General features: G+C 45.7%; 2 protein-coding genes across 6 annotated transcripts in view; one reads left to right on the top strand and one right to left on the bottom strand.

Moving 5' to 3' along the window:
- Positions 1 to 47,171: 47,171 nt before the first annotated feature.
- LOC140427794 (zinc finger protein 654-like) lies at positions 47,172 to 118,771 on the top strand. The gene is made up of 9 exons (XM_072513459.1): positions 47,172 to 47,321; positions 71,763 to 71,908; positions 88,675 to 88,753; positions 88,969 to 89,104; positions 95,926 to 96,128; positions 99,746 to 99,882; positions 101,404 to 101,545; positions 102,920 to 105,389; positions 114,474 to 118,771. The coding sequence occupies exons 1-8, from the start codon at positions 47,196 to 47,198 to the stop codon at positions 105,386 to 105,388; spliced, it is 3,438 nt and encodes a 1,145-aa protein (XP_072369560.1). The 5' UTR covers positions 47,172 to 47,195; the 3' UTR covers position 105,389; positions 114,474 to 118,771.
- A 21,151-nt stretch (positions 118,772 to 139,922) lies between these two features.
- The window catches only part of LOC140427793 (uncharacterized), a 181,087-nt gene continuing 176,830 nt past the window's right edge, over positions 139,923 to 144,179 (bottom strand). For all 5 annotated transcript variants that reach the window (XM_072513453.1, XM_072513457.1, XM_072513458.1 and 2 more), the window contains one exon: positions 139,923 to 140,575. In XM_072513453.1, the coding sequence (XP_072369554.1) occupies positions 140,447 to 140,575 (129 nt within the window). In that variant the 3' untranslated portion in view covers positions 139,923 to 140,446. The remainder of the gene's footprint in view (positions 140,576 to 144,179) is intronic.

Here is a 144,179-nt window from a genome sequence, read left to right as displayed (position 1 = left end):
CATGCAGCCCATCCCATTCACCCATAACGAGATAGCCGAGTGGGCCCTAAGACGGAATAATACAGGGCATGGGGAAGATACACAGGATATGTTAGGTTGGAGATCAGCTGGATATGATATGAGCAGGTTTAAAGGATGGTGGTGGCCTAGATTTAAAGTAACACGCCAACCGCCCTGTTTGCCCAATTACACTGGAGTCCCAAAGGGTAGCATATGCTTTAGGAAACATAAAACATATGGGACCTACCCAGTCGGCACGAGTCAGTGCGATCAGACTTTGAATTGGCAACCCCCTATGCTCCGCCTTACAGTTAAAGGGCTATTCATCTTTGACTGGTCAGCGGTTGAAAATCGTACTAGTGGAGGCCCCTGGGGAGGGGATCCGATCAGACTAATGATGACTGATAGTAAAGGAAACCTGACCGCATATAACGGCACATATTTTGTCTGTGGACGCAAGACGTACCCGTGGTTACCAGAGAATTGGGAGGGCTCCTGCTATTTGGGATATGTAGCCCTTATGTACGTCACATCCAGCAACTGCAGGACCATCCCCACCACAGGAGGACACAAAGTGTTATGACATGGGCACAAATGCTGGGAATCATGATACCACCATTAGGAATAGCCACTAATGCATACGAACTACGCAAATTACGCGACATCCTTGAGCAGGTATCTAATGACACTGCAGAAACTGTTAACCAGATAGAAACTAAGATAGTTGCTATAAGAGCGGTTGCCCTACAGAAGAGGATGGCCCTTGATTTCTTGTTAGCTGAGAAGGGAGGTACTTGTGCCCTGATTGGCAGTGACTGCTGCACATACATCCCTGATAACTCAGAGAAAATTGATAACCTGGTGAATCACATTCGTAGAGAGGTAGCACGATTGCATGAGGATGGGAGATGGGGTTTTGGCTTTGGATGGTTGGGAACATTAGGGCAGAGGATTGCGATTTGGATTATAATCATTGTTGTAATGCTGATTGTCGTATGGTTACTGTTTAAATGTTGCTCCGGATGTTGTCAGGGCATGGGGGCGAGTATGTCAGCTTTGCCTCCGTGGTCCCAGCCACTTAACAATCAGGTACCTATCATACATCCATTCCCCTTACATTATAACCCACCCTTTGCTGCTGAGGACACTGTAATGTACTAACAATGTGTGGATCATAAGATCAACAAGGAGGGAATTGTAGAAGGGACTTTAGTTGGAAGATTGGCTGCCTTAAATACCCTGTATTATTTTAATCAGCTGCTTGACTATATTTCATGGAAATAGGCACTTGGCGAAGCATGATGGATATATAGCCTTGTCTTCAGTCAAAAGGTTTGAAGTTCTGTATGAAACAGTCAGAAGGTCATACCATGTAAACAGGCGTACAGCTGCACATTGCTGACAGCAGACACTTATTATTTTTCTTAGGCGAAGAACTCAAGGCCTGTTATTAAACTTTGCTCGCGTTTCTGTCTTCTTGGCTAATCTCAAGAATGCCTCTCTGTCCTAGATATTGCTTACAATATTATATAAATTACTCGCCTTACCTTTGTAAAGGAGGGATATTTGGAAAGACTGTGGTCATTCTAATTCCCTCCACAAACTTTGTGTTAAATAAAGGACCTTTCGCGAAAACTCGAAGTGCTGACTATTTTTTCTTCAACACTTCACAAAGCTTGACATGAGCCATGCTTAGTTACAGATGGAACTAGACCCGGAATCCAGAGTGCTTTTTAAAATTAGTTTACGGGATGTGGGCTTCACTGGTTGGACCAGCATTTATTGCCCATCCCAAGTTGGACTTCAGAAGGTCATGGTGAGTTTCCTTCTTGAACTACTGCAGTCCCTGAGTAGCAGGTACACCCACATTGCTGCTAGAGAGGGAGTTCCCAGATGTTGACCCAGTGACGGTGAAGGAACGCAGATATATTTCCAATCCAAGTCAGGGTGGTGAGTGACTTGGAGAGGAACCTTCAAGTGGTGGAGTTCCCATGTATCTGCTGCCCTTGTCCTTCTAGATAGTATTGGTTGTGGGCTTGGAAGGTACTGCCTCAGAAACCTTGGTGAGTTCTTGCAGTGCATCTTGTAGGTGGTACACATGACTGCCACTGTTCGGCGGTGGTGAGGGGTTGAATATTTGTGGAAGTGTCAGCAATTAAGTGGGTTGCTTTGTCCTGGGTGGTGACAAACTTCTTGAGTGTTGTTGGAGCTGCACTCATCCAGGCAAGTGGAGAGTATTCCATACACTCCTGACTTCTGCCTTGTAGACAATGGACATGTTTTGGGGGTCAGAAGGTGAGTTACTCGCCTGTCGTAGGATTCCTAGCCTTTGACCTGCTCTGATAGACACAGTATTAATATGGCTAGTCCAGTTCAGTTTCTGATCAATGGTAACACCCAGGACGTTGATCGTGGGGGATTCAGCAATTGTAATGCCATTGAATGTCAAGGGGAGGTGGTTAGATCCTCTCCTGTAGCTGATGGCCATTGCCTGGCACTTGTGTGGCATGAACATAACTTGTCATTTGGCAGCCCAACCCTGGATATTGTCCAGGTCTTGCTGCATTTCGACATGGACTGCTTCATTATCTGAGGAGTCATGAATGGCGAACATTGTGCAGTCATGTACAAACATCCCCATTCTGACCATATGATGGAATGGAGGTCATTGATGAAGCAGCTGAAGTTGTTTGGGCTCAGGATATTATCCTGAGGAACTCTTGCAGTGATGACCTGGTGCTGAGGTGACTCCAACCACCACAACCACCTTCCTTTGTGCCAGGTATGACTCCAACCAGAGGAGAGTTTTCCTCTTGATTCCCATTGACTCCAGTTCAGCTAGGGCATCTTGATGACATACTCGGTCAAATGCTGTCTTGATGTCAAGGGCAGTCACTCTCATCTTACCTCTGGCATTCAGCTCTTTTGTCCATGTTTGAACCAAAGCTGTAATGAGGTCAGGGGCTGAGTGATCCTGACGGAAGCCAAACTGAGCCTCCATGAGCAGATTATTCATAAATAAGTGCCACTTGATAGTACTCTTGATGACGCCTTCCATCACTTTGTTAATGATGGAGGGTAGACGGATAGGGCGGTAATTGGCTGGGTTGGATTTGTCCTGTTGTCCTGTTTGTTGTGCACAGGACACACCTGCGACCATGAACACCCATCAGGGAATATTTGAATACACCTGCCTCTCGTTTGAGGTTTTACCGGCCCTGCGATTTTCCAGCAGGTAATGAGAATACCTTGCAGGGCCTGCCATGGCGCCCATCTATCTGGATGACCTGCTCATCACGGGCAACATGGCAAATGAGCATATGGACAACCTGCAGGAAGTGCTCTGGCAGTTTTCCCAAGTAGGCGCCCAACTGAAGAGGAGGAAGTGTGTGTCCGGCTGTAGAGCAGTGACCTGTTTAGGTTACAGGCTGATCAAGGCTGGTCTATACCCCGTGGAAGTTAAGGTTCGGGCTATAAAAGGGGCCCTAACCCTAAAGAACACCACTGAGCTCCTGTCATTCCTAGGCCTGGTGAACTACTATGGAAAGTTCATTGCATACCTGGCCACTTTATTAGCTCTACTGCACATATTGTTTAAGAAGGATAAGGGGTGGTTCTGGGGTGCTTCACAGGACAAAGTATTTGCCGGAGTGAAAAAGCCTCTGTTGTCCACACAGCTCCTCATGCGCTATGATCCAGCTCAGTCACTAATCGTGATATGCAATGCCTCCCCCTATGGCATTGGGTCCATGCTAGCCCACGGATGGGACGGAGGTACAAAACACTCCATTGTGTTTGCTTCAAGGACCCTGACAGACGCAGAGTGACGTTAAGTTTGCATCGAGAAGAAGATCTTGGCGTAATATTTGGTGTCAAGAAATTCCAACAGTCTGTTTATAGGCGGTATTTGTCCATTTTGACAGATGTCAAACCATTGTTCAGCATTTTTAGGGAGGATAAGGGAACCTATGCATCACATCGGCTCGAATTCAGCATTGGGAGCTTCTCTTTGCCGCGTACGAATATTCGTTTTGACACCGTCCGGACACCCAGATTACCCATGCCGATGCCCTTAGCCATCTACCGTTTTCCGTGAGTGCCCCATTTTCACCAGCGGCAGATAAAGTCATTGCAACTCTCAACTTTATGGCTAGCTTGCCAGTGACGGCTACTCAGGTGCTCGCATGGACACAGCGGGATCCGGGCTGGTGACCTTCACCTCAAACTGTTGAGTGGCAGAGAAAAGGAGGCCCTTCCTGTGGCCCTCGGTCTTATGCCCAGAAGTTTCGGAACTCAGTGTGGAAGACGGTGTCACATTGTAGGGAGCTCGCGTGGTCATCCCACTGCAGGGTCAGGAATGCCCGTGGGTGCATTCACATGCAGACTTTGCAGGATTCTTCATGGGTCCATGTTCCTGATTAAAGGGGCATCCAGCCGAACTGTGCATTCCACAATGAGGAGACATTTACAGTTGGGGCATGTGTTAGGAGCCTTTCAATGACAATGGTGGGAATCAGAGAAGTACCATTATTCAAGAAGGAAAGTAGGGAAGAACCAGGAAATTACAGGCCAGTGAGTGTACCATCAATGATAGGGAAACTACTGAAAAAAATACTGAGGGACATAATTAATCTCCACTTGGGAGGCAAGGATTAATCAAGGATAGTCAACATGGCTTTGTCAAAGGGAAATCATGTCTTAGAAAATTTGATTAAAATTTCCAAGGAAGTGACTAGGTGTGCAGATGAGAGTAGCGCAGTGGTGTAGTCTATGTGGACTTCAGTTAGGCTTTTGACAAGGTCTCGCATGGAAGAATGCGCAAGAAGGTAAGAACCCATGGGATCCAAGGCAATTTGGCAAATTGGATCCAAAATTGGCTCAGTGGCAGGAGGCAGAAGGTAATGGTCAAAGATTGCTTTTGTGTCTGGAAATCTGTGTCCAATGGTGTTCCGCAGGGATCGGTGCTGGGTCCCTTGCTGTTTGTCGTGTACATTAATGGTCTGGATGTGAATGTAGGAGGTATGTTCACTAAGTTTGCAGATGGCTCAATAGTGGTGTGCTTAATAGTGAGAAGGAAAACTTTAGATTGGAGGACAATATAGACAGGCAAATAAGTGGCAAATTGAATTTAACCCTGAGTTAATGCATTTTGGAAGGACTAGCAATTCAAGGGAACATACAATGAATGGTAGGACCCTAGGAAATACAAAGGATCAGAGGGATCTTGATGTGGATGTCCATAGATCTCTGAAGTCAGCAGGACAAGTAGATAAGGTGGTTAAGAAGCATAGGAAGCATATGGGATCCTTCTCTTTATTAATCAAGTCATAGAATATAAGAGCAGGAAGGTTGTGGTGGAGCTGTATAAAACGCTGGTTAGGCCACAGCTGGAATACTGTGTGCAGTTCTGGTTGCCACACTATATGAAGGAAGTGATTGTACAAAAGAGGGTGTTGAGGAGATTCATCAGGGTATTGCCTGGGCTGGAGCAAATCAGCTATCAAGAGACTGGATAGGCTGTGGTTGTTTTCGTTGGAGCAGAGAAGGCTGAGGGGGGACCTGATTGAGGTGTACAAAATTATGAGAGACATAGATAGGGTGGACAAGAAGGTACTTTTCCCCTTGGCAGAGGGGTCAATAACCAGGGGGCAGGCATAGATTTAAGGTAATGGGCAGGAGCATGGTGAGTATCTGGAACTCACTGTCTGAAAGGGTGGGAGAGGTGGGAACCCTCACAACATTTAATAAGTATTTAGATGAGCACTTGAAATGCCACAGCATACAAGGCTATGGGCCAAGTGTTGGAAAATGGGATTAAAGTAAATAGGTGCTCGGTGACCAGCTTGGACACAATGGGCTGAAGGGCCTCTTTCCATGCTGTAAAAATTGTAGGATTCGAAAGTAATGATGCTCATTCATGTGAGACTAATCCCAAAAAGTGGCACTAATCGATCTCCTTGTATTCTATTAACCCTGTGTTCACCGCGTGGCAATTCCCCAGAGCGATAACAAATTCCAGAACAATTGGGCGACTGGACAAGCTGCAGGTGAGTGTTAGGATCTTGGTGCTTGTAGCTTCATAGAAGAGAAGCCTCAGGCCTCCCTCAAATAATCAAATTTCCTGACTAAACATTTTTCCTCATGTTTATTAGCATATTAGAGTTCAGTGAATGAGGATCGCAATGCCTGGGCTAAAAGCAACAAATCCAAGCGCCTGCCCAAAGCAATCTCAAAGCAGTTGGTCAGGTAAAGGGGTAGTGGTGGGGGGAAGTTGCTGGGGGAAAGTTGGGGGACGGTGGGGTGAGCACATTGAAATGCACCCTCACGCTAACCAGACCAGAATTTCAGGAGCGAATAGTTGCCAACAATGGAACAAAGCCCTAGAACCCACATTCACTGATAAATCATTGACAGAAAGAGACATATTCTGACACTTGTCTGTTTCTCATTGATACTGCTGAGAGGAGACCATCAGGAAGATAGGGGACGCGATTCTCCACCCCCACGCCGAAGTGGCCGCGCCGTCGTGAATGCCGTCGAGGTTCACGACGGCGCGGAACGGCCCCGGTCGCGACCGATTCAGGCCCTGACAATGGGCCCGTATCGGGGCCGCGTCATCTACCCGCGCAAGGCCTTGTCGCCCGTGTAAAAGCGGCGCCAATTAGATGACGCGGCCGGCGCCGCATAACAGACGTCATCCTCGCATGCGTGGTTGCCGTCCTGTCCACATCCGCCCCGCAAGAAGATGGGGGACGGATCTTGCGGGGTGGCGGAAGGAAGGAGGTCCTCCTTCAGAGAGGACGGCCCGACGATCGGTGGGCACCGATCACGGGCCACCCCACATTGAAGGTACCCCCCGGTGCAGGATCCCCCCCCCCACAGGCCGCCCCCCCCAGCGTTCACGCACCGCCCACGACTGTAGCGACCAGGTGTGGACGGCGCTGGGGGGAACCCGCAGTTTTGGCCTGGCCGCTCGGCCCATCCGGGCCTCAGAATCGCGGGGGTGCCGGAGAATCGCCATTTTGGGTATCTCCGGCGATTCTCCGGCCTGCGGCCCGCGAAACTCGACTGGCCCGTTCCCGCCGCTCGGGAGAATCACGGGAGGGCGTCGGACCGGCGGCCCCGGAAATTTCGGCGGCCAAGGCGATTCTCCCAACCGGCGTGGGAGTGGAGAATCGCGCCCAGGGTCTGTATTTATTGCTGCCTGCATAATCATTTACAAGCAAGAGAGAAGGAGAAGATTGCGACCGAGGCAGCTGTCTCGCCACAGGGATGAGTGAAACCCTCAAGATCAAAGATCACTGGGCCCCCATGGACGCAAAGGATGGGTCTCACAAGAACATTGTGCATGGGCAACTCATAAGTCCAAGAGTGTACAGACTTCACATGTCTTATCTGCAGATGAGCGAGAGACAGTGTTACAGACGCCTCCGCATGTTCAGGAATCTGTTGACTCACATTTTCCACATTCTCCAGGAATTGGCACCAGAGACTGGGATTGAATCCATTGCCAGTGGCTCTGAAAGTAACATCCGCAATGAACTTCTATGCCAGTAGCTTCTTCCAGGGCTTGACTGCAGAGTCCTGCAGGATCTCTCAAGCCTCCATGAACAAGTGTATACATGAGGTGACAGAAGCCCTTTTTGCCAAGGCCCACAATTACATCCATGTTGACAGAGATCAAACAAGCCAGAATGCCAGAGCACCGGGCTTTGCAGAGATTTCCAGATTTTCACAGGTGCAGGGTGCCATTGACTGCACTCATGTGACTATCAAAGCTCTCTTGCAACATTTATGCATAACATAAAAGGCTACCACTTGCTCATGTGCAGCTGGTGAGCAGCCATAAGAACTTACTGCAAGAGGATCCGTAGAAAGACCATTTGAACTTGAAACGTTACCTCCCCATAGATGCTGCCAGACATGCTGAGTTTATCCAGCATTTTCTGCGTTGAGATAAGAGAAGATTGGGATTGGCTGGACACTCCTGGAGTCACCTGGGTGGATGGCTCTTGGATGTCCAGCTGCTGGTCCTCCTACCAAATGATTCCCGAGGACCTCTGGCTGACGCTTTGAGCATAAGGGGCTGCTGGAGGGAGATCTAAGTGCCCCACCTTCCTCTCACATAGCCATTGAAGGATGCCACCAAGGCTACAGTGATGGAGTGTTGCTCCTGCAGCAGTACAAGACCGAGGTCCAAGCTCTCTATGGCAGCCGCCATCCTACCATTGTTGACCTCAGTACATTGGCATGCCAATGCTATCACCTGAGACTGAATGCGGATAGACTCCTTCATCATCTGTTGCAATAGAGGAACGCAGTTGACATCCCTTCCGCATATTCCGGTGATTGTCGCTGCAGCTCCACTATCTGACTTAGGACCGAGTCCGGATGCTCATTTTCTGACTCGGACTCCGCAGATTCCTGGCTTCCGACAGTTCACCAAGTGCTGGTGACCTCAAGAGGTCCCTGCCTCCAGCTATCATGGACCACATTATGTGCTGTTCTCACCAGATCAGATGCCGGGATGTGTGTCTCTGCGATGCTGGAGGGTGTGGGTGAGTGCTGTGATGGAAATTATATGCTGATCTCCTCTCGTTCCTCATCCAAGGTGTTGTGGGGCTGGAAATAAGGGTTTGGTTTATGGATGTCCTTGGGTGCTTTTCAGAGATGCATATTAAAGAATGGAGAGATAATTGATGCATGGCAGGTGACTTTAAAACAGGACAATGCACTCACAGCATGGTAATCTGAGGGATGAGCTGGTCCAGGATTCTCAGTTGGGCTGTGCGCCACCTACATTCACCGTCGCCAAAGGCCTGGTCCATGTCCTCTCAGGCCAGCTCCATGGCTCAGTTCTCATAGGGGGTGAGGACCTTGAATTCGGCCATTTCACCTTCATCGGCCTGAGACCTCTCCCTTCGATTGAATGCAAGCTTGTCCTGCATAAAAGCCTCAGATAGTGTGAACACGACGCATGCCAGGGCAGATGACAAGGATGCCTGCCATGTGTGGGTGGTGAGTGTAGTCATGGAGGGATGAGGGCACGAACTGCAGAGGATATGAGCCCAGATGGAAATGTGAATGTGTATGTGAGAGAAAGACTGGTGATGTCCCATACGCTAGCAGCATGTAAGGTGCCAGTGAATGTGCGATGAGCTGGTGAGCTGGTTGAACTTTTTGAATGATTAAATGTTTGGCTCACCCTTGCGGCACAGATGAGATCTTCATCTTCTTCCTGCATTAGGTGGCTGACCTCTTCTGTTCTGGCTTGGCACTGACCACCACTGCTACCGCCTATCAAGCCAGAATGGTGAGTGTCGTGTTGGGTGTTCCGACATACAAACGAACCAACACGGTTGTAGATGGTACAACTCTGTTTTATTATTCTGTACAATAATTACTGTTAACTTCTGGCTGTGGTTCGTACTTCACCAGTTAACCTGTGGACCCAGCCCTAGCACTATCTTAGTGAGGCACTCAGCACATGGTGTATGTCTGAGTGGCACGCTGTGAGCTCTGTGCTCTGAGCTATCTCCTGGTGGAGTGAGCGGGAACTGTGGTGTTCCCTGTTTTATAGTGCGAATGCTCTCACTGGTGATTGGCTGCGATGTTGCGTGTGTGTTGATTGGTCCATCTACCTGTCCATCAGTGTGTGTGTGTGATTGCACCATGATATGTTAAGATGGATATCATGACATCCCCCCCTTTCACAAGAATATGTGCCGACATGGTAATAAATATTGGTGTGTACTGAGTGCGGCTGAGTATGTGTGTGTAATATTTACAACATATACATGAGGCTAAACAATATACATAGGAAGGTGCCAGGTGCAACATAGCAACGAGGTTGTACCACAAACAAAACAAGTGCAATCATCACATATCGAAAGAGAACTCCTGGAACGACAAAAGAAGAAACACATTAACATTGTTGCACAACAATTCAGTGAGTCCAATGTGCAAACAGGCACATAAGTCCAGTCTAGTAGGTGGGCGACGAATTTGGGTTGACCGCCTCAAGGGTGGGTCAGGATCCACCGGCTGAGGAATGGGCCTGGCCACGGGCGATAGAGGAATAAGCAGAGTGGCAGGAAGCTCCACGAAGTCGACATCAGGGACAACAGGAGGGCGTGGCACCGGTGCATGATCACGTAGCGAGCGCGGAAGCAGCCGAAGGGCCCACCGATTACACTGGCGAATGGAGCCATCAGGCATGCGAACCAGGAACGAGCGGGGAGCCACGCGGCAGAGAACCTCGGCAGTTGCCGACCAGCCACCCTCTGGTAGGTGTATGCGGACGTTATCTCCAGGCGCCAGGGCAGGAAGATTAGTTGCCCGAGTGCCATGTGCCACCTTCTGCTGAGCACGCTGCTGTCGCATCCTTCGCAGTACTGGAGCATGATCGGGTTTAGGAACATGAATGGACGGCACATTGGTCCTGAGGGTGCGACCCATCAACAGCTGGGCTGGTGAGAGGCCTGTGGACAGTGGGGCCGAGCGATAGGCCAGCAGGGCTAAACAGAAGTCAGATCCAGCATCAGCAGCCTTGCAGAGGAGCCGCTTCATGATATGGACGCCCTTTTCCGCCTTGCCATTCGACTGGGGATGCAAAGGGCTGGACGTCACGTGTGAAGCCATATGAAGCGGCAAAAGAAGACCATTCTTGGCTCGCAAAACAGGGCCCATTGTCCGACATGGCGGGAAGCGGAATGCCATGGCGAGCGAAGGTTTTTTTACATGCTCTGATTACAGCTGATGTCAAGTCGTGCAGGCGTATGACCTCCGGATAATTGGAAAAATAATCAATTATGATGACGTAGTCCCTGCCGAGCGCATGAAAATGGTCCACACCCACCTTTGCCCAGGGGGACGTTACCAACTCATGGGGCTGAAGTGTCTCAGGGGGTTGCGCCGGCTGAAACCTTTGGCAGGTGGGGCAGTTGAGCACCATGTTGGGGATGTCGTCGCTGATGCCCGGCCAGTACACAGCTTCTCGGGCCCTCCGCCTGCATTTCTCAACCCCGAGATGGCCTTCGTGCAATTGTTCGAGGACAAGCCGGTGCATGCTGTGTGGGATCACAATCCGGTCCAACTTTAGGAGGACACCATCAATGACGGCCAAGTCGTCCTGGACATTGTAGAATTGTGGGCACTGCCCCTTGAGCCACTCTTCCGTCATGTGGCGCATCACACGTTGTAGAAGGGGGTCAGCTGCAGTCTCACGGCGAATGTGTGCCAGACTTGCATCAGTAGCTGGCAGATTGGCCGATGTGAAGGCTACATGTGCATCGACCTGACAGACGAACCCCCCCGATTCGGGCGGTGTGCTCACTGCTCTGGACAGGGCATCCGCGATGATGAGGTCCTTTCCCGGGTGTAGACCAGTTGGAAGTCGTACCTCCGGAGCTTGAGCAGAATGCGCTGGAGGCGAGGGGTCATCTCATTGAGGTCCTTTTGTATGATGCCGACCAGGGGGCGATGGTCGGTCTCCATGGTGAACTGTGGAAGACCATACACATGGTCGTGGATTTTATCTATGCCGGTTAACAAACCCAGGCACTCCTTCTCAATCGGCGCATAGCGCTGTTCTGTGGGGGTCATGGCCCGTGAGGCATAGGCGACCGGGGCCCATGATGCAGTGTCGTCCCATTGCAGGAGTACGGCCCCAATGCCGGACTGGCTGGCATCAGTCGAGATCTTTGTGTCTCGAGTCGTGTCGAAGAACGCCAATACCGGGGCGGTGGTGAGCTTGATCTTGAACTCCTCCCATTCCTTCTGGTGTGCGGGCAGCCACTGGAACTCCGTAGTCTTCTTCACCAGGTGGCGAAGAGCCGTTGTGTGCGAGGCAAGCTTGGGAATAAACTTCCCCAGGAAGTTGACCAAACGGAGAAAGCGTAACACTGCCTTCTTGTCTGCCGGCTGCGGCATGGCTGCAATAGCTGCCACTTTGTCGGCATCCAGACACACCCCTGACCGGGATATGTTGTCCCCCAGAAACTTTAGCTCAGTTTGGCCAAAAGAACACTTGACTCGGTTGAGGCGCAGTTCGTGCTCTCGTATCCGAGCAAAGACGCGCTGGAGACAACTGATGTGCTCCTGTGGTGTGGTGGACCAGATGATGACGTCGTCAACATAGACGCGCACCCCTTCGATGCCCTCCATCATCTGTTCCATGATTCGATGAAACACATCGGATGCCAAGATGATGCCAAACGGCATCCTATTGTAGCAGTCACTGCCAAAGGGAGTGTTGAAAGTGCACAGCTTCCTGCTGGACTGATCCAGCTGAATCTGCCAAAAACCCTTTGAGGCATCAAGCTTGGTAAAAATTTTAGCCAGGGCCATTTTGCTCGTGTTCTCTTCCCGTTTGGGTATGGGGTAGTGTTCCCTCATGATGTTATTGTTCAGGTCTTTTGGGTCGATTCAGATCCGGAGCTCACCAGAGGGCTTTTTTACGCACACCATGGAGCTGACCCATGGCGTAGGCTCCGTAACCCGGGTAAGCACTCCTTGGTCCTGCAGATCCTGCAGCTGCTGCTTGAGGCGGTCCTTGAGTGGTGCTGGGACTCTACAAGGTGCGTGAATGACCGGGGTGGCGTCCGGTTTGAGCCGAATTCTGTAAGTGTAGGGCAGTGTGCCCATGCCCTCGAAAACCTCCTGGTTGTGGGCGAGGAGCGTGTGGAGCTGTGCCCTAAAGTCAGCCTCCGGGAAATCGGACGTGCCTTCTGGAGACAGAGTGTGTACCCGCTGAATGAGGTGGAGGATCTTGCACGCCTGTGCGCCTAGCAGAGAGTCCTTCGAGGATCCAACTATCTCAAAAGACAGTGTGGCTGTGTATGAATTGTGTGCAACCTCGAGCTGGCAAGACCCCATGGCCGGGATAACATTACCGTTGTAATCGATCAACTAACAGTGGGATGGCCGAATCGGTGGTTTGACCTTCAAGGTGTAGAAGGCTGACCATGCAATGAGATTGGCGGAGACACCAGTGGCTAATCGGAATGTGATTGGGGATCGGTTGACCGTTAGGGTGGCACACCATTCATCGCCCAGATTGACGCTGTGCACTGGCATCGGCTGGTGGGTCCTACTTGGGGACATCCGATTTCTGTCTATCATCGCAACGCGGAAGGGTTCCCGGTCGTCGGTATCACCGGTCTGTAAGTTGTCAGGGTATGACTCGGTGTATGGAGGCTGAATGGCCCGCATGTCCCTGCGAGGCTGGCGGAATTGCAGAGCGTTGGCAGGTTGAGCTGCTCGACAGCAGGCAGCGTAGTGGCCCATCTTGCCACAGCGGAGGCATTGTCGAGTTTTGGCTGGACATTGCCGCTTTAAGTGTGCGGATCCACAGTTGCCGCACGTCGTGACGTCATGGTGTTCGTTGCGCCACTGCGCATGCGCGGTTCGGTCCTACGTAGAGCGTGCCTGCGCGTCACGTCCCTCTGCGTCGACGTCCCCTCTTTTGGCGCGTACAAGCGCGGGGGCCTCGGAAAGCGCGCAAAATGGCCACCCTCGTCCGGACCGCGGCCAGGAGGAACTCAATCGACTGGACCCGCTTGGCCTCGTAGGACCCCTGCCATGCCGATTCGGCCGCCTGGAATTGGGAGTACCGGCTGGTCGCGTTTTCGTGGAGGACGCAGGTTTCATAAGAACATAAGAACATAAGAACTAGTAACAGGAGTAGGCCATCTGGCCCCTCGAGCCTGCTCCGCCATTCAATGAGATCATGGCTGATCTTTGTGGACTCAGCTCCACTCTCCGGCCCGTACACCATATCCCCAAATCCCTTTTTTCTTTAGAAAGGTATCTATCTTTTTCTTAAAAACGTTTGAAGAAGGAGCCTCAACTGCTTCACTGGGCAAGGAATTCCAGAGATTCACAACCCTTTGGGTGAAGAAGTTCCTCCTAAACTCGGTCCTAAAACTACTTCCCTTATTTTGAGGCTATGCCCCCGGGTTCTGCTTTCCCTGACCAGTGGAAACAACCTGCCCGCATCTATTCTATCTATTCCCTTCATAATTTTATATGTTTCAATAAGATCCCCCCCGCATCCTTCGAAACTCCAATGAGTACAGTCCCAGTCTACTCAACCTCTCGTCATAATCTAATCCCCTCAATTCTGGGATCAACCTATTGAATCTCCTCTGCACTCCCTCCAGTGCCAATATGTCCTTTCTCAGGTAAGGAGACCAAAACTGAACACAATACTCCAGATGTGGCCTCACCAACACCTTACAATTGCAGCATAACCTCCCGAGTCTTGAACTCCATCCCTCTAGCAATGAAAGACAAAACTCGATTAGCCTTCTTAATCACCTGTTGCACCTGCACACCAACTTTTTGCGACTCGTGCACCAGCACACACAGGTCCCTCTGCACAGCAGCATGTTTTAACATCTTACCGTTTAAATAATAATCCATTCTGCTGTTATTCCTCCCAAAATGGATAGCCTCACACTTGGCAACATTGAATTCCATCTGCCAGACCCTAGCCCATTCACCTAACCTATCCAAATCCTTCTGCAGACTTCCGGTATCCTCTGCACTTTTTGCTTTACCACTCATCTTAGTGTCGTCTGCAAACTTTGCCACATTGCACTTGGTCCCCAACTCCAAATCATCTTTGTAAATTGTGAACAACTGCGGGCCCAACACTGATCCTTGAGAGACCCCACTAGTTCCAGGTTGCCAACCAGAGAAACACCCATTTATCCTCACTCTCAGCTTTCTGTTAGGTAACCAATCCTCTACCCATGCTACTACTTTACCCTCAATGCCATGCATCTTTAGTTTATGCAGCAACCTTTTGTGTGGCACCTTGTCAAAAGCTTTCTGGAAATCCAGATATACCACATCCATTGGCTCCCCGTTATCTACTGCACTGGTAACGTCCTCAAATAATTCTACCAAATTAGTCAGACACGACCTACCCTTTATGAACCCATGCTGCGTCTGCCCAATGGGACAATTTTCCTCCAGGTGCCCTGCTATTTCCTCCTTAATGATAGATTCCAGCATTTTCCCTACAACCGAAGTTAAGCTTACCGGCCTATAATTACCCGCTTTCTGCCGACCTCCTTTTTTAAACAGTGGTGTCACGTTGCTACTTTCCAATCCTCTGGGACCACCCCAGGGTCTAGTGAATTTTGATAAATTATCACTAGTGCGTTTACAATCTCCCTAGCCATCTCTTTTAACACTCTGGGATGCATCCCATCAGGGCCAGGAGACTTGTCTACCTTTAGCCCCATTAGCTTGCCCAATACTGCCTCCTTAGTGATTACAATCATCTCAAGGTCCTCACCTATCATATCTTTATTTCCATCAGTCACTGGCATGTTATTTGTGTCTTCCACTGTGAAGACTGACCTGTTCAGCTCCTCAGCCATTTCCCCGTCTCCTATTATTAAATCTCCCTTCTCATCTTCCAAAGGACCAATATTTACCTTAGCCACTCTTTTTTGTCTTATATATTTGTAGAAGCTTTTACTATCTGCTTTTATGTTCTGAGCCAGATTACTTTCATAGTCTACCTTACTCTTCTTTATAGATTTTTTAGTAGCTTTCTGTTGTACCCTAAAGACTTCCCAGTCCTCTAGTCTCCCACTAATTTTTGCCACTTTGTATGTTTTTTCCTTCAATTTGATACTCTCCCTCACCTCCTTAGATATCCACGGTCGATTTTTCCCCTTTCTACCGTCTTTCTTTTTTGTCAGTATGAACCTTTCCTGAACACTGTGAAAGATCGCTCGGAAGGTTCTCCACTGTTCCTCAACTGCTTCACCATGAAGTCTTTGCTCCCAGTCTACCTTAGCTAGTTCTTCTCTCATCCCAGTGTAATCGCCTTTGTTTAAGCACAAAACACTAGTGTTTGATTTTACCTTGTCATCCTCCAACTGTATTTTAAATTCCACCATATTGTGGTCGCTCCTTCCAAGAGGATCCCGAACTATGAGATCATTAATCAATCCTGCCTCATTACACAGGACCAGATCTAGGACCACTTGTTCCCTTGTAGGTTCCATTACATACTGTTCCAGGCAATTATCCCGGACACATTCCAATAACTCCTCCTCAAGGCTGCCTTTACCAACCTGGTTAAACCAATCGACATGCAGATTAAAATTTCCCATGATAACCGCTGTACCATTTCTACATGCATCTGTTATTTCTTTGTTTATTGCCTGCCCTACCATCCGGTTACTATTTGGTGGCCTATAGACTTACTCATATCAGTGACCTTTTCGCCTTACTATTCCTGATTTCCACCCAAATTGATTCAACCTTGTCCTCCATAGCACCAATATCATCCCTTACTATTGCCCGGATGCCATCCTTAAACAACAAAGCTACAGCACCGCCCTTACTGTCCATTCTATCCTTTCGTATAGTCTGATACCCTTCGATATTTAACTCCCAGTCGTGACCATCTTTTAACCATGTTTCAGTAAAGGCCACTAAATCATAGTCATTCACGATGATTTGCGCCATCAACTCATTCACCTTATTCCGTATACTATGAGCATTCAGGTAAAGTACACTTATGCTGTTTTTTATGTCGTTGTTATGAATCCTAACACATTGATCAGTAACTTTTCGCAAATTATTTTTCCTCTTACCCTTTCTCCTAATATCCTAATTGAACCCATATCTCTACATAATAACCTGTCGCGTAACTTGCTGCCTTGCTCTCCATTAACCATTATACTGTCCATAGCTTTACCCTTCCCTTCCCCCTAACTTGCTAGTTTAAAGTCCTTGTGACCAACCTATTTATCCTATTCGCTAGAACACTGGTCCCAGAATGGTTCAGGTGAAGACCGTCCCAATGGTACAGGTCCCTCCTGCCCCAGTACTGATGCCAATGCCCCATGAAATGAAATCCCTCTTTCCCGCACCACTCCTTTAGCCACGTGTTAACTTCCCTAATTTTCTCAACCCTATGCCAATTGGCACGTGGCTCGGGTAGTAATCCAGAGATTATAACCCTGGAGGACCTGTTCTTTAATTTAGTCCCTAGTGTTTGATAATCCCCAAACAGGTCCTCTTTCCTAATCTTACCTATGTTGTTAGTCCCAACGTGGACCACAACAACTGGATCCTCCCCCTCCCTCTCCAAAATCCTTTCAAGCCGATCAGAGATGTCCCTCACCCTGGCATCGGGCAGGCAACATACCATGCGGGACTCTCAATCTGGCTTACAAAGGATGCCATCAATCCCCCTAATTATAGAATCCCCTACAACTACCACTTGTCTTTTTGCTCCCCCCTCTTGAATGGCTTCCTGTACCACGGTGCAGTGGTCAGTCAACGCATCCTCCCTACAGCCCTCTTCCCCATCCACACAGGGAGCAAGTACCTCATACCTGTTGGACAAGGTCAAGGGCTGAGATTCCTCAACTCCTAAACTCAGGATCCCCCTACCTGCCTCCCTTGCAGTCACACTACTCTGTCCCTGATCATTGACCGAATTAACAGTACTTATTCTACCGGGTGTGACTGCCTCCTGAAACAAAGCGTCCAGGTAATTTTCCCCCTCCCTGATGTGCCGCAGTGTGTGCAGCTCGGTCTCCAGCTCATCAATTCTGAGCCAAAGTTCCTCGAGCAGCCAACACTTGCTGCAGATGTGGTCACTGACGGTCTCAATGGGATCCACCAGTTCCATCATCATACAGCAACAGCACATCACCTGTCGAGACATAATCAACTAGTTAATTAATTTAAATAATTTTTGTTAAAAAAAATTTTCATAGAGCCTCAAGGATAAACCCGAACACCAACAAAAACACAGCCCTCTCTCGCCATTCACCCGAACTCAGTCACTCACCTAAACTCAGATGCACTCTTTTCCAATCAGCACTCCATGACTAAAGGCGCTCCTGCCACACCTTTTGTACCCTGCATGATTTCCAATGAGCCAATAGGCCTGCTCCAGGAAGTGAAGTCTCCAACTTACACTCGACCTGTAAACTAAGCACTTTTAAATACGCACTCAACTCTCCCAGCAACCCTGCAGCCTGTGGCTTGCTCGAGGAACTGAAGTCTCTTTTAAATATGCACTCACCTCTCCCAGCAACCCTGCAGCCTGTGGCCTGCTCCAGGAACTGAAGTCTCTTTTAAATATGCACTCACCTCTCCCAGCAACCGTGCAGCCTGTGGCCTGCTCCAGGAACTGAAGTCTCTTTTAAATATGCACTCACCTCTCCCAGCAACCCCGCAGCTTCTGGCCTGCACCAGGAACTAAAGACTCTTTTAAATATGCACTAATCTCTCCCAGCAACCCTGCAGCCTCTGGCCTGCTCGAGGAACTGAAGTCTCTTTTAAATATGCACTCACCTCTCCCAGCAACCCTGCAGCCTGTGGCCTGCTCCAGGAACTGAAGTCTCTTTTAAATATGCACACACCTCTCCCAGCAACCCTGCAGCCTGTGGCCTGCTCCAGGAACTGAAGTCTCTTTTAAATATGCACTCACCTCTCCCAGCAACCCTGCAGCCTGTGGCCTGCTCCAGGAACTGAAGTCTCTTTTAAATATGCACTCACCTCTCCCAGCAACCCTGCAGCCTGTGGCCTGCTCCAGGAACTGAAGTCTCTTTTAAATATGCACTCACCTCTCCCAGCAACTCTGCAGCCTGTGGCCTGATCCAGGAACTGAAGTCTCTTTTAAATATGCACTCACCTCTCCCAGCAACCCTGCAGCCTGTGGCCTGCTCCAGGAACTGAAGTCTCTTTTAAATATGCACTCACCTCTCCCAGCAACCCTGCAGCCTGTGGCCTGCTCCAGGAACTGAAGTCTCTTTTAAATATGCACTCACCTCTCCCAGCAACTCTGCAGCCTGTGGCCTGATCCAGGAACTGAAGTCTCTTTTAAATATGCACTCACCTCTCCCAGCAACCCTGCAGCCTGTGGCCTGCTCCAGGAACTGAAGTCTCTTTTAAATATGCACTCACCTCTCCCAGCAACCCCGCAGCTTCTGGCCTGCACCAGGAACTAAAGACTCTTTTAAATATGCACTAATCTCTCCCAGCAACCCTGCAGCCTCTGGCCTGCTCGAGGAACTGAAGTCTCTTTTAAATATGCACTCACCTCTCCCAGCAACCCTGCAGCCTGTGGCCTGCTCCAGGAACTGAAGTCTCTTTTAAATATGCACACACCTCTCCCAGCAACCCTGCAGCCTGTGGCCTGCTCCAGGAACTGAAGTCTCTTTTAAATATGCACTCACCTCTCCCAGCAACCCTGCAGCCTGTGGCCTGCTCCAGGAACTGAAGTCCCTTTTAAATATGCACTCACCTCTCCCAGCAACCCTGCAGCCTGTGGCCTGCTCCAGGAACTGAAGTCTCTTTTAAATATGCACTCACCTCTCCCAGCAACTCTGCAGCCTGTGGCCTGATCCAGGAACTGAAGTCTCTTTTAAATATGCACTCACCTCTCCCAGCAACCCTGCAGCCTGTGGCCTGCTCCAGGAACTGAAGTCTCTTTTAAATATGCACTCACCTCTCCCAGCAACCCTGCAGCCTGTGGCCTGCTCCAGGAACTGAAGTCTCTTTTAAATATGCACTCACCTCTCCCAGCAACCCTGCAGCCTGTGGCCTGCTCCAGGAACTGAAGTCTCTTTAAAATATGCACTCACCTCTCCCAGCAACCCCGCAGCCTGTGGCCTGCTCCAGGAACTGAAGTCTCTTGTAAATATGCACTCAACTCTCCCAGCAACCGTGCAGCCCGTGGCCTGCTCCAGGAACTGAAGTCTCTTTTAAATATGCACTCACCTCTCCCAGCAACCCTGCAGCCTGTGGCCTGCTCCAGGAACTGAAGTCTCTTTTAAATATGCATTCACCTCTCCCAGCAACCCTGCAGCCTGTGGCCTGCTCCAGGAACTGAAGTCTCTTTTAAATATGCACTCACCTCTCCCAGCAACCCTGCAGCCTGTGGCCTGCTCCAGGAACTGAAGTCTCTTTTAAATATGCACTCACCTCTCCCAGCAACCCTGCAGCCTGTGGCCTGCTCCAGGAACTGAAGTCTCTTTTAAATATGCACTCACCTCTCCCAGCAACCCTGCAGCCTGTGGCCTGCTCCAGGAACTGAAGTCTCTTTTAAATATGCACTCACCTCTCCCAGCAACCCTGCAGCCTGTGGCCTGCTCCAGGAACTGAAGTCTCTTTTAAATATGCACTCACCTCTCCCAGCAACCCTACAGCCTGTGGCCTGCTCCAGGAACTGAAGTCTCTTTTAAATATGCACTCACCTCTCCCAGCAACCCTGCAGCCTGTGGCCTGCTCCAGGAACTGAAGCCTCTTTTAAATATGCACCCGCCTCTCCCAGCAACCCTGCAGCCTGTGGCCTGCTCCAGGAACACAAGTCTCTTTTAAATATGCACTCACCTCTCCCAGCAACCCTGCAGCTTCTGGCCTGCACCAGGAACTGAAGTCTCTTTTAAATATGCACTCACCTCTCCCAGCAACCCTGCAGCCTGTGGCCTGCTCCAGGAACTGAAGTCACTTTTCAATATGCACTCACCTCTCCCAGCAACCCTGCAGCCTGTGGCCTGCTCCAGGAACTGAAGTATCTTTTAAATATGCACTCACCTCTCCCAGCAACCCTGCAGCCTGTGGCCTGCTCCAGGAACTGAAGTCTCTTTTAAATATGCACTCACCTCTCCCAGCAACCCTGCAGCCTGTGGCCTGCTCCAGGAACTGAAGTCTCTTTTAAATATGCACTCACCTCTCCCAGCAACTCTGCAGCCTGTGGCCTGATCCAGGAACTGAAGTCTCTTTTAAATATGCACTCACCTCTCCCAGCAACCCTGCAGCCTGTGGCCTGCTCCAGGAACTGAAGTCTCTTTTAAATATGCACTCACCTCTCCCAGCAACCCCGCAGCTTCTGGCCTGCACCAGGAACTAAAGACTCTTTTAAATATGCACTAATCTCTCCCAGCAACCCTGCAGCCTCTGGCCTGCTCGAGGAACTGAAGTCTCTTTTAAATATGCACTCACCTCTCCCAGCAACCCTGCAGCCTGTGGCCTGCTCCAGGAACTGAAGTCTCTTTTAAATATGCACACACCTCTCCCAGCAACCCTGCAGCCTGTGGCCTGCTCCAGGAACTGAAGTCTCTTTTAAATATGCACTCACCTCTCCCAGCAACCCTGCAGCCTGTGGCCTGCTCCAGGAACTGAAGTCTCTTTTAAATATGCACTCAACTCTCCCAGCAACCCTGCAGCCTGTGGCCTGCTCCAGGAACTGAAGTCTCTTTTAAATATGCACTCACCTCTCCCAGCAACTCTGCAGCCTGTGGCCTGATCCAGGAACTGAAGTCTCTTTTAAATATGCACTCACCTCTCCCAGCAACCCTGCAGTCTGTGGCCTGCTCCAGGAACTGAAGTCTCTTTTAAATATGCACTCACCTCTCCCAGCAACCCTGCAGCCTGTGGCCTGCTCCAGGAACTGAAGTCTCTTTTAAATATGCACTCACCTCTCCCAGCAACCCTGCAGCCTGTGGCCTGCTCCAGGAACTGAAGTCTCTTTAAAATATGCACTCACCTCTCCCAGCAACCCCGCAGCCTGTGGCCTGCTCCAGGAACTGAAGTCTCTTGTAAATATGCACTCAACTCTCCCAGCAACCGTGCAGCCCGTGGCCTGCTCCAGGAACTGAAGTCTCTTTTAAATATGCACTCACCTCTCCCAGCAACCCTGCAGCCTGTGGCCTGCTCCAGGAACTGAAGTCTCTTTTAAATATGCATTCACCTCTCCCAGCAACCCTGCAACCTGTGGCCTGCTCCAGGAACTGAAGTCTCTTTTAAATATGCACTCACCTCTCCCAGCAACCCTGCAGCCTGTGGCCTGCTCCAGGAACTGAAGTCTCTTTTAAATATGCACTCACCTCTCCCAGCAACCCTGCAGCCTGTGGCCTGCTCCAGGAACTGAAGTCTCTTTTAAATATGCACTCACCTCTCCCAGCAACCCTGCAGCCTGTGGCCTGCTCCAGGAACTGAAGTCTCTTTTAAATATGCACTCACCTCTCCCAGCAACCCTGCAGCCTGTGGCCTGCTCCAGGAACTGAAGTCTCTTTTAAATATGCACTCACCTCTCCCAGCAACCCTACAGCCTGTGGCCTGCTCCAGGAACTGAAGTCTCTTTTAAATATGCACTCACCTCTCCCAGCAACCCTGCAGCCTGTGGCCTGCTCCAGGAACTGAAGCCTCTTTTAAATATGCACCCACCTCTCCCAGCAACCCTGCAGCCTGTGGCCTGCTCCAGGAACACAAGTCTCTTTTAAATATGCACTCACCTCTCCCAGCAACCCTGCAGCTTCTGGCCTGCACCAGGAACTGAAGTCTCTTTTAAATATGCACTCACCTCTCCCAGCAACCCTGCAGCCTGTGGCCTGCTCCAGGAACTGAAGTCACTTTTCAATATGCACTCACCTCTCCCAGCAACCCTGCAGCCTGTGGCCTGCTCCAGGAACTGAAGTATCTTTTAAATATGCACTCACCTCTCCCAGCAACCCTGCAGCCTGTGGCCTGCTCCAGGAACTGAAGTCTCTTTTAAATATGCACTCACCTCTCCCAGCAACCCTGCAGCCTGTGGCCTGCTCCAGGAACTGAAGTCTCTTTTAAATATGCACTCACCTCTCCCAGCAACTCTGCAGCCTGTGGCCTGCTCCAGGAGCTGAAGTCTCTTTTAAATATACACTCACCTCTCCCAGCAACCCCGCAGCCTGTGGCCTGTTCCAGGAGCTGAAGTCTCTTTTAAATATGCACTCACCTCTCCCAGCAACCCCGCAGCCTGTGGCCTGCTCCAGGAACTGAAGTCTCTTTTAAAGATGCACTCACCTCTCCCAGCAACCCCGCTGCCTGTGGCCTGTTCCAGGAACTTAAGTCCCTTTTAAATATGCACTCACCTCTCCCAGCAACCCCGCAGCCTGTGGCCTGCTCCAGGAACTGAAGTCTCTTTTAAAGATGCACTCACCTCTCCCAGCAACCCCGCTGCCTGTGGCCTGTTCCAGGAACTGAAGTCTCTTTTAAATATGCACTCACCTCTCCCAGCAAGCCTGCAGCCTGTGGTCTGCTCCAGGAACTGAAATATCTTTTAAATATGCACTCACCTTTCCCAGCAAGCCTGCAGCCTGTGGCCTGCTCCAGGAACTGAAGTCTCTTTTAAATATGCACTCACCTCTCCCAGCAACCAAGCAGCCTGTGGCCTGCTCCAGGAACTGAAGTCTCTTTTAAATATGCACTCACCTCTCCCAGCAACCCTGCAGCCTGTGGCCTGCTCCAGGAACTGAAGTCTCTTTTAAATATGCACTCACCTCTCCCAGCAACCCTGCAGCCTGTGGCCTGCTCCAGGAACTGAAGTCTCTTTTAAATATGCACTCACCTCTCCCAGCAACCCTGCAGCCTGTGGCCTGCTCCAGGAACTGAAGCCTCTTTTAAATATGCACTCACCTCTCCCAGCAACCCTGCAGCCTGTGGCCTGCTCCAGGAACTGAAGTCTCTTTTAAATATGCACTCACCTCTCCCAGCAACCCTGCAGCCTGTGGCCTGCTCCAGGAACTCTCGATGGTGGTGGCTAGGGTGATGCTCTTTATTTTGAGGAGCTTCTGGCGTAGGGTGTCCGAGGTGACCCCAAAAACTATCTGGTCCCGAATCATGGAATCGGAGGTGGCCTCATATCCGCATGACTGCGCGAGGATACGGAGGTGTGTCAAAAAAAATTGAAAAGGCTCATCCTTACCCTGCAGGCGCTGCTGGAAGAGGTACTCGCGAAGCTCTCATTTACTTCGACGCTGAAGTGTTGCTCCAATTTTAGAAGGACCGTTTTGTACTTCATCTTGTCCTCGTCTTCCACGAATGCCAGAGAGTTGTAGATGTGGATGGCGTGTTGCCCCGCCGTGGAGAGGAGGAGGGCGATCTTCCTGGTGTCCGATGCATTCTCCCTGTCTGTGGCTTCTAGGAAGAGCTGGAAGCGCTGTTTAAACAGCTTCCAGATGACACCGAGATTTCCAGCGATTTTTGGGGAAGCTGCGCGGACTGATGGTGTCCATGGCGCAGGATGACGGATCTCTGAAGAGGTGCAGGTAGGTCTCACAGTTGCTGGTGAGTTTCCAGTCCTGGTATCATGTCGTGTTGGGTGTTCCGATATACAAACGAACCAACACGGTTGAAGATGGTACAACTCTGTTTTATTGTTCTGTGCAATAATTACTGTTAACTTCTGGCTGTGGTTCGTACTTCACCAGTTAACCTGTGGACCCAGCCCTGGCACTATCTTAGAGAGGCACTCAGCACATGGTGTATGTCTGAGTGGCACGCTGTGAGCTCTGTGCTCTGAGCTATCTCCTGGTGGAATGAACGGGAACTATGGTGTTCCCTGTTTTACAGTGCGTGTGTTCTCACTGGTGTTTGGCTGCGATGTTGCGTGTGAGTTGATTGGTCCGTCTACCTGTCCATCAGTGTGTGTGTGTGATTGCACCATGATATGTTAATATGGATATCATGACAGTGAGGTTGATGGATCTCCTCCAGTCATCAGAGGAGGTAGAGGAAATTGCGGCGGGCCTCAACTGTATCCAGCAGACATTCCACTGAATTTGGGAGCAGCTGTCTGCTTCCCTGTTGGGGCTATCTCTCTCATCGGTGGCAGTCCTGGTTTGCAGACATTGACATAGCTGCAAGTGCTGTTGAAATATGACACTCGGACTGAGGAAGCAGTGAGCTCACAGCTGCGCGGGTGAATCAGAGGCTGGTCGCCCGCGATCCAGCGTGTTTCCCGTGCATGCATAATCAATGCAGCGGGAAGTAGACTATACGGCACACAAACCCGCCATTGCGGCTGGTGGATAAAACACGTTTTTCACTCTCACTCAAACCAAAGGGGGAATTTATACATTCCCTGGTATTTAGAAGGTTACGGTGTGATCAAAATAATAATAATCCTTATTGTCACAAGTAGGCTTACATTAACACTGCAATGAAGTTACTGTGAAAAGCCCCTCATCACCACATTCCACGCCTGTTCAGGTACACAGAGGGAGAATTCAGAATGTCTAAATTACCTAACAGCACGTCTTTTGGGAGGAAACCGGGACACTCGGTGGAAACCCACGCAGACACAGGGGGAATGTGCAGACTCCGCAGAGTGATCCAAGCCAGGAATCGAACCTGGGACCCTGGTGTTGTGTGCAAACTCCACACAGACAGTGACCCAGAGCTGGGATCGAACCTCGGCTCCGTGAGCAGCAGTGATCTTTAAGTGAATTCAGTGAGTTTGGTTAGAGTTCCTCCCAGTTTGTCGGTTTCTTATCTGCTTCAGTGTGGGAAGAGATTTGAAATGACTGGCTTCCTGGCCTGACACCTTCCTGAGTGTAGTTTGACATTTGGATATTCTTGTTTTGACTTCATTCCTCCGCAAAATCCACAGTCTGCTGGCCCATCTCCCACCTGACACTGCTGCATTCCCAGTTGACTTAAAAACCAACACTGAAGCCACATGGCCTGCTTCCTGCTGTTACCTCCTACTCAATCTTTACAGCCTGAACAAATTAGACAATCTAAGTTAAGGAATCCTGAAGAAGTAGTAAAGTTTCGAGAATTACGACTTCTACAGAGACTATTCAGAGACTGTCTTGAAATTATAATATTGTTTTAATATTTGAGGTAAAACATCCATAAATAGCAGCACGGTAGAATGGTGGTTAGCACAATTGCTTCACAGCTTCAGGGTCCCACGTTCGATCCCCGGCTTGGGTCACTGTCTGTGCGGAGTCTGCACATCCTCCCCGTGTGTGCGTGGGTTTCATCCGGGTGCTCCAGTTTCCTCCCACAGTCCAACAATGTGCAGGTTAGGTGGATTGGCCATGCTAAATTGCCCTTAGTGTCCAAAATTGCCCTTAGTGTTGGGTGGGGTTACTGGGTTATGGGGATAGGGTGGAGGTCTGGGCTTGGGTAGGGTGCTCTTTCAAAGAGCTGGTGCAGACACGATGGGCCGAATGGCCTCCTTCAGCACTGTAAATTCTATGAAATCTGAAATATTGTGCAAAAATCATTAAGAAACCATTAGAAAATCGAAACTGCCGTGTAAAAACTATCAAAGAATATTATTGGTTTCAGATGTTTTTGTAGGTTTCATAACCATAATTGTTCAACACAGAATTAACCCTTTTTATCTGTTAATTTTTCTGTACTCAAGAGAGGTGTGCCTGTTCAGTAGCTCATCATATACGTCGTGTATAATATAAATAAAGTAGTTTGAAATAACTACCTGAGTCAGATCAGTTATTCATGAGAAGATCGACCACGGGACCAACATCCAAAACATGGTAGCAGAGGTGGTGAAAGCAATCTAACAATGGTTTGGTGCCATCAATGGAATACCCATGGCGCGAAAGTGGAAGAGAACCTGTTAGAAGCAAGAATCTGAAAAGTTCCTTAAGAGTGAGACACATTGGAAAATGTTGACGATGTCAGTACCAGGCGAGCAATCACTCCCATACTCCACCCATTCAAAAGTCCCATGGAGGGGCTAACTTTGGAAGCCATGGAGAGAAAACATCCTAAGGTATTGAGCAGAGTTGAGTCTGCATTGCAAAGACAGAAGCACCAGGTTAGTTGTAGGGCCTATCCCAACAATGTCCTCCTGAGACAGGGGGTAGAAGAGACCTTTGTAGTCTTTGGAACTGTACTAAAAGTGTTTGATGTGAATTTTGGTCCGAAATGGAGCCTTGTGATCGAGCAAACGCAATTGGGGATCAGAGATTCCAAAGACCAGGGGAATCTGTTGAATTGTTTCCTACCGACCCGCATAGGTTAGCTAGTGGTTATGAGTATGAGTATTGAAAGATCAACTTACTCGCAACTGCGGTGTCATAGGAGTCTTCAACAAAACCCTATCATATTTTTTTTGGCAGACAAACAATTACCTCTCACTGACCAAGAGCTTCCATGCATTAGGCAGGATGAACAGAGGGAATGAAATTGGCGTCTCGTCCATTGACACACTGAAGTTTTGGACAAGTCTGCTAATTGCTTAGGTCCAAAGGCAGCAGCCGTGCCCACTCAAAAACCCACCAACACGGCGCGAAGGTTGGGAAACTCTACAGCAGCCACCTTGAAGTGCTTATGCTGCTGCGTTAGGAAGTAGCACAGAAGACATGATCACCCAGCAGAGAGGCGCAGAGTGTTTCCAATATGGGAAGACAGGACACTTCAAGCAGTTCTATAAATTTTAAAATCCTACTAAGGAAGAAAGCAACATAGATGTACAACACACAGATCACCCAAAACACTGGTCATCAGCAAAGAACTTCCATCAGAGATTTCCTTGGAAAAACGTAGGATCATGAACAAATCTTTTGTTATGACACTTTGGAAGATAAAGGCTTTAAAACCGAGTTTAAATTTGACACTGGCGCTGGCATTACAATACTGGGCGATCATTTGGCAATCCTCAACACAATCATTGTCCAACCATCAAACATTAAACTCCAAGATCCAGGTGGAACGAATCTTACCACAAAGGGTGATGGATCACAGAGAACCTCTATATCTTGCATAATCAAAGCATCTCTTTATTCAGCTGCAAGCATGCACTTGGGAATTCTGTAATAAGTAGACAAAGTCATACTATCTGATAACTGCACTGAATTCCAACAAGAATTTCCACAGCTCTTTCAGGGGCTCAGTAATGGTCAGCTCGGACTTTGGACTTACCTCACACAATTAAACAAAGCCCGCCATAGAGAAATCCATCCTATGATGTCAGTGGATGAAACTTGGCAAAACTTGCCACTTGATGCTAATAGCGGGTTTTAGCAAAAAGCTCTCGATCTTTTGTTTTGTGGACCGTTACAAGCCTCGAACGCCACTGGATTAGCTCCATGACAGGTGATATGACACCTCTATGTAATGTTCTGTTGAGTTCTTTGTTAACCTTTGGCAGCAGTAGATGTGGTAGCCCCATGGGAGTAAATATGCACCTGGAAGCAATGCGCAGTCTGTTAACAACATTTATCACACCATTCAGATGCCTCTGTTTGAACTGCCTTTCCTTCGGGATATCATCAGCTCCAGAGAGATTTGAGCGAACAATGTCAAATATTCTAGAAGGTAAACAAAGAACATTAGTCACATGGATGATGTCCTTATCCATGGAGACACAAGACAGGAGCAGGACCACAGAGTTTGGGAAGTTCTCGAAGTCCTACAAGAGGTAGGTCTCTCCTTAAATGTGAATTTGCCAAGACACCATCAAACTCTTGAGATGTCTCATTCAAAGACATGGTATAATGGTAGACCCTCCAAAAATAAAAGCTAACAGTCACTTTCCACACTAAAAGTGTTTTACTGACATCCAGAGTTTCCTCAGAATTGTCAATCAGGTTGGAAAATGTATTCCAAATTTGGCGACCAATATTGAACTCATGAAAGGGCCAACAGTAATTTTGGGGAAAGTGAAGTGTAGAGCCTGTGCACATCAATCTGTGGTCTGGTCAGGCATTTCAAAGGCTATTCAAGACTGTGTCGTCTCCTGCCACACTTGCAGAAACTGCGACTTGACATTTTTGACTTTTGTGGAAAAGAAACCCTTGTCACCGTTGACTATTACCCAAGGTACCCAAGAAGCTACCAGAACTAGGCTTTATTGGTCAGAATATTGAATACAGGAGTTGGGACGTCTTGTTGCAGTTGTACAAGACATTGGTAAGATCACACATGGAATACTGTGTTCGGTTCTGGTCACCCTATTATAGGAAGGATATTGTTAAACTAGAAAGAGTGCAGAAGAAATTTACGAGGTTGCTACCAGGACTTGATGGTCTGAGTTATAAGGAGAGGCTGGGACATTTTTTTCCTGGAGTGTAAGAGGCTTAGTGGTGATCTTATAGAGGCCTATAAAATAATGAGGAGCATTGATAAGTCAACATCTTTTCCCAAAGGTAGAGGAGTCCAGAACTAGAGGGCATAGGTTTAAGGTGAGAGGAGGGAGATACAAAAGAGACCAGAGGGGAAATTACTTCACACAGAGGGTGGTAGAGGTAGTGGTAGAGGCAGGTACAATTTTGTCCTTGAAAAAGCAGTTAGACATTTACATGGGCAGGGTGGGTATAGAGGGATGTGAGCCAAATGCAGGCAAGTGGGACTAGCTTAGTGATATAAACTAGGTGGCATGGACCAGCTGGGCTGATGGGCATGTTTCCATTCTGTAAACATCTGTGACTCTATCTATGACTCTAATTCACACGGCCTAGACCTAGACTGTGGTGTGGCCGTTAAAGAACATATTCTCAGATTTAAGGACGAAGATGTTTTGGACACAGACTACAATTCATCAATGAACACTTCACCCACGTTACCATGTCTCTTTTCCACCCACAGGAGAATGGAGAGATTGAAAGAGTTTTGAAAATCACCATGATATTAATGACCAGGAATTCTGACTGGAATTGAGCCTGCTGAATGACAGAACTACGCCTTTAACTAATGGCTTTTCACCATTGGAACTGCTCATGGGCCAATGGCTGCAGACACAGTCCCTTTGTTGCAAGAGAACCGGCAACCAGACGTTACGTTAGCCAATCATAAAAGAGTGAGGAACATGAAAAATGGCCTATGTGACAAACAGGAGAACTGGTGTAACTCCATACATAGAGTCAAGATTCTGGCCTGCCCAATACCAAGCCAGATGGTCTGGATTTGGGATCAAAGCACAGTCCTTCAATGAACAGAAGGACTACATTCCTATCTTGTCCAAACACCGTTAGGCACCTTCGTAAGAAACAGGAAAGCCTTGATCTCATTTGCACCTACACAAACACGTGTTTTACATTCCTCCACTCCAAAATCTGAACAAACCCTCAACGACCGATGAGGCGGAGAAAGAGGAAAAGGTGGAGGATGTCGGACTTTCTTTGGTTCTGGAAAACCGTCGTGGACCTGATGCGCTGGATCAGTCACCGTATATTTCGCTGGTAAATGTCGTCTGCGGCAGGAACATCATGGTGGACCATCAGAGGAGATGGCTGAACTATGGAACTGGTGTCTGAGCCGTCAGATACCTGCGTCTCAAATTTAGAGTCAGAAGATACAACATTGGGCATTTCAGCGTCAAGAAAGACTGGAGGTGTCACAGCAGGCTGATTCGACAGTGGAGCAGGAGGATCCAGGACAGGTTTCCTTCGAGGAACCTCATGAGGAGCAACGTCCATGAGCGAATGTGATCCAAATGCTGTCTCATCAGTCGCCACCAGACCCGAATTGGGTAAGAGACTGGTCCTGTTTGATGGACGACAATCCCAGCGAGCCAGCAAGCACCATCGTTGAAGTTACGAACGAACACCGCTTTGTCAAGTATGAAGTGTCAAAGAGGTTGACGTCGAACTGGGCAACGCCCTTGTAAATTGTGGTTACGGCACACCTTCATGCCGATGACCGCGAGAATCAAACTCAGTCGGGTGGGAAACGGACGACCTATTAACTTCTCAGTGGGAGTCAGCCATGTACTGCATGCGGTGTGGTCCTTATGAGAATAAAAACCTTCCCAGCCTGGTGTCCATCAAGCCCGCTGCCTGTTCCTTTAGCCCCCGTTTAACAATCTGCACGGCCCTCTCTACCAACCCATTTGATGGATGTTATGGAGCAATGCGGACATGCAAAATCCCGTTGCTTTTCAGACAAGTGACAAATTCTTCATTCATGAAAGAGATCCCGTTGTCTGTCACGAGCACCATGGGTGGAAAAACGAGATGCACAATCGCTCGATGGTCACCAGGGAGGTGATCATCGGCATTTTGTGGACTTCCAGCCATTTGGAGTGGTAGTCCACCATGATGAGAAACATCAAACCCAGGATTGGACTGATGAAATTGGCGAGTATACAAACCCGAGGGCACCTCGGCCACAGCCAAGTGTGAAGGTCTGCCGCCGTGGGGGGCTTCTCGTGCCCTTGACAGATGGCGCACTGTTGGGTCAATGCCTTGGTATCTGTGTTCAAATCCGGCCACCAGACATAACTTCTCGCCAGCATTTTCATCTTTCACACTCTGGGGTATCTGTTGTGAAGGTCATTTGCCTGGAACACGTTTGCCTGGCCCTTTGCTGGAACACCAACCCTCATTCCCCACAAGAGGATACCATCTTCCATGATCATCTCTGAGAACTTTGAGGAGAAGCTTCAACTCCCCTGGTAGCTGTCAATGTTGGCCACCAGAGTACCAGATGCCACACATTGGCCAGTACAGGTTTAGTTTCCATCCAGTCACACGATGCAGTGATGGGAAAGTAGTCCATAAAATTTAGGATAGCGACCACTTCACCCGCTGTAGGGGTTTTGCGAATTTGGTTTGCAGGGGAAGACGGCTCATCAGCATGCACAATCCGGGCCCCTGAGTGGTGTTCGAAAGAGTATTTGTAAGCAGCCAATAACAAGGTCCACTGCTGAATCCTTGTGGACACAATTGGTCGGATTGCCTTGTCTTCACAGAAGAGGCCCAGCAACTCCTTGTGCTTTGTGACAATAAAAGAAATGGCGGCCACCGACCATGAAACTACTTTATACCAAATACGGCTGCAAAACCTTCTTTTCGATTTGTTTTATCTCAGCTGCAGCCAGCGTCCGGGAGGCAACAGCAATCAGACATTCATGGCCATCGTTCATGTGATGAGACAGGACTGCCCCAATCACATGTAGCAATGCATCACACGTGATGTACAATGGTTTTGAAGGGTCGAAATGTGTCAACACCCGCAAAGAGGACAACCGTGGTTTCACCTTCTTAAACACCTCATCCTGGGCCTTGCTTCATTCTCAAGGCTAGCACTTCTTGAGGATCAAGTGAAGGGGGACCAGGACGGTTGTCAAATTCGGAATGAACCTCCCATAGTAATTGACCAGTCCAAGAAAAGAGTGAAGCTCTGTGGTGTCTCATGGGGTGGGGGCCATTCTGATGGCTCTCACTTTCTCAGCAACCGGGTGAAGACCTTCTCAGTCTACCCGATTCCCCAATGTACGACTTATTTTGTGTGAAACATGCACTATGCACGTCGCAGGTGGACCCCATACTCTGAAAAGCCCTTCAACACCACCCTGAGGTTCGGCAAATGTTATTGGTCCATGGTCCCTGTGACTAGCATGTCGTCTCAATAAACTGCAATGCATGCCAATCCGTGCAGGATGTTCTCCACAATATTCCCACAATATTCAGTCAATCCTCTGTCTAAGTGCCAAACGAACCGCCTTGTCAGCCAAAGTCAAAGTACGCGCAACTCTCATTTTATAAGATCATATGTGTTCTGCGTGACCACAAAAACAGCAGCTCCAGTATCCAACTCCATTTGGAGCATATGGCCATTCATTTGTGTTCGAACATGAGTAGGGGCTGCACGGGGCGCTGCTAAACAGTTCAGCTGCAGCTCAGCCTCATCCCCGGCCTCTTCTGGGTCATCCAGATGCAAGGTCGGACCCCGGGGCCGATGCCTACATCGACCACGGCACCCGAGCCCTCCTGCTGCCTGCAAGTACGCCTTGACCGGTGCCCACACATCACACACGGGCCGGACTCACCTTCAGCTGAATTTGGAGACATCCCCCATCTCTTCACCCAGAGGCCGGGGTCACTGTGGCGGTCGGTTCAAGCTGTGGGGGTGCCACGTGGGGGGCAACTCCCGAAAACGGTCACCTCCATCCCCAGTATCTCTTGGTCACCGCATTCCGTGCTCTCTCAGGACAAAGGGATCTTCAGTGCCTGCTGAAAGGTCAGCCAAAGGATTTTTCAATGTTTCCATATTATGTATACCGAGGAGCATATCCAATTAAACAATTCCATACTCACAAAATTTGGCACAGTCCTGATACGAACTCAAGGACAGACTCACCGGGGGACTGCTCTTCCATATTAAACCGACATCTTTGAACGATCACCGATGGGATCGGATTAAAGTGTCACAAGTTGGTCAAACGATTGCATATCAGGCGCCGCCGGGTATGTGAGACTTCGGATCACCCCGAATACGTGCACTCCGCAGGCCATCAACAGTATGTGGTAACTCAAAGAGCAAAGACAAAGCAAAAGTGAAAGGTATTATTATGGAAAATGAAAAACCACACCGTGACAAGAAGAGTTGAGGCTACAAATCTAACAGTAATTTAACACATGAAACTGGAGGTTATGAAAAGAATAAATTGTTAAAACTAAAAGCTCTGTCTCTGAATGTACCTAGCATTTGAAACAAAACTGATGAACTGAGAGTGCACGTCGAAATACATTTAAATGTCGCCACAGTCCCAGAGGACTATTGATTGCTCTCCCTTTGCGAGATGACTGGTGGTGATTTAACCTGAGGGTCACCACACCTCAGGCGAGGGGCAAGGTTGAGAAGGCAGGGTTTTCATGAATTAGCCATTATGGAGACATGGCGGCAGAAGGACATGGATTGTGACCTGAATAGTGAAGGCTACCAGATATTTCGGAGGGACATCCTTTGGACTGTGGGAGGAAACCGGAGTACCCGGAGGAAATCCACGCAGACACGGGGAGAATGTGCAAACTCCACACAGACAGTCTCCCAAGTCCGGAATTGAACCCGGTTCTCTGGTGCTGGTGCATATTCTGGACCCAACCAGAGAGCAGGCCGTACTACACCTGGTATTGTGCAATGAGATGGGAGTAATGAATGATCTCATTGTGAAGGGGTTCCTAGGTAGCAGCGAGCACATTAAGAATGAATTTTATATTCAATTTGAGGGAGAGAGGAGTGGGTCTGAGACGATTGCCGAAATTTTCAGGTTTTTCCGCCTGCAGGATCTTCCAGTCCCGCTGATGGCAACCCCCTATGGTGTGTTCCCTGACAGCGGAGGGTGCAGAGCACATAAAACCCCATAGCCATCATCGGGACTGGAAGATTCCACCACCAGCCAATGGTAGAAAATACGCCATGGGGCAGCTGGGAAATAATGCCCTATGTTTTTAAACTTAAATAAGGACAATTATGAGGGCATGAAAGCTGACTAGCTGAAGTGAATTGGCAATTAGATTAAGGGATAGATCAATAGAGATGCAATGTCAAACATGTAAGCTGATGCAGAATGCACAGAATAGATGCATTCCAACAAGCAAGAAAAAGTCAAGGGACACACCCACCATCCATGGTTAACTAGAAAGGTTAAACATCGCATCAGACTTAAAGAAAAAGCATATAATTGTGCAATGACAGGTGGCAGGTCAGAGTATTGTTCAGAATGTAAGGAACAGCAAAGAATGACTGAAGATTAATAAATAGGGAAAAATTAGAGCATGAGGGAAAGCTAGCTAGAAATATAAAAACAGATAGTAAGAGTTTTTAGCGATATTTTAAAAAGAGTTATCCAAGTGAGCATTGGTCCTATAGAAAGTGAGTCTGTAGAATTGATCATGGAAAATAAGGAGCTGGCAAATTAATTGAAAAGGGAATTTGCCTCAGTCTTCACTATAGGCATAGACATATAATTTACAGTGCAGGAGGAGGCTATTCAGCCCATCGAGTCTGCACCGGCCCTTGGAAACAGCACCTTACTTAAGCCCACAGCTCGGCCCCATACCCGTAACCCAGCAAACCCACCGGACACTAAGGGCAATTTAGCATGGCCAATCCACCTAACCTACACATCTTTGGACTGTGGGAGGAATAATAATAATAATAATCACTTATTGTCACAAGTAGGCTTCAATGAAGTTACTGTGAAAAACCCCTAGTCGCCACATTCCGTCGCCTGTTCGGGGAGGCCGGTACGGGAATTGGACCCGCGCTGCTGGTATTGTTCTGCATTGCAAGCCAGCTATTTAGCCTACTGTGCTAAACCAACCCCTGGAGCTCCCGGAAGAAACCCACGCCGACACCGCACAGACAGTGACCAAAGCCAGGAATCGAACCTGGAACCCTGGAGCTGTGAAGCGACAGTGCTAACCATTGTGCTACCGTGCCACCCACAGAGGATACAAGAAACATCTCAGAAGCAGCTATAAATTAGGAAATGGAAATAAGGGTGGTACTCAGGAAAATTACTGTCACCAGAGAAGTGGCATCTTGTTGGGCTGACAAGAGCCCAGTCCCGATGGACGTCATCCTAGGATCTCAAAAGAAGTGTCCAGTGAAATAGTTGATGCATTGGTTTTAATTTTCCAAAACTTCCTAGATTCAGAGAAGGCCCCATTAGATTAGGAGATAGCAAATGTAGCTCCATTATTCAGAAAGAGGAGATAGAAAGCAGGTAACTACGGGCCAGTTTGCTTAACATCTGTCATAGGGGAAATGTTCGAAGCTATTATTAAAGAAGTTATGACAGGACACTTGGATAAGCTCAAGGTAATCAAGCATAGTCAACATGGTTTTATGAAAGGAAAATCACGTTTAACCAACTTTTTGGAGTTCTTTGAGGAAGTAGCATGTGCTGTGGATCAAGGGGAACTGGTGGATGTACTGTACTTAGATTTTCAGAAGGCATTTGATAAAGTGCCACGTCAAAGGTTGTGGAAAATAAAAACGCATGGTATGGGCGGTGACATGTTGGCATGGATAGATGATCGGCTGACTAACAGGATCAGTGCTGGGACCTCAACTGTTTAAAATTGACATCGATGAAGGGATTGAAGTGATGTTTGCCAAATTTGTTGATGACACAAAGATAAGTAGGAAAGTAAGTTGTTAAGAAGACATAAGGAGGCTACAAAAGGATACAGATAGGTGAAGTGAGTGGGCAAATGGAGTAGAATGTGGGAAAATATGAAATTGTCCATTTTGGAAGGAAAATAAAGAGAAGCATATTATCTAAATGGTGAGCTCTGTGGTGCAGAAAGATCTGGATGTGTTAGTGCATAAATCACAAAAGGTTAGTATGCAGGTACAGCAAGTAATTAGGAAAGCTAATAGAATGTTTTCATTTATTGCGAGGGAAATTGAATGCAAGAGTAGGGAATAACCAGGGGGGATAGATTCATAGAATCATAGAATTTACAGTGCAGAAGGAGGCCATTCAGCCTATCAAGTCTGCACCGGCCCTTGAAAAGAGCACCCCACTTATGCCTCACACCTCCACCCTATCCCCTTTATCCCCGTAACCCCACCTAACCTTTTTGGACACTAAGGGCAAGTTAAAATGGCCAATCCACCTAACCTGCACATCTTTGGAGCACCCGGAGGAAACCCACACACACACGGGGAGAACGTGCAGACTCCACACAGACAGTGACCCAAGCCGGGAATCGAACCTGGGACCCTGGAGCCATGAAGCAACTGTACTAACCACTATGCTACCGTGCTTCTTCCTTCTACTTTCGGGTCAATAGAGTTTAATTTACCTTCTTCTGTTTACTCATAGAACCCTTGTCAAATGTAAGTGTTCCTGGTCACCTCTGAACTCCCTTTTGAAATTCGGCAGCTGAAAAGAAAATTCCCCACATACCTCACAATGCAAATTTCAGATTCAACCTATTTACTTGCACCTCAAACCCACCATAACCTCTCATTACAAATGTGCAAACCTAACATCTTTAACCTTTCATCCCTTAGACCTCACAGACAACCTGTCTCTAGTAACCTTCCGCCATGTCAATTAACCCTGGTCTCTCTCACACACACAAAACAGTGTTATTGAACTACACAGGACCTATATTCAAAATGGGCCAGTGGACATTCATTTACCAAGCTCGATATGAGCCATGTGTATTTGCAGTTAGAATTGGACACTGCCTCTCATAAATACTTCATATAAACACCCTTAGGGGTCTGTACAAGTACACCAGACTACCCTTTGGAGTGCTGTTGGCCTCTGCCATTTTCCAGAGAGTGCTGGAAAATATACGACGAGGGTCAACGCGAGTGCTAGTATTTTTGGCTGACATGTTGGTCACGGGGGAAACCAAGCAGGAACATTTAAGTAACATGGGCGAAGTGCTCTGTCATTTCTCAGATATGGCCATTCGCCTGCGGAGAGAAAATGCGTTTTCCACACGAGGGACGTGGTGTACCTGGGCTAGCGAATGGACCATGAGGGGTGACACCCGGTTGCAGAGAAGGTACAGGCTACTCAGCGGGCTCCTGCCTCTGAAAACAGCATGGGGCTGCAGTCTTTTTGGGATTGGTGATCTATTACGGCCCGTTCATCCCCGGCCTCGTGACAATGGTAGCCCCCCTACACCTCCTTTTACCAAAGGACCAGGAATGAGCATGGGGAAAGCAGCTGGAATCAACGTTCATGCAAGTTAAAAAGCAATTGACTTCCTCTGGCTTGTTCACACATTATGATCCTGCCAAACAGCTAATTGTCACATGTGATATGTCACCATATGGAACTGCTGCCATTTTATCACATCACAATTAAGGTGGCAGAGCTTTCGCATCCTGGACACTGGCTGTGGCCGAGCGCAATTATGTACAAATCGAGAAAGAAGGTTTGGCAGTTGTCTTCACCATGAAGACATTTCATCAATATGTGTACGGTCGATGTTTCACGATCATCACAAACCACAAGCCACTGCTTGGTCTTTTCAAAGAAGACAAGGCAATTCCGACCATCGCCTTCGCCTGGATCCAGCATTGGACCCACCTGCTGGCCACCCTTGAGCTTCGTGCTGGTACCCAGATTGCAAATGCGAGTGCATTAAGCTGACTGCCTTTGCCGATGCCGTCTCTTTCTCCGCCCAGGACAGACAAGGTAGTGGCCACGCTCAACTTTTTAGATTCGTTGCCTGTTACAGCATCCCAAATCCGTTAGTAGATACATTCTGATCCAGTCCATTCAAACGTTTGACACATTATCCAATTGGGGATCAGCATAGGCAGTTACCAGGCAAGTCGCAGACAATCCACCATGCACCTTCACCCACGGGGCGACCGTGGGAGTGGTTACTGTCATGATATCCACATTAACATATCATGGTGCAATCACACACACACTAATGGACAGGTAGTTGGACCAACCAACACACACACAACATCGCAGCCAATCACCAGTGAGAGCACATGCACTATAAAACAGGGAACACCACAGTGCCCGCTCATTCTACCAGGAGATAGCTCAGAGCACAGAGCTCACAGCGTGCCACTCAGACATACACCATGTGCTGAGTGCCTCACTAAGATAGTGAAAGGGCTGGGTCCACAGGTTAGCTGGTGAAGTACGAACCTCAGCCAGAAGTTAATAGTTATTATTGTACAGAACAATAAAACAGAGTTGTACCATCCACAACCGTGTTGTTCATTTGTGTATCAGAACACCCAACACGACAGTTACATGCCGACCTAGCCAGCTCATTTCAAGGTTTGATCTTCTTATTCTTGATTGATACCCACGCTAAGTGGTTGGGAGTCCATAGGATGTCGCCGACCATCTTTTGAGCGACCATTGAAAAATTGAGTTTGTCTTTCAGTACACACGGTATCCCAGAGATTTTGGTTACTGATAGTGGAACACCGTTCACAAGTGAAGAGTTCTTGGGATATCCAAAGGCTAAAGGGATGTGGCATATCCTTACCGCCCCGTGTCACCCGGCTTCAAACAGGCTGGCAGAAAGGGCGGTACAAACATTCAAACGTAGACTGAAAAAGCAGACTTCGGTGTCCATGGACACAAGACGGACCAGGCTCTTGTTCTGCTATAGGACCACTCGGGGTGACCGGAGTGGCGCCGGTTGAATTGCTCATGGGCCGGAGGCTTCAAACCCATCTTAGTATGATTTTCCCTGATATAGGCAGGAAAGTACACCACAACCAGGATCTGCAAGGGCATTGCCTTGTTCGCTGAAAACCGCCCAGACTCTTTGTACCAGGTGACACAGTCTACGTTCTAAGCTTTGCAGATGGTGCCAGGTGAATCTCCGGGACAATCGTCCATCAGACAGGGCCGGTATCTTATCAAGTTCAGGCACAGGGTCACGTCATACGAAAGCACCTTGATCACATACCGTCCAGACGACCAGTTCTACGCAAAGTTCCTCAGGAGAGAAAAGTTACACTCAAACCAAATCTGATGCCTGAAGAGGTTAAAGCATTACCCCAAGAGGGTCAAGACTCCAAACTGAGAGAGGTCATAGATACGGATTCTGACATGGAAACCCAGGCGGTTGAGATCTCCGATGGTGAGCCAGCAGTGCGTCCACCATCATGTTCCGATCAGAAGCAGTGTTCGCTGTCCAGATATACGCCACCAGATCCAGCACCATGAGTGCAAGAAGCACAGCCAAGTACGAAGCGGGTCCGGCGGCCTCCTACACCTCGTCATCGGAAGAGTCTTTGGACTTTGACGGCGGGGGTGGGTAGGGATGTTACAACCTTGAAGGGGGTGTCAAGCGATGAGTCCTCTTAAAACTGAATAGCTAGGATGCCACTAGAGTAGTTCTACATAAATTAGTTTATGAAGGATTGACATTAATTATAGAAAGTGTACTGGGTAATCATTATTAACCATTAAATCTTGTATTTTTGGACATAGTAGTGATAATCATGTAAACTCTGGCTACAAGCAGTGGCTACAATGCATGATGGGATTTAGGCTAGCTAACTTGCCCATGTTTTTGAGACACACGAGATGTGTGATCAGCAGATTACATAGTAGGCAAGTTTTTATCAGTGGCCTCCAATATCCCCTGGGAGTGAAAAGGAAGCCACTTCTGATATCCTGGCTCTCTGAAACAGTCCATGGAGTAAAAAGGATGCCAGTTCTGCCATTCTGTTTTGAACTGAGCAAAGGGTCGGCAGGATGCTAGGATGGGGGAAACAACTTAAGATTGACATAAAGCTTTCGGTAAACAACAGGTCACAGGATGAGGCTCAATCATGGGTTGATCACAATTTTATTGGATAGGTTTGGACATGACAGCTTCAGGGATTGGATCGAGTCCAACTGGGGTGGGCTATTGATTTTTGGAAATTGTATAATTCATGTGTTTTTGTCAGCGTTCAGCAGATCTATCTTGGCATTATCCAGGTCCATCTCTCATGTAGGCAGCACGGTAGCATTGTGGATAGCACAAATGCTTCACAGCTCCAGGGTCCCAGGTTCGATTCCGGCTTGGGTCACTGTCTGTGCGGAGTCTGCACATCCTCCCCGTGTGTGCGTGGATTTCCTCCGGGTGGTCCGGTTTCCTCCCACAGTCCAAAGATGTGCGGGTTAGGTGGATTGGCCATGCTAAATTGCCCATAGTGTCCAAAATTGCCCTTAGTGTAGGGTGGGGTTACTGGCTTATGGGGATAGGGTGGAGGTGTGGAACTTGGGTAGGGTGCTCTTTCCAAAAGCTGGTGCAGACTCGATGGGCCGAATGGCCTCCTTCTGTACTGTAAATTCTATGATCTATGATATGTACATGAAACCAAGCTTGGGTTAGTAAATAGCCATCTTAATCAGGTGGTGCGTCTGCTCTGTTTATTAAGCTAAGGCCTAACAATGAGGGACGAACCCCACGTTAAGGCTAGCTCAATACTCAATACTCAGGCCTTGGACAACGCTCTTACACCTTCACGAGACCGAGGGGGTTGGGGCAATCAGGCTCTCCGTGAGTCTCGCTGAGTCTCGCTAAGGGGGCGGAGAGCCCCAGGTCATTCATGATTAAGATTTGTCTAAAGTCAGTGAGGTACGGAACCGATGGAGCAGATCTGGGATCTGATGTATATTGTAAATATAATTGCTTAATAAACTACGTTTTCATTTTACTAGAAGGGCAGATCACTGTGAGGAATCACTGCATTAAAAACACGTTGCTATTATAGTGCAGCATCTACTGACTTCTGATGGTGTCAAAATAGTTTACATTTATGTTTCAGAAGATTTCTTACTCCTCAGCAGACTTCCCCCAGTAATCGCAAATTCTCCAAGGTTTGTATTTTTTGTTAAAGCTTCCAAAAGGCCACGTGGGATCCGGAAGACAGAGGAAAATTGTTTCTCCGGGAAAAAAATGAAATTCAGCATTTCACAACACTATTTGCACCTCCATTGGTCGGCAAAAATCTGGCATTACATTGTTACGGATATGTCAGTATTTTAACATTCAAATATTGCTTTTTTGGGGGAAGAAACTTTTGGAAATACTGGTTTCATAGAGTTTTACAGCACGAAAAGAGGCCCTTTGACAGATTGAGTTTGTGCTGGCCATCAAACACCTATTGTTCTAATCCTATTTTCCAGCACTTGGGATGCTTACCTTTATTAGCCGAGGCTTAGAATATAAGAGCAGGCCGTTATTTTGGAGCTGTATAAAACGCTCGTTAGGCCGCAGCTAGAATATTGTGTGCAGTTATGGTTGCCACACGAAAGAAAGGATATGATTGCACTAGAAAGAGGAGATTCACCAGGTTGTTGCCTGTCCTCAAGGGTTTTAGCTATGAAGAGAGGCTGGTTAGGCTGGAGTTGTTTTCTTTCGAGCAGAGAAGACTGAGGGGGACATCATTGAGGAGTACAAAATTATGAGCGATATAGATAGGATTGATAGGAAGAAACGTTTCCTCTTAGGAGAGGGCTCAACAACCAGGGGGCGTAGATTTAAGGTAATGGGCAGGAAATTTAAGGTAATGGGCGGCACGGTAGCACAGTGGATAGCACTGTTGCTTCACAGCTACAGGGTCCCAGGTTCGATTCCCGGCTTGGGTCACCATCTGTGCGGAGTCTGCACATTCTCCCCGTGTCTGCGTGGGTTTCCTCCGGGCGCTCCAGTTTCTGAAAACGCAAGGAGAATGTACAAACTCCACACAGTCACCCGTGGTCGGAATCAAACCTGGGTCTCTGCCGCTGCTGTCAGGCAACAATGCTAACCACTGTGCTGCCCCTAGTATTGGGTTAATTTCTTTTTTTTATTATTCCAATTAAGGGACTATTTTAGCGTGGCCTTTCCACCTGCCCTGCCCATCTTTGGGTTGTGGGGGTGAAACTCACATAGACAAGGGGAGAATGTGCAAATTTCATACGGACAGTGACCTAGGACTGGGATCGAACCCGGGTCCTCGGCGCCCTGCGCCACCCTATGAATTTTAATTCTGGAATTAAAAGTGTAATGATGGTCATGGAACCATTGTCGATTGTTGTAAAAACCATCTGGTTCACTCGTGCCCTTTAGGGAAGGAAATCTGCCACCCTTACCTGGTCTGGCCTACATGTGAGTCCAGATCCAAAGCAGTGTGGTTACCTCATAAATTGACGCAGCCACCGACACCCACATCCCATGAACGAATAAAAAAAATACAAAGGTTAAGTCAAGTCACACAGTCTCAGATGACCATGGGGTACTTTGCCCTTTGAAGGGGAGAGCTGACTGGTGGTGGTTTGACCTGAGGATCACCACACCTCTGTAAACATAGAACATACAGTGCAGAAGGCCATTCGGCCCATCGAGTCTGCACCGACCCACTTAAGCCCTCACTTCCACCCTATCCCCGTAACCCAATAACCCCTCCTAACCTTTTTTGGTCACTAAGGGCAATTTATCACGTCAATCCACCTAACCTGCACGTCTTTGGACCGTGGGAGGAAACCCGAGCACCCGGAGGAAACCCACACAGACACGGGGAGAACGTGCAGACTCCACACAGACAGTGACCAAGCGGGGAATCGAACCTGGGACCCTGCCGCTGTGAAGCCACAGTGCTAACCACATGTGATACTGTGCTGCCCCAGGCAAGGGGCAAAGTTGAGAAGGTGAATAACCTCAGCTGGTATGGGAATTGAACCTGTGCTGCTGGCTTTATGCTGCATCTGTCTAGCTACAGACCAAGTGCTGGAAAATGGGATTAGTTGTTTGATGGTCAGCACAGGCCCAATGAGCCGGAGGGCCACTCTCTGTGAAAAACTCTGCAACTCCGCAATCCAGCAGAGGGCAGCAAAGCGGAGCTGCTGATTGGCTGTTGCGGGGACAAGTTGCATCAGTGCATTGCGGTGTATCACTGTAAGGATCCCAGCTGAGTAAAGATGAAGAGGGAGACTCGAGGGCAGGTAGAAGTAGAAAGAAGTTGAACCGTGACGTCACAGCCTGCAGGTAAGTGATTGACTGGTGACTGGTAAGTAGTTTTTCTTTTCCCTGAGGTGTTCTTGTGCTGGGCACAGTAGTTGCTGAGTGAATGCTTGCTGAGAAGGGGAGTAAATTTTTTTAATAACTTACTGTTGGGAGTTTCCAGCCGAATCCAGTCGGAGTGCGGACAAAGTGACTGCTGGGTAAGTAGTAAAGATTTAAATTGTTTGAGCAGGCCCATAACAGCTGATTGCTGTTATCGTGCAGGGCGCAGTGGTTGCTGGTTAAGTGTTTTACTTTTACCTGTATTTAAGTTGGGTGGTTCCTAAACCCTAGACACTACTCTTGTAGTGTCCCCACCCTTCCACCTCCTCTAGCTAAGGGGTAGGGTGAATAACAGGTAAGCTCTTTCTTTCTTTTTCTTGTTTTATCTAGAGGGGATGGCAGGGAAGGCAGTGCAATGTTCCTCCTGCAGGATGTTTGAGGTGAGGGATGCCGTCAGTGTCCCTGCTGATTTCACCTGTGAGAAGTGCACCCATCTCCAGCTCCTCAGAAACCGTTTTAGGGAACTGGAGCTGGAGCTGGATGAACTTCGGATCATTCGTGATGCAGAGGTGGCCATAGATAGTAGCTTCAGGGATGTAGTTACTCCGAAGAATCAAGATAGATGGGTGACGGTGAGAGGGGCTGGGAGGAAGCAGTCAGTGCAGGGGTCCTCTGTGGTCATTCCCCTCAGTAACAAGTATACCGCTTTGGATACTGTTGAGAGGGATGACCTACCAGGAGTAAGCCACGGTGAACGGATCTCCAGCACTGAGTCCATCCCTGTGGCTCAGAAGGGAAGGAGGGAGAGCAGGAGTGCAATAGTTATTGGGGACTCAATAGTTAGAGGGACAGATAGACAGTTCTGTGGCAACGAAAGAGACTCACAGATGGTATGTTGCCTCCCGGGTGCCAGGGTCCATGACGCCTCGGACCGTGTTTTCAGAATCCTTAAAGGGGAGGGGTACAGTCACAAGTGGTACACATCGGTACCAACGACATAGGTAAGAGAAGGGACGGGGATTTAAAACAGGAATTTAGGGAGCTAGGGTGGAAGCTGAGAGTCAGGACAAACCATGTTGTCATCTCTGGGTTGTTGCCGGTGCCACGTGCTAGCGAGGTGAGGAACAGGGAGAGTGCAGACAAACACGTGGCTTCAGGGGTGGTGTAGGAGGGAGGGTTTCAGTTACATGGATAATTGGAGCACATTCTGGGGAAGGTGGGACCTGTATAGACAGGACGGTTTGCACCTGAACCAGAGGGGCACCAATATCCTGGGAGGGAAATTTGCTACGGCTCTTCGGGGGGGTTTAAACTAATTTGTCAGAGGATGGGAAAACGAGCTGTAGTCCAGAAGCCAGTGTTGAGAGTAGTGAGGTATTGAGGAGGGTATCAAGGTCGCAGGAGTGTACCGGCAGACAGAAAGGTGCGTTGAAGTGTGTCTACTTCAATGCAAGGAGCATCCAGAATAAGGTAGGTAAACTTGGAGTGTGGATTGGTACTTGGGGCTATGATGTTGTGGCCATAACAGAGGCATGGTTAGAACAGGGACAGGAATGGTTGTTGGAAGTTCCGGGGTATAGATGTTTCAGTAAGAGTAGGGAAGGTGGTAAAAGAGGTGGAGGAGTAGCATTGTTAATCAAGGATAGTTTAACGGCTGGAGAAAGGCAATTCGAAGGGGATCTGCCTACTGAGGTAATATGGGCTGTAGTTAGAAATAGGAAAGGAGCGGTCACGTTGTTAGGAGTTTTCTATAGGGCCCCAAATAGTAATAGATATGTGGAGGAAGACATTGCAAAACATATTATGGATAGGTGTGGAGGACTCAGGGTAGTTGTCATGGGTGACTTTACCTTTCCAAATATTGATTGGAACCTCTATAGGTCGAACAGTTCAGATGGGGCAGTTTTTGTACAGTGTGTGCAGGAGGGTTTCCTGACACAATATGTGGATAGGCCGACAAGATGGGGGGCCACATTGGATTTGGTACTGGGTAATGAACCGGGCCAAGTGTTAGATTTGTTTGTGGGAGAGCACTTTGGAGATAGTGACCACAATTCCTTGTCTTTCACTAATGCAATGGAGAGGGATAGGGCCATACGGCAGGGCAAAGTTCATAATTGGGGGAGGGGTAATTATGATGCGATTAGGCAAGAATTAGGGAGCATAAGATGGGAACAGAAACTGTCAGGGAAAGGCACAAATGAAAAGTGGAACTTGTTCATAGACCAAATACTGCATGTCCTTGATAGGTATATCCCTGTGAGGCAGGGAGGAAATGGCCGTGTGAGGGAACCATGGTTCACAAAAGAGGTTGAATGTCTTGTCAAGAGGAAAAAAGAAGCGTATGTAAGGATGAGAAAACAAGGTTCAGTTGGGCCGCTTGAGGGTTACAAGGTAGCAAGGAATGAGCTAAAAAAAAAGGGCTTAGGAGAGCTAGGAGGGGGCATGAAAAGTCCTTGGCGGGTTGGATCAAGGAAAACCCCAAGGATTTTTACTCTTACGTGAGAAATAAAAGAATGACCGGGTGAGGTTAGGGCCGGTCAAGGACAGTAGTGGGAACTTGTGATGGAATCAGAAGAAATAGGAGAGGCGTTGAACGAATACTTTTCCTCAGTGTTCACCAAGGAGAGGGGCCATGTTTTTGAGGATGAGAGTGTGATACAGGCGGGTATGCTGGAGGAGGTGGATGTTCTGAGGGAAGATGTATTAGCAATTTTGAAAAACCTTAGGGTCAACAAGTCCCCTGGGCCAGGTGGGATATATCCAAGGATTCTTTGGGAGGCAAGGGATGAGATTGCAGAGCCTTTGGCTTTGATCTTTGGGTCCTCACTGTCCACGGGGATAGTGCCAGAGGACTGGAGAGTGGCGAATGTTGTTCCTCTGTTCAAGAAAGGGAATAGGAATGACTCTGGTAATTATAAGCCGGTTAGTCTTACTTCGGTGGTCGGTATGATAATGGAAAAGGTCCTGAAGGATAGGATTTATGACCATTTGGAAAGATGCAGCTTAATCCAGGATAGTCAACACGGATTTGTGAAGGGTAGGTCTTGCCTCACAAATTTGATTGAATTCTTTGAGGAGGTAACTAAGTGTGTAGATGAAGGTAGAACAGTTGATGTCGTATACATGGATTTTAATAAGGCGTTTGATAAGATTCCCCATGGTCGGCTCATGAAGAAAGTAAGGTGTGGGATAGAGGGAAATTTGGCCAAATGGATAAGTAACTGGCTATCACATAGAAGACAGAGGGTAGTGTGGAATGGACTGCGTGCTGTGATAGTGGAGTCGGACACTTTAGGAACTTTCAAGCGGTTATTGGATAGGCACATGAAGCACACCAGAATGACAGGGAGTGGGATAGCTTGATCTTGGTTTCGGACAATGCTCGGCACAACATCGAGGGCCGAAGGGCCTGTTCTGTGCTGTACTGTTGTGTTTTGCACCTTGCTGAAAGCCATCTGCAATCGTGTATGTGTAGCTTGAAAGGTGAAAAGAACTCCAGAGAGTTAGGAACAAAGTTTCACTGGCAGATGAACAAAGAAATACAGGTGGTGGGAATGAGCACAGCAACTACAGCACACTTTCATTCTTCTCCAATACAAATTTATGTAATTAAGCGCTTTGGGGCTCCAGCATGCTAACTCTGTCACCACGACTACAAAACCCAAAGCGCAACCTGAGCAAAAATAAGGGCATTGGCTCTTGGTTCCTTTTTTTGGCGCCGTCCGATGAGTGGCTCTTTCCAGTTGTCAATCAAAAAGGCCGCTTGGCAAGGGGTTGATCACGTGAGCACTCTTGTGACGCACTGAGATGCCGCTGCCTATTGGGGGGTGGAAAGAGGGGGAGTGCGCATGCGAGCGCGCGGTGTGGGTGCAAGTGCGCCTGCGTGCGCGCTGTGGCAGGGAGTGCGCTTGCGTGATCGGTCTGCGGGTGCGCCCGCGCGGGGTGCAGTGCGCCTGCGTGCGCGTCGTGGTGGGGAGTGCGCCTGCGTGCTCGGCTCGTCTGTGTCGTGCGCTTGTTGCGCGGGGTGTGGGCGATGTGCGCCTGCGTTCGCGGGGTGTGGGCGATGTGCGCCTGCGTTCGCGGGGTTGTGGGTTTAGTGCGCCTGCGTGCGCGTTAGTTTTTTTTGGGGGGGGAGGGGAACGCGGTGACGCTATTGCGCCCGTACGCTGCTACGCGCAGGTAGGGGTTAGAAGCATGGCGGAAGAAGAGGAGTTTGATGTAGGGAGTCTGAGGAAAGAACTGGAATGGATAGAGAGCGAGCTGCGGATGTCCCTAGGCCAAGTCACCGCGTCCAACGAGTATTGCCTGAAGTTTTGTCGAGTGAGTGTGCTGTTCTGTCTGTGTTTTTGTGTTGTTGGGGGAGGGGAGGGTGTGTGTTGTTGGGGCGGAATCCAAGAGGCTGGGAGTGAGAGCTTCTTGACAGCCCACCCTCCCCCCTCCCCATTACACCGCAGAGCCAAAGTTACACCACAAAATGTGGATTGTTTCTCCCGGACTGGTTGCTTTCGCAGTCTATTCCCCTCCCCCACCCGTCCACCCCAAGAGCTAAATTGTGGGAGCAAGCGTATGATTTATTCTTGGGGAAAACTTTTTTTATCGTGTGTTATGTATGTATATTTTCTGCAGCTCGATTCACGATCATGGGTTGTGACAGTTCGCTCTCGCTTAATAAAATGTTTGTTTTTTCAGGTCAGTCGGTTGTATTTAACTACCATAACTGTTCAATCCCAATGGCGGAAACTAAAGTTTTTTTTGTAGATACCATGACATGGCTGTGCAATGCAAGTGAATAATTATTGTTGCCGCAGTTGATTAGAATTTGGTAATTGCAAATGGCTTTGAGCGCCTGAATGGTGTGGGGGGAGATAACTGGGTTCTTTGCTGGACCAAACTGATCAACTTGCAGCGAAAATATATGTGCAATTTGAAAACAACTGATCTTGTTTGTTCTTAATACTGTTTATTATGTTATGTTCCAGGGGCTTTTCACAGTAACTTCATTGAAGCCTACTTGTGACAAGTGATTATTATATTATATCCTGATGTAAACCTGAAGCTTTGCGATAACATATGAAGAGTATCTTACTTTTTTTCTCCTGATGTTTTACAATACAAAGTTGCAAAGTAATTTACAGGTCATTTGGCCCATGCGGGTGCGTGTGCTTCACAGAAGCCTCTTCCCATCCGTATATGGGCATAAATATTTGGATGTGATGCTATAAAGTGGTGTAATTTTTGATCCAAATGGTTTATGTCAACAATGAATGTGCTTCTATAGTGCTCAAATGCAGAGAAATGTCGCAGTGGATAGCAGATATAATATATTATAAATATCGCAGTGGAAGGGCAGCACGGTGGTGCAGTGGTTAGCACTGGGACTACAGCACTGAGGACCCGGGTTCGAATCCCGGCCCTGGGTCACTGTGTGGAGTTTGCGCATTCTCCCCGTGTCTGCGTGGGTTTCACCCCCACAACCCTCATGGCAGACTGGCACAAAAGGTGAAGTCACATGGGATCAGGGGTGAGCTGGCAAGATGGATACAGAACTGGCTAGGTCATAGAAGGCAGAGAGTAGCAATGGAAGGGTGCTTTTCTGATTGGAGGGCTGTGACTAGTGGTGTTCCACAGGGATCAGTACTGGGACCTTTGCTGTTTGTAGTATATATAAATGATTTGGAGGAAAATGTAACTGGTCTGATTAGTAAGTTTGCAGACGACACAAAGGTTGGTGGAATTGCGGATAGTGATGAGGACTGTCCGAGGATACAGCAGGATTTAGATCGTTTGGAGACTTGGGCGGAGAGATGGCAGATGGAGTTTAATCCGGACAAATGTGAGGTAATGCATTTTGGAAGGTCTAATGCAGGTAGGGAATATACAGTGAATGGTAGAACCCTTGAGTATTGAAAGTCAGAGAGATCTAGGTCCACAGGTCACTGAAAGGGGCAACACAGGTGGAGAAGGTAATCAAGAAGGCATACAGCATGCTTGCCTTCATTGGCCGGGGCATTGAGTATAAGAATTGGCAATTCATGTTGCAGCTGTATAGAACCTTAGTTAGGCCACACTTGGAGTATAGTGTTCAATTCTGGTTGCCACTCTACCAGAAGGATGTGGCGGCTTTAGAGAGGGTGCAGAAGAGATTGACCAGGATGTTGCCTGGTATGGAGGGCATTGGCTATGAGGAGCGGTTGAATAAACTCTGTTTGTTCCCACTGGAACAACGGAGGTTGAGGGGCGACCTGATAGAGGCCTACAAAATTATGAGTGGCATAGACAGAGTGGATAGTCAGAGGCTTTTCCCCAAAGTAGAGGGGTCAATTACTAGGGGGCATAGATTTAAGGTGCGAGGGGCAAGGTTTAGAGGAGATGTACGAGGCAAGTTTTTTTACACAGAGGGTAGTGGGTGCCTGGAACTCGTTGCCGGAGGAGGTGGTGGAAGCAGGGACGATAGTGACATTTAAGGGGCATCTTGACAAATACATGAATAGGATGGGAAGAGAGGGATACGGACCCAGGAAGTGCAGAAGATTTTAGTTTCGACGGGCAGCATGGTCGGCACAGGCTTGGAGGGCCGAAGGGCCTGTTCCTGTGCTGTACTTTTCTTTGTTCTTTAATCCAAAGATGTGCAGGGTAGGTGGATTGACCACGCTAAACTGCCCCTTTATTGGAAAAAAAAATTGGGTACTCTAAATTTGTATTAAAACAATATCGCAGTGAATACCAGATAGATATTATTATGAACACTGGACTGGGTTAAAGGGGGTTAAGGAAAACAATGGAGATACTCTTCGGGTATTTGAAGGCAAAACAGACGATTGCAAGGTTGAGATCATAAGTTCCAAAAGGCAACATGGCAGTGTCAAATATACGGGTGCACAGGATATTTGGACAATCCCAGTTTTCTTAATTACATTTTGGAGGTGCTGCAATTATGGACACATGGTGTTATAAACATTGCCTGTTACTTATATCCATATAGTTATAGGGAATAAGTAAAGCCAGGAAGAACGTTTCTCATATTTATACTTTTCTCTTACAATTTGCTGTATGGCTGAATCTTGATGCTTGAATTCACAGCACCTGCTTGCTGCTGGTTTTCCCATGTGTGCTAATGACACCCAGCACTACCTCACCATCACCTCTCTCGACCTCTCCACTATCTCTAAATTATAAGACTACTTGTCTGACATCCGATACTGGATAAGTAGAAATTTCTTCCTAGTTAAGTATTGGGCGGACCAAATCCATCACCTTTGGACTCGCACTACAAGCTCCATTTCCTAGCCACTGACTGACTGACTCCATTCCTGTTCCTGGCTGAACCAGACTCTTCACAACTTGGGTTTCAGATTTGATCCTGAGATCTATCTGTGCCATTACCAAGATAGCCTATTTCCATCTCCATAACATCTCTTGCCTTTGCCTCAGCTTATCTGCTGTTGAAACCTTCATTCATGGCTATGTTACCTTTGGACTTGACTGTTTCCAAAAACTCCTGACAGCTTCCCAGGTTCTGTCACTAAACAAGATCATCTAAAACCTTGTCCTTGGCTTAACTCGCATCCAGCCCTGTTTACCTGTCACTCTTATGCTTTGTAACCTACATTGGCTCTTGTTTAAATAATTTGATTTTAAAATTCTCATCCTTGTTTTTGTATTCCTCCATGACTTCCCCTTTCCCTAATTCTGTAATCTTCAGCCATAACTCTCCAGGATGTTGGCATTTCTCGAATTCTAGTCTCTCAAACAGCCTTGCTTTTAAGTGTTCAATTATTGTAACATCTCCACCTCTTTTCCTTCCTTTTGAGATGCCCCTTAAGATGTACCCCTTTGACCAAGCTTTTGGCCACCTGTACTAATATTTCCTTGAGTTACTCAGTGTCAATATTTTGCTTTATTATGCTTCTGTGAAGTACCTTGGGGAATTTTAATATGGTAAAAGCACAGTGTTGATACAGATTTTTGTATTTGTAAGAGCTGTTCCTGTTTATTTCTTTTGTTCCCATTTCTTTTTATTATTTTGGTCCATACAATCGAGATGTTCCTTTCAGCAGAAGTCTCAAATTTGAAACAGCCTACTTGCCAGGATGCTATATTCCCAAGTTTTGCATTTTGGAAAGGGCAAGACAGATTCTTTGGTACTTAGTGGATCTTGGGAACCAGCTTTGGAGGTATTCTGTTCGATTGGTTAACTGGCAGCCTGGTGAGTTGACCAGAATAGTGTCCAGCCTGAATATGGTCAGTAATTGGTTCCCCTCTCTCCTGCTTGCTGAAGTGAAATAACTGTTCAACTGTTCTGAAAGTAGTGAGTGCTTGGCACATCCTTTGCTGTGATGGTGAAATGATTCTGAGTCTGCAGAGAAAATAGACAACCTTGCCAGAGAGAACCATCTCTAAGTCTAGAAGGAAGTAGTACCAAAATGAAAACCTGAACTTCAGAATGAGACTGACTAAAGTAATTCACGTGCTACCTTCTTTGTGTACTTGCTCTTGTGTATGGGGTGAGTTGGGAAAGGGGTCGTAGGTGGTCAGTTACACTTTGTCTGTTTAATTATAACTATATAATAAAAGGCCAAGTGGGGCTGGAATTGTCAACGTGCTAGCCCAGGGTGTCATGTTATGTTACAACATATTTCTTCTATGACTTAATTTTCCTAGATTAGTTATTGTTTTGCCATTACACTTCCTTAATTGAACTCCTAAAATTTAAGTTTCACAATGGCAAAATCGTTGTTCTGTCAACAACAACTTGGAAATTAGGAATTGCCCAAGCTTGTCGAGCAGATTTATTTTTGGCTATCGATGGCTTTTGATTGGATGCTCAAATGCCTTGTAACAGGATTAAATAAGTGCTGGTATTGGGTCTTATTTCTTTCATACAAATTGATCTATTGATTGTGGTGGAGAACTGTATCGCTGAACTCTTGATCCAAGACCAACAGGACTGCCCAAGGGTATGTGATAGTCCAGAAACTGTGGGTATTGTATGCATCAACATCTGTGGCACTTGTCTGAAAACCATAACAAATATTTGCTATTTTATAAGTGCCCTAAATGAGGCTAGCTTCCCCTGCTGGTTTATTTGCAGGTACTTAACTTTCAGTGGTTCAGTGCTAGATTATAACAATAGTAATAATAATCACTTATTGTCACAAGTAGGCTTCAATGAAGTTACTGTGAAAAGCCCCTAGTCGCCACATTCCGGCGCCTGTGGGGAGGCTGCTACGGGAATTGAACCCGTGCTGCTGCCTTGTTCTGCATTACAAGTCAGCTATTTAGCCCAATGTTTTGTGATCGTAAGTTGAATTTGCGTATCTAATATAGTTTGCTTCAGATAACTCCAAGTCTGTCTTTTCACTGAAGAATACTTTAATTAAGAAAAGTATAAAACAACAGAAGTAAGGGCTAAATTTCAAAAATACAGAAATTATTAGAGGCAAAGGCAATAAACCTGACTAGCTGCTTTAAGTAATCAAAATTAAATAAATAAATCTTTGTCAATGAGAGAAATATTCAACATAAATTAACTGGAGCAATAAAACTAACAAATGTAAATTCAGTTATGGTACAGTAAATAAGTAAAGAATAGATAATGCAAACATTAGCAGCACAAAGGTAGGAATTTATGAACAGTGAGACTGTCCTGAATGAACACACCAATAGGAAATATAATTTGGAGTCGTTTTGGCTCCCGAGTTGTTAAGCTGATGTGCAAGGGTGGCACGGTAGCACAGTGGTTAGCACTGTTACTTCACAGCGCCAGGGTCCCAGTTCAATTCACTGTCACTTTGTATGGAGTCTGCATGTTCTTCCTGTGTTTACTTGGGTTTCCTCTCGGTGCTCCAGTTTCCTCCCACAAGCCCCGAAAGACGTCTTGTTAGGTGAATTGGACATTCTGAATCCTCCCTCAGTGTACCTGAACAGGCACATAAAGGAGGAGGAGAAATACCAGTGCCCTCTAGAACACAGTCATTGAAGGTACAGAAAGTTGGGTGTGCAACTGTCGGTCAGAGGGGTAGGGGGAAACCTATCGACGGCAGGGAAAGAGGAAACCACAGAATCTGGTTCTGTGGAATGGGTATGATGCAGAAGAGCCAGAAAAGCAGGAAAAGTATATAGCACAGTGGGCTAAATAGCTGGCTTGCAATGCAGAACAATGCCAGCAGCGCGGGTTCAATTCCTGTACCGGCCTCCCCAAACAGGCGCCGGAACATGACGACTAAGGGCTTTTCACATTAACTTCAGTGAAGCCTATTTGTGACAATAAGCGATTATTATGATTCTTCAATAAGGAATGCAAAAAGGAAGGTGGAAAGAAAACAGTGAGACTTTTTCAAAATGTAATCAGAGTGTGTGGTAATAGGAGGCTATAACGAATGAGAAGGAAATGGCAGACCTGTTAAATTAATTTGTATCCTTTGTATAGTAGATGTAAATAACAAAATACCAGATACACAAGGCAACCTAAAAATAAGCCGAGCAAATTATTAGGTTGAATGAAAGTTTTTTTTATTGAAGAAAGTAATGAAAACAATGGGATTAAAACCGCGTTGGTCGCACTCTTCCAACATTCTCTAAGTTGAGGCTATGTTCTTGTGAATTTCAAATACCGTTCTATTTTTCTGAAGGGGTAGAGGGACAAGAGCACCTGCAGACTTGTTAGTTTAGTCTCAGTTATGGAAAAATTACTGGAATCTGTCGTCATCAACCGAGTAATGGCACTATCTGAATATAAGAAATAGGAGTGCGAGTAGGCCATTTGGCCCATCAAGCCCGCTCTGTCTTTCAGTAAAATCATAGCTGATTCTATTATGGCGTTAACTGCGCTTTCCTGCCTGCGCCCCATGACACTTGATTCCCTTGTGGATTAAAAATCTATATTTTCATAGAATCCCTACAGTGCAGAAAGAGGCCCACCGAATTTGTACCGGCCCTCCGAAAGAAAACCTTACCCAGGCCTTATCCCCACCTAACCTAATCTTTGGACACAGAGGGGCAATTTAGAATAGCCAATCCACCTAATCTGCACATATTTGGGAAACCAGAGGAAACCCATTCAGGTACTGAGAATGTGCAAATTCCACACAGACTGTCACCTGAGATCCAAATCGAATCCGGGCCCCAGGCACAGTGAGGCAGAAGTGCTAACCACTGTGCCAACGTATTTGATGTCATAGCATCCACTGCTGTGTGTGGGAGAGAATTCCAAAGGCCAACAACCATCAGAAGATATTATTTCTCATCTCCATCTTAAATGGGAGACCCCTGATTTTGAAACTGCGCCCCAAGTTCTAGATTCTCCGATATGGGGAAGCACGCTCTTCATCTCTACTCTGTCAAGCCCCTCAGAATCTTGTATGTTTCAAACATAGAACATTACAGCGCAGTACAGGCCCATCGGCCCTCGATGTTGCGCCGACCTGTGAAACCACTCTAAAGCCCATCTACACTATTCCCTTATCGCCCATATGTCTATCCAATGACCATTTGAATGCCTTTAGTGTTGGCGAGTCCACTACTGTTGCAGACAGGGCATTCCACATCCTTACTACTCTCGGAGTAAAGAACCTACTTCTGACATCTGTCCTATATCTATCTCCCCTCCATTTAAAGCTATGTTCCCTCCTGCTGGACATCACCATCCGAGGAAAAAGGCTCTCTCTGTGCACCCTATCTAATCCTCTGATCATCTAGTATGCCTCAATTAAGTCACCTCTTAACCTTCTTCTCTCTAATGAAAACAGCCTCAAGTCCCTCAGCCTTTCCTCATAAGATCTTTCCTCCATACCAGGCAACATTCTGGTAAATCTCCTCTGCATCCTTTCCAATGCTTCCACATCCTATAATGCGGCGACCAATATTGCACGCAATACTCCAAATGCGGCCGCACCAGAGTTTTGTACAGCTGCAACATGACCTCATGGCTCCGAAACTCAATCCTTCTACCAATAAATGCTAACACACCATACGCCTTCTTAACAACCCTCTCAACCTGGGTGGCAACTTTCAGAGATCTCTCTCTCATCCACACTACCAAGAATCTTACCATTAGCCCAGTACTCTGTCTTCCTGTTATTCCTTCCAAAATGAATCACCTCACATTAAACTCCATTTGCCACCTCTCAGCCCAGCGCTGCAGCTTATCTATGTCCCTCTGTAACTTGTAACATCCTTCCGCACTGTCCACAACTCCACCGACTTTAGTGTCATCTGCAAATTGACTCACCCATCCTTCTACGCCCTCCTCCAGGTCTTTTATAAAAATGACAAATAGCAGTGGCCCCAAAACAGATCCTTGTGGTACACCACCAGTAACTGGACTCCAGTCTGAACATTTCCCATCAACCACCACCCTTTGTCTTCTTCCAGCTAGCCAATTTCTGATCTAAACTGCTAAATCACCCTGAATCCCATGCCTCCGTATTTTCTGCAGTAGCCTACCGTGGGGAACCTTATCAAACGCTTTACTGAAATCCATATACACCACATCACCTGCTTTACCCTCATCCACCTGTTTGGTCACCTTCTCAAAGAACTCAATAAGGTTTGTGAGGCACGACCTACCCTTCACAAAACCGTGTTGCCTATCTCTAATCAAATTATTCCTTTCCAGATGAATATACATCCTATCTCTTATAAACCTTTCCAAGACTTTGCCCACAACAGAAGTAAGGTTCACTGGTCTATAGTTACCGGGGTTGTCTCTACTCCCTTTCTTGAACAAGGGGACATCATTTGCTATCCTCCAGTCTTCTGGCACTATTCCTGTAGACAAAGATGACTTAAAGATCAAAGGCTCAGCAATCTCCTCCCTAGCTTCCCAGAGAATCCTAGGATAAATCCCATCTGGCCCAGGGGACTTATCTATTTTCACACTTTCCAGAATTGCTAGCACCTCCTCCTTATGAACTTCAAGTCCTTCTAGTCTAGTAGCCTGAATCTCAGTATTCTCCTTGACAACATTGTCTTTTTCCTGTGTGAATACTGACAAAAAATATTCATTTAGCACCTCTCCTATCTCCTCGAACTCCACACACAACTTCCCACTACTGTCCTTGACTGGCCCTACTCTTACCCTAGTTATTCTTTTATTCCTGACATATCTATAGAAAGCTTTAGGGTTATCCTTGATCCTATCTGCCAAAGACTTCTCTTGTGCCCTCCTGGCTCTTCTTAGCCCTCTCTTTAGGTCCTTCCTAGCTAACTTGTAACTCTCGAGCGCCCTAACTGAATCTTCATGTCTCATCTTTACATAAGCCTCCTTCTTCCTCTTGACAAGTGTTTTGACTGCTTTAGTAAACCACGGTTCCCTCGCTCGACCACTCGACCTGGGACCCTGGCGCTGTGAAGCCACAGTGCAATCCACTTCTGCCACCGTTTTGCCCTAAACAAACAGATCTCCTTTCATTCTTCTAAACTCGGAGGAGCATACGCTCAACCTGCTTGATCTTTCCTCGTATGAAAACCCCTTCACCCCATGAATAAGCCAAGTGAACTGCTTCCAATTCTTTAACTAAGGAGACCAAAACTGTACACAGTACTCCAGGTGGGGTCTCCCCAATACCCTATGCGGTCAAAGCACGACTTCTGTGCTTTTACACTCCTCCCTCTTGCAACAAAGGCCAGCATTCCATTTGTCTTCCTAATTACTTGCTAAACATAGAACATACAGTGCAGAAGGAGGCCATTCGGCCCATCGAGTCGACACCGACCCACTTTAGCCCTCACTTCCACCCTATCCCAGTAACCCCTCCTAACCTTTTTGGTCACTAAGGGCAATTTAGCATGGCCAATCCACCTTACCTGCACGTCTTTGGACTGTGGGAGGAAACCGGAGCACCCGGAGGAAACCCACGCAGACACGGGGAGAACGTGCAGACTCCGCACAGACAGTGACCCAGCAGGGAATCGAACCTGGGACCCTGGCACTGTGAAGCCACAGTGCTATCCACTTCTGCTACCGTGTTGCCCTAAACTTACTTGCCATACCTGTAGACTAATTTTGAGATTCTGATAAAAGGGCAGCCTGATCTCCCTGTACTGTAGCATTCTTGTGTCTCTCTTCATTTAAGTAATATTCTGCTTTTCTATTCTTCCTAACAAATTGGCAGCCTCACTCACATTATACTCCATCTGCCAAATTTTTGCCCACTCACTTAACCTATCTATAACCTTTGCAGTAGTAACGTGAATATAAAATTGATTGAGCAATAGGAACGGAGGCTGGAGGAAGTTTGTAGTGGAGTTCCCTAGGGGTTGGTATTGGGACCCTGGCTTTTCCTGATCTATATTAATGATCTAGATCTTGATGTGCAGGGGATAATTTCAAAGTTTGAGGATGATGAGGACAGTGGAGAACTTCAAAAGGACATAGACAAGCTGGTGGAGTGGACACATAGTGGCTGTGAAGTTCAATGTGGAGAAGTGAGGGGATGCAATTTGGTAAGAAGAACATGAGTGATATAAAATCAGGGGTAAAATATACAGTATTCTGGATTTTATTAATATTGTACGTGAGCAAGGAGATAATGTTTAACTTATATAAGACACTAGTTAGACCTCACCTGAATATTGTGTACAGTTTTGGACACCACACCACAGGAAGGATGTGAATGTGCCTGAGAGAGTGCAGGTATGAGAAACTTCAGTATAGAGGAGAGATTGGGACTGTTCTTGGAAAGAAGGAGGATGACATGTTTTGATAGAGATGTTCAAAATCCTGAGGGGGCTGGACAGAGAAGATAGGAAGAAACTGTCCCCACTCGTAAAAGGATCAAGAACAAGAGGGTACAGATTTAAAATAATTTGGAAAATAAGCATATTTGATGTGAGAAAAACCTTTTTCACACGAGTGGTTTGGATCTGGAATGCTCTGCCTGGGAACATGGTGGGAGCAGGTTAATTCGAGGCATTCAACAGGGTATTGGGTCGTTACTTGAATTGAAACAAAGTGTATGGGAAAAAGGATGGAGAGTGGTACTAAATCACTAAATATTCATTTGGAAAGTCAGTGAAGACATGATGTGTCGAAAGGCCTGTGCTGTAACAATTCTGTGACTCTGCTTTGCAGCCGCCTTGCAACTTGCTTTTCTACCTATCTTTGTATCATTAGTAAATTTGGCCACACTACAGTCAGCCTTGTCATCCAAATCAATAACCTAGATTGCAAATATTTAATGCCTCAGCAATGATCCCTGTGGCACTCACTAGTTAGTTTGTCGGCCTAGAATTTATCCCAACTCTGCTTCCTGTTAATTAGTCAGCAGGATAGAGGATTGGCTGCGTGTCTTAGGGTGGCACGGCAGCATAGTGGTTAACACTGTTGTTTCACAGCACCAGCGTCCAGAGATCGATTCCTGGCTTGGGTCACTGCCCGTGTCTGCGTGGGTTTCCTCCGGCGCTCCTGTTGCGCCCCACAAGTCCTGAAAGACGTGCTGTTAGGTGATTTGGACATTCTGATATCTCCCTCCGTATTCCCGAACAGGCGGCGGCTAGGGGCTTTTCACAGTAACTTCATTGCAGTGTTAATGTAAGCCTACTTGTAACACTAATAAACATTATTATTATTATTATCCATGCTAATATATCACCCCTATCACTTGGGGCACTTATCTTGTGCTGTAACCCATGACCCGGGTTCAATTCCAGCCTTGAGTCACTGTCTCTGTGGAATTTGCACATTTTTCTCGTGTCTGCGTGGGTTTTCTCCGGGTGCTCCGGTTTCCTCCCACAGTCCAAAGATGTGCAGGTTAGGTGGATAATAGCCATTCGGACCATAAAGTCTGCACTGACACTCCGAAAGAGCACCCTACCTCGGCCCATGCTCCCCCCATCCCCAAAACCCACCTAATCTTTGGACACAAATGGGCAGTTTAGCAAGACTAATCCACCTAACCTGCACATCTTCGGACTGTGGAAGGAAACCAAAACGGCGGCGGCACAATGGCACAGTGGTTAGTTAGCACTGCTGCCTCACAGCGCCAGGGAGCCGGGTTCAATTCTGGCCTTGGGTGTCTGTCTGTGTCGACTTTGTACATTCACCCCATGTCTGCGTGGCTTTCTTCCTCGGGTCCTTTGGTTCTTCTCACAGTCCAAAGATATACTGGTTAGGTGGATCGGCCATGCTAAGTTGCTCCTTGCTGTCCAGGGATGTACAAGTTAGGTTTCGGGGATAGGATGGAGTAGTGGACCCAGGTAGGTACTCTTTTGGAGGGTCAGTGCAGACCTGATGGGCTGAATGGTTCCTTCTGCACTGTAGGGTTTCTACGGTTCAATTCCATGGTTTTGGGAACCTCATGCAGACTACGGGGAGAATGTACAAACACCACACAGTCACCCAAGGTCCAAATTGAGCGCTAATCCCTGGTGTTGTGAGGCAGCAGTGCTAACCAGCGTGCCACCTTGTTAAATATGTTTTTGCCTTGGTTACTTAAATTATTTTATTCATTTATAATTATCACAATTAAATATTGTGTTCTGATGTTTCAGTAAGACGCTTGTGGAAGCTTGTAAAGTTTAATGTAAAGCATTTATTAAGGAAAGTTATTTTTGAAATATAAAACTTTGAAACCAGTTATCATTTAACTTAACATTTAACTTTATTAGCTGAACATTGACATTTAACTGCCTCAACGTTTACAAATTTCTTGCCATAGAATATATTTTCTCATTTAAACACAGTAGCAGTCCTGTTTATTTGTAAAAGGGAAGGGGAGGGTTTTGACAATTGTTAATTGACAAGCTCAACGTTGAAAGCAGCAGTTTCTGAAGCGCAGTGTCCTGGCACACCACCTCTGACATCATTTCAGAATGTTCTTTGGCAGTACACTCTTAGGGATGGGTGATTGGTTTGCTGCAATACCTGTCAGACAGATAGTTCACATTAGCTTGCAGGAGGCTTGTATATATCAACTTAGGCATTATATTTTGTTGAAGCATTTGAAGTAATCACTGAGGCGTTTAAGGATGAACATTACATCAGGGAGACTTGTAAACAACTCAGCATAAAATACATTGCAAAATCCAAATATACTTTAGTTCTGAATCAGCTGGTAGGACCATGTGCTAGCATTAGTGCCCTTGAAGGAGTCAATAGCACCAGTATCGAAGCCATGATAATCCGAAACCAACTCCTCTGGGCTGCCCATACGTTTAGGGTGTCAGACTCGCTATTGCCAAAGCAAATCTTCTTCACTCAGCTCAAGGAAGGTTCCCAAACAAGAGGAGGTCAAAGGAAGCCCTTCAAAGCCACCTTGTAGGCTTACCTCAAGAAATGCACATAGATGTCAATTCCTGGGAGACCTTTGCTTGGAGTAACTTCCTGACTGAAGGGATACAATTCTTCGAGAACACTGATGGCAAGAGGAGGCCCGGCAAAGGAGCCTGAGAAAGGAATACCCTCGACCTAGCATCCAAGGACCCATCCCACCTTTTGGAAACTCCTGCCAAGTGAGTGATTGAAGATGCGGATTTAGCATTGGAATCATCAGCCATGCAAGAGCCCACAGAACCCGTGGCCAGTAACCCGGAGTATCGTAGGTGGACAATCATTCTCGTTACCGAGTGATCACGGCATTCTATCCATTATAGTTCCTTTAATGGAATTAACACCCTTGTGACAAACCAAAGTTTAAAAAACATAATTCTTTCACCTTCTGTGACTTCAAACTCACTTTATACAGTGAAGCAGTGTTTTTCAAACGTTTGTTCCTGAGGACCCATTTTTGCCGACCGTCACAACCCACAATTTTTGCTTACTTTTAATGCGGCAGGTGAGCCTGCTTGGTCCTCGCAATCTCACTTGCTTTGTCATTCAATGTTACATTTCTATATGGGTTATTCATCAGAGATCCTGGAGCTCTCACCACCACTGCTTTGTCCTGTTGTGGACTCTCCTGTTCAGCACACCACCACTGCTTTATCCTGCTGTGGATTCTCCTGAGCCATTCTCTCCAGCAGGTTTAGTTGTGAGATCCTGGCCTGTTGGTGTCTCTGGTCCTCTCTTCCTTATTACAAAATGATCCATTTTAAATTTTACAGTCCTGTTGCTTGTTTGCTGCTGACAAAATGGAGGAATTGCAATCGCGCCCAGAGCACGTGATGTCAGTGTTCGGGGAGCGTGACCTGTTCTCTACCACCACTTCAGGCAGGAAGACTGCATTTAATTAAAAACAAATAGTCTCTTGGGTCAGCGCGTTGACCTCAGGAGGAGGCGGTGTTTCTCGCTGGGCTCTGGGAATGCGCAATGTTGAGCGTGCGCGCATGCGCGTCGCGGCTGTCATTTCTAAAGCTGGATGTCGCTGACATTTTAAAAGCTAGCTGCTGCTGCCGTTGTGCATTAATTCCCGCAATCGGGAATGCCGCGATGGATGGCTCCGACTTTGAAAATGACTGCAGTAAAGTACCCTTTTAATGGAATTAACAGCCTCATGACAAACCAAAAGTTTTTTTTAAAACTTCCTTTCATTTTATTTGCATTTTAAACATATTTATAGACGCTAAGCACTCATTATAAAACTTTAACCCACCAAAAAGAATGTCTCCCGATATCTCCTGCCTCTGCTAAACTGAAAAAGTTCTGTATAAATAAAAAGCTGTAAAAACAGACCAAATATCCGGGTAAGTGGCCCATGTTAGTGCTGTGGCTGGATTTGTCATTCAGCAGCGCAGGCCTTCAAGCAGGGAGAAACAAACAGCCGGGAGTTTGAACGCCCCTGAACACCCACACTTCCGGGTCGTCACGTCATGCATGTGCGACACACCAGCGACTTCAAGTCACGAATCCTGCAGGAAATTAGGGGCCATGTTGATTTGGCCTGATTGTGTTATAAACTTTAATGTTTCGCTGCTTACTACATCCTTAATATTGGATTCTAGCATTTTTCCAGTGACCAGGTGTTTGACTAACTGGCCTATAATTTCTAGTTTTCTGTCTCCTTTTTTGAATAGAGGTGTTACTTCTGACCACATCTGCAGCAAGTGTTGGCTGCTCGAGGAACTTCGGCTCAGAATTGATGAGTTGGAGACCGAGCTGCACACACTGCGGCACATCAGGGAGGGGGGAAATTACCTGGACGCTTTGTTTCAGGAGGCAGTCACACCCGGTAGAATAAGTACTGTTAATTCGGTCAGTGGTCAGAGACAGAGTGGTGTGACTGCAAGGGAGGCAGGTAGGGGGATCCTGAGTTTAGGAGTTGAGGAGCCCCAGCCCTTGACCTTGTCCAACAGGTATGAGGTACTTGCTCCCTGTGTGGATGAGGAGGAGGACTGTAGGGAGGATGCGTTGACTGACCACTGCACCGTGGTACAGGAAACCATTCAAGAGGGGGGGGAGCAAAAAGACAAGTGGTAGTTGTAGGGGATTCTATAATTAGGGGGATTGATGGCATCCTTTGTAAGCCAGATCGAGAGTCCAGCATGGTATGTTGCCTGCCCGGTGCCAGGGTGAGGGACATCTCTGATCGGCTTGAAAGGATTTTGGAGAGGGAGGGGGAGGATCCAGTTGTTGTGGTCTACGTTGGGACTAACAACATAGGTAAGACTAGGAAAGAGGACCTGTTTGGGGATTATCAAACACTAGGGACTAAATTAAAGAACAGGTCCTCCAGGGTTATAATCTCTGGATTACTACCTGAGCCACGTGCCAATTGGCATAGGGTTGAGAAAATTAGGGAAGTTAACACGTGGCTAAAGGAGTGGTGCGGGAAAGAGGGATTCCATTTCATGGGGCATTGGCATAAGTACTGGGGCAGGAGGGACCTGTACGGTTGGGACGGTCTTCACCTGAACCATTCTGGGACCAGTGTTCTAGCGAATAGGATAAATAGGTTGGTCACAAGGACTTTAAACTAGCAAGTTGGGGGGAAGGGAAGGGTAAAGCTATGGACAGTATAATGGTTAATGGAGAGCAAGGCAGCAGGTTACGTGACAGGTTATTATGTAGAGATATGGGTTCAAAGACAAGGAAAATTAGGAGAAAGGGTAAGAGGAAAAATAAATTGCGAAAAGTTACTGATCAAGGTGTTAGGATTCATAACAAAGACATAAAAAACAGCATAAGTGTACTTTACCTGAATGCTCGTAGTATACGAAATAAGGTAAATGAGTTGATTGCGCAAATCATCGTGAATGACTATGATTTAGTGGCCATTACTGAAACATGGTTAAAAGATGGTCACGACTGGGAGTTAAATATCCAAGGGTATCAGACTATACGAAAGGATAGAATGGACGGTAAGGGCGGTGGTGTAGCTTTGTTGTTTAAGGATGGCATCCGGGCAATAGTAAGGGATGATATTGGTGCTATGGAGGACAAGGTTGTATCAATTTGGGTGGAAATCAGGAATAGTAAGGCGAAAAGGTCACTGATAGGAGTAGTCTATAGGCCACCAAATAGTAACAGGATGGTAGGGCAGGCAATAAGCAAAGAAATAACGGATGCATGTAGAAATGGTACAGCGGTTATCATGGGAGATTTTAATCTGCATGTCGATTGGTTTAACCAGGTTGGTCAAGGCAGCCTTGAGGAGGAGTTTATAGAATGTGTCCGGGATAATTTCCTGGAGCAGTATGTAATGGAACCTACAAGGGAAAAAGCGGTCCTAGATCTGGTCCTGTGTAATGAGGCAGGATTGATTAATGATCTCATAGTTCAGGATCCTCTTGGAAGGAGCGACCACAATATGGTGGAATTTAAAATACAGTTGGAGGATGACAAGGTAAAATCAAACACTAGTGTTTTGTGCTTAAACAAAGGCGATTACAATGGGATGATAGACAAACTAGCTAAGGTAGACTGGGAGCAAAGACTTCATGGTGAAGCAGTTGAGGAACAGTGGAGAACCTTCCGAGTGTTCAGGAAAGGTTCATACCGACAAAAAAGAAAGACGGCCTTCAAGCAGGAAGAAAAAAAACAGCCGGGAGTTTGAACAATTGTTACTAGTTGAGCTACTAGTTGTTACTACCACCAAGAAGGTAGTGATGGGCAAGCTAATGGGTCTAAAGGTAGACAAGTTTCCTGGACTTGATGGAATGCATCCCAGAGCGCTAAAAGAGATGGCTAGGGAAATTGCAAATGCACTAGTGATAATTTACCAAAATTCACTAGACTCTGGGGTGGTCCCGGCGGATTGGAAATTAGCAAACGTGACACCACTGTTTAAAAAAGGAGGTAGGCAGAAAGCGGGTAATTATAGGCCGGTAAGCTTAACTTCGGTTGTAGGGAAAATGCTGGAATCTATCATTAAGGAGGAAATAGCGGGGCACCTGGAGGGAAATGGTCCCATTGGACAGATGCAGCATGGGTTCATGAAGGGTAGGTCGTGTCTGACTAATTTGGTAGAATGTTTTGAGGACGTTATCAGTGCAGTAGATAACGGGGAGCCAATGGATGTTGTATATCTAGATTTCCAGAAAGCTTTTGACAAGGTGCCACACAAAAGGTTGCTGCATAAACTAAAGATGCATGGCATTGAGGGTAAAGTGGTAGCATGGGTAGAGGATTGGTTAACTAACAGAAAGCAGAGAGTGGGGATAAATGGGTGTTGCTCTGGTTGGCAACCTGTAACTAGTGGGGTCTCTCAAGGATCAGTGTTGGGCCCGCAGTTGTTCACAATTTACATAGATGATTTGGAGTTGGGGACCAAGTGCAATGTGTCAAAGTTTGTAGACGACACGAAGATGAGTAGTAAAGCAAAAAGTGCAGAGGATACCGGAAGTCTGCAGAAGGATTTGGATAGGTTAACTGAATGGGCTAGGGTCTGGCAGATGGAATTCAATGTTGCCAAGTGTGAGGCTATCCATTTTGGGAGGAATAACAGCAGAATGGATTATTATTTAAATGGTAAGATGTTAAAACATGCTGCTGTGCAGAGGGACCTGGGTGTGCTGGTGCACGAGTCGCACAAAGTTGGTGTGCAGGTGCAACAGGTGATTAAGAAGGCTAATCGAGTTTTGTCTTTCATTGCTAGAGGGATGGAGTTCAAGACTAGGGAAGTTATGCTGCAATTGTATAAGGTGTTGGTGAGGCCACATCTGGAGTATTGTGTTCAGTTTTGGTCTCCTTACCTGAGAAAGGACATATTGGCACTGGAGGGAGTGCAGAGGAGATTCACTAGGTTGATCCCAGAGTTGAGGGGATTAGATTATGACGAGAGGTTGAGTAGACTGGGACTGTACTCATTGGAGTTTAGAAGGATGCGGGGGGGATCTTATTGAAACATATAAAATTATGAAGGGAATTGATAGGATAGATGCGGGCAGGTTGTTTCCACTGGCGGGTGAAAGCAGAACTAGGGGGCATAGCCTCAAAATAAGTGGAAGTAGATTTAGGACCGAGTTTAGGAGGAACTTCTTCACCCAAAGGGTTGTGAATCTCTGGAATTCTTTGCCCAGTGAAGCAGTTGAGGCTCCTTCTTTAAACGTTTTTAAGAAAAAGATAGATACCTTTCTAAAGAATAAAGGGATTCGGGGATATGGTGTACGGGCCGGAGAGTGGAGCTGAGTCCACAAAGATCAGCCTTGATCTCATTGAATGGCGGAGCAGGCTCGAGGGGCCAGATGGCCTACTCCTGTTCCTAGTTCTTACGTTCACTGGGACCTTTCCAGAATCTTGGGAATTTTGGGTGATTGCAACCAATGCATCCATCATCTTTGCAGCCACTTTTTAAAGAAAGATCCTAGGATGCAGGTCACCAGGCGCAGAGGACCTGTCGGCCAATAATCCTATTAGTTTTCCTAGTCCCTTTTCTCTAGTGATAATTGTTTTAAATTCCTCCATCCCTTTCTCACCTTGATGTTTTACGATCCTTGGGATGCTTTTTGTGTCTTGTACTGAACAAATATGAGATGATCAGAGTTAGGCATTTCTGATGGGCTATGTCTCATAGAACATACAGTGCAGAAGGAGACCATTCGGCCGATCGTGTCTGCACCGACCCACTTAAGCCCTCACTTCCATCCTACCCCCATAACCCAACAACCACTCCTAACCCTTTTTGGACGCTCAAGGGCAATTTATCATGGCCAATCCACCTAACCACATCTTTGGACTGTGGGAGGAAACTGGAGCACCCAGAGGAAACCCACACAGACACTGGGAGAACGTGCAGATTCCGCACAGACAGTGACCCAGCAGGGAATCGATCCTGGTGCTGTGAAGCCACAATGCTAACCACTAGGCTACCGTGCTGCCCTAATTAATCTTTTTAAGCAAGTCGTTATGGTGGGTAGGAAGAGTGTCTGTTGATGTCTGTATTGGGAGGCATTTATAAAATTCCATATTGTTAGCAAGAAGAGTGTACAGATTGGAGGTAAATTTGCATGTGTCTCTAATTTGTGGAGAGGACTGTGCGGAATAAAGGTAATGTATCTTGATTAGCAAATGTGACACATGGTCCCTCAGGGACCTGTACTGGGGCCTCAGCTTGTCCTATATAACAGTGACTTGGATAAAGGAATAGAGAGTTGTATGTTCAAATTAGGAAGCCCAACCAATTGTATAGCTGGGAGCTGGAGTTTCCAAAGGGACGTGGATTAAATGAGTGTAGCAGTGTATGCCGAATGTAGCAGATGGAGTTCAATTTGAGGAAGTAAGTCTTCCACTATGGATATAAGAAAAAAAAATCAGAATATTTTCCTATTAACAAGAGATTAGTGATTGGAGGAAAGGGATTTGGGTGTTAGTAATCAGTTGTGAGCCTTTATTTCTAGGTTGGATACAAAGGTGAAGAAGTCCTGCCACAGCTTTACACATCTTGGCCATACACTGCAGTGTCTGGAATATTGCATTCACCTTTGAGCCCTGCAGTTCAGGAAGGCTATATTGCCCATGATGCTGATGTTTACAAAAATTAAATTGAAGGCAGGTTGCATTAGTATGGATAGACATTCCCTTGGGCATAGAAGATTGAGGGATGATCTACTCAAGGTGTTTAAAATGTAAGCAAATTTTGATCGGGTGGACATAGAGAAACTACTTTCTATAGTAGGATCCAGAATAGAAGGGCAGAATTTAAAATTGGTGAGGTTATTTAGAAGTCAGGAGCCCTTTTTTACACACGGTGATAGAAATCTGAAGCTCTTCAGATGCCAACGCAGGATCAGTTGAAATTTTCACAACTGAGATCAATTTTTTTTAATTAAGCAAGGGTGTCAAGGGATATTGATCAAAGTTGGATACATGGAGTTATTCACTTCAATTGTAAGAATAAAAAAGCAGAATATTTTTTAAAAGGTGAAAGATTTGTACATATTGGTGTTCAAAGCAAGGGCGGCACGGTGGCACAGTGGTTAGCACTGCTGCCTATGGCACTGAGGACCTGTATTTGATCCCGGCCCTGGTTCACTGTCTGTGTGGTTTGCACATTCTCCGTGTGTCTGTGTGGGCTTTCTCCCCCCCCCCCCCCCCCCCCCCCAAAAGATGTGCAGGGTAGGTAAATTGGCCATGCTAAATTGCCCCTTAATTGGAAAAAATAATTGGGTACTCTTTTTTTTGAAAAATTGATGTTCAAAGAGACTTGGGTGTGCTTATACAAGAAACACAGAAGGTTAACATGCAGATTAGCAGCAATAAATTAGGAAGGTAAATACTGTGTCTGCGTGGGTTTCCTCCGAGTGCTCCGGTTTCCTCCCACAAGTCCAGAAAGACGTGCTTGTTAGGTGAATTGGACATTCTGAATTCACCCTTCGTGTACCCGAACAGGCGCCGTAATGTGACGACTAGTGGCTTTTCACAGTAATTTTATTGCAGTGTTAATATAAGCCTACTTGTGACACTAATAAAGATTATTATTGCAAGTAACTGGCGTATGAGTATAAAGAAGTCTTGCTGTAATTGTACAGGGATTTTGTAAGACAGCGTCTGGAGTATTGTGTGCAGTTTGGTCTGCCCATTAGAAAGGATATACTTGCATTGGAGGCGGCACAGCGAAGGCTCACTAAATTGATCCCCAGAATGAGAAGTTTGTCCTATGATAAGCTTGAGTAAATTGGGCTTGTATTCTCGAGTTCAGAAGAATGAGGAGTGATCTCATTGAAACCTACAAAATTCTAAGGTATTTGACTGGGCGGATGCTGAGAAATCTTTCCAGTTGGTCGACGATTCTGATATGGGGGCCCGATCATTTAGGACTGAGCTGAGAAGAAATTACTTCACTCAAAGGGTTGCGAATCTTTGGAATTCTCTACCCTAGAGGTTGTGAATTCTCCATTGTTGAATTTAGTCTCGGGGAATTATGGGATATTAAAGAAGTGTTGGGAAAATGGAGTTGAAGCCCAAGATCAGCCATGATCTTATTGAATGGTGGAGCGAACTCGCTGGGTCATGTGGTCTACTCCTATTTCTTACATTCTTTATATTTAATTTGAATTCGAAGTCGAGTATCTTTGGATCGGTATGTTCAAATATTATCATCAAAAATTGCAAATATGCAGTGGCTTGGTTAGCATCTGGGAGAAAAAGATAGCCATTGAAAAACTAAAGTGTGTTATGTCCCAAAGCTTTCAGGTTGCATCTGAAATGTGAATTTTCCACTTTCAGATGCTGATTAGTTTATGCCAGGCACTTGTGACTTTCAGAACAATAGATGTGTTCTTTCACTTCAAGCAGGGGAGAGAGAGAGGGAGAGCATTTCTTTCATTTCCAAGGTTTCAATACTTCAAAGTTCTCTCAGAAAGCATTCTGCAATTACTGAACATTGTCAGGCAGAACACTGCCCCTGGCGAACTCACCAGTTGCCAGTTAACCAACCGAACCGACTCCCTCCAAAGCACTTCCTAAGCTCCGCCCAGTGCTGAACAGTCTGGCTTCTCCTCTCCAAAATACAAAACCTGGGAATGCAGTGACCTGGCAAGCAAGCTCTTTCAACTTTGAGACTTCTGCTTAAAGGCACATCCCAATTATGGATCCACAGATAAAAATAATAAAAGAAATAGGAACAAAGGAAATACAGAGGAAGGACTCTTGCACTATGCAGGGGCATGATTACCTAAAGCCAAAATAAAAGGTGTTATAATTTAAAGTAAACTTTTGTTGTTTAAATAAATATTAATGCGTACAGATCTTGCATCATAATTCTTTAATTAAAGTTTTGTACACTTTGCTTACTTGGTGATTCAGCATTAAATAAAATAAGCTGTTATCCTGCAGAATTCATGTGTAAGTTGAATAGACTGTAGGCATATAGAGTCTTCACAAACCTGAGGGTGAGAACATGTCTATCACTCTGTCCAATATTGGGAGAGAGCGAGTGGAATTGTTGAGCTAGGCCAGGCATGGAGGAGGGGAGACGGGTGGACATCCCACACCAGTCATTTAACATTCTTACAAATAAGTTGTTAGAAGGTACACTACACTGAATTATAAAAGTTAATGCATTTGGAGGAATCATGTTGGCATATGACTCCTTATAATATGTTACAACGTTTAATGTTGACAGCACAATTCCAACAATTGTTTTGAACCTGCTTTCATTTATATACCCTAGTTTTGTTTATGCTCTGTGAGCTGGAAAATTCAGTTAATTGACTTAATGTTTAATACCCTTTTAATCTTTTGTGTTTCATTTGTTATACTTTGCACAATAGATATATGGCAAGTGAGAAATTTTAGCACAATCAAACTCGCATAAACAGAACATAATCTTCCTACTCAAATAACGTACCTTCAAGATTCTAAGTGGCCTTGACTTAGTAGCTGACATTGAGTTAGGTACTAATAAGTTTCACTGCAGTTCAAACTGCTGAAGCGACACAAATAGCAAAATGTCATCTGGCTGTAAGAACTATTTTCACATGAAAACATTCATGGGAATGGCAACCGATTATTGGCCTGGATCTTGCCGTCCGTGATGAAACCACTATTGCTAACCTTGCAAAAATCTACCAACAAATCTCTGTGTCCTCTTTCCTGATGGCAGTTTAAATCTGGTGCCAAGTCAAGAGGGTGTCTTGGGATGCAGCAGCAGTGATGTCTCCATGCAATTTATGAAGTATTCACAGAGCAAACTAGGAAGTTAAAAGCACTTAAGTTTTCATTTTGAAGCTTTCATACATCAGAATAAATGAGATTGCGATTGGATTTGTCGGGAAAGTAAAATAAAGATAAATATAGTTTTTTAATGTAGAAAAATTTGACTTTTCACAAATATACAATTAGCTTCCTTGGGCCAGTGAGCATATTTAGCGCAATTATAAAGTTAGTACCCAGTTGAAAACTAAGTTACACCTCATTCAATGAAGGTATTTTTACAAAGTGTGTAAGAGTGCAAGTTCTCATCAATTCAAATGTTTTTTCCATTGATTGTCGTCTGGGTGTGTCTCCACTCTATGGCAAGGTAGAATCACTGACTGTGACTTCTGGATTTCTTCGTTATTCTGCACATGTGTGAACTCCCAAAGTTGTTGTCAGTTTCAGAGGGTTAATGACAGCGAATGCTGATGCTTTCATTGTCATTACCACAGCAATATTCCAGTCATTGCGTTCTCGAAACAAGCTGCATATCTTTTTTAGTGGTGCCGGTATTTTGTTGCCCACCGCTAGTCACCCTGAAGCTATTAAAAGCATATCCCATACTGTGGGACTGGAGTCATCTGTAGATCATATCAGGTAGTGGTCACAGGTTTCATGATCCAGCCAGTTTCATGGCTTTTTTGTAGTGCCAGTCCACAACTGGTCAGATCCACTTACTGGAATCTGAAGTCCAAATTTGTCAATGGTAATTTTTGGGTGTAGTCCGCTCCTGTTACTGCAAACCCCTTGAAAGGCTTTTTTCCCCCCAAAATGTGTTCAACAAAACAAATCATTTGTTGTTCCACATTCTTGAAGATCTATAACACAACCAGAGATTTCCAGCTACTACTCTTATGGGATTCTCATGGAGTGACCCATGACTTTGTATCTTTCCTAAATTGTCTTTATAATTCTCCAAAACTACTGGAAACAATCCCCTTTCCCAACATTTTATGCAGAACTGTCAAATTTTGATTTTAAGTTAAAGAGATTATTATAAGTTTAGATACTGATGCAAAAAGGCTAGGAAAGTTTTGTTGGGCTGAATGACAGTTGAAATATTGAAAGTTCAGTGAGAGTTTTGAATCCTGCATCAATAATAATAATCTTTATTATTGCCACAAGTAGGCGTATAACACTGCAATGAGGTTACTGTGAAAATCCCCTAGTCGCCAAATTCTGGTGCCTGTTCGGGTACACATAGGGAGAATTCAAAATGTCCAATTCACCTAACAAGCACATCTTTTGGGACTTGGAGGAAACCGCAGCACCCGGAGGAAACCCATGTAGACACTGGGAGAACGTGCAGACTCTGCACAGGCAGTGATCCAAGCTGGGAATCTAACCTGGGACACTGGCGCTGTGACGCAACAGTGCTGACCACTGTGACAAGCTGACAATTTCAGAGAAAAATATGAGCATCAGAGAAAAACCTCTTAACATTATTCAAATACATTTTATAGACAAGTGTCCAGTGTTTAGGAATTTCTTCAGATAATTAGATATTGAAGCCAAATACTGATTTGGAGTTTTCTCCTTTGGATCAAAAAAGTTACATTGGATGATCAGAAACTCAAATCCTACAGCATCACTGAACTGAAGCCTCTCACAGTAATGGGAAAGAAAATCAAGCAAAATGTGAATCGAGCTGTCATATTGTGCCTTTATGTTGCTACCCAAGACAAATTTACACCCCAATGACTTTTTTAAAAATTCAATAGTTAACCTTCCGTCTTTTCTTCCTCAAACAGGTAACGGAATGGCATGCTGGGAGATGGCAGGTGCCTTTGCCACTAGTTCAAGTGCTCAAAAGTGCTATTTGCTGTTTTACCAAAGCAAGACCGCTTCTCGCTCCGGAATGTGAACATGTCCAATATGTCTTGAGCCGGCTGGCTTTGTAAGTAGCTGCTTTTTAAATTTATTTAAAGGCAGCAGGGCCAATTTTTAATTCTGAGTAAAGTATAGCAAGGTTTAGGGCATTGGTGAGACCACATCTAGAGTACTGTGTTCAGTTTTGCTTGAGGGATATAGCTGCAATGGAAGCTGCACAGAGAAGATTCACTAGGCTTATTCCTAGGATGATGGGATTGCCTAATGAAGAAAGGTTGAGATAGGTTGCAGTTATACTCATTAGAGTTTGGAAGAATGGGAGGTAGTCTTGTTAAAACATATAAGATTCTGAGGGGCTTGATGGTAGAAGCTGAGAGGATGCTCCCTTCATGGGCAAATCTAGAAATAGGGAGCACAATTTAAAAAAATTAGGGATCTCCTATTTAGACAGTGATGAGGTGGAATTTCTTCTCGGGACTATGAATCGTTGGAATTTTCTTCACCATAGAACAGTGGAGGCTGGGTCATTGAATTTATTCAAGGCTGAGTTAGGTGGATTTTTGATTCACAAAGAAGTGTTCTCAAGGCCCTGATCTTTATGAATGTCAGAGCAGGCTCAAGGGCCAAACTGGGGGATTCTTAACTGCTATCTGCAAACACAACTATTTTGTTGTGTGGATTGAGTATAACACCTCCTTGTCTGCAGCCAATTTTGTGGATTGATTTCATAAGAGAGCAGCCCCTTGAGCCTGTGTTGGGGGTGTGTTCAGTGATCTGTTGGTCAATTAAATTTGCACAGGTCTTGTTGGTATTAGCGTTTAACATACTCCCCAAATCAAATTTCTTTGGCTTGCATCATGTCTGATAGTGGGGACCATTGTTTGCTTGGCTTCTCTCAGTGCTGCTCCTCACTGTGTATTTGGAAGTGAACAGGAGTTGTGACCAGACTGCTTTATTTTTACTTTGTTCCTTCTTTGTCTTTGGCGAAGCAACAATTCTTTGTCACAGTGACATATTAACCTGCTGTTTGAGAACCTGAATCTCCTTTGTGATTCTGTATTTTGTGTTGTCTCTGGGGAGACCGGTGGTAATATTGAACACAGCAACATAGTTTGAATTCAAAGTGGATATCATTCAATCTACCAAAACAACCTTGAAGTACGTGTCAAAAGAATTGTCAAGTTGATCTGCGACTAGATGTTCAATTTGCCAGTTTATATAAAAGTTCTGCATTAAGGGGCTAGCTATACATTGAACTATAAATTCAGAAATGTCTACCAATGCACATGTGTACCAATCCATTTACCATGTAGTGCTCTGGCTATTTGGATACAGGCATGTCACAGGAATTCATAGGTTGAGGAAGCAGGTGAGGAAATGTATTAATTACAAAATAAAAAGCTCTTTTTTCAACTATAACATGTTCAAAAATGTTAAATTTGGAATTTATCAACTGAGAAGAAGGAATTGCAATAGAAATAAGATTTAAGATGACCATGGATTAATTGCATATCCAGGATATTTATGGAAGTAGGTGCACTTTTTGCTTTATTATGAAATATCCTAAAAAACTAAAACAAATATTAGCTACTCGGGTTAGCTAGTGGAAACCATTTCCTGAACAGTTTTGTGACAAACGGGCCAGAAGTAACATTTATTCCATAAACTTCTGAACATATTCAGCCAAGTATTTCCAAGATTTTTCATGACTGATCTTGCACTGCTTCAGCAATCTACCTGGGCCATAAATTGTCCACAAACTGTTTTTTCATGTATTCCTGGTACATGCCTTGGGCTTATTTTTGTGACAGCATTGAGGTGTATATATATGGGATTTTGTTCTGAACTCTGGCTCTGCTTTTCAGAAATCTGAGGTGATTTTTAGAAATGTTGTCTTCTGAGACTAACCTGTTTTTCTTTTCTCCCTTTGTTTCTCTCTCGCCCCACCCTCACCAAAACAAAAGCATTTAGTCAACAGTGGTGGTGGGAAAATCCTTACCTTTCATCAGGCTGGTTTAATATTGACCTAATTGTTATGGAGTCAATGTACATCACTGTAGTTTTAAATATATTTAATGCCTTCTCCTCCACCTATCTGTGTGTCTTATGACTTTCATCAGATCTTTTATATTATCACAATGTTGATTCAGTTAGAAGTTTATTCCTGTTAATTTCCTGTCTTTTTATAACTGACTTTGACTGAATGTTTTCGCATGAAAATATAAGACAAGGCCAGCTGGCATGTTCCACAAATTCTCAATATTTTGTGCATCATCGTTCAGCTACTCCCTACCCACCAGCAGCCATGCCATATTACATTATACCTACCTTTAAGCACAATATGATCTTGGGTACCAATAGAGTTCTCCTTGTAAGATCTGCAACAAAGCATTATTCATCATAATAGCCATAAGACTACAATTCTCTGGCAAGGAGTCACTGAACATGTGACACAGTTCATCAAGAACACATGATCTGATTGAATGGCGGAGCAAGCTCAAAGGGCTGAATAGCCTACTTCTCCTAATTCATATGTTCCTAAATGGAGGAGTAGAACATGTGACCCATTGAACCTGCCCTGCCATTCAATACAATCATGGCTTCAGCTCCACTTTGGGGGTATTGATGCTGGTTTATTTCCCCACAATATTACTGCAACATCTGGATTATATATTTTAAATTGTGGAGGTATGAGTCACTTTGTCATTTTACTGTTTCAGTATAAGTCCCATTGATGCTTTAATAACAGGAGCTGGCGTAGGTCATTTAGCCATTCAAGTTTGCCCCATCATTCAGCAAGATCATGGTAGATCTAACTCAACTCTACCTTCTCATACTATCCCCAAGTCCCTTAATTCTGAGTACATAAAATTGTGTTGGCCTCTGACTTGAATGTGCTCAATGCCTGAGCATCCATTCCCTAAAATTTAAGATTGGTGAAATTCAGTTCTATAGCTTGTCATAGAGGAATTTGAAGTTTTAACCAGTTGGTGTCCAATCCAGTACGAGAACCAAACTCTCCTCCTGGACTTGAGCACACAATCTACACTGGTATTCCAGTGCTGTTCTAAGAGAACATAGAACATAGAAAATACAGCACAGAACAGGCCCTTCGGCCCACGATGTTGTGCCGAACCTTTGTCCTAGATTAATCATAGATTATCATTGAATTTACAGTGCAGAAGGAGGCCATTCGGCCCTTTGAGTCTGCACCGGCTCTTGGAAAGAGCACCCTACCCAAACTCAACACCTCCACCCAACACCAAGGGCAATTTGGACATTAAGGGCAATTTATCATTGGCCAATTCACCTAACCCGCACATCTTTGGACTGTGGGAGGAAACCGGAGCACCCGGAGGAAACCCACGCAGACACGGGGAGGACGTGCAGACTCCGCACAGACAATGACCCAATCCGGAATCGAACCTGGGACCATGGAGCTGTGAAGCAATTGTGCTATGCACAATGCTACCGTGCTGCCCTTAAGAACAAATAAATCTACACTATATCATTTTACCGTAATCCATGTACCTATCCAATAGCTGCTTGAAGGTCCCTAATGTTTCCGACTCAACTACTTCCACAGGCAGTGCATTCCATGCCCCCACTACTCTCTGGGTAAAGAACCTACCTCTGATATCCCTCCTATATCTTCCACCTTTCACCTTAAATTTATGTCCCCTTGTAATGGTGTGTTCCACCCGGGGAAAAAGTCTCTGACTGTCTACTCTATCTATTCCCCTGATCATCTTATAAACCTCTATCAAGTCGCCCCTCATCCTTCTCCGCTCTAATGAGAAAAGGCCTAGCACCCTCAACCTTTCCTCGTAAGACCTACTCTCCATTCCAGGCAACATCCTGGTAAATCTTCTTTGCACCTTTTCCAGAGCTTCCACATCCTTCCTAAAATGAGGCGACCAGAACTGTACACCGTACTCCAAATGTGGCCTTACCAAAGTTTTGTACAGCTGCATCATCACCTCACGGCTCTTAAATTCAATCCCTCTGTTAATGAACGCGAGCACACCATAGGCCTTCTTCACAGCTCTATCCACTTGAGTGGCAACTTTCAAAGATGTATGAACATAGACCCCAAGATCTCTCTGCTCCTCCACATTGCCAAGAACTCTACCGTTAACCCTGTATTCCGCATTCATATTTGTCCTTCCAAAATGGACAACCTCACACTTTTCAGGGTTAAACTCCATCTGCCACTTCTCAGCCCAGCTCTGCATCCTATCTATGTCTCTTTGCAGCCGACAACAGCCCTCCTTACTATCCACAACTCCACCAATCTTTGTATCGTCTGCAAATTTACTGACCCACCCTTCAACTCCCTCATCCAAGTCATTGATGAAAATCACAAACAGCAGAGGACCCAGAACTGATCCCTGCGGTACGCCACTGGTAACTGGGATCCAGGCTGAATATTTGCCATCCACCACCACTCTGTGACTTCTATCGGTTAGCCAGTTTGTTATCCAACTGGCCAAATTTCCCACTATCCCATGCCTCCTTACTTTCTGCATAAGCCTACCATGGGGAACTTTATCAAATGCCTTACTAAAATCCATGTACACTACATCCACTGCTTTACCTTCATCCACATGCTTGGTCACCTCCTCAAAGAATTCAATAAGATTTGTTAGGCAAGACCTACCCCTCACAAATCCGTGCTGACTATCCCTAATCAAGCAGTGTCTTTCCAGATGCTCAGAAATCCTATCCTTCAGTACCCTTTCCATTACTTTGCCTACCACCGAAGTAAGACTAACTGGCCTGTAATTCCCAGGGTTATCCCTAGTTCCTTTTTTGAACAGGGGCACGACATTCGCCACTCTCCAATCCCCTGGTACCACCCCTGTTGACAGTGAGGATGAAAAGATAATTGCCAACGGCTCTGCAATTTCATCTCTTGCTTCCCATAGAATCCTTGGATATATCCCGTCAGGCCCGGGGGACTTGTCTATCCTCAAGTTTTTCAAAATGCCCAACACATCTTCCTTCCTAACAAGTATTTCCTCGAGCTTACCAATCTGTTTCACCCTGTCCTCTCCAACAATATCGCCCCTCTCATTTGTAAATACAGAAGAAAAGTACTCATTCAAGACCTCTCCTATCTCTTCAGACTCAATACACAATCTCCCGCTACTGTCCTTGATTGGACCTACCCTCGCTCTAGTCATTCTCATATTTCTCACAGTAGAGAGTGATGCACTGTTAGAGGGATCAGTTTTTGTGTGAGACTTTTAAACCAAGGCACCATTTATGAACTCTGGTGGGCAAATTGCTTTCCAAATATTGCAGTCTACCAACATGAAAATAACCAAAGTAGACAGAAACTGATGATGCGTCTCATTGCCATTTGTAAGATATTGGTCTGGATTCTATGGTGGTAACAATAATGAGGCTATCAGATCGCAAAGTCATAATCCGATAGAAACTTCCGATGCCTGTATATGTGCAGTCGCACGTGAAAATACGGAGATGTTTTAATAATCTTTATTAGTATCACAAGTAGGCTTACATTAACACTGCAATGAAGTTACTGTGAAAATCCCCCAGTCGCCACATTCCGGCGCCTGTTCGGGTACACTGAGGGAGAATTCAAAATGTCCAAATCACCTAACAGCACGTCTTTCGGGCACTTCCAGCAGGGATATCCTGCTCCTCAGCCAGGTGCACTGCTGAAATCCTTGCTGATAGACTCCGTATGAATTAAATGCAAAGGCATGAATTTGCTATGCTTGCCCATTGTTGAACACTAAACAGTTGAGAAAGAGTTGATGTATTCAGCAGTAAGTAATTGTATTATGTTGTGATAACTTTTGTCATAATAACGACCTCTGAAATTTAATTTTACAAGTGTGGAGTTTCATTCTCCTGGAATCAAATTAAAATTGAGGAATTTAGAATAACTTCCTTTTATTTTCTTTAATCCTATCTGTATTTCCCATTCTTTAGTATTTTGTTATTTATCTTTCCTACTTTATAATTCCTGGGTCAGTGAGTATATTCAAGGCTGAGCAGCTCATTCTCCCACCCAGCTTTGTGTCAACTGCAAATTTGGCGATGTTACATTTTGCCCCTTTGTCTAAATCATTAATATATACTGTGAATTGCTAGGGTCCTGGCACTAATCCCTGTGGTGCCCCACTAGTCACTCACTGCCTGCCACTTGGAAAAAGACCCGTTTTTCCTACTCTGTTTCCTATCTGCCAACCAGTTTTCTATTCATCTCAATACACTACACCTAATCCCATGTGCTTTAATTTTACACGCTAATCTCTTATGTGAGACTTTGTTAAAAGCCTTCTCTAAGTCTAAATAAACCACATCCACTGGTTCCCATAGTTGCATCTTTAAAGAATTCCAGTAGATTTGTTGAGCATGATTTTCTCTTTCATCAATCCTTGCTGACTTTGCCAATTCTGCCACTGTTTTACAAGTGCTCTGCTATAAAATCCTTGTTAATGGATTCTAGAATTTTCTCCATTATCGACGTCTGGCTTACTGGTCTATAATTTCCCTGTTTTCTTTCTATTGCCTTTATTGAAGAGTGGGGTTACATGAGCTGCCTTCTGATGTGGTAGGAACTGTTCCAGAGTCTATGGAATCTTGGAAGATGACCACCAAACATCCAGTATTTCTAGAACCACTTTAAAATATATATATATTTATTAAAGTTTTTTAACACAATTTTTCTCCCTTACAAACAATATCCCCCCCCCTCCCCCGTAACAAAAAAAAAGCGAAATCGCGCAGAGCAAGATATATACATGGCAAAATGATATATTTACACAGCTTTGTACACTGGCCCTCACCTGTACGTGCCAGTTTCCCCAACCCTTCATGTTATCTCTTGCTCATCCACCCTCCCAGGCAGTCCCCCCCCTCCCCCTCCCCCCCAAGGTTGCTGCTGCTGCTGACCGACCTTCCTCTAACGCTCCGCGAGATAGTCTAGGAACGGTTGCCACCGCCTGTAGAACCCCTACGCAGACCCTCTCAAGGCGAACTTAATCCTCTCCAACTTTCTGAACCCAGCCATATCATTTATCCAGGCCTCCAGGCTGGGGGGCTTCGCCTCCTTCCACATTAGCAAGATCCTTCGCCGGGCTAATAGGGACGCAAAGGCCAGAATGCCGGCCTCTTTCGCCTCCTACACTCCCGGTTCGTCCACTACTCCAAATATTGCTAGCCCCCAGCTTGGCTTGACCCGGACTTTCACCACCTGAGATATTGCTCCCGCCACTCCTCTCCAGAACCCCTCTAGTGCCGGGCATGACCAAAACATATGGACATGGTTCGCCGGGCTCCCTGCGCACCTTCCACATCTGTCCTCCACCCCAAAGAACCTACTCAACCTCGCCCCCGTCAAGTGCGCTCTGTGGACCACCTTAAATTGTATCAGGCTGAGCCTGGCACACGAGGAGGAGGAATTAACCCTACCTAGGGCATCAGCCCACAGACCTTCCTCTATCTCCTCCCCCAGCTCCTGCTCCCATTTACCCTTCAACTCTTCTACCAGCGCTTCCCCCTCTTCTTTCAACTCCTGGTGTATTTCCGACACCTTGCCCTCCCCGACCCATACACCCGAGATCACCCTATCTTGAACTTCTTGTGCCGGGTGCAACGGGAATTCCCTCACCTGTCGCCTCACAAAAGCCCTCACCTGCATATATCTAAAGGCATTTCCCGGGGGTAACTCGAACTTCTCCTCCAGGCTCGCAAACGTCCCATCGATGAACAGGTCCCCCATTCTTCCAATCCCCGCCCTATGCCAGCTCTGGAACCCCTCGTCCATCTTCCCCGGGACAAACCGGTGGTTACCCCTGATCGGGGACCACACCGATGCTCCCATTGCACCCCGGTGCCGTCTCTACTGGCCCCAGATCCTTAACGTTGCCGCCACCACCGGGCTCGTGGTATACTTTGTCGGCGAGAGCGGCAGCGGTGCCGTCACCAACGCCCCCAGGCTCGTTCCTTTACAGGACGCCATCTCCATCCTCTTCCATGCCGCCCCCTCTCCCTCCATAACCCACTTGCGGATCATCGCCACATTTGTTGCCCAGTAGTAGCTCCCCAGGTTTGGCAGCGCCCACCCTCCTCGGTCCCTACTGCGTTCCAGGAACACTCTCCTTACTCTCGGGGTCTTATTCGCCCACACAAACCCCATAATACTCCTGCCTACTCTCTTAAAAAAGGCCTTCGTGATCACGATGGGAAGGCACTGAAACACAAACAGAAACCTCGGAAGGACCACCATTTTGACCGACTGCACTCTACCCGCCAGCGAGAGCGGTAACATGTGCCATCTTTTGAAATCCTCCTCCATTTGCTCCACCAACCTCGTCAGATTCAGTTTATGTAGGGTCCCCCAACTCCTGGCTATCTGGATCCCCATATACCGAAAGCTCCCCTCCGCCCTTCTCAGCGGTAGGTCCCCTATTCCTCTTTCTTGGTCCCCCGCCTGTAATACAAAGAGCTCACTCTTCCCTACATTGAGCTTATAGTCCGAAAACTCCCCAAAATCCCTTAGAGTCTGCATGACCTCCACCATCCCCTCCATTGGATCCGCCACGTACAGCAACAGGTCATCCGCATATAGCGACACCCGATGCTCTTCTCCCCCTCGGACCACCCCCCCTCCATTTATTAGACTCCCTCAATGACATGGCCAATGGTTTGATCGTCAATGCGAACAACAGGGGGGACAGGGGGCACCCCTGCCTCGTCCCTCGGTACAGTCGAAAGTGCTCCGACCTCCGCTGGTTCGTCACTACACTCGCCATCGGGGCTCTGTAAAGGAGCTTAACCCAATTGATAAACCCTACCCCGGACCCAAACCTAAGCAGCACCTCCCAGAGGTACTCCCACTCTACTCGGTGAACCACTTTTTCTTAACTCCTCTGGGATGTAGATTATCAGGCTCTGGGGATGTATTGGCCTTTAATCCCATCCATTTCCTCAATACCATTTCTCTACTAATACTGATCTCCCTCCGTATTCCTTAGTCTCAGAATCCACTACGTCACTCTCCATCTTGATGAAAAATGCTATCATATTATGGTCACTCATCCCCAAGGGGTCTCTCACATCTAGATCGGCAGTGATTCTTTCTCATTACACAATCTCGGGTGGCCTGGTTCCTCAACGTATTGATCCAGAAAACCATCCCGTATATCTGGTCACCTTGCAGCCAAGTCTGTGTAATCCCGATTATATCATACCTGTTTACATCTATTTGAGCAATTAATTCATCCACATTACTGCACATGCTCTGCGTGTTAAGGCACAAAGCCTAAAGGCTTGTCTTTTTAACATGTCCTGAACCCACTATTGTTCACTGTGGCCCTCTTTGAATCTGGCCCTTGGTTTATCTGCCTATCATTTTTCTTATTTCCCTTTCTGCCATTTGTTTTCATCCTCAATTCTCCCTCCGCTGATTCTTTGCATAGGTTCCCATCCTCCTGCCATTTTAGTTTAAGCCCTCAGCCACTCTAGCAAATACTCCCCCTAGGACATCAATCCCAGTCCTGCCCAGGTGGTGTGACCCATGCAGTTTGCACTGGTCCCATCTTTCCCAGAACCGGTCCTAATGCCCCAAGAATCTGAAACTCTCCCCCTTGCACCACCACTTCAGCTACGTATTCATCCGACATATCCTGCTACTCTTGACCAGCACGTGGCACTAGTGAGGTCCAATTTTCTTCCTAACTCCCTATATTCTTTTAGGACCTCATCCCTTTATTTTAAACCTGTGCCGATGGGTACCACGACCACTGGCTGCTAAACCTCCCCCTCCAGAATAGCCTGCAACCGCTCCAAGACATCCTTGATCCTAGCATCAGGGAGGAAATATGTCACCCTGGAGTCTCATTTGCAGCCTCAGAAACCCATATTTACACCCTTAGTAAATGCTTGCCTCACCTCTAGAATCCAGACCTTTTCTTCATGCTTGGGTCAAGACTGGAATAAGGTCTGGAGCCAAGTGGTCCTGGCAGAACCGAGACTGAGCAGTGAAGAAAAGTTTATTGAAAAGTAAGTGTGGCTTGACTGCACAGTCAAAAACACTTTGCATCATTTTGCTGATGACTGGCAGCAGGTCAAAGGGGCAGCAACTGACCAGACTGAATTTGTCCTCTTTAATGGAAAAGGATGCACCTGAGCAATTTCCCAATTTGTCAGATAGATACTGGAGCTGACTCCAGTACTAGAACAGTTTGGCTGAGGATGCAGATAGTTCCAGAGCGCACATCTTCAGCATGGCAGCCGGTAGTTGCCAGGACACACAACCGTTGCTATTTCCAGAGCTCATAATTAATTTCAAGATGTCATGTGGAGTGAATTGAATTGGTTGAAGACTCTGGCTTCTGTAATGATGGGCAACTCAGGAGGGGGACCAAGATGGATCATCTACCTGGTAATTAGGACAGAAGATGGCTGCAAATGTTTCATCCATGTCTTTTGTACTCGTGCTGCATTCCACCATCACTGACAGTGGGGACATCCATCAAGCCTCACCTCTTCCAGTCAGTTCTTTCATTGTCCATTGTCTTTATTACTTTTGCTCTCCACTTTTTAAAAATAATGGAGCATTAAAATGAAACAAACCTAATGTTCTTGCATGTATTTTGACAATGCTAATGAAATTCTTTGGGATGTTTCGCTACATTAAAATGTACTAGGCAAATTGATGTTGTGGAGAAAGACTAAGGCCATATTTCTCAAATGATTGAGTGAAAAAATATTTTAATATTTGATATTACCCACTTGAGGAAAGATGCTAACCATTGCCATTAGAACCTTGCTAACAATACATCTTCATCATTAAAATATCCTTCAGTGAGAAGCGATGAAAAGGAGCATTATTTTTAAAAGTGGAGAGCAAAAGTAACTTTTAATTTGAGAAGCTCGGGCAAATCTCAGAGTAGCTAACACCAGAACATAAATAGGAGGAATAGGCCATATGGCTCCAAGTCTGCTCTGCCATTCAATACGATCATATCTGATCTTGGTCTAACCGCACTTTCCTGCCTGTTCCCCATCAACCCTCGACCCCTCTTTAGTTCAATAATCAGTGATTCAGCCTTTACAGCTCTCTGAAATAGGAAATTCCTCCATCTCAATTTTAAATGGATGATTTCTTAATACTGAAACTGCACAGTAGTTCTAGATTTCCCCCACCAGGGGAAATGTCCTCTAACACCCTCACATGCCCCCTCAAAACTTTTTCTGTTTCAGGTCACCGCTCATTTTTAAAAATTCAAATGAGTAGCCTGCCTCATAAATGACCCCTTAATCCTAGAAATCAACCTGGTGGGCCTTCTCTGAGCTTCTTCCAATGCAAGTCAGTAGATATTGGTCTGTTTTGGGAGATGGTGCACAGTGTTCAGGGTGCATGTTACGGCTGCATTGAAAGCCATCTGTTGCTGGAGAGGTTAACTCCTAAATAGTAGTCCCTTCCACAGCTGGCACAGTGACTGATGGTTTTTCCTTGCCCCTCTCTCACTTGCCATCTGGTCATTCACTGCTTTTCCCACAGCCTGACTGCTTGTACCTCGGCACTCTTCAGCAGCAAGGACTTGGGTCCGGATAAACGTGAGGTTTCGTTTTCAAATTCCCTTGTATTACAGACGCCAATGAACTGTTGGTCTCGTGCTGATGACGAGCTTGCCATATAGCATACCTTGGGGCATGCAGAAGTCATGTGTCAGGCGCACATGATGCAGCTAATGGAGTTGCCACTGACTTTTTTAAATTTAGAGTACCCAATTCATTTTTTCCCATTAAGGGGCAATTTAGCGTGGCCAAACCACCTACCCTGCACATCTTTGGGTTGTGGGGGTGGAATCCACGCAAACATTGGGAGAATGTGCAAACTCCTCACGGACAGTGACCCAGAGCCGGTATCGAACCTGAGACCTTGGCGCCATGAGGCAGCAATGCTAACCACTGTGCTGCCCCGGAGTTGCCACTGAACTTGAGAGCAAACATACTGGGGATCCCTGCACGCTTGTGTACTTTCATTTTCAGCATTGATGCCCAATATAAGTCTGAAGCAGCGGAGGTAAAAGCTGTTTAGCTGTTTTTTGTGGTTTGCATAACTTGTCCATGCCTCGCTATTATAAAGGAATGTTATGAGAACACCAACCTGGTACACTCCGAGCTTTGTATTTTGGTTAGTTTGCTGTTGTTCCACATTTGCCTTCTCAACTTTGATATCACAGCTACAGCCCTGGTAATCCTGGTGCTGATTTCCATATCAAGGGACAGGTTACTGGTGATTGATGATTCAATCCTTGTGAAGCTGTCAATGTCCTCCAATAGGAGATGTTGGTGAAAGTTGGAGTCTCTACATTCTGGCCCATGACTATGGTCTTCCTGACACTTGTCATCAGTCCAAACTCCTTGTATCCTGTGAGAATCGATCTACAAGCTGCTGCAAGTGAAGTTCATTGTGGGATGCCAGTGCGGCATCATCAGAAAACAGCAAGTCACAGACTAGGACTTCACTCGCTTTGTCTTCGTATGCAGTCTTGCTAAGTTGCACAGCTTGCTGACATCTGTAATGCAGGTGGACACCCTCATTTGAGTCACCAAAAGTGTACAATAGCAACATGGAGACGAATATACCAAAGAGTTGTGTCAGGACGCAACCCTGCTTTTCCTGCTGCTGATCTGTAAAGCATCTGGGCAGCACGGTAGCACAAGTGATTAGCACTGTGGCTTCACAGCGCCAGGGTCCCAGATTCGATTCCCTGCTGGGTCACTGTGCGGAGTCTGCACGTTCTCCCCGTGTCTGCGTGGGTTTCCTCCAGGTGCTCCGGTTTCCTCCCCCAGTCCAAAGATGTGCAGGTTAGATGGATTGGCCATGCTAAATTGCCCTTAGTGACCACAAAGGTTAGGAGGGGCTATTGGGTTACGGGGATAGTGTGGAAGTGGGGGCTTAAGTGGGTTGGTGCAGACTCGATGGGCCAAATGGCCTCCATCTGCACTGTATGTTCTATGTAAATCTGATGTTGCTGTTGCTCCATTTTAACTGGAACTGCGTGTTCTTGTGGAAAGAGGAAATGACCCAGGAGAGCAGCTTATTTTCAACAGCAGTTTGAAAGTCCATCTCTGCTGACGCGATGAAATGCCTGTTGAGGCTAATGGAGGTGATGTAGAATGGTCTGTGCTGTCACGACACTTCTCCCATAACTGTGAGTGTCAGCAAATCCTACCAACTGCCGACCTGTCAACTCTGAAGCCACACTGAGGCTCTGGATAGATGCATGACCCCATGGTCAGCAATCTCATCCGAGCAATGAGAGCAAAGACCTTCCTCGCGATATTTAGCCTCAGTATTGCTGCAGTGTCTGCAATCCCCTTTATATTTCTACATGGTGACTATGTTTCCATCATGTATATCTTGAGGCATAGATTGTTTTTCCATCCAGCAGAGACACGAGTTGCTGGAGATGCTGAAGCAATACCAGTTTTCAGCTTTTGATAATTTCATGTGAAATGCCATCATCGCCCAGGGCTTCACCACTGGCATGGTGGTCTTGTTATGCTGTATTATGCTGGTCTCAAATGTCCAGCTATTATACGCGTTTACAATCTCAGTCAAGACAGGTAAGCGTATTAAAAAGAAACAATCTGGAACCCAATTATTTACTGAAAGGGTGAAACCACTAGATTCCATGGTTAAAGTTTTACTATTTAGGACCCTATGGAGTTCAGGATGCAGGCCTTCTGGTCCAGAGGACTTGTCAGCATTTAGTCTCCTTTAGCTTTCCCGGTATTTTTTCTGTAGTAATAGTAACTGTTTTGAGTTCCTTATTATTTTTTATCTCCGAATTTACTTCTGTGTTCTACTGCTGAGACCTACTTGTTCAAAATCTGTGCCATTTCCTTCTTTCCCATAATTAATTCCCCAGTGTTCTGAACAGGACGGGGTACGTTCAAACAACACTCATTTTTCCTCACCTCCGGTCCATAAATGGAAAGGTATTTAATTTGTTTCCTTTTTAATAAGTGGCAGTATATTTCCAAATCCCTCAGTCTTTGTATGATTCAACTCCTACTAAAAGCCCCAGAGCAAGATTGAGGTAAAATGAACTCAAAAGATTAGTTTATTATACAAATTACAAACCATGATATGTCACTGGCCCCTCCCCATACATAGAGTACAGAGAAGGGGAGAGACCACAGAGAAAATAAATATTGGTTCACATGAGGTCCAGCATCAAAGTCCCATGAGGAATTCTTTCACTGACGTCAGTGGGCCAAAAGCCAGTGTTGTAAGATTCGCTTCTCCAGTGGTGTTGGTGTCGTAAGAGATGAATCAGTTTGCAGGCAATGGTACAGAACTTTCAGCAGAGGTAGGGTAAATGGTGTCAGGTGTCCAGCCATGCCAGAGCTCCTTCTTTGTGACCTCCTCGTCGGGTGTTAAAACAGCAGGACCACCTAGCAGGTCAGGAAAACAATACTAACTTGTTCAACAAGCCAGAGTCTTGGGCCATGTGACCATACCTCGCCGCAATGTCTTCACAAAAGAATGTTTATCCAGTGTTTGATAATTGGTTATGTTCCAGACTGGTAATGTCTCAGCTATTTGTTGAAGGTTTGGGTTTGAGACGTCATTATCTTTGTAGACTCCCTGATTCCACTGGCAGGCCTGGCTTATCAAATACAAATGGCCTTTGTGCAGTTCCCTTTGAAGTCGGGCTGTGCTGTCCCCATGTGGTTTGTTAGTAAGGTTGGAATCCTTCCTTTTGATTTCCATTTCTTTTGTTTCATTATTTTTGGTCTGTGGACTCATAAGCGGAATGTCCCTTTAAGCAGTAGACTTAAGCTGAGGCAGTCAGGACAGTGTACCAGAATTTGTGTTTTTTGGAGAGGAGACCGACTTGTCAACAGCAAGGAAATCTTGAGGACTAGCTTTGGAGGCAGTCGGTTTGATTGGCTTGCAACCTGTGGATTGGCCAAGGACCGTGTTGTGGCTGACAACAGTCATTGCTTGGTTCCTGCAGGATGCTTCTGAGAGCGCTGGGCAGGGCAGAAGTGATTAAACCGTGAACGAAGAAGGCTCTCTTCTTTCTTTCTTTCTCTCTCTCTCTCTCTCTCTCTCTCTACCTCTCTCTACTTTTTTTGTATGTACTTATAGAAGCTTTGCATGTCTGTTTTTATATTTTGTTTTCTCTCGTACTCTAATTTTTCCTGTTTATTACTCATTTTAGTCATCTTTTGCTGGCCTCGAGCCTGCTCCGCCATTCCATAAGATCATGGCAGTTTTAATTTTAACCTCAACTTCACATTTCTGCCTACCCAGATAACCGTTCACCACTTTGCTAATCAATAATCTTATTTAATTATGCCTTAAAGATGTCCAAAGACTTTGGAATTCTCTTCCTCAAAAGTTGGTTGAAGCAAAGTCTTTCAATCCCATAAGAGAGGAAACATGTCCTCATCTGTCTTAAATGGGCAACCCCTTTTTAAACAATGACCCCTAGTTCTAGATTGTCACACAAGGGGAAACATCCTTTCCACATCCACCCTGTCAAATCTCCTCAGGATCATATGTTTCAATCCAGTCACCTCCTATTCTTCCAAACTCTGGAGGATGCAAGCGTAGCATGTCCAGCCATTCTGCATAAGACAACCCACCCATTCCTGGTTTTAATCTAGTAAACCTTCTCTAAACTGCTTTCAATGCATTTACATCTTTACTTAAATAAGGAGACCAATACGGTACCTAGTATTCCATATGTGGTCTCACCAATGTCCTGTATAACTGAAACATCTATCATAGAATTTACAGTGCCGAAGGCAGCCATTCGGCCCATCGAGTCTGCACCCTACTTAAACCCACATCTCCACCCTATCCCAGTAACCCCACCTAACATTTTATTTTTACACTAAGGGGTAATTTTAGCATGGCCAATCAATCGATCTAACCACACCTTTGGACTGTGGGAGGAAACCAGAGGACCCGGATGAAATCCATGCAGACACTGGGAGAAAGTGCGAACTCCACAGACAGTCATTCGAGGCTGGAATTGAACCCGGGACCCTGGAGCTGTGAGGCAGCAGTGCTAACCACTGTGCCACCCCTGAGTATGCATAACTTGCATACTCTTATACTCCCCTCGCAATAAACAATAATTCTATTAGCTTTTCTAATTACTTCCTGTCCCTGCATACAAACCTTTTTTGCGATTAGTGCACCAGAAGACCCAGATCCCTCTGCAACAGGTTCTGCAGTCTCTTACCATTTGGATAACATGCATTTTTATTCACCCTGCCAAAATGAACAACTTCACATTTTCCACATTATACTCCATTTACCAGATATTTGCCCACACACCTAACCTACCTGTATCCTTTTGCAGCTGCCTCCTGTCCTTTTCATACCTTGATTGTGACAAACAAATCAAATCGACATCGACTAAACATTACTTAGTTGGCAACTATTACTCTCAAACAACAGAAAAGATGACGCTTATTAATGTCTTGATGAAACAGATAATCTCGTACTTTACAGCATTCTCTCCACAAGTATTTGTTTCTACAGGAAGCAGGCCAGGCTTTCTCTGAAGCATTTGATTATCTTTCCCGCTTTACAGCTACTACCTGACCTGAGCATTTCCAGCAATTTCTTTAACCTTATTTTTAATTTGGAGCATTTCTTTATGTTAGCTGCTAGCAAGTGATTTTACAATTATGGTTTTTGAAGCATTTGATTAAATGCAAAGAAGTAAATTGATTAATATTTTTCTTCTTCCCAAAACAACTGTAATATTTGTACTGATAATCCTACTTTCAACTTCTCTGCCTTCTCTCTAGGAGCTGCTTTGAAGTATTGCTATATTGTAAGGAAGAAGACGCTAAAGAGTTTTGGGAAGAATTTTTAATAACTATTCAGGTAATATTTGCCATTTTGCACTGGTGTCTTGGTGCAATCACTGTTAAGTATATAAATTAGTTTTATGCACAAAATATACACGTTATAGTTTATGCTTGCTGTGTCACAGAATGCTTGCTTTGTCTCCTGTAACTTGTGGCATTGCTTTTATATTAAAGCAATCTAATTATCCTGGTTCCTAATTTCCATTAACATTGTGCATTCTTTCTCCACAGGAATGTCACAATGTTTTACAAAATGACTTAAATGCAGAATTTGATATCCTAATCAGGATGAGTAGAAATGGAGGTCCATGGCAAAGTCCAGTACTGATGTCCATCCTTAACCAAGAGTTAGTAACTCAGGAATTAGGTACTGTAATTGCTATCCTGATTTTGTTTGTTTAAGTAATGGCACTCTCTTTCTTTCTTCCCCCCCCCTTCCCCCATGTCTGCTGTTCCTGTCATTTATAGACCTGTGCACTGCTAATGTTGAAGCAGATGTTCCTCTTATGTACTCAGTGCTAGTTTCATGGTTGAACTTTTTTGTTTACAAACATTTTAATTATAATCTTGAGCAATTTATGTACAAAACATTTAATAACACAGCCTTCCCCTTCAGCAGTCTAATTCAGTTACTAAGCACCCCCCTCCCTAACAGCTAACAGTGATCAGCTCTTTAAAGTACATTATAAACAGTCGCCACCATCTACGGTAAAATCATCCACTGACCCTCTCACGGTAAACTTAGGTGCAAAAACTCCAAGTCACTTAGCCACACCGAGATGCTTGGTGGTGTAGTCGACTTCCAGCCCAAGAAGATCCGCTTTTGTGCCACCAATGAGGCAAAGGCCAGGATGCCTGCCCTGCCTGGAGCTCCGGCACAACCAAAACTCCAATAAAGCGCCACTAATGGGCAAGGTTTCAACTCCAATATTCAGGATTGCTGACGTAGTCTCCAAAAAGAACATCCAGAAGCCCACTAGCTTTGATCATGATCAGAACATGTGTCCATGGTGCGTTGGGCCACCTGAACACCTCTATCACCACCCTTTCAAAAAAGTGTCGTTCTAGCCTTCGTGAGGTGAGCCCGGAACACTACTTTTAGCTGGATGAGACTCAGCCTTGCACAGGGTGAGGTCGAGTTGATCCTCTTCAGTACCTCACTCCAAGCGTCCTCCTCCCAAGATCGGCCCCAGTTCCTCCGCACTTGACTTCATACCCTCAATTGAGCATGTCTCCTCCCCCTCTATCCGCTGTATATAGCCATGTTGGCTACCTCCGAGCCCGAGCAGGATAAGATCCTCTCGAGTATTGTAGAAGGCTGCTTCACCGGATAGGCAGAAAAGTACATTTTAGCCCAGCTGCGTACCTGGAGATATCTGAACCCATTTCGTCTGTAACCCCATATTTTTCCTTCAGTTCGCCCAGGCTCGCAAACCGACCCTCTTTATGAAAAAAAGTCTCTCCTTCTCAACCCTTTTCCTTCCATTCTCTAAACCTGCTCTGGCAGGCTCGAATAGATGGTTCCCACAGATGCCTTGAGGCAGCACTCAAATTAAAATGTTGACGGAGTTGCCTCCAAATTTTTAACATGTACACTATCACTGGGTTAGTCGTGTATTTCTTAGGCACCACCGGTAACTGAGCCATTATCTCTCTCTCTCTCTCTCTCTCTCTCTCTCTCTCTCTCTCTCCTTGGGCTTTTACTCGCCCAAATAAACCAAGTCACCAGCCAGTCAGTCGGAAGGCACTGGAATAAAATAAAAATCTCAGCAATATATTCATCTTAAACTATTCCATTTGACCCGCCAGGGATAATGTGAGATCGTTCCATCTGTGGAAGTCCACTGTGACCTTCCCCATTAGACTTGTATAATTCAACATCTGGAGTTTCCCCTAATCCCTTACTGTCTGTGGCAAAGCACCTTGCTCCAATGAATCCTTGTCCCAATAGAGGGACCAATAGGTCTACAAATGTTCTATAAAATTCCACTGAGAACCCATCGGGTCCTGGTGCCATCCCCAACTGCATCAATTTCAACGCCTTCTTTCACTCTTCCAACTCCAGTGGCACTTCAAGGTACTCCCATTGTTCCTCCTCCACTTGGGAAACTCAAACTCCCCAGAAATTCCACTATATCTTTCTCATCCCATTGGGCCTGTATAAATTTTCATAGAAGGTCTTAAATACCTCATTCATCATCTTCTGGTCTGAGACCAGCCCCCTATCCCAAGCTTTATCTGGGCAATCTCTCTCTCTGCCTCCTGGTTCCTCATTTGACATGCCAGGAGCCTACTCGCTTTCTCCCCATATTTGTAACTAGCCCCATTAGCTGGCCTCAGCTGTCGTACCGTCCTATCTGTGGAGATAGATTGAACTGAGTTCTCAGTTTCTTTTCTCTATCTGCTAATAGTTCTGGGGATGGGCTGTCTGCATACTTAAGATCAATCTCTATAATTTGTTGTGGACCAGGGCGTAGAAACTCCAAAGTGTATTATGAAGCTCACCTGACCTTTAACTTATATGTTGAATTTGGCTAGGATGAGCACAAGAGCCTTCACTTCAGGTGTGATTCATCAGACTTCCTAGGTGCTTTTAGCAAAACAAAGTTTACTGTAAGAATGTAGTTAACATATGTAAAACAGATAGCAAGAAGTTGTTCTCAATTACAAACATGAAAAAACACACAACAGTTACAGTAATTTATGTATATAACTCTTACTGAATCCTCCTTAGTAGCTGTTTCAATTCAATACAAAATCCAATAAACCAAAACCCCACACCCAATGGTGATTTCAGTTCCCTGGAACAGCTTTAAATTGAAAACAGGGAAACGCTGCTTCTCTTCGGCAGTCCAAAGCAACTAAACCTAAACCTAAACTGAAACCCAAACACAAAACCCCCTCTCACCTGACAGCCACAGCCAAGCTTCATCCACAAATGACGTCACTGAAACCGTGCTACAAGCCATGTGGTAAGACCAAACCTTTCTTGAAGGGACACTCGCATGACAAATATCATCTTCCAGCTCCCTCCTTGCCTCCAGCTTTACATGCGCCTTGAAGGATATAATTTCTCCCCTAATAACTACCTTCAGTGTTTCCTATAGCATTGAGGGTGAGACTTCCCCCTTATTCAATATATAATCCTGATAGCTCCTGAGATCCTTGCACAGAACCTCCGGTCCGCCAGCAGACCCACATCCAGCCACCATCCCTTGTGATGCCCCTGGCCTACCAGACAGAGTCAATGGATGGGAGGCGGGTTTGTGTGATGGACTGGGTGGAGTTCATGGCTCTCTGTAGTTTCTTGTGGTCTTGGCCGAGCAGATGCCATACCAGGCTGTGATGCAGCCTGATAGGCTGCTTTCTATGGTGCATCTATAAAAATTGGTAAGAGTCAATGGGAACATGTCGAATTTCCTTAGTTTCCTGAGGAAGTATAGGTGCTGTTGTGCTTTCTTGGTCGTGGCGTTGACATGCGTGGACCAGGACAGGTTGGTGATGTGCACACCTAGGAATTTGAAGCTGTCAACGATCTCCACCTAGGCCCCATTGATGCCGAGAGGGGTGTGTACGATACTTCGCTTCCTGAAGTCAATGACCAGCTCTTAGGTTTTGCTGGCATTGAGGGAGAGATTGTTGTTGTTACATCACTCTACTAGGTTCCCTATCTCCCTCCTGTATTCTGACTCATCGTTGTTCGAGATCCAACCCACTACGGTCATGTCGTCAGCAAACTTGTAGGTGGAGTTGGAGCCAAATTCTGCCACACAGTCGCGTGTGTGTATAGACCATATAGTAGGGGGCTAAGTACACAGCCATGCAGGGCTCCGGTATTGAGGATTATCGTGGCAGAGGTGTTGTTGTTTATTCTTACTGATTGTGGTCTATGGGTCAGGAAGTCGAGGATCCAGTTGCAGAGTGAGGAGCTTTTGGAGCGTTGATATGAGTTTGGCTGGGATTATAGTGTTGAAAGCGGAGCTGTAGTCAATGAATAGGAGTCTGACGTAGGAGTTCTTGCTGTCGAGATGCTCCAGGGATGAGTGTAGGGCCAAGGAGATGGCGTCTGCATGGTTATGGCGGTATGCAAATTGCACTGGATCTAGGCATTCTGGGAGTATGGAGTTGATGTGCCTCATGACCAACCTCTTGAGGCACTTCATTATGATCGATGTCAAGGCCACCGGATGATATGCTGATCGGGTCAGTTAGTGGGTGACATCTCACTAAGAAAATCTAATCTTGCTTCATTTTCCAAAATCAATGGATTCTTTTAAATGGGGGTTTGTAAATATATCACTATTTTCAAATGTTCAAACGCCTGTAATTATTTCATCCCGTATGAATGAATCTGTTTTACTTCATCACTCAAATTGACACATGTTTGAATAATTTTGAATGTAAAAGTCATCTTTATTTTAAAATCAAACTCCAGTTATTGTTGCTGACTGTTGTCAACATAAGATTGCATTGAATTGGAAATTCTAGAAGCCAGCAAGGAGAGACGGAAATAGAGAGGTAACAATAATAATTGTATATTCAAAGAAGACTAATCAATCTAAAACAATTGACAGGTTCCAAAGTGAAGTCTCTGGTAAGAGATTGATGCATCCGATGTTCAGTCCTTAAATGTACAATAGAAAGGAAAATTATTGCAATTTGGTTTTTTTCTGGTCATTTGACCAGTTTTAACAATGTGCAGCCCATGAAAAACAAAGTTCTAACTGCACCGGGGACTGGGAACAAAATTCTAGCAGTGGAAATTTAAAGAAACTCTAATCACAATTTTAAAGAGGAGCAGTATTCAGAGTCTGGGAAGATTTTTCCTTGTCAGGCACTTGCATTAATGTGACAGGCTCTAAGAAGGTGATAGCTGGAGTATAGTGGCCCCAGAAATGAAATACATGAATGAACTGGTTGTTCCATTGGCTGGGAGAGGCCAGGCAATCATGCCCAACTACTCCGTGTGCAGGTTCGATCAACACATTCTTGTAGAAAGCCTGAAATATTTCACTGAAGCAAAGTTAGTGGGCTGGATTCTCCTCACCCCGATGGCGCGTGGGCAAAAATCCACTTTCCCGCACAGAATCGGGACCGGCGCCGGTTCCCCGATTCTGCAGGCCCCCAAAAAGCCGTGAACGCCACGCCGCCTAGGCCCTACCTGGGGCCATTGCCAGAGGCTCGCTCCGCCATTCTCCGCCCGACCGGCCGAAGTCCCAAAGGCCTGGATCTAATATGGTCCAGCCGGTCAGGATACTCGCGTGGCGGCTGCGGACTCAGTCCGTGGCTGTCCCTGGTCGGGGGCAGGCCGATCGGAGGGCGGGGGGGGGGGGGGGGCCTTGTAGGCGGCCGGGAAATGTTTGTGCGGATGTTGAGGGTCGGGCGCGTGGCCAGTTGGGTTTGTTTTTAGGGTCCAGCTCCGCGGTCCGAGTTCGCAATGGAGCACAGCGCGGCCGTTGCCGTGCGCATGAAAGGCCTCCGACCCGGAAGTGTGGGGACCTGTATCTGCAGCAAAAGCTGCAAGATTTGCTCCGCGTCCCTGCTGGCCCCCTGCAAGGCTAGGAATATGTGGCCCTTTCATGCCAGTTTTTCTGGCGTGAAACTCCATAGTGTTGACGCCGGCGTGGGGACATAGTTCCAATAACGGAGAACCCAGCCCAGTATCTAAGCATTCAATTCAGATTAACCTGGATGTAGAGCAGCATGTATAATTATTTAAATATATCAGCAAAAAGAGCATGCAGTGACTATTTGAGTTCTCAAATCCCTGCGTGATCCTCGGTGCAGAGGGTCGGTCAGCCTTTGAACAGTGTAGAACATTTTGATAAGAATCATGGTTAGCTTGATGTCCACAAACTTGCATTTTCTAGCAGAAGAAATTGAATATTAAACTGAAGCAAGAATCCTGGCTCATCAATTTTCTGCCATTCTTCCTAGCTGCCTGAGGGCACTGAGGTAATTGTGGCAACATCACCACAATCGCAGCTCAGCTCAACTAATTCAGTATTAAATGGAAATGGGGCCTGGGACCCCTTTTGGGTACGCTTATACTCACTAGGCTGTTAATGGGTCATTTAAATTGATTTAAAGTTGTGTTTTAAGAGTTGATAAAATACAAAGCTCTGCCAGACACTTAATACCCATAGTGTTACATTTCAACATCACCAGCATGTAAGCTGAAAACCCGAAAAACAACCAGCCCATGGAGATTGTAATTTCCCTGAACCTGTAAGCAGTCATGGTTAAAGGAGTAAAGGGAATTACCTAATTAACGGTTTTGTTTTAATTACAAAGCAATTTAGTACTTGGGCATAGTACATGCAGATCATATATTGATTCAGATTCACCTTTGTACAGACTAATATCATTTTGACATGCTGTTCCATTAGTTTAAATTGCACTGCATGACTCAGAAATTCAAATCAGCAATGATTCTTCAGTATAATCTAAGTGCAAGTAAAAGGTTGCTTTTTTTGAAGTTGATTTGCACAAATATTTTTTTAATGTGCTTGTACATTTGTACATTACTGGTTCCTATCTCTACAATATCAGCTCAAAACCGTGCACTGGAATTAATATTTTTTCTTCAGTGCAGTTAAAGCTGGATGTATGGAAAAATTGGAAGAATTATTCGTGACCTAAGCACCTAAGCATTCTGTTGAACTGAAACAAAATCTGGAGTTACGTGCCCACTGTAGTGCAAGCATGTCATTTTACCAAATGGGCCAAGGAAACTGCAGCTAAGCATTCCTTCCCATCTACAGCTTCATTCTGTTTTTTCAGTCAACTGTAGAATAATGATTGATTTTATGTACACTTTGACAGACGAGGTGGGTGGAGGTAGGACTACTAGGAAAATTGCCTAATTTTCATTGTGTGGCCTTGTTTTAAAAAGATAGACATAGTTACAGTAAAGAAACCCCCTGAATATGTAGCCTGAAAGACTCATATTTTTTCAAGAATGGCTGGCCATCGCAAATATCAAAGAAAATAAAACTATAAGTGGGATAATTTATGTTCTTCTACCGCAGTTGTATGTCGATTAACTGGACTGAACTGCTTAATGTTTTTATACTCATTGTCTGATCGTAACTGATGTTGCCATTCGCAGAAACAGTTACAAAAAGTACTTTAATCTGGCAGACTTTATTTCATTGTGTTTTCCTATCAATTTTGTGCTTTTAACAGTAAATGAATACTTGGGATCAGAATCGCCAGTGTTCTTTGAATATAGAGTGAAATACTTGATGAAGTACGAGCATATTGGAGAAGCAATGACGTTGACCAAATACTGTGTAAATCATCCTCAAACTGGCACAAACAAGTACTTTCTCCACTTATTTTTAACATGGCTCTGCCGCTCTTCACCAGAAGAAATCCTGCTGCAGGAGGTAAGGTTAGACGATGTGCTTCATTTTGTAAACATTTTGATTTATTTAAAAAGTTTCTCATTTCATAAGTATTCTAGTGTACTTTTTAATATAGTAGTAGCAAGTGGGCAAAATATATTTTTTCCTGATGCCCTGTGTCAATTTAAGTTTCCTCCTTCACCATGAGCATCCAATCTCTCTACACTTGCATCTCCCACCATGAGGGCTCTTCACTTTTCCTCCAGCAGAAGCCTAACCAATTCCTATCCATCATAGCCTTCGCCACCTGGCTGAACATGTTCTCACATTAAACAAATTCTCCTTTAACAACACTGACTGCCTCCAAACTGCCTCCAAATGCAGTCCAACGCCGGCATCTCCACATCCAAATAACAAGTGTTGTGGTTACCTGCATGGGTCCTGTCGTGTTAGGTACACTGGTATACCACAGGCTGCAACTGGATGCAGCATAGATCAAAAAGATACTCCAGACCTTGAAGTTAGTTCAATCAGGTTTATTGAACTAATAGCACAGTTCGCTGTGAGTTCGACTCTCTGCTAACTTAAGTGTGATTGCTCTGTCTGATTGAACCAGACTAGCTCTTAGCCACGTGATGGGGGTGTGAGATTGTAACAACACCCTTGACTGACTCTCTAGATGTTCATCAGTGGAAAGAGGCGGAGTGTGAATGCCTCGTGTCTTTTATAGTCAGATACCACCCCTGAGTATCCTGCCTGCTTATTGGTCATGTCCTGTTCTCTGTGTCCATTAGCTGCTTGTCTGTATATCATTGTGTCCCCGCATATCATGACCGATCCTAGCTATGCCTGCCATTTTATGGGGCGTGTGGAACATTCCTTGTTCCAGTCCTACTTGGACACCCTTCCTCATTATTGAGGGAGACCAACAGGGGCTGGTTTAGCACAGTGGGCTAAACAGCTGGCTTGTAATGCAGAACAATGCCAGCAGCGTGGGTTCAATTCCTGTACCGGCCTCTCCGAACAGGCAACTAGGGGATTTTCACAGTAACTTCATTGAAGCCTACTTGTGACAATGAAGCTATTATTATTATTATTGCTAAGTACATTGGCGCTGTTTCCTGCTCTCCCACTGAACTGGTAAATTTTATCCACTTTGCTTCCAATTTCCACTCTCCTTCTCTGACCCATTTCCTTCCTCCAGTTCTCAACCTACCCCAGAAAAGGAGATTATCAACCAATGTTCACCGTCAGGCCATGAGCTTTTACAGCTATCATGACTACAATTTCCTCATACTCTGCTTCTTGGAAAATTTCTATTTTATTCTTCCAGTTTCTCTGTTTCCACCCCATCTGTTTGAATGATGAAGCCTTCTACTACAATGGTTCTGAAAAATTTTCCTTTCTCTTTAACCATGGATTCTCCCTGATCATGCATTAACAAGACCCTCAACTGTGTCCATTCCACTTCATGCTCTCTCCTCCCGCCTCTCCCAGAACCACAATAGAGTTCCCCTTGTACTCACCTTCCAGCCCATGAGTCTTCATGTTCAGTGGATCATGTTCCACCATTTCCATCAACTCCTGCATGCTGGAACTACCAAATGTATCTTCCGCTCCCATCTTTCAGCATTCTGAAGGACAGTTCTTTCCATGATGTCCCAGTTCATCCCTCAGTCACCCCCAACAGTTTTCTCCTCCTTGCACATGAGTAACAACACCTGCCTTTTTACCCCTTCACCTCTCTCCGTCCAAGGCCCCAAATAATCCTAGGTGAAAGAGCTTTATCTGCGCTACTTTCAATTTTGTATTTACTGTTCACAATACACTCTGTTCTACGCTGCAAAGACCAAACATAGATTGGACGACTGATTTGCGAAACATTTCCATTCAGTCTGCAGTAAGACCCCAAACGTTCAGTCATAGTAATTTTAATTCTTTACCTTGCTCTCATTCTGATCTTTCTGTCCTGCTTCCTGCAGTGTTCCAATGCAAGCTCATAGAACATCCTACGACTGGTCACTTCACAGCCTTGTGAACCTGACATTGAGTCAACAATTTCAGACTGTAATCTCTGGTCCACTTTGTTTCTATTTTATTTGGTTTTGGTTTAAATCTTGATTTTCTCAATTCTGCTATTCACACCCTATTTAGACTTTTTTTCCCCCCCTTCAGTTGTCCCTTTGGCCTTGTTTTTGTTATTCAATCTCTTCTCTTTCACCCCCCCCGTTGCCCCAAACCATCACAGATGTTCTTTTTCCCACCTTCCCCTTTAACTTGTGCGAAACCTATTATTATCTCTATCTATTCCCAGTGCTAATGAAAGGTCATTGACCTGAAATGTTAACTCTGCTCCTGCCTCCACAGATTCTGCCTGACGTGCTGAGTATTTCCAGTATTTTCTAGTTTTATTTAAAATAATTTTTTTGTGCGATTTCTGACATACAATAGTTTTGCATATGACTATTGTGTTTGACTACAAAACCTTTTGAACATAACTTGTAAGTTGAGTACAAAAAGGCTTATCAACCATTTAAGCTTGTCTTGACTTTTAGCTTTCAGTTGTTTTTGAATATGAGTCAGGTCTTTGCTGTCCTATCTTATTTTGTAAACCATTCAAAATGCTTTTTGTCCTGAAAAATTAAAGTTTACTTTAAAGTTTAATGTTTTTGTGTTTCGCCATTTGATGGATTTTTGCCCTTCTCACTCCTACTCCAGTATATATATGTTTCTTTTTGAAGCATGATTTGCATAGTAGCAAGGCATGGACAACATATGCAAGCCAAGCAAAGCAGCTTGAATAGCTTCCACTTCTGCCTTAGACAAATATTGGGAATCTCCTGGTAAGACAGTGTCAAATTTGGAAGTACACCAGCATGCTGGGGTCAGCGACGGTTCCGCTGGCTGTGCCATGTGAGCTGAATGGATGATCAATGCACCCCAAAGATGAGCAATGAGGAACAGTGTGGACAAAGCAGAGGACAAAATAAATGACACATGGCAAAAAGTGAGCCCGCTGGGAGGAAAAATCCCCAAAGAAAAACAGTACTTTCTGAAGTTATTCATCTGTGCCAGATGCGGAAGGAACTGCCTCTCACAAGTTGGCCTGTACAGCACAGCAGACTATGTTCAATTGAGATGTGACACATCCTCGGCGCAGTCCATTGTCGATGCCAATAATGCAGTACTCCAAATATCTGAACAGTGCATTCTAACGCCTCAGCTTAACTTTTGAGGACATGTCTTCTACTTTGCTGACTCTTTTATCCAATATTCCATTTGCTTTTTATTGTTCATGTGTGGGTAACGTAGTGTAGTGAGAACTAGTAATCCATAGACGTGGACTAATAACCCAGAGAATTCTGATTTAAAATTCCACTATGAATCTGAAATTCATTTAATAATTCGGGAAGGAAAAAGCTGACATCTGTAAAAGTGAGCATGAAATGAGCTCTCACACACGGAAACTGATTTTAATAATAATAATCGCTTATTGTCACAAGTCACAAGAAAAGCCCCTTTTCACATTTTAAGGAAAGACTAACCTGACAGTGGCATCAGTACATTCTCTTGGATAGTTATGATGTCAAACTTTTGAAGAGTATTCAAGGACCAGGAACTTCCATTGACTTTTCCCCACTTGTTTTCCTCTATGACAGATTGCCAGAATTGACTGTCGGGAAGCCCTTGATGTTATTTGCAGAATGGATTCAGAAGGGCAGGTGGAATTAGCTTGGATTTTGTGTGTGGCATTCCTTACTCAGCAGCTCCGAAGTGGGGACATGTATTGTACTAGGTGAATATTTTACCTATGATGAGGTTGCGGTTATTTCATGTGGAGCATAAAATATTTTGCATTGTTTGAGCAGTAATTTGAAAACACCATACCAGGTATGCCCTTAGTGTTGGGTGGGGTTACTGGGTTATGGGGATTGGGTGGAGGTATTGACCTTGGGTGGGTGCTCTTTCCAAGAGCCGGTGCAAACTCGATGGGCCGAATGGCCTCCTTCTGCACTGTAAATTCTATGATGATCTATGAGGTATTGTACAAATTTTACCTGGATCTCCTTGTTAAAATATATTTTATAATGGCAGGATCTACATCTCCATTTGCATTTACCCTCTAAAAGCCTGAATAAGCCAAATAAACTTAAAAATTGCACATCATTTTCTTAAGCTTATCAATTGCTAGATTCCATTTTAAAAGTTCTATTATCCAACTGTTCTGAAAACGATGGAACCCTTAAGGTGATTTATTTTTTGTTTTGGTAGTAGAGAAATATACTTTAATCTGCAATGGCAGGGTGGCACAGTGGTTAGCGCTGATGCTTCATAACGCCAGGGTCCCAGGTTCGATTCCCGCTTGGGTCACTGCCTGTGCGGAGTCTGCACGTTCTCCCCATGTCGCCGTGGGTTTCCTCCGGGTACTCCGGTTTCCTCCCACGGTCCAAAGATGTGCAGGTTAGGTGGATTGACCATGCTAAATTGACCTTTGTGTCCAAAACAAAGGTTAAGTGGGGTTACTGGGTTACGCGGAGGGTGGAGCTGTGGGCTTGGGTAGGGTACGCTTTCCAAGGGCCGGTGCAGACTCGATGGGCCTAATGGCTTCCTTCTGCACTGTAAATGCTATGTTTCTAGTCCTTTTGCAGTTATAGCTTCATGGTTTATATTCATTCTGACTTTGTTTTCTAATTACTGGTGCAGAAATTTTCTAACCGTAAATTTACTTCTGTTTCAAGTTCTTTTTATTTGAAAGATTAATTGTAAAACATTGCATTAATCTTATTTGTAAATGAAATTTAAAGGAAAATTGTGGAAACTTGGGAACAAGAGTGCAGGCACTCCATGGATCTGATATTGTTTGTTTTTTTATAAACCTTGGTTTCCCTTCCCCCCCCCCCCCTTTTGCTCGGTATACCTGCATTTGGCTGTTCAAAATGTGCTTAGTTATTCCATTGAAGTACGTTGTCATAATTGGGCTAAATAATTTGTGAGCCATTCATAAATGCATTGCAATGCCTAGCTATTGCTTTGCAGGTTGTCAGCAACATTACATTTAAATGTGTATGGGTGTGAGCAGTTGGGTTAAATGTAAGATTAACAAATTGCAAGAATCGTAACATTTTCTGTTAAATCTGTTTTCTTGACAGTTTTATCTTTGACGATTGCTTCATACAAAACCTACTTGGGTGAAGCAGACTAGAAGCAACTAAATGGCACGAGTTCATTGAGCATAAGCATCTAATTATCCTCTAGTGGTTTCTTGGATAATTCTGTTTTTAACATATTGCTGTCAACTCCTTTTAAATTTACACAGGGAATTAATATTGGTGTGGAGCAAGCTGCAGCTGAAACTTGATGCATCCAAGCGACACTTTCTAGAGAAATGTCATCACCTTTTGCTAACATCCAGAAATGTCAGTCATATCTTCCTCTTTATTAGGGTTATTCAGAGTGAGGTAAGTAACCTTGCTGCTGTGCCAGTGAAAATGTTTATTTTCCACACTTATTCTCAAAATCGTTAGTGTCTATTATTCCAAGGTTGTATGTAAGAATACTGCATCGGTTAATAAAATGCCATGTCAGGTACAGGAAGTAATCAGAAAGACTAATGTGACACTGGGCTTTTTATTGAGAGGATGAGAATACAAAGGATGTAGGGGTTATACCGCAGCAATGCAAATCTCTGATAGACCAAACCTGGGTTCAAGGCCACACCTTAGGAAAGATACATTGGCCATGGAAAGAATGGTTTACCAGATTGATGCTTGCATTGTGAGGGTTAAATTAAGAGGTGAAATTTCAAAAAATTAGGGTTGCATTCCCTGGAATATAGGCTTGTAGGATGAGTTTATTGACATTTTCATGATATTAAGGGAACTGATTGGATAGTTGGAGGGAAACTATTTCCATTGGTTGGGGAGGTTCAGATTATGGGACATAACCTAAGAATTAAAATAGGTCTTTCAGGAATGAAGTTGGGGAACTCATTTACATGCAAATAATGTGAGAGAACTCCCGCTCAACAAATTACATTTGTTTGACCAAGGGTATTGAGGGGTATGAGGTGCATATATGGACTTTACAGATCAACAGTGGTCTCAGTGAATGACTGAGCTCAAAAAACTTAAGTGGCTTACCCCCATAAATCTATCATTACTTGCTTTGTCCACAACTCCAGCCCATGGATCTGATATTGTTTTTTTTTTTTATAAACCTTGGTTTCCTTCCCCCCCCCTTTGCTCGGTTTTCCTGCATTTGGCTGTTCAAAATGTGCTTAGTTATTCCATTGAAGTACGTTGTCATAATTGGGCTAAATAATTAAATAACTACTACTTGCACATTTGTACTTCAAAATGTTCCTATTCAACTATATTAATTCAACTGTCTTTTCTGGACATGTTGTTCACGTTTCAAGCTTTTGTGTTTTTCTTTGGAGGGCCAACTTATTTGGACAAACATTCTGCACAGCCATTTGTGTATTTTTTTAAAAAAGGAGTATTTGACCCTTCTCTTGTTTGTAGGTATGTATAATTTGCTGATGAACATGGATTATTAAGTTATTTTACTGGGATGAGGTGAGGGAGATAGATACACAATCATGCTGTTTTTCTGCTGCAGTCTACAGAAATGCATTATTTTTCTGCAATCCATTTAGCATTGGTCCTCATCTAATATTTGTACAGAGATGCAAATCAAAAATATCCAATTGTGGCTTTAGAAAGAAATATCAGTGTTAGCAATGTATTTTTATTACTCAGTACAAATTTTGTGCTCTGGTTTGGAATGCAAATATCAAATAACTTTGAATATGTGCTGTTTAAATGTTATAGGTTGAAGCTGAAGGCTTGCAATTCTGTGTGGAGCTCTGTGCACGTGCTCTACGGATAGATTATCAAGATGAACCAAATACTAAAACTTTGGTGTGTAAAACACTCTCGTATCTGCTGCCAAATGATTTGGATTTCTGTAGAGCTTGCACTATTACAGTTTTTTTCTCTGAGTGTTCATCAGAATCGTTTCATGCCGTTGAAAATCTGTACAGTCAGCCAGATCAGCTATACACTGAAGATACCAGCTCGGTTCCAAGTTTTCTTCGCTGCGAGTTGCTGCTTGTTTTAAAAACCACCTGGCCTTTTGATCCAGAATTTTGGGACTGGCGAATTTTGAAGAAAAACTGTCTTGCTCTAATGCGTGACAAAGTGGCCTTAATCAATGCACGTGGATGTGATCTAGTTGCAAAGCACGAGGACAGTTTGTCATCTAATGGAAATACAGCAACCAAGACTAAGAGAAAATCTACTAAAATGTTGCAGCTAAACCCAAACGCGTCCAGGGCAGATGGCCACGTTACTCCAATGCACCGCTGTGTGCTGTGTAAAAAGGAGCTTCTTGGTGGGCACATTGTACGCCATGCACAGGTTCATCAGCAAAAAGGTGCCTTTTCTTGCCTAATTTGTGCAAGGAAGTTCAGATTGAGGGGACAGATGTTGAAACATTTAAAGACTCATTTGAGGAAGCTTCGAAAACAAGAACTTGCTGCTCACACAAGCACTCAAAAATCTTCCACTGTTACTGCTGGTTTGCAGGAAACATGTGCACTAGTAAATGGAATTCTTGATAATGGAAACAGAACAACTACTTCAGAATCTGCAAATGTAGATGAACCGAGTAGCTTCAAAATCTTAACAGTAGCTGAGGAAGTTGAAGTTCGTGTTTCTGATGTTCCAGATGAGCCACATTGTTCATCTGGTCTGGATGGAGCGCAGAATGAGCAGTTGAGAACTCAGGAAGATCCTAACAAAGACGTTGCTCCTCAAGCAAACGATGATGTGGTTAAACAAATGACAGAAGAAGTATTTAGTTCAGACGCAGCTACTGTTCCAACCAAAAAGAAACTGAAGAACTGTGTTCTCACGAAACAAAGTTTCACAGCGCACAAAAATAATGGAGCTCTATGCAGACAGGAGCAGGTGCAAGATTGTTCTGTTTCAAAAGACAAAACAGTAATTGAGAGTGGAACTGAAGGTTTCCTCGCTTGTCCAGGTCATGGTTGTTCAAAGGTCTTCACTAAGATACAGTTTCTGACTAAGCATGCACGGAAATGTCACTCTTCTGATGAAAATGTGCAAGATTACCTAATGAAGTGGTATAAAGGCAAGTGCCGTTATTGCCAAAGAAAATTCATGTATTCCCAGCATTTAATTGACCACCTGAAACGGCATCAGTATCCTAAATTATACTTCTGTTTACAATGTGGCTGTAACCAGACATTTAAGTCCACCTCAGAACTTACAACTCATACCAAGGATCATGAAGTTTTCCAAGCACAATGCAGCTTTCATGAATGTGACAAATTGTTTGATGAACTCGATATGCTTTATGAGCATGAGGCACAACATTACTTAAGCTGCAAATCCATCCGGTTCACCGAATGTGATAAAAAAAACTTTCAGGCAAGCAAAGTATTGAGCCAACGAGCAAAGGCAACTGAAGACAAATGCTTAAAGCAAGAACAGAATGCTGTGGAATTGCTAGTTCCATTGTGGAAGTCCCGAAAAGAGTTTTCAGAACCAAAGACCTACCTTCATAGTATGGTTAGCAAGCAAAGTGGGAATCAAAATGAAAATGGCACAATAAGTGATGCTCCGCATATTTCCGTTGAATCAGATCAGCAACCCTTGATTGCTGAATCAGGCAACATAAACTGTTGCATTAATAATGAACAAATAGTAAATGGGCATAGTGAATTGAAAGAGACTTTGAGTGAGTCAAATATGAATCATATTTTCTCAGGTGATGTGCCAAGTGATGGGACTGCTGATTTCGATAAGACCAGTCATTCAGCAGATGCTTTGAACTCAGGGTCTCCATCAGCAGTGTTGCAGAACAATGTTTCGAAAGGTGTTGTAAGCGAAGAAGCTGCAACAGTGTCACAGAATAGTGGCAGTCCGTCACAGCAGATCAAGGATCCTTCAGCTTTGCAGCCATCCCCTAACCAAGAACAGAAGTGTAGTAGTGGTAGGGAAGAACATAAGACCTATGGCAGACCACAAAAGTACTACAGACCACAGCCACCAAGCTACCTAGATGAACGATATATCAGTATGCCAAAACGAAGGAAGTTAGCCACAGATTCGAATCATCCACCCAGTTCACAAGCAAATGCAGTTAATATAAAAAATGAACGTCACATATGTCGGAAATGCTTCATGATCTTCAATAGCATTGAAGCGTTAGAAGGGCACAACACCCAGGGCAATTGTAGACCACTCTTTGTAATGGAATCAGATAGTGACTAAGGTAAGTTGCATGTTTAAAACTAAGCTTTCAATGTATAAGTAAGTGAATCAGTTAATAAACCAAATTCATAATTTTGTGTTTGAAATGGGCTGCAAGTAACCAAGCTGATGATTTCAGTGTGACTAAATTTAGCAGTTTGTGCACTTTATGAAATGCCTGATATGAAATAAGGTTTTTATAAAGGGCTTAAAAATGACACGGCATAAGTATATACAGGTAACGGTGATAAAAAAGACTGGCTTTTCTTGCCGATGAGAATTTGTGCTGACATTTCTTGCAGAGCTCATTTCCTTACTCTGGAACATAAAACTTGTGTAAAGCAAGCATTCATTCAGGGCTACCAATGGGGGGGACATAGCCAGTAGACAGCTGCCTGTTGCGCCTCTCATTCCTGTTCCATTTTACAGATAGGGGAATGACCAATGGAAGGCTATTTCTCCTTGGCCCTTCGGAGTAAGTCAGATGGTTTGATGGGAGGTGGAGGTCTGAAAAGGGTTAGGCACCAAAATTGATGGGGCGTTTGGCTACGTATGATGCAACTGCCAGTCATAAAGTTTATTTTTTTTTTAAATAATTGAAAATGGAATCAAACTCCCGAAATCTGTTACACAGGTTTGTTAGCATTCCATTTGATATAACTGGACGGGAAGATCCCAGAATGGAACCCTGGCTCAAAAGACCATAACTTTTACTTTTTCTTTTACAAAACATGGAGGAACAGAGCCAAAGAACTGCAAATTAGTTTTTGTAAAATTATTGAACATGAAAACTTGAATGATAATACTCCTTACTCTCCCTTAGCTTAACAATACTCACAGGTTTTAAGATTAACATTGATTGGAAAGTGTACCTTCAACTACAACATAGTCTAATAATAATTGCTATTATTGTCACAAGTAGGCTTACATTTACACAGCAACGAAGTTACTGTGAAAATCCCCTAGTCGCCACACTCCGGCACCTGTTCAGGTACACATCGGGAGAATTCAGAATGTCCAATTCACCTAACAAGTGCGTCTTTGGGGACTTGTGGGAGGAAACCGGTGGAAATGCAGAGGATGTGCAGACTCCGCACAGAGAGTGACCTAAGTGGGAATCTAACCTGAGACCCTGGCGTTGTGTAGTAGCAGTGCCAACCACTGTGCTGCAATGCCACCCGTGTCATTAACACCCTTCATATACAGACTGACTTGTCAAAACACATAACACACCGCTCAAGTTAGTGTCTGTGCATTTCCCCTCCATATCCTCTCTTTCCTCTCCCCCCAGATATTGTCAGATGGGAGTTTCCAAACTCCACTTCCAGAAAACACGCTTTAAAATCTTCTTTCATAGCACTGCTTTCGATCAGCGGTTTTCGTTCCAAAGTCCAGTCCAGGCTTTCCGAGTGGCTCTTTTAAACAAAGCTTTTGCTCCACTTTTAGCAACGAATCCAGAATTTTCAATTCCCATTTTAGGATTTCTTTGTCTTTTCTGCTGTACAAACTGTCCACAATTGCTTTAACTCTTGATTCCCAGACTCTTAAAATGACATCAAACTTTTGATTTATCTTTAAAGTCTGCTTTCCCACTTTAGCTCTGGTTACTGCAGCTGTCTCTCTCACTCACAACACTTTGTCTGCTTCTCCTTTTTGAATTCTCCTCCAAATAAAACCTTGGTCTCTGTTCTCTTAGTTTCAATTTTCTTCAGACATTCTTTCAGTCCCAATTCCCTAGTTATCTGGACTGCATCAGGTTCTTTGGGAAGTCTCCCTCTTTGCATTGTCCTTGGCCTGTCCCACTTCTGGCAGAGTTGAGTGATGTTCACTCCCGATGCCTTGTCTCCAACTACAAACTAATTCGGCTAAAAAATTAATTCAAAGGGCTTTCTATCTTGCAAGGTCCCCAGTTGCTCAGAAACCACTACTGTGAGCCTCTATTTACTCTTCACTCCGTAACCACCTCTAAGCACAATAGAAACAGTTGGAATTGATACAAACGCCCACACATACAACACCTTTGTCCAACGTGAATCTAACTATATATTTTACCATTCTGGGCACAGAAACATGAAATTAAACGCATCTAAAACCATGCCTTATTTATAATGTTTAACCCACTTAAAACTATGCCTTATTTCTAATGTTTAACTATACAAACATAAAAACTGTTGCTTCACCGCGCCAGGGTCCCCCGGTTCGATTCCCGGCTTGGGTCACTGTGCGGAGTCTGCACTTTCTCCCTGTGTCTGCTTGGGTTTCCACCAGGTGCTCCGGTTTCCTCCCACAGTCCCGAAAGACATGCTGTTAGGTAATTTGGACATTCTCAATTCTCATTCTGTGAACCCGAACAGGAGCCGGAATGTTGCGACTAGGGGCTTTTCACAGTAACTTCATTGCAGTGTTCATGTGGGCCTACTTGTGACAATAAGCTACCGTTGATTTCTTAACAGATGCAAGTGTTTTTGTGCACCTTCATTCTTAGATTTTTGTATGTAAATGCAGGAAAATTGCATAATATTCTGAGGCAACACTGGTAGCATAGATGTTCATACACCATGTAACCTAAAGTTTAGCAATGCAATTTAGTAATTGGCCAATCTGCAATTTATAGCAATGTCTTTTGACTTGACTATAGAAAACAAAATTAAAGTCTTCATATGTATTTTCAACGATCGCGATAGAAATTGGGCTTGCTGTAAAAATGAGCCTACTTGTTGCTTATTGAATTGTTTCTCGATTTCATGTAGCTTCTTGCACTGATTTCACTTTAATTGCTTTGCATTTTTTGCACATTTATCTTTTTAATAAAAGATAGAAATTGAGTGTTTATATACATGTTAAATTAAACTGTTATAATTGAGCAAGCAAGTTTTCTGACCTATTGGCTTCTAGTTAAAACATTAGAACATTACAGCGCAGTACAGGCCCTTCGGTCCTCGATGTTGCGCCGACCTGTGAAACCACTCTAAAGCCCATCTACACTATTCCCTTATCATCCATATGTCTATCCAATGACCATTGAATGCCCTTAGTGTTGGCGAGTCCACTACTGTTGCAGGCAGGGCATTCCACACCCTTACTACAGTCTGAGTAAAGAACCTACCTCTGACATCTATCCTATATCTATCTCCCATCAATTTAAAGCTATGTCCCCTCGTGCTAGACATCAACCAAGGAAAAAGGCTCTCACTGTCCACCCTATCCAATCCTCTAATCATCTTGTATGCCTCAATCAAGTCACCTCTTAACCTTCTCTCTAACGAAAACAGCCTCAAGTCCCTCAGCCTTTCCTCATAAGATCTTCCCTCCATACCAGGCAACATTCTGGTAAATCTCCTCTGCACCCTTTCCAATGCTTCCACATCCTTCCTATAATGCGGCGACCAGAATTGCACACAATACTCCAAATGCGGCCGCACCAGAGTTTTGTACAGCTGCAACATGACCTCATGGCTCCGAAACTCGATCCCTCTGCCAATAAAAGCTAACACACCGTACGCCTTCTTAACAACCCTCTCAACCTGGGTGGCAACTTTCAGGGATCTATGTACATGGACACCGAGATCTCTCTGCTCATCCACATTGCCAAGAATCTTACCATTAGCCCAGTACTCTGTCTTCCTGTTATTCCTTCCAAAATGAATCACCTCACACTTTTCTGCACAAAACTCCATTTGCCACCTCTCAGCCCAGCGCTGCAGCTTATCTATGTCCCTCTGTAACTTGTAACATCCTTCCGCACTGTCCACAACTCCACCGACTTTAATGTCATCTGCAAACTTACTCACCCATCCTTCTACACCCTCCTCCAGGTCATTTATAAAAATGACAAACAGCAGTGGCCCCAAAACAGATCCTTGTGGTACACCACTAGTAACTGGACTCCAGTCTGAACATTTCCCATCAACCACCACCCTTTGTCTTCTCCCAGCTAGCCAATTTCTGATCCAAACTGCTAAATCACCCTGAACACCATGCCTCCGTATTTTCTGCAGTAGCGTACCGTGGGGAACCTGATCAAACGCTTTACTGAAATCCATAAACACCACATCAACTGCTTTACCCTCATCCACATGTTTGGTCACCTTCTCAAAGAACTCAATAAAGTTTGTGAGGCACGACCTAACCTTCACAAAACCGTGTTGACGATCTCTAATCAAATTATTCCTTTCCAGATGGTTATACATCCTATCTCTTATAAATCTTTCCAAGATTTTGCCCACAACAGAAGTAAGGCTCTCTGGTCTATAGTTGCCGGGGTTGTCTCTACTTCCCTTCTTGAACAAGGGGACAACATTTGCTATCCTCCAGTCTTCTGGCACTATTCCTGTAGACAAAGATGACTTAAAGATCAAAGCCAAAGGCGCAGCAATCTCCTCCCTAGCTTCCCAGAGAATCCTAGGATAAATCCCATCCGGCCCAGGGGACTTATCTATTTTCACACTTTCCAGAATTGCTAACACCTCCTCCTTATGAACCTCAAGCCCTTCTAGTCTAGTAGCCTGAATCTCAGTATTCTCCTCAACAACATTATCTTTTTCCTGTGTGAATACTGACAAAAAATATTCATTTAGCACCTCTCCTATCTCCTCGGACTCCATGCACAACTTCTCGCTACTGTCCTTGATTTGCCCTACTCTTACCCTAGTCATTCTTTTATTCCTGACATATCTATAGAAAGCTTTAGGGTTATCATTGATCCTACCTGCCAAAGACTTCTCATGTCCCCTCCTGGCTCTTCTTAGCTCTCTCTTTAGGTCCTTCCTAGCTAACTTGTAACTCTTGAGCACCCTAACTGAACCTTCATGTCTCATCTTTACATAAGCCGCCTCCTTCCTCTTGACAAGTGTTTCGACTGCTTTAGTAAACCACGGTTCACTTGCTCGACCACTTCCTCCCTGCCTGACAGGTACATACTTATCAAGGACACGCATTAGCTGTTGCTTGAACAAGCTCCACATTTCCATTGTGCCCATCCCTTGCAGTTTTACTCTCCATCCGATGCATCCTCTCCATCCAATGCATCCTAAGTCTTGCCTCATTGCTTCATAATTGCCTTTCCCCCAGATATAACTCTTGCCCTGCGGTATATACCTATCCCTTTCCATCACTAAAGTAAACGTAATCGAATTGTGGTCACTATCACCAAAGTGCTCACCTGTGACTTGCACTTTAGTAATGGAGAGGGATAGGTACCTGCAACAGGGCAAGGTTTACAATTGGGGGAAGGGTAAATACGATGTTGTCAGACAAGAATTGAAATGCATAAGTTGGGAACATAGGCTGTCAGGGAAGGACACAAGTGAAATGTGGAACTTGTTCAAGGAACAAGTGTATACAAGTTGATATGTATGTCCCTGTCAGGCAGGGAAGAGATGGTCGAGTGAGGGAACCATGGTTGACAAGAGAGGTTGAATGTCTTGTTAAGAGGAAAAAGGAGACTTATGTAAGGCTGAGGAAACAAGGTTCAGACAGGGCATTGGAGGGATACAAGATAGCCAGGAGGGAACTGAAGAAAGGGATTAGGAGAGCTAAGAGAGGGCATGAACAATCTTTGGCGGGTAGGATCAAGGAAAACCCCAAGGCCTTTTACACATATGTGAGAAATATGAGAATGACTAGAGCGAGGGTAGGTCCGATCAAGGACAGTAGCGGGAGATTGTGTATTGAGTCTGAAGAGATAGGAGAGGTCTTGAACGAGTACTTTTCTTCTGTATTTACAAATGAGAGGGGCGATATTGTTGGAGAGGACAGTGTGAAACAGATTGGTAAGCTCGAGGAAATACTTGTTAGGAAGGAAGATGTGTTGGGCATTTTGAAAAACTTGAGGATAGACAAGTCCCCCAGGCCTGACGGGATATATCCAAGGATTCTATGGGAAGCAAGAGATGAAATTTCAGAGCCGTTGGCAATGATCTTTTCGTCCTCACTGTCAACAGGGGTGGTACCAGTGGATTGGAGAGTGGCGAATGTCGTGCCCCTGTTCAAAAAAGGGACTAGGGATAACCCTGGGAATTATAGGCCAGTTAGTCTTACTTCGGTGGTAGGCAAAGTAATGGAAAGGGTACTGAAGGATAGGATTTCTGAGCATCTGGAAAGACACTGCTTGATTAGGGATAGTCAGCACGGATTTGTGAGGGGTAGGTCTTGCCTTACAAGTCTTATTGAATTCTTTGAGGAGGTGACCAAGCATGTGGATGAAGGTAAAGCAGTGGATGTAGTGTACATGGATTTTAGTAAGGCATTTGATAAGGTTCCCCATGGTAGGCTTATGCAGAAAGTAAGGAGGCATGGAATAGTGGGAAATTTGGCCAGTTGGATAACGAACTGGCTAACCGATAGAAGTCAGAGAGTGGTGGTGAATGGCAAATATTCAGCCTGGATCCCAGTTACCAGTGGCGTACCGCAGGGATCGGTTCTGGGTCCTCTGCTGTTTGTGATTTTCATTAATGACTTGGATGAGGGAGTTGAAGGGTGGGTCAGTAAATTTGCAGACGATACGAAGATTGGTCGAGTTGTGGATAGTGAGGAGGGCTGTTGTCGGCTGCAAAGAGACATAGATAGGATGCAGAGCTGGGCTGAGAAGTGGCAGATGGAGTTTAACCCTGAAAAGTGTGAGGTTGTCCATTTTGGAAGGACAAATATGAATGCGGAATACAGGGTTAACGGTAGAGTACTTGGCAATGTGGAGGAGCAGAGAGATCTTGGGGTCTATGTTCATACATCTTTGAAAGTTGCCACTCAAGTGGATAGAGCTGTGAAGAAGGCCTATGGTGTGCTCGCGTTCATTAACAGAGGGATTGAATTTAAGAGCCGTGAGGTGATGATGCAGCTGTACAAAACTTTGGTAAGGCCACATTTGGAGTACTGTGTACAGTTCTGGTCGCCTCATTTTAGGAAGGGTGTGGAAGCTTTGGAAAAGGTGCAAAGGAGATTTACCAGGATGTTGCCTGGAATGGAGAGTAGGTCTTACGAGGAAAGGTTGAGGGTGCTAGGCCTTTTCTCATTAGAACGGAGAAGGATTAGGGGCGACTTGATAGAGGTTTATAAGATGATCAGGGGAATAGATAGAGTAGACAGTCAGAGACTTTTTCCCCGGGTGGAACAAACCATTACAAGGGGACATAAATTTATGGTGAAAGGTGGAATATATAGGAGGGATATCAGAGGTAGGTTCTTTACCCAGAGAGTAGTGGGGGCATGGAATGCACTGCCTGTGGATGTAGTTGAGTCGGAAACATTAGGGACCTTCAAGCAGCTATTGGATAGATGCATGGATTACAGTAAAATGATATAGTGTAGATTTATTTGTTCTTAAGGGCAGCACGGTAGCATTGTGGATAGCACAATTGCTTCACAGCTCCAGGGTCCCAGGTTCGATTCCGGCTTGGATGACTGTCTGTGCGGAGTCTGCACATCCTCCCTGTGTCTGCGTGGGTTTCCTCCGGGTGCTCCGGTTTCCTTCCACAGTCCAAAGATGTGCAGGTTAGGTGGATTGGCCATGATAAATTGCCCTTAGTGTCCAAAATTGCCCTTGGTGTTGGGTGAAAGTGTTGAGTTTGGGTAGGGTGCTCTTTCCAAGAGCCGGTGCAGACTCAAAGGGCCGAATGGCCTCCTTCTGCACTGTAAAGTCAATGATAACCTATGATTAATCTAGGACAAAGGTTCGGCACAACATCGCGGGCCGAAGGGCCTGTTCTGTGCTGTATTGTCTATGTCTATGTTCTACCTCCAAATCTAACACCTGTCCTTATTCATTACCCAGTACCAAATCCAAAATGGCCTCGCCTCTCGTTGGGCTATCTACATATTGTGTCAGGAAACCCTCCTGCACACATTGGACAAAAATGGACCCATCTAAAGTACTCGAACTATAGCGTTTCCAGTCAATATTTGGAAAGTTAAAGCCCCCCATAACAACTACCCTGTTGCTTTCTCTCCTATCCAGAATCATCTTTGCAATCCTTTCCTCTACATCTCTGGAACTTTTCGGAGTCCCATAGAAAACCCCTAACAGGGTGACCTCTCCTTTCCTGTTTCTAACCTCAGCCCATACTACCTCAGTAGACGAGTCCTCATCAAACGTCCTTTTTGCCACTGTAATACTGTCATTGACTAACAATGCCACCCCTACCCCTCTTTTACCACCTTCCCTGAGCTTACTGAAATATCTAAACCTCGGCACCTGAAACAACCTTTCCTGTCCCTGCTCTATCCATGTCTCCGAAATGGCCACAACATCGAAGTCCCAGGTACCAACCCATGCCGCAAATTCACCCACCTTATTCCGGATGCTACTGGCACTGAAGAAGACACACTTTGAACCACATTCCTGCCTGCCGGTACACTCCTGCAACTTTGAAACCTTACTCATGACCTCACTACTCTCAACTTCCTGTATACTGGAGCTACAATTCAGGTTCCCAAGCCCTTGCTGAACTAGTTTAAACCCTCCCGAAGAGCATTAGCAAATTTCCCCCCCAGGATATTGGTACCCCTCGGGTCCAGGTGTAGACCATCCCGTTTGTAGAGGTCCCACCGACCCCAGAATGAGCCCCAATTATCCAGAAATCTGAAACCCTCCCTCCTGCACCATCCCTGTAGCCATGTGTTCTACTCCTCTCTCTCCCTATTCCTCGTCTCGCTATCACGTGGCACGGGTAACAACCCAGAGACAATAACTCTGTCCTAGATCTAAGTTTACACCTTAGCTCCCTGAATTCCTGCCTTACATCCCTATCCCTTTTCCTACCTATGTCGTTGGTACCTATGTGGACCACGACGTGGGGCTGCTCCCCCTCCCCCTTAAGGATCCCGAAAACACGATCCGAGACATCACGCACACTGGCACCTGGGAGGCAACACACCAACCGCGAGTCTCTCTCGTTCCCACAGAATCTCCTATCTATCCCCCTAACTATGGAGTCTCCAATGACTAATGCTCTGCTCCTCTCCCCCCTGCCCTACTGAGCAACAGGGACAGACTCTGTGCCAGAGACCTGTGCCCCATGCAGATTATACCGTAAATTAATGTAATTAAGATTTACTTAATTATGTGAAATCAATGCGAGTGAATAATTGTGATCCATTTTTTGCCTTCCAGCTGACGAGGATTTCCTTGCAAGAGAATGGCCATAGCGAAGCTAGGAAATCAATTTGCAGTACTTTACAGATTTCATCTCGGCTTAATCAAAGTGCCATGTAAGGTCTATAGGCTCAGTACAGAAAAAGGTGAAAGAAGACAAAATATCAAACATACATGTTTGAAAAGGTCACCAAATTTAAAAGCAGTAGCACTTATTCACCAAGTGCTCCTACTGAAGAATCATGAAGTGTGGAGAAACCTGTGATACATTATAGACATGAATATGAGGTGCAGTTGGAAAAACATGAACTTCAGTCTTGCCACATCAACTTGGAAAATTTATGCAGTAGAAAAAGGGCAATGGTCTAACAGCACAATAGAAGAGAACCGGAATGCTATATGGGCTATATCTTGTTGGAGCATCTCGTGGCCTATACTGTTCATTAGTATATTTTCTGCATCCTTCAGTTTGAATATAATTTGAGCAGTAACTTGCTGGAAATGTGAGCTAATGACACTGCATCTGGGTGGGACCTTGGTGAAAAACAGTGTGTATCAATCAATGAAATTTATGGACTGAGAAATAAACAAGAGTTACAACCAAGAAGGAGGGTATGTGAATTTGGGTCAAATCAGGTACAGAAAGAGCTGAAAAGAAAGAATGGATTCATTGAGGGGAAAAAAAAGTGAAAGTAAGGAAAAATAATTCAAATTTGAACTTTCTCTATGAAAAGATATGATGAGCAGGATTAAAACTCAGCCGTTTAAAGTATTTCCTTTCTGGGCCTGAGATTGACATTGCATTAACAAACATTGCATCTGTAATAAGGGTCTTTGTAAGCCCTAACTAAACAGCAGTTTTAATGGGTGATTGATATACAGGCCCAACAAGTTCTTAACTAGAAGATCATTGGTGAGATGGTGTTTGGTGTGAGGCAAACAGTAGAGTGGGATAAATTGATCTGAATATTCTGGAAATCCACAACTTAATAATGTCTTTCTTCCTCTCCTGAATATGCTGGCCAATTTTCACAATGATGCCACACATCCTGAACTCACTGTTCTCTTCCCTGGAAAATTCAGCCCAATGTAAATGCTGTTGAGCACAGATGCAGCAAATCCAAGTTAGTTAAGGACAGTTGAAGAGTTTAAAGCTACTGATTATAACAGCGGAAGTGAATTTATTCATGTATATGCCTGGTTGTCTTCCAAAACAAATCAATGCTAAAGAATTTTTGCTCTTCTGCATGTGCTGAAGAAAGATGAACAAAAAGTTCAAAGTTGACTAGCTTAATAAATGCATTTTTTTCCCTTTCATGGTGCATTATCTTCTAACATAATGCAATGAGGATATTGACTCTCTGTACATATTATGATTGTTAAGTCTCTTATATTAGTTAAAACACTGGACTTTGACTCCCAGTTTTTTCTACATTAGGTTTTAATATTACTTTTATGAGGCATTCAGCATAGCATGCACCTCAGTATAACATGCTTAGCTCCCAAGGACTGTTGCATCAAGGATGTAGTGTAATTTCTTAATGTTTGTTTACCTCAAGAAACCTTCAGTCCTCGTGCACTAAAGTAGCTCTTGAAAAGGCTTTTCAAATCTGAACCTTTTGTTCATCTTCCAAAGTGGAATTGGTCTGACAAATTTATGTAAGAAATTACAAATATTCTATTCCTAATTGATGTTTGCTTCCAATATGTCAGTGAAAAGATGATCAGACAATAACTAATATGAAATTTGTCAAATCCATAAATGCTACAGGATTGGAGGAAAATGAGTGAACTGCCACAAAACTAAAATGATAAAGAAGTTCCGAGTCAGTGCATTACAAGAATTGAAAAAAGCAATAATGACACATCTGAAGACGATATGCAAAAATCCAGTTTCTTCAATTTACACAGAAAACTCACTTCTTGGGCAAACAGGCCCTCCGTTCAAATGCCTTACGTTGTTGAGTGCAGGGAGATCCTTAGCTACAATAGAGTGCAGGATTTTGTTTGAAATTATCCCATTAGGAATTAATAACTTTACTTTGAGTTACATTCAACGATCTCTGATTTGAAAACCTAACAAAGTGTCTATAATGACAGTTCATCAACTACTACATTTATGGCATTACTCTGAAAAATTGTCATTGGAAAATGAGGTTACAATGCAAGCAAAGGGCTAAATGCACCAAACTCTTAATAATGTTGAAGAGAATCAGCCTTTTCAGAAAGTTGATTGGGATCATTTTGAGGAGTTTTATCTCAGTTTTAAGGTAGTAGGTATAAATTGCTAGATGCAGAATAAAAAGGTGAATGTTGGTATTCTACTCATGAAGGAAAGTTCTTTGTCTCAGCGAAGGTCAAATTCAGGACCAAGATCAGTGTTTATCAATTGCAGTCTGTTACTGAATACCATCACTGGTTACGTGGTTGATGACATGAATGGGAGCAGAGGAATAATTGTTTCTGCACATTTAGGTCTGGACAAAGTATACGCGTGGCCATAAATTTTGGAAGCGGCATAAAGTTACTATTTGAAAAGATGAACGCCATGACAACTTAATCTGAGCGTGCACCTTTATTTTAAATTATTCTGTTGGAGAATAATTGTATGTAATGTATTGCAGCAACTTTGTTTTCTACTGGCTTCTTGATATGAAGTTTGTATCAGTCAACATTTATAGTTTATTTTGCATTCATCTTGAACAGGCCTAGTGGTCTGACAAACTGCATGCAATCCAAGAAATTTTGAAGACCAGATTGTTCTTTACATTTGAACATTTTGGAGTGGTAGCACCCATGAGTACTGTGTGATTGTTTTCACATCAGTCAGTATTGTCTGCACTGTGTACTACTTGATAAACTATTTTTGTATCAACACTAAAATGATAACTTGTATAAAAATCAGGAATAAGCAAAGGGCAGTTTGGCCCATTGCGGTCTGGTCTTTAGCCGTGTCTTTGCCTTGTTTTTTTTATCAAAAGACCTTTCCCTTTGTAAGGCAAACTGAGCATTGCAAGTGGAGAATTTTGGGAATTCATTTCTGCTGACTGACCCCTAGGTAGGAGCAGTTTGGTAGCTGAACTTTGTCTGGGAAATTGTAGCGGAAGCTTAGCAAGAACGATCAGTAGGTGTAATTCAACTGGAAGCATGCTTGAGCATAGTTGGAGTTGTAATAACTTGTGGAAAGGTCACAGATCCCATTAAAACCTAACTCTAAATCTTGATGGCATTGAAAATTTGTATTAAATGTCCATGCATCTATGTTCTGTATTTGGGCCTTTTTCCACTGTCGCATTGAGAACAGTCTTAATATTGTCCAAGTTTAACATCTGTGCATTGAAAGAAGCTAGAAAATACTTCCTATTGACATTAATTGCCAATAGTAAATATAGTAGCTGATTCTTAGATGTGGTGGTAAATGGCCAGTGAGTAAAGGTGCACAGAAGCAAAATACAAATTCCTGAGTAGTGAACTACACTATTTGAGGATATGATGTATCTGTTGACAGTTACTGTTGTGTCCTGTAATAAAATAATATACAACTACTGTTTTAAGTAGGAAGGTGTACATGAGAAAATATTTTTAATTTTTGCAATCTGTTTTATTAATAATGTAAAGTTTCCTACGCAAACTTCCTGCCCTTAAGGGGAAGTAAAAATTATGAACAAGCAGCCTTCTAAAATTTAGATGGGTTATATGCAGAGACCTTGTACAGGCAGCACTGCTTGGGAGAATGCAAACAATTACTGATCGTAATAAATTGTCCATTGTGCATTACACAAGTAGCAATTCAGTTCTTCATTTAAGGCACTTTAAAGTGCATCAGGTCATTTTTCTGGGATTTTCCATCACAGCATTATTTTCTCTTAGTTTTGCGATGATTTGAAAGTAAGCTCATTTAAAGAATATTTATTTTCTTTATTAAAAGTAAGGCACTGAAACTAAGGGAGGAAAAAGCCTTATTGTGGTATCAATGTTTTCTTATATTCTTTTAAAACTAAGATGAAAAAGATTTCCGCACAGGATTAAATACACTTTGAAATGTTAACTTTTGCACTTTTCTCTATCAATTATTTGTAATGGAACTATTTAAAATTTGGTTTAGCAAGTTCTACATTTTGTGCTTGTTGAACATTTGTACATTATTCTACTTTTGTGCTTCTTGATATAAAGCTGAGCCGTAATTAAACAGCATTCATTCTGGTGGATATGACCGAGAAAGTTTAATTCTGATGAAGATCTGAAACTATGATTTGAAAAATTAGGTTTTTTGTACATTGTCTGAATTTATTGATTAAAAATCACTGTTGTCTCTATTTGTGCTTATTATATTTGCCCACGTTCCAACTACAATTTTGATGGCAACTGAATGATAAATGGTAAGTATGTTGTGTGTGGTCGGTGATTAATTGTGGGTTTGTGGGTGATTTAACATTTTTTTAAAAACCTTTTCCGCTCTTCAACAATACAAGAGTTATTTTCTAAGCAAAGCAATGGACTGGTGACCCTTCATGCTTGTCTATCATTGTCTTAACCATGAAATCTGCCCAAATTGAAGGTTGTTGTTTTTCCTTTCATCCTGCTGCACAGATAATGTGGTGGAGATGAAGAAATTACTACACATGGGAGTAGTGATGGCTTACATCAGATAATCTTGTATTCCATTTTAAAGATGGTGTTGTAGTCCTGAGGAATACAATGACTTGAATTGGGAGCAAGGCTGTTGCAATCATGAACCTTTTGGATGTTCTGCCACAAGAGTAACAAAGTAAAGCTGTGATGTAACTTTTCACCAACGTATTTTTAAGGAGATAAAAATATGTTCAAAATTATGAAAGGATGTGAGATTAGAAGGATCTTTTTTTCCCAACTGGTCAGTAACAAAAAGGGGCATAAATTCAAGATTACAGCCTTGGTAAGAGCTGGACTCTAGGTGACTATCCTTGACATGAAGGTAACATTTGACAGAGTGTAGCATCAAGGAGACTTAACAGAATTTAAGTCATTGGGGATGAGTGGAGGGGCGTTATAGGAATTAGGAGCAGAAATAGGCAATTCAGCCCTTTGAGCCTGCTCCTCCATTCAGTCAGATCATGACTGATCTCTTCCTGGTCTCAAATCCACCTCTCTGCCTGTTCCCCATATCCCTTCAACCCATTTTTAAAAAATCAGAAATATATATCGCCTTCAAACTATTTTATGATTCAGACTCCACTGTACTATGGGGCAGTGAGTTCCATACATTCACCACCCTCTGCGATTAGTTCCTCCTCATCTCAGTTTTAAATGTACTGTCTCTCAACCTGTATCTGACTTCTCGTTCTAGATTGCCCCACAAGGGGGAACATTTGGTCTATGTTTACTTTATCGATCCCTTTTAGCATTTATATACCTCAATCAGATCCCTTCTCATTCTTCTACACTCCAGCAAGTATATGCCTAAACTGTTCAATCTCTCCTCGTACATCAAATCTTTCATTCCCGTAATCTGGTGAACCTCCTCCAAACTACCACCACACCCTTCCTCAAAGAAGGAGACTAAAACTGGACACAATACTCCAGATGTGGTTTCACCAACACTGTATAATTGCAACAACATGTCTCTATCTTATGACAGAGAACCCTCTAGTGGTTGGAGTTGTATCTAACACAAAATTCTCAGCCCCAGGACACTGTTGCAGTTTTTGATGGTAGTATTTTAGGCCCAACCATCTTCATCTGTGATACCTCCATATCAGAAGTGGGAGATGTTAATTAATAATTGTTCAGTATGTTTTGCAACTCTTTTTGAAGTTGTCAATCTTTATTAATGTCACAGGTAGGCTAACATTAACACTGCAATGAAGTTACTGTGATAATCCGCAAGTCGCCGCACTCCAGCACCTGTTTGGGAGGGAGGGAGAATTCAGAATGTCCAATTCACTTAACAGCACATCTTACGAGATTTGTGGGAGGAAACCCATGCAGACACCGAGAGCATGCAGACTCCGCACAGTGACCCAAGCCGGGAATCGAACCTGGGTCCCTGGCACTGAAGTAACTGTGCTACCGTGCTGCCCAGCAGCAAGACTTGGAAAATGTTCAGACTTGGGGCGATAAGTGGCTAGTAACATTCATGACATACAAGTCCCAGGCAATGACCATCTTCAGTAAGAGATAATATTTAACCAAACTTTTGTTTCATGGACAATCTGGATCTGACCAATCTATTGGCCAAAACTGTATCAATATGACCAGTTGGGACACTGTTAAGCTCACTGGATATCTAATTGCGATGGCAAAGTAAGATCTGTCTGTCAGGTTCAATTTCTAATCAGTGCTCTACACAGGATGTTACAATGCCAACCATCACCTGCATTTCCAAATAAATTAAATTATCTTAAAAGTCTCCTGTGAAGTAATGTTTTCTATTTAGTAGCTTATATTTTAAGAAATTTTAAAGGTTGCTTTCAGTTCCTCATTCTAACCCTTGCAGATTAAGCATAGTTTAGTTTGGGAGTTGTTGACGGCTGTCTGTTTTAACTGGAGTCTTGTGCAACTAGAACTGCAAGGGGATTAACGTGTTCATTAAATTAGCTTGATACAAAAGCAGACAATATTCAGCACTACACTTATTTCAAGTCACAACTAACCGTAAGAAGTACATTCTTTCCAGTTTCTCTATCATTGGTTCTGATGACGCTAACTTTCACCGAAGCCTCTGAAATGTTTTTGTGTCATCAACTGAGGATTCCTGTTCTGGTTGATGGGATCTTTGCCTAAGTTTGTCTCATTTCCCATGTTGCTGCTCTGACCTCTAACTTGGCAGTGTCCTCACCTTCTACTTTATCACTATTCACTACCAAATTAATATCACCATTTCCATCACCAGAGGGTACAGTAACAGAGTGGCTATGTTATTGAACTGGTAATCCAGAGGCCTGAACTAAAGTTCCCAATATGAGTTCAAATTCCACACAGCAGCTGGGAAAATTTAAATTTAATTAACTACATTTGGGAAAAAACCAATCAGCAAGGGACCATGGAACTATTGTAATCATAGAATCGCTACAGTACAGAGGGGGGCCATTCGACACTACCTAGGTCCATTCTCCTACCCACCCCGTAACCTAACCTTTTCCCAAGACACTAAAGGGCAATTTAGCATAGCCAATCCACCTAACCACATCTTTCAACAGAGAGCGCATCCAGAGGAAAGCCATGCAGACGGGGAGAACATAGAAACTCCACATAGACAATTATCTAAAGTCTGAATCGAGCCTGGGTCCTTGGCGCTTTGAGGCAGCAGTGCTAACCATCGTGCCACCCCATTGTTTAATACTCCTGTGAAGTGAAATTGATCACGTTCTCAACTAGCCGCTCGTGAGAAGGCTTTGAGGGGTTCACCGAAAATTCTCTACCGCGCTTGTATGCTGTTACTTCCATCATTCACCACTTCTGGCACAGCCATTACTTCTGCTACCTTTTAGCTACAGTCTGTTACGCCTGGCCGTATATGCAAAGTGATTAAAAACAACAAAAGTAGTGTCCCTGATGTTGGCCCATTTTTGTCACCTGAAACACCGTGTAGAATGTTAGTGGCACTGGAGCCCATCAACAGCACTTGAACAAGCAGATAAGGCATATGAATAATGCCATAGCAGAGCCTGGGCAGAACAATATGATACTTAGGCTTAAGATCAGGCTGCAGAAAGGCCACATGCTTGGTCTATAGGCCACCAAATAGTAACATTACGGTGGGACAGGCAATAAACAAAGAAATAACTACTGCATGTAGAAATGGGACAGCAGTTATGGGGGATTTTAATCTACATGATGATTGATTTCACCAGGTTGGTCAAGGCAGCCTTGAGTTTATAGAATGTATCCGCGATAGTTTCCTAGAACAGTATGTAATGGAACCTAAGAGGGAACAAGCGGTCCTAGATCTGGTCCTATGTAATGAGACAGGATTGATTAATGATCTCAGTTAGGGATCCTCTGAAGGAGCGATCACAATATGGTGTAATTTAAAATACAGATGGAGGGTGAGAAGGTAAAATCAAACACTAGTGTTTTCTACTTAAACAAAGGAGATTACAATGGGATGAGAGAAGAGCTAGCTAAGATAAACTGGGAGCAAAGACTTTATGGTGAAACAGTTGAGGAATAATGGAGAACCTTCCAAGCGATTTTTCACAGTGCTCAGCAAAAGTTAATACCAACAAAAAGTAAGGACGGTAGAAAGGGAAAATCGACCATGGATATCTAAGGAAATAAGGGAGAGTCAATTTGAAGGAAAAAACATACAAAGTGTCAAAGATTAGTGGGAGAGTAGAGGATTGGGAAATCTTTAGGGGGCAACAGAAAGCTACTAAAAAAAGCTATAAAGAAGATTAAGATACGTTATGAGTAAACCTGCTCAGATTATAAAAACAGATAGTAAAAGGTTCTACAAATATATAAAACGAAAAAGAGTGGCTAAGGTAAACATTGGTCCTTTAGGATGAGAAGGGAGATTTAATGGGAGCTCAGGAAATGGCTGAGGAACTGAACAGGTTTTTTTTGGATCGGTCTTCACCGTGGAAGACACAAATAACATTTGAGTGACTGATGTAAATGAGGCTATGACAGGTGAGGACCTTGAGACGATTGTTATCACAAAGGAGGTAGTGATGGACAAGCTAATGGGGCTAAAGGTAGACGAGTCTCCTGGCCCTGATGGAATGCATCCCAGGGTTAGGGCTAGGGAAATTGCAAATGCACTCGTGATAATTTACCAAAATTTACTAGACTCTGGGGTGGCCCCAGCGGATTGGAAATTAGTAAACGTGACACCACTGTTTAAAAAAGGAGGTAGGCAGAAAGCAGATAATTATATTTTTTTATAATCTTTATTGTCACAAGTAGGCTTACATTGCAATGAAGTTACTGTGAAAAGCCATTAGTTGCCACATTCCAGCACCTGGTCGGGTACACATAGGGAGAATTCAGAATGTACAAATTATCTAACACCACGTATTCTGGGACTTGTGGGAGGAAACCGGAGCACCCGAGGAAACCCATACAGACACTGGGAGAATGTGCAGACTCCCCACAGACAGTGACCCAGCCGGGATTCGAACCTGGGACCCTGGCGCTGTGAAACCACAGTTAGCTTAACTTCGATACTAGGGAAGATACTGGAATTTATCATCAAGGAAGAAATAGCGAGGCATCTGGATGGAAATTGTCATGGGTCATAAAGGGCAGGTTGCGTCTAAGTAGTGGAATTTTTTGAGGACCTTACCAGTGCGGTAGACAACGGGGAGCCAATGGATGTGGTATATCTGGATTTCAGAAAGCTTTCGACAAGGTGCCACATGAAAGGTTGCTGCATAAGATAATGATGCATGGCGTTAAGGGTAAAGTAGTAGCATGGATTAGTTAATTAATAGAAAGCAGAGTGGGGATTAATGGGTGTTTCCCTGGTTGGCAATCAGTAGCTCGTGGTGTCCCTCAGGGATCAGTGTTGGCCCCACAATTGTTCACAATTTACATAGATGAATTGGAGTTGGGGACCAAGTGCAATGTGTCCAAGTTTGCAGACGACATTAAGATGAGTGGTAAAGCAAAAAGTGCAGAGGATACTGGAAGTCTGCAGAGGGATTTGGACAGGCTAAGTGAATGGGCTAGGGTCTGGCAGATGGAATACAATGTTGACAAATGTGTGGTTATCCATTTTGGTAGGAATAACAGCAAAAGGGATTATTATTTAAATGATAAAATATTAAAACATGCTGCTGTGCAGAGGGACCTGGGTGTGCTGCTGCATGAGTCGCAAAAAGTTGGTTTACAGGTGCAACAGGTGATTAAGAAGGCAAATGGAATTTTGTCCTTCATTGCTAGAGGGATGGAGTTTAAGACTAGGGAAGTTCTGCTGCAATTGTATAAGGTGTTAGTGAGGCCACACCTGGAGTATTGTGTTCAGTTTTGGTCTCCTTACTTGAGAAAGGACGTACTGGCACTGGGGTGTGTGCAGAGGAGATTCACTAGGTTAATCCTAGAGTTGAAGGGGTTGGATTACGAGGAGAGGTTGAGTAGACTGGGACTGTACTCGTTGGAATTTAGAAGGATGAGGGGGGATCTTATGGAAACATATAAGATTATGAAGGGAATAAACAGGATAGTTGCGGGCAGGTTGTTTCCACTGGCGGGTGAAAGCAGAACTAGGGGGCATAGCCTCAGAATAAGGGGAAGTAGATTTAGGACAGTTTAGGATGAACTTCTTCACCCAAAGGGTTGTGAATCTATGGAATTCCCTGTCCAGTGAAGCAGTTGAGGCTCCTTCATTAAATGTTTTCAAGATTTGCGTGGGTTTCGCCCCCACAACCCAAACATGTGCAAGGTAGGTGGATTGAACATGCTAAATTGCCCCTTAATTGGAAAAAATGAATTGGGTACCCTAAATTTAAAAAATAAATGTTTTCAAGATAAAGATAGATAGTTTTTTGAAGAATAAAGGGTTATGATGTTCGGGCGGGAAAGTGGAGCTGAGTCCACAAAAGATCAACCATGATCTCAGTGAATGGCAGAGCAGGCTCGAAGGACCAGATGGCCTACTCCTACTCCTAGTTCTTATGTTCTTATCCAGCACATTGATTCACAAGTGATCGGGCCATTCTGCTGGCAAAGAATGAGCAGTGAGAAGGGATTCTGAGCAGTGGTGGGTGTCAGGTTAATCATCAAGGAAAGAAGTGGATTGCAGCCCTTCTCAATGCCTGAAGCAATGTCAGCAGCATCCACAGTAAGTCACATTTAAGTCAACAAGAGTGACACTCCTAATGCCGGAGATTCACACGTTTCTTAGTGCCATTGTTTTACAACATTATTCTCCTGCAGCATTGATGTTGCTTTTTTGGCTACCATCAATAAAGTTCCCATGTATAACCATACTTGGAGAGGGTTTTATTGGGCTTTTAAAATGCAACATCACAAGCAGATACACAAACAATACCGTTGATGCTGGAATTCGGAAAATATACACAGCACATGTTTGGTAAACATCCAGGAGGTGGAGTGGGGAATGGAGTTAATGTTCCAGGTTGATGACCTAGAACCATAGACTTCCTAGTGCATAAGCAGGCAATTTGGCCCATTGAGTGCACCGACTCTCTGAAAGAACATCCTAGCTAGGCCCACTCCCCCACCCTATCCCGTAACCTCACCTAACCTACTTTGGTGGACACTGGGCAATTTAGCAGAGCCAACCCATCTAACGTGCATATCTTTGGACTGTGGGAGGAGACTGAGAGAACATGCAAATCCACAGAGACAGTCTTCAAGACCGGAATTGAATCCGGGTCCCTGGCGCTGTGAGGCAGCACTGCTGACCTTTGTGATGAAAGATCGTAATCTGAAATCATTTAATTTTTATTCAGCTTTTTTAATAATAATCTTTATTGCCACAAGTAGGCTTACATTGCAATGAAGCTACTGTGAAAAGCCCCGAGTCGCCACATTCCGGCCCCGTTTCAGGTACACAGAGGGAGAATTCAGAATGTCCAAATGACCTAACAGCACGTCTTTCGGAACTTGTGAGAGGAAACCAGAGCACCCGGAGGAAACCCACGCAGACACGGGGAGAACGTGCAAACTCCACACAGACAATGGTCCAGCCAGGAATCGAACCTGGGACCCTGGAGCTGTGAAGCCACAGTGCTAACCACAATGCAAACCAATAAAAAGAATGACAATAATAGCAATAAATTCCCTTCCCTGTCTTTTCAATGATAAACAACAAATCCCTCCCACCCCTTCCCCATTCTTATTTTCTTTCAACAGGTAACGGTGATCAACTCTTAAAGTGCAAAATGAATGGCTGCTATCTACGGTAAAATTTGTTAATTGAGCACTTCACGGTATATTTAACTTTTCAAGATATAAAAATTCCATAAGATCTTCACGCCATAGTGAGGCATTGGATGGAGAAGATGATTTCCATTCTATTGATATCCGCCTACAAGCAATCAGTGAGGTGAATGTTAGAACATCGGCCCCTGCTCTTGTCTGCAACTTTGGTAGATCTGAAACCCCAAAATATAGCTATTAGAGGACAGGGATTCAGTTTAATTTGCAGAATGGCCGACATGGTTCTGAAGAAGGAGACCCAAAACTCATGAGTTCAGGAGATGTCCAGAACATGTGATTGGCGGAGCGAATTTTACACCATTCGCATTTATCTTCCACTTCGAAAAACAATTTATTCATTTTGGATTTAGTTAAGTGGGCTCTATGCACAACCTTTAATTGTATCAATCCTAACCTAGCACATGATGATGTTGAATTTATCCTTTGCAGAATTTCATACCATCTTCTAGCTCGGATCCTAGTTCTTCTTTCCATTTGCGTTTGATTCCAAAGTCATGATGCAGCTTCCTCTGCAATAATTCTTCTATAAATTGCAGACGTATTTCCTTCCTTCTCCGTTAACGATAGAATTCTTTCCAATCACGAGGAAGGTTGTATCAGCAGAAAGGATCTTTTTTGCGAATTCACGTACCTGCAAATATTCAAATTTGTCTGTTTGTGAAAGTCCAAATTTCATTACTAACTCCTCAAAATTCGTGAACCGGTTCTGCATAAAGAAATCTTGCATTACAATAATCCCTTTATTCTCCCAATTTCGGAATTTATTGTTGTGTTTCATTGGTTTAAACATTATGGGCGGGATTCAATGACCCCCGCCAGGTCAGAGAATCGTTGGGGGGCAGCGTAAATCCCATCCCCGCCACCCGCCGAATTCTCCGAAGGATGAAAAGTCGGCGATGCGTCAATCGTGCCGCCCGCCTTGGAGAATGGCAGGGGCGGGCGCGAGACAATGGACTCCGGGGCTGCCCATATTCTCCCGGCCGGATGGGCCGAAGTCCCGCCGACGTGACCATGGGTCACGTCAGCGTAAATCAAAACACCTTTTTAACGGCGTCAACCAGTGCTGATGGTTGACGCCGTCCAGCGTTTGGGTAGGTCACGGCCTGGGGGGTGGCCGCAGGAGTGGTGATGGCGTGGCCGCAGTCTGTGTGTGTGGGGGAGAGATGTGTGTGGGTGTGTGTGCAGCCGGGGGGGGGGGGGGGGGGGGGGGCTTTGGGGGAGTGCCGGGTACGAGGGGGGTGAGTGCCGGGGGACGGGACGGGGGGGGAGGGGGAGAGTGCCAGGGAGGGGGGTGCGAGAGCAAGGGAGTTTGTCCGCCTGGCCAGTTGCCATCCTCCAACAGTCACACCCATGCAGCCCATGCCACCTGGCTGGGGTGAGGGGGGGAATGGGCAATGATGACATGTCATTATTTCCCCCCTCCCCCACAGGCCGTCGTGTTTTCTGATCAGCCAGCGATGTTGGCCGCCGTGGCGGCAGCCGCTCATCTACATGTTGCCCTGGAGGGGGAGGAGGAGCGTGTCAGAGAGGTGGCGCAGGCTGCCGCAGAGGAGCATGCCGCAGAGGGGCCGGCGGCAGCCGCCCAGGCTGGAGGTACACCCGCCCGCCAGGACGAGGGGGAGGAGCAGGGGGAGCACGTAGTGGAGGAGAAACACGAGGAGGGGGAGGAGGACGTTGCGGCGCCACAGCAACGGAGGCACCCAAGGAGGCCCCGTGTGTACCGGCCCTGGTTGTCGTACCAGGACCTCACGGACTGGGAATGCAGGAGGAGACTCCGGATGAGTCGGGAAACCGTGGCACACATCTGCCACCTGCTGGCACACCTGGCACCGCATGGCAATGGGGGGGACGACACACCCTCTCCCTGTGTCCATCAAGGTTACGGTGGCCCTGAACTTTTATGCCATGGGGTCATTCCAGACGCCAGTTGGGGACCTGTCCGGCATCTCACAGACATCGGTGCATCCGGGCAGTGACAGACGCTCTATATGCCATTGCGCACCGCTACATCTGCTTTCCTGTGGACCGGGCCAGCCAGGATGCCCGGGCCGTGGGTTGCTCTGCCGTGGCCGGATTTTCCATGGTCCAGGGTGCGATTGATGGGATGCACGTCGCTGTGCGGCCAGCTGCAGATAACAGGGCCGTGTTCACCAATAGGAAGGGGACCTATTCCATGAACATCCAGGTGGTCTGCGACCACCGCATGATTATCCTGCACGTCTGCGCCCAGTACCCGGGAAATGTACATGACTCATATGTGTTGTCGCGGTCTTACATTCCCGGCATGTACGAGGGACGCCACCCCCGGCTGAGGGGCTGGTTGCTGGGCGACAGTGGTTACCCATTGCGGTCGTGGCTGATGACGCCTATACGGAAGCCATAGAATGACGCGGAGAACAGCTACAATGATGCCCATGCAGCGGCAAAGGGTGTGATAGAGAGGTGTTTTGGCGTGCTCAAAATGCGTTTCAGGTGCCTGGACCTCTCTGGGGGCAATGGTTAGGGCAGATGGGCTAGACATGGGCGGGTGGCTGTCCACCATTACCGGCTGGGCTTGCGGGCAAGGGACAGGCTGATAGCCGCCCGCTTCACTGACTAGGGGGCGTGGGAATTGGCGAGTATGGCCACATACTGCACACCATGGCAACACCCGAACACCCTCACCCCCGCCCACCCACCCAGCACTCTCACCCCCCCCCAACCACACCCACCCCACCCGCATGCACACCACCCCTCCATTGCAGATCCACCTGCGGCACGACGGCCGGGCTCTCACGGGCGCCGGTGGACGCGTGTCTATTGCAGGCCATGGAGGATGATGACAACCCGCTCTGCAATGAGCTCCTGGCTCTACATCGTTGGACGATGTCTGACCCATGGCCACAGTACCACCCTCCACCCGGACCATCCCTGCATGCGGCTGTGACATTGCAGCGCACGGTCCCGTTCTCTGCCCGGGGGGATGGTGAGGGGGGCCCAGGAGGAAGGGGGCAGACTCACCTGAGGCCGACGTAAGACCACCCCTCACACCCACACTGGCGCTCAAAGTACATGACATCCCCGCACGCTTCGGACAGAGCACAAAGACAGCTTCTGTAGGTGTTAAAGTGATTTTAATAACAAACAGTGCATACACGTGCCCGAGCCCCTAAAATTCGTCTGTGCCCTGCACCCGTGCCAACTTACTCAGTGTCTAATTGTTTGGCCTTACGGGCCCTTTGACTACGCCTATGTCGTTCCCCAGACGGTACAGCAGAACTGGAGGTGGACTCCTGCGATTCCTGCCCTCTGACTCAGGATCTCTTTGGCAGCCGTTTCCTGGGGCGTCCTGGCCTAGATGGGCCAGGCTGCGGCCCGGGTGACTGGGATGGCGAGCTGCCAGCCTGTCCTGCCCGTTGCCCACCCGATGCACCTAGGACGGAAGGGGGGGGGGGGGGAGTCAGAGGTGCTGCAGTGTTCCTGGACCTCCCCTATAGGGGGACCAGGGACGGGCGCCAGCAACTCCTCCTCCCTCAGGGTGCCCAATGGCCCCCAGGCCTATACATGGGTCGGGGGTGCGAACGGTCCGGCCATCCGACGCCCTCCCGACACCTGGCGCTGCCAGCCCTGGAGACCCGTGCTGGTATCGACAAGGGTCTGCAGGTTTGCAGCCATGGAGCTCAGGGAGTTGGCCATCCCTGACTGTGACTGTGCGACGCCGGCTAGCACATGGGCAATGGCGGCAATGCCCTCAGCGATGGCCTGCTGAGACTGGGCCATGGCCTGCAGGGATTGGGCCATTGCCTGCTGAGACTGGGCGATGGCCTGCTGAGACTGGGCCATGGCCTGCTGAGACTGGGCCATGGCCTGCAGGGATTGGGCCATTGCCTGCTGAGACTGGGCCATGGCCTGCAGGGATTGGGTCATTGCCTGCTGAGACTGGGCCATGGCCTGCTGAGACAGGGCCACGGCATTGAGCGCCTCTGCCATCTGCCGCTGGCGCTGGCTCATGACCTCCTGTGAGAGGGCAGCCAAGTCCTGGGCCACAGACGACGCCTGCACGGAAAGCCCCATGCCTCGCATACTGCTCCCCATGTCTGACACCGTCGCACCCATTGTCTCCACCGCGGACGCCACCCGTGCGGTGTCGGCCTGGGTGGCACACATGACCGGCAACACTCCCAGCTCCTGGACAGAGGTGCGCTCCTCCACCTGCAACTGTAGCCGCTGCAAGCCGGCTGTCACCCTCTTCGCTCGTCCCACGTTCGGTGGCTGCATTGGGGCTATGGGTGGGTGTGATAACTTTAGAACCCGGGATCCATCTGGGCGGCAGATGTTCACTTGCGCCAGGATGCCCTCCGATCTCCCGGCCCCTCTGCTGCTCCTACCTCCACCTGCTGTACCGGGACGGCTGTGTTGTGCGCACCATCACTAAAGTGCCCAACCGAGGTGAGTATCTCTGCGATGGTGGAGGGTGTTGGAGACAGCAGTGGCGTTATGTCGTGCACATCGTCCAACTCTGTGTCCATGGTACTTTGGGGTGGTGGTTCGTCTCCACCCATCCACTCTGTGTCACTGTCCTGTATTTCGGTTTCCTGGGTTGGGGTGTCCTTGGTAGGGCAGTCCTGGGTAGTGGTGTCGTGGGTAGGGGTGTCCTTGGTAGGGGTCTCCTGGATAGGGGTGTCCTGGGTAGGGCAGTCCTGGGTAGTGGTGTCGTGGGTAGGGGTGTCCTTGGTAGGGGTCTCCTGGATAGGGGTGTCCTGGGTAGGGCAGTCCTGGGTAGTGGTGTCATGGGTAGGGCTGTCCTGGGTCGTGGTTTCGTGGCTCGGCTGCGACGGGGGCCTGTGGCTGCCCCCCTCGTCACTGGGTGGCACACGACTGCGTCGCCGCTCCCGCATGAGACGGGGGCGTCGTCTCCCTATTGCTCCAGGTCTCTCCGTCTCCCATGGTCGCCGTGGGGCATCCTGCGGGTGCCGCGTGCCAGAGGGTCCAGGTCTCTCCGTATCCCGTGGTCTCCGAGGGGCATCCTGTGGGCGGTCGGCATCTGCGGGGATGGGTGCCTCGACGTTTGCTCCTGCAATACACAATGAAGCATGCATGGTTAGACACGCAGGCAGTGATCAGGTGATATGGGGGATGGGAGATATAGGGGAGGGGGCATATGGGGGATATGGGGGTGGGGGGATATGGGGGAGGGGGGATATGGGGACGAGCTGCGGTGGCTCACTTGCTGGTGGGCCCCCGACCTCTGCATCGGCAACTTCCCGGTCCTCAGGTCCGCCAGCCAGTTCCAGGGCCCTTTCCTCATGTACGGTGAGTGGCCTCTCATCAGCTGGGCCCCCTCCAGTCCTCTCATGCTCCCTATTGTTATGTGCGCGCTTCTCCTGTGGGGGGCGGGTGGGTGGCAGGGGTAAAGGGCAACTGTGTTAGACAGGTATATGAATGCACGCCATCGGTTGCGCGTATAGTGCAGAGGTTAGGGTTAGGGTTGGTTTCACCTGGGGGGGTGCCGCACATCGGGCAGAGGGGGGGGGGGGGGGGAGGACTCACCCTGGCTGCCCTGACGAGGTTGTTCACCTTCATGTGGCACTGGGTACCTGTCCGTGGTGCCAGAGCCACAGCGCTGACGGCCTCTGCCACCTCCCTCCACAGACGCCGGCTGAGGCGTGGGCGACCCTGCGGCCGTGTCCGGGGTACAGGAACTCCCTCCTCTCCTCCACTGCGTCCAGGAGTGCCTCGATGTCACGGTCCTGGAACTTCGGGGCTGTGCGGCGTGCGGCCATCTTGTCGGGTCTTCCGGGGTGGGGGGGCACGTCCTTTGAGCCGTCACCGTCCACATCGGGTGACGCCATCGCGAATGGCGTCACGCCGCTGCTAGCCCATTCGGGGCCGGAGAACTTGCGTTGTTTGGAGGGGCCCGACGCCGGAGTGATCCGCGCCATTTTTGGCGCCGGGTCCCAGACATTGCGCCAGGTTTCGGAGAATCCCGACCATGGTTTGAGTACATTGGTATCAAATTTGATACCTCACCTAATTTAATGTTGACAAAACTGTCTCCATAACTTTAATGTGGATGTTCCTACTGGATTTTTATAATTTTTCCAGGAGAAAAGGGTCAGGCAGCTGTTACCAATGCCCATAGGCCTGACTCCACAGGAGCCCGACTCCATCAGTTCCCACACCTCCTTTGAATCTTCAGACCATTGTAGCATCTTTTCAGTGTTTGCTGCCCAATAATAAGCCCAATAGTGCTAAGCCTCCTGGCAGTTGATCCTTCTGGTGAACTATTTTTCGGATCCTTGCTATTTTTCGGCCCAAATGGATGACAAAATCACTATTCGCAGAAAAAAGGATTTCGGTAAAAATACCGTCAAGCACTGAAATGGAAAAAGAAAACAAGACAGGACATTAATTTTTACCGACTGGATTCTGCCAGCCAAGGTCAGAGGGAGATAGCTCCATCTTTGCAAATCCGCTTTAACCTTATTTACGAGACTTGTAAAATTCAAATTTTCAAAACTGATCCCTAAGTATCGAAAATGGGAACACTCCTAAATTCACTTCTATCGTTGGTCGGGTGACAGGGAAACATTCACTTTTTTCCAAATTTAATTTATATCCTGAGAAACTCCCAAATCGTTTCGGTAGTGTCATGATGTCATCTATTCTGGGGATAAGGTCTGTCAGGTATAAATGATCATCAGGACAGAGGGATGGTTTAGGTTCTATTCCCCCCCCCCACCCCTCCCCCTTTATTATCCACTTCAATCTAGTCGTTGATTTATAGAATTCCTACAGTGCAGAAGGAGGCCATTCATCCTCCACCAAGTCTGCACCCGCCGTTGGAAAGAGCACCCTACCTAAACCCATGCCTCCACCCTATCTAATCTTTTGGACACTAAGGGGCAATTTATCATGGCCAATCCACCTAACAGGCACATCTTTGGACTCTGGGAGGAAACCAGAGCACCCGGAGGAAACCCACGCAGACACGGGGAGAACGTGCAGAGTCCACACAGACAGTGATCCAAGCCGGGAATCGAACCTGGGACCCTGGAGCTGTGAGACAGCAGTGCTACCCACCAAGCTGCCCAATCTCAAAGAAATGGTCAATGGTTCAATTATGAATGCAAATAAGAGAGAGGAAATAGGGCATACTTAGAACATAGAACATTGAAAAATACAGCACAGAACAGGCCCTTCGGCCCACGATGTTGTGCCAAACTTTTGTCCTAGATTAAGAACAAATTAATCTACACCCCATCATTCTACCGTAATCCATGCACCTATCCAATAGCCGCTTCAAGGTCTCTAATGTTTCCGACTCAACTACTTCCACAGGCAGTGCATTCCATGCCCCCACTACTCTCTGGGTAAAGAACCAATCTCTGACATTCCCCCCAATATCTTCCACCATTCACCTTAAATTTATGTCTCCTTGTAATGGTTTGTTCCACCCGGGGAAAAAGTCTCTGACTGTCTACTCTATCTATTCCCCTGATCATCTTATAAACCTCTATCAAGTCGCCCCTCATCCTTCTCCGTTCTAATGAGAAAAGGCCTAGTATCCTCAACCATTCCTCGTAAGACCTACTCTCCATTCCAGGCAACATCCTGGTGAATCTCCTTTGCACCTTTTCCAAAGCTTCCACATCCTTCCTAAAATGAGGCAACCAGAACTGCACACTATCAAATGCTTTACTAAAATCCATGTACAATACATCCACTGCTTTACCTTCATCCACGTGCTTGGTCACCTCCTCAAAGAATTCAATAACTTGTCTCGTTCCCCTTTGTAACTGAAAATATTTCTAGTTTATATTATTTGTGCGAATGCTGGTCTTTTTTAGTCACCAAACGCACTGAAATTTAAGTCCTGTTCTAAACTGTTCCAATACTGCAAATAAATAACTCCATTCTATCCTGTCAAATGCTTTTTCAGCATCTAATGCCACAATAATCTCCTGTTCTTTTCCTTCTGTTGGGGACAGTTTAATAGTCATAATATCATAGTCATATTATTAAATATTAACATATTTAATAGGCATCTCACATTAGATTACAAGTATCTTACCTTTTACAAAGTCCGTTTGGTCTCCCTCAATGATCTGTGAGCGACTTCACGGTGCCGAGGGCCTGGGTTCAACCCCAGCAACAAGCTTTACATTAAATAAAACAAATAATAAGAATTGAATTTTATAACTATTCCAGTACCATGTACTCGGGAGGATTTGAAAACATGGATGAGAATTTTGAAATTGAGACGCTTTCTCATGAAGGGGTCAATGTAGATCAGTGAACGCAGGGTTGACCAGGGACGTGGTGCGAGTTAAAGTAGGCAGTAGAATTTTGGATGACCTCTAGTTAATAGAGGGTAGACTGTGGGGACCAGCCAGAAGTATATTTGAATATTTGTTCGAGAGCTAACAAAGGCATGAATGAAAATTCCAGCAATACATGAACTGAGACAGGGGCAAGTCAGATTCTATTAAGGAGGTGGAAATAGATGGTCTTACTGGTGGCAGGAATACTTGTCAAAAGCTTAACTCAGAATCAAACATGTCACCAAGGCCGTGAACAGACTGGCTTAATCTCCCAGCCTGTTTCCAGGGAGGGCTTGGAATTAGGGAACAGAGTTTGTTTTCAAATTCCCCCATGGCCTCACCCCTCCCTATCTGTACGCTACTCCAGTCCCACCAGCCTCTGAGATATCTGTACTTTTATTTCAGGCCTTGTGCGCATCCCCAATCGTAACCACTCCACCTTTGATGACCATGGGCGGGATTTACCAACTGTTCATACCGGTGGGAAATTCTGGTCCCACATTGACGCACGGGTTTCCCGGCGATGGGTGCAGTTAACGGAAAAACCCGTTGACAACAGCGGGACCGGTAAATCCCGCTGGCGGGCCGCCTCCACTGCTAAAAGACACGTGGCGGGGTGGTCGGCAAATCCCGCCCCATATCTTCAATTACCCGGGACCTGAGCTCTAGAATTCCCTCCCTACACCTCTCCATTTTCCTCTTTAAAACAATTCTTAATGCTTTTCCCTTTAACTAAGCTTTTGATCATCTGTCTGAATATTTCCTTATGTGGCTCGGTATCGCACTTAGCTTTTCACTCCACAGTAGTATTATACAAGAAAAAAAGTCTTTCTGATATTTATTTGGAGGAAATTTCTGCTCATCCAGTATTGGGTGTTGGATGAGCAGGCTTGATAATTTAGTAACCGTGTAAGAGCCAATTGAAAGTGGTGAGGTAGAGCTGAGTGTCGTCATCCTACCTATGATGTTGGATGATATCGCCGAGTGACATTACGTAGATGAGCAGGGGTGGGTGGGGGGGGCTGAATAGATGCTCAGGGTCACCAGAGTTAATGGTGCATGAAAAGGAAGAAGAGCTATTGCAAGAGATACTCTGGCTGCGATTAGATAGATGAGAATGGAGCTAGATGAGAGCAGCGCCAACCAGCCAGATGACCAGGGTGACCAACTCTGTGGGGAGACACTTCAGACGGTTGGGCTCATTTGACTGGGGAGCGGTTGACAAGACTACACATATAGTCGGGAGCCTCTCACCACAGCCCCCCTCCCCCACCCTGTGGCCTGCTGGACCCCAAGCCAAATCCCTGCCTGAAACTCCCACGGACTCCCTCTTTCCCCCTCTCCCCAACAGACAGGTCAAGAAGGAAAAGGAGGAATAGGCTACACATCACAGTCATATGAAGTGTCATTTGTGATTTTGATGAGATCTGCTTCAGTACTCTGGTGGGGAAACTGCTCGAGTACTTCCTTTTGATTTCCCTTTGTTCCCATTGTTTTGTTGTATTATTTTCTGGTCCGTGGACTCATGATCAGAATCCGCCTTTAAGCAATGGACTTAAGCTGAGGCAGTCAGGGCAGTGTGTGAGGATTTGTTTTTGGAGAGGAGAAAACAGACTGACCAGCGCTGAGGGAATGTTAAGAACCAGCTTTGGAGGAAGTCAGTTAGTTTGGCTGGCTGGCAACCTGTGGGGGGGCGAGGAACAGTGGCAACAGTCAGTGACTGGTTCCTGCGGGATGTTTCTGAGAGAGCTGGGCCAAAGTGGTTAGACCTTGAACAAAGAAGGAGCTCTCTCTCTCTCTCTCTCTCTAACATAAAGACTGCCGTATTGTTCTAAAACCAGTGAGTGCTTGGCACATCATTACTATCCAGTTGAAATGATCTTGAATCCACAAAGAAAGCTGACAGCCTTGCCAGAAAAAAATTCTCTTCAACTTAGAAGGAAGAAGCATCAAAACGAGATCTTGAATTCCTGAAAGACTTTAACGGAAAACCATCATTGTGCATCGGAGATCTTTTATCCTTTTCATTTTATAATTTTTCTTCCCTCTTAGTTACTGGAAAGGTGGGTGGATTGTTGGGTAACAGATATTCAGTTACATTTTTGTCAGTTACTTATAAGATTGTTAACTAATAAAAGGTTATTTGTGTTAAATTTACAAACCTGGTATCGGCAGTTTATTGGGCTCAGCCAAGGTCCTCAGGTATTTTAAAATAACTTCTAATTTCACTTGTGTTGTGACTCCGGGTCAAGTGGGGCTGGAATTGACCGTGCTCTAGCCTGGAAGCCATGACAAGACCCTGTTTGGAGGGATTTAAACCGTTCAGGGAAAGATGTGAACAGGGTTTGGGGGCAACAACACATTCAAGGACTTGAAAGAGAAGGGAGGTTAGAGAGAATGGTAGTTTACATGGGTGGAGAAGTCACGAGTTGTTCGGCTGGATTTTCCACAGCCCTGCCCCGAAATTGCGTTTGGCGCGGGGGCGGAGAATCGACTTTTACGTCCGAAATGCGCTGGTGCCGCTCCGGAGAATCGCTCACGTGGCTGGGGGGCCAATGCCAGAGGCCCTCCCAGTGATACTCATATCCTGACCGGCCGATTTCCTGATGGCGTGGTTCTAACCACGCCTGACCAGTCGGGACTCACACGCGGCGGCTGTGGACTCAGTCCGTGGCCGCCTTGGTGGGGGGGGCGGGTTGGAAATCCATCACCGGGGATGGGAGGGCCTTATGGACGGCCGGGGCAGCAGTCGGGCGGGTCAGATGAAGCAGCGTGGGGCCGATCGGGGGAACCTTCTTTCTTGCTGATTGTCCGCGGTCCGAGTCCGCCATGGCGTTCGGCGCGGCCAGTGGAGGCCGCCGCCGCCCACATGCGCGGACTCGGAACCGGAAGTGCAGGGGCCCGTATCCGTATCCAAAGCTGCACGAAGCTCCCCGGGTCCCTGCTAGGCCCCTGCATGTGAGTGAATTGCTCTATATTTTTTTCAATAAAGTCTAGAGTAAAACGCCGGCGTGGGGACATAGCCCCTATTTTTGGAAGATCCAGCCCGTTGTCTTTTGAGAAGAGGTTGGATGACAGCTGATATTATGTAGAGAGGGACAGCTTCCAAAAAAAGGGAGGGCTGCTTATAATATTGGCAAACAAGGATGCTGGGTTCGCGGCACATCACTATTTTCCAGTGCCTTGACAGCGGTGTGAATGCGTTCCACTCTGCGCATTCAGTGAACACTATTTGCATATCATGAGTGGGCCTGAGCCAATATTCTCCTGGGCTTCTGCGATTCTCTGCCTCTCCACCAGGGGGAATTCCCGAAGGCGAGGTTCACTTGGGGTTTAAAAAATTGTGAAACGGGTGCCATGGCTGCTGATGGGGAGGGAGTACAGAAAGTGTGCAACATCGCCATAGTGTGCTGACAGTTGTGCCGCTGGCTGGGGGGAGTAGTGGGGAATGGCCAGGAGGTAGGCTGTGGGGTCGGGGCAGATGGGCATGGGACACCATTGCCGCAGCCTGCAAGGCAGCCATGCAGCTGCGCATGCCGTTGACTGCCATTGTGACTTAGTGCCATGGGTTGTTTGGGTGTCTCTCCCGGCCACCCCACTAGGTCCCCTCTGGCTCCATCCAACCAATCGGCGAGATGGGTGCGCTCCGGCACAACCAGTGCCATTTTGTTAGCTTGGATGAGTGTGTGTGGGGAGTGAAGTGTGTATATGCGTGACAGCTTGTCAGCCTCCTGACTGTCAATCACGGACCCAGCAAATGCGGTACCATTTCCCATTGGAATCGATTGTGTTCCGCTTGCTGCCAGAGCTAGCCCCTCAACAGTCACTGAATCGGTCCCGGTGCGGCGCCAGTTTTGCTGTCATAAATGTCCATGAATCCTGCCCCAGAGTCAACACTTAATCTCAGTAAAGGAGAATTCTTCCCCCTGTCTTTATCTGGCCTATATGTGGCTCCAGACCTACAGCAACGTATTTGACTCTAAACTGCCCTGTGCCGTGACTAGTAAACAGGACCTAGTAAGTATAGGAATACCTGCCTGAATAAATTTACTGTGTGATTGAAGTTACAAAGTCTACAACACCAAGTATGTCTTCTGCCTCTGCTTTAATTTACTCTGTGCCACTGGCAAGGCTAGGATTTATTGTCCATCCCTAATTGCCCTTGAAGGCTGTGGCGAGTCATCTTCATGAACTGATGTAGTCCATTTGGTGTAGGTACATGTACACTACAGGTGGAATGGAGTTCCAGGATTTTGACCCAGTGACAGTGAAGAAATGGCAATGTCCAAGTCAAAGTGGGTGACTTGGAGGGGAACTTGTAGATTGGGGGTTCCTATACATTTGTTGCCCTTGCCCATCTATGTGGGGTTTGGAAGATGCTGTTGAAGAGGCTTGTCAAGTTGGAGTGCAATTTGCAAATGATACACCCTGCTATTGCTCAACGCTAGTGGTGCAGGGGGTGAACGTGATAATCAAGGATGATAATCAAGTGGGCTGCTTTGTCCTGGATGGTATTAAACCTCGGAGTGTTGGAGCTCCACACATCCAGGCAAACTGGGAGTATTCCATCACAGTCCTAACTTGTGCCTTGTGGTGCACAGGCTCTGGGAGTCAGGAGGCTGTTTCTGAGAGAACCGTTCCCTCCACATGATCCACCATCAGCTTCCCTGACACCTTCCTTGTAAATACAAGATATGCACCACCTGTCGATTTCCTCCTGCATTGCTGCTTTCCAGTCCTGTAAAAGGTGCACAATTCCTGCTATTGCCAACGATCAAATTTAAAATATCCATAAGTAAAACACCTACATGATTAAATCCATCCATGACCTTCACCTCCCTACTTAACATATTTCCTCCTCGTAGAAGACTCTCTTCTGCAAACCGCACCCCCCCCCACTCCGCTGAGAGCTGCATCATCTGCCCTAGCTCCTCTAGTTCCCTCATCTCCTTGAAGATCTGCCTTAAAATTAATTCTTTGATCAAGTTTTTGGTTACCCAATATTTTGTTCTTTGTAAACACAAACGGAAAAAAGTTGACTGAGTCAAAGTGACTTGGGCTGTTAAGTCAGAGGAACAAAACACAAAATCAAGGTTTAACCATCTGACCAACATATCACTGAGGCAAATGGCCCACAAAAGGCAGCAGCAGCAGCACAGGTGCCTATACAAAATGTGCCCTGTCCTGGAGTAGTTGGAATCGGGCAGGCATTCACTTAACCCTGGGTGGTTTATTAACTAATAAAAACTGAAATGAAATGGTCAGGAGATGGATATTGTTTTGCAACAATTTTATTGTGGTTCAGCAGGTGGAAAAAACATTTAGAAATTATCGTGCATCTCCTACAATGTTTGGTGGCTGATGAACATTTACGAAAGGGCAGTTAACAGTTACTATATTTCCCGACACATACTTTGTTAATGAGAAAAATGGTGACACTCTTTTCCTCTGGAATTTCTTTTTGAGGATAAGCAATTTTAGACCTCCTAAGATAGAGAAAGCAAAGTGGAAAAGAAAGGTCCCTTTCAATTGTCCCGACAGACGAAAAAATTGTTGGACATGCAAATTGTGCAAAAAGCTGTTGTATTGCTGATGATAAAGCTTGAACCTGGGCTCAAAGAAATGTAACAAACAGCTTAATCCGTTCAAAATAATTTCCAGAGAAAGTTATATTGATCTTTCCATTCAAAACAGATTTGGTATCTATTTCTGAACATATGCAGAAAGAGCAGTGGATTGTTTGGAATATTCATAACTGGCAGGCAACAGGCAGTCAATAATGTCCACTTCTACCAGGCATCAGTCTTTAGAATTTGTTGACCAGTCGTATGGAAGGCTGCCAATTTTGATGTCCCCATGTTTCAGGAGTTCTTCCAATGCTTTCTTCTTTGGTGAATCTCCTAGATGCTCGAACAACCAATTCAGCAACTATACAAGGGAACAAGGCGCACATCTGTTAAACAAAATATTTTCTTGAATTGAATGAAATTACTTACCTATTATAATGAAAACAAATTGAAGAATGAGAGGTGTACATCTTTAAGAAAGGTGGTATTCACATGCCATCAACAAGTTATTATATAAGCATCTTATCAACTCAGGACATACCAAAATACTTCACATCCAATCCATTGCCTTTGCAGTGCATATCATTTACACAAGTAAACATAACAGTAAATCTTGTACATAAGATTTTGCAACTATGATGAATGACCAGTAAATTTGTTTATTTGGTTCTAAGGTTGAGGGAGGACACTGGGAGAATTTTCCACCTTTCCTTCAAATTGTTTACGCTCACCTCCAATAGTGCAGCAGCTCCTGAACAACAGTTTGCCTTTATATCATGCCGTTATTCTGCTAAAGCATCCCAAGTTACTCCACAGGACCATTATCAAACAGTTTGACACCGACAGATGACCAAAGGCTTGGTTAAAGGGAAGTTTAAATGATTATCTAAAAGGGAGGTGAGGAGGATTAGGGAGGAAATGAGAGTTTAGGATCTAAGCAGCAAAAAGCATAGCCATCTGAAGTGGAGCAACTAAATTGGAGATGTACAAGAAAAAAAAGAAACGCAGAAATCTCGGAGGGATGGAGGAGATTACAGAGAAAGGGGGGGGGGGCAAAGTCATGCAGCGATCTGAAAACCAGGATGCAAATTTTAAATTCGAGGCCAGGGGGCCGATGTAAGACAGTGTGCACAGGGGTGATGGGTGAACAGGACTTTGTTGCCTAAGATAAGTGCAGTTAAAAGAGTGGGAAAAGTGGGAGCAGCTTCAGTGCCAGAAACAGCCCGGAAGTGTAGCGGACCCGGGGAGAGTAGCGGACTCGGCCAGTAATAAAATGCTGTGGGGGAGGAGCGGAGCTCACCATAAACAGAGTGGGAAAAACAAAGAGTCACGTCAAAGGAAAATTATAAGTTAATTGGCTGGTAAGTAACTACTAATTTACATTACTATTCTAATTTATTTCAGTTAGAGGTAAAAGGAAAAATATTTTACAGGTTAGGAAGACTAAAAACCAGCTGGAAATTTAAATTAAAAAACAAATTTAAAAATAATTAAATAAAATAGAGATGCAGGACCAGGTGATGTGTTGTACTTGCATGATGTGGGAGTTGGTGGACCCCATTGTGGTCCCTAGTGAACTCATCCGTAGCAAGTGTTGGTTGCTGGAGGAACCTCTGCTCAGTTCATGAGCTGGAGTCTGAGCTTTAGAAACTGCAACATATCAGGGAGGGACAGATTTGCCTGGATGCTGTGTTTCAGGAGGCAGTCACACAGCTTAGATTAAGTACCTCGAACTCAACCAGTGGTCAGGAGGAAGTGAGTATGAGTGAAGTAGGTGAAGTGTTGGGTACTCTGCTACACAGACGAACCAACACGGTTGCAAATGGTACAACGCAGTTTTATTTCAAACATCTATTTACACTGGTAAACTGTTTACTAAGGTTCGATCATGACCCTTGATTCTGTGGACCTATTCCTAATTCTATCATGTAGTGGCACTCAGCACATGGTGGATGTCTGAGTGGCTTGTACTGAGCTCTGTGCCCTGAGCCGTCTCCTGCTCGAGTGCCCAGGAAGTGTTGTGTTCCCTGTTTTGTACTGTGTATGCTCTTGCCTGTGATTGGCTGTCATGTTGTGTGTGTTGATTGGTCCGTTGGTCTGTCCATCAGTATGTATGTATGTATGTGCTATGATGTTTACCTGAATATCATGACATCCCCCTTTTTCTTTACAAGAACATGTGCCTACGTGGTCATAAATAGAGATGTGGACTGAGTGTAGCTAAGTGTCTGTGTGTGCAATATTTACAGCATGTACATGGGGCTAAACTATATACAAGGGGCGATGTCGGGTGCGACATAACAACGAGGTTGTACCATAAACAAAGAAAGGGGCAATATTGAACGACAAAACAAATTCCTGTAACGATAAGAACAGAAACATGTTAACTCAGCGGTAGTATGAGTTCAATGTACAAGCAGTCTCATAAGTCCAGTCTAGTAGGTGGGCGATGAATTTGGGTTGACCGCCTCAAGGGTAGGTCTGGAACCACCGGCTGAGGAATGGGCCTGGCCACGGGCGACGACGGAAGGGGCATGGTGGGAGGCAGCTCCACGAAGTCGATATCAGGAACATCAGGGGGTGCGGTGTCGGTGTAAGGTCCCGTAGCGAGCGTGGAAGTAGGCGAAGAGCCCAGCGATTGCGCCTACGAATGGATCCATCAGGCATGCGAACCGGGAACGAGCGGGGAGCCACGCGTCGGAGAACTTCGGCAGGTGCTGACCAGCCACCTTCTGGTAGGTGGATGCGGACTTCGTCTCCAGGGGCCAGGGCGGGAAGATCAGTTGCCCGTGTGTCATATGCCCTCTTCTGGCGACCGCGCTGCTGTTGCATTCTGTGTAGTACCGGAGCATGGTTGGTCGTGGGTGCCAGAATGGAAGGCACAGTGGTCCTGAGGGCGCGACCCATCAACAGCTGGGCTGGTGAGAGACCAGTGGCTAGTGGGGCCGAGCGATAGGCCAGCAGGGCTAGGCAGAAATCCGATCCGGCAGCAGCAGCCTTGCAGAGGAGCCGCTTGACAATGTGAACGCCCTTCTCCGCCTTTCCATTGGACTGGGGATGTCGAGGACTGGACGTCACGTGTGTGAAGCCATACGAGGCAGCAAAAGATGACCATTCCTGGCTGGCGAAACAGGGCTCATTGTCCGACATGACAGTCATTGGAATGCCATGGCGAGCGAAGGTGTCTTTGCAGGCCCTTTTGACAGCGGACGATGTCAAATCGTGCAGGCGTATGACCTCTGGATAGTTGGAAAAGTAGTCAATGACAATGACATAGTCCCTGCCGAGCGCGTGAAAGAGGTCCACACCCACCTTCGCCCAGGGGGACGTCACCAGCTCATGGGGCAGAAGTGTCTCAGGAGGTTGCGCCGGTTGAAACCTTTGGCAGGTGGGGCAGTTGAGCACCATATTGGCAATGTCATCACTGATGCCCGGCCAGTATACCACCTCTCGGGCCCTCCGCCTGCACTTCTCGACCCCCAGGTGGCCTTCGTGTAGTTGGTCGAGGACCAGCTTGTGCATGCTGTGCGGAATCACAATCCGGTCCAGCTTTAGAAGGACACCATCAATGATAGGCAAGTCGTCTCGGACATTGTAGAACTGCGGGCACTGCCCTTTGAGCCACCCTCCCGTCATGTGGCGCATCACACGTTGTAGAAGGGGGTCAGCCGCAGTCTCTCGGCGAATACGGGCCAGACTGGAGTCATCAGCTGGCAGATTTGCCGATGTGAAAGCCACCTGCGCCTCGACCTGACAGATGAACCCCTCCGAATCTGGCAGTGTGCTCACTGCTCTAGACAGGGCATCCGCAATGATAAGGTCCTTACCTGGGGTGTAGACCAGTTGGAAGTCATACCTCGTAAGTTTAAGGAGGATGCGCTGGAGGCGAGGGGTCATCTCGTTCAGGTTCTTATTTATGATGCTGACCAGGGGGCGGTGGTCAGTCTCAACGGTAAACCGGGGGA

The sequence above is a fragment of the Scyliorhinus torazame genome, chromosome 8, assembly GCF_047496885.1.
Source record: "Scyliorhinus torazame isolate Kashiwa2021f chromosome 8, sScyTor2.1, whole genome shotgun sequence".
Classification (NCBI taxonomy): Eukaryota; Metazoa; Chordata; class Chondrichthyes; order Carcharhiniformes; family Scyliorhinidae; genus Scyliorhinus; species Scyliorhinus torazame.
This window is presented reverse-complemented; position numbering and strand designations above follow the sequence as displayed.

Excerpts from the sequence above, each read along its gene's own strand:
- LOC140427794 (XM_072513459.1), top strand. The coding sequence starts at position 47,196 with ATGGCGGAAGAAGAGGAGTTTGATGTAGGGAGTCTGAGGAAAGAACTG. Across the intron at positions 88,754-88,968 it reads AATTTTTAATAACTATTCAG|GAATGTCACAATGTTTTACA; the intron begins GTAATATTTGCC and ends CTTTCTCCACAG. Across the intron at positions 99,883-101,403 it reads GGGGACATGTATTGTACTAG|GGAATTAATATTGGTGTGGA; the intron begins GTGAATATTTTA and ends AAATTTACACAG.